Source organism: Plecotus auritus (assembly GCF_963455305.1).
Source record: "Plecotus auritus genome assembly, chromosome: 7".
Classification (NCBI taxonomy): domain Eukaryota; kingdom Metazoa; phylum Chordata; class Mammalia; order Chiroptera; family Vespertilionidae; genus Plecotus; species Plecotus auritus.
In genome coordinates, this window is record NC_137774.1 from 19405549 (window position 1) to 19530530 (window position 124982).

General features: G+C 40.5%; 1 protein-coding gene across 1 annotated transcript; it reads left to right on the top strand.

Annotated features, from left to right (window-relative positions):
- Window positions 1-21940: 21940 nt before the first annotated feature.
- On the top strand, window positions 21941-118844 carry SMURF2 (SMAD specific E3 ubiquitin protein ligase 2). Its single transcript, XM_080679034.1, has 19 exons — window positions 21941-22429; window positions 71939-71977; window positions 81789-81897; window positions 84624-84757; window positions 85797-85862; window positions 87426-87510; window positions 90191-90274; window positions 92619-92821; window positions 95459-95543; window positions 100627-100785; window positions 101231-101426; window positions 102502-102605; window positions 106088-106202; window positions 108227-108405; window positions 109143-109280; window positions 111639-111759; window positions 113732-113933; window positions 115180-115255; window positions 115552-118844. The coding sequence occupies exons 1-19, from the start codon at window positions 22378-22380 to the stop codon at window positions 115649-115651; spliced, it is 2247 nt and encodes a 748-aa protein (XP_080535160.1). The 5' UTR covers window positions 21941-22377; the 3' UTR covers window positions 115652-118844.
- Window positions 118845-124982: the final 6138 nt, after the last annotated feature.

Here is a 124982-nt window from a genome sequence, read left to right on the forward strand (position 1 = left end):
AAAAGCAGGTTGCAGAATGGTTTGTACCATCTGAACACTTTTCTGTAAATGAAAAAGCAGCCTGCAGGATGACACCTCCCGCTATCTTTAATCTCTTATCATAAACAAGCTTAAAGATGCTTGCTTTGGTTTTCAGAGAGGAAGAACAAAAATGCTGCAGCTTTTATGACAATAATTGTGATGCTCCGCAGTCACCTTCCCAGCTTTGAGCTGCTCACTGCATTTCACCATAAACAGAAGGCCCAGAGCTCATCTGGAGATTTCTGTGGTCACGCGGCGTGTCGGGAGTTTTTTTTTTTTTTTCTTTTTCTTTTTCTGTTCTTCTGGGAACTTAAATTGATGCATCTGCCATTTCCATGCTGAGCCCTGGGTTTGTGGTTTTTTTCTTAAACAGCCATGTTGTTTTTCATCGAGTTTCCTGGTATGGGTTTTATGACATTAATGCCTATTGGCCAAAATGCAGTCCACATCTTAGAGCCCACCAAGGCAGAGCTGCCGTGGAGAGTCTGTAGGCGCTGTTTCTCTCGCTTCTGCTGCGAAAGAAGACGTCAGGCCCTGGCCTCCGTGGTGTTGAGCCTGGAGAACCTCCATAAAGCTGGGAGAGCCCACTGCTGGGGTGCCTGAGCGTGAGGTCCCAGGGATGGGCAGGCCAAGCTCGCTTCCTTGCCCACTCCTGGGGAAGGTACCGAAAGCTAGAGAACCCCAGGCAAGAGCTTTCTAAACCAGCCCTAACCGGTTTGGCTCAGTGGATAGAGCGTCGGCCTGCGAACTGAAAGGTCCCAGGTTCGATTCCCATCAAGGGCATGTACCTTAGTTGCGGGCACATCCCCAGTAGGCGGTGTGCAGAAGGCAGCTGATCGATGTTTCTCTCTCATTGATGTTTCTGACTCTCTATCCCTCTCCCTTCCTCTCTGTAAAAAATCAATAAAATATATTTAAAAAAAAAAGAGAGAGAGAGAGAGCTTTCTAAACGATCTAACCTCTGACCTCAAGTCAAGGAAGACAAGACTGGTCAGAGGACCTGCCAGAAAGCCACTGCCTCTGACAGCTCCTGTGGAGCCTTAAACACAGGCCCTGAGTATTCCCCTCTGCAGCCACAGGCACGGCATTAAGACCTGCTGCCTTGCCCAGACAGTGTGGCTCAGTGGTTGAGCATCCACCTATGAACCAGGGGGTCGCAGTTTGATTCCCAGTCAGGGTACATGCCTGGGTTGCAAGCTCGATCCCCACTGTGGGGCGTGCACGAGGCAGCCCGTCAATGATTCTCTCTCATCATTGTCTCTATCTCTCTCCCGCTCTCCCTTCCTCTCTGAAATCAATAAAAAGAAAAAGACCTGCTGTATTGTCAAGTGCTCATTTCCTCATGCGCATCGCCCCAGGAAGATGCTGGCACAGAAGCAGGTTATTCTCTCAGCCCACCTGAGCTTGCTGTGGGCTTGGCACGGGCATCCTCTCCCTGTCAGCATCCAGTCACCCAAGCTGGGAACCCCAAAGGAGGAAACACCTGTCCACTCTGTCTTAGGGATGGGCTGTGAATTCCCCGAGATACAGACTGAGTCACCCCGGGACCATGCAGCGGAATTTACTCATCCCCCAGGAATGGACCCTTGGAAGGCTCCAGAATGACTAGCCTCAAGTGTTCTGTCTCAGGCACAGCGTGTCCCCCACCCCGAGCCGTGTCTGCAGTCACTTCCTCTCTGGACACAGCCTGTTTCTGCGAGCGGGCGGCTTGCCAGGCAGATCGCAGTCTCTGGTGCTGGGAGCAGACGGGCGGAGACATCCTTCCTCTCATTTCTAGTACCTAATCCCATCTTCCTCCCCAGCCAGAGATACCGATCAGCATCTCCGCTTTTCCCAAGTCCCTGCACGCCAGGAAAGGAGAGTATAGAAGGAGCATGTTTCTATTGGCAACACGAACTCACTGGAGGTGCTGAGAAACCACCGCTTCTCAGGCACAGGTAATGAGTAAAGGACCTAGGGCAAGGATCCGTCCATCCGTTCATTCATTCATACAATAAATATTTATTGTACCTACTACGTGCCAAGCCCTATTCTAAATGCTGGGCTACGGAGGTAAACATCAAAACATAAAAATCAATGTCCTCATCGCCATTACGTTCACTGGGAAGGACAGCTGATAAATAAGATAAAAAAATATAAAACATTATGGCATGTAAGATAGTGATAAATGCTAAGCTGAGAAAACAAAGCCGGGGAAACAAATACAAAATGTTGAGGATGGGCGGAAGCATGGAACGCTAAACAAGGTGGCTGGAGACATCCTTGCTGGGAAAGGATATATTTGCTTTAAATATATTTTTATTGATTTCAGAGAGGAAGGGAGAGGGAGGGAGAGAGAGAAAGAGAGAGAGAGAGAGAGAGAGAGAGAGAGAGAGAGATCAATGATGAGAGAGAATCATTGATCAGCTGCCTCCTGCATGCCCCCACCAGGGATTAAGCCCACAATCGGGGCATATGCCCTGACCAGGAATCAAACTGTGACTTCCTGGTTAATAGGGCGATACTCAACCACTGAGCCAGGCCGGCTGGGCAGGAAAGGATATTTTGAGTAAAGATCTGAAGGAAGCAAGGGAGCAAGCAGTGGGAGCAAGGGCATTCTAGGCAGAGGGAACTGCAAGTGCAAAGACCCTGAGGTGGGACTGTGGTGAACAGGAGACAGGCCAGTGTGGCTAAAGAAGAGAGGCAGGCAGAGGAGTTACAGTCAGAGAGGTTAAGGAGCCACATCATGCTCTGAGTGTAGCATGGACTTTGGTGTTCACCCCGTGGTATGGAAAGCCACAGGAGAGTTTAAACAGAGAAGGGTCGGGATCTAATTTATGCTGCAACAGGATCTCTTGAGAAGCTGCACAGATAGTAGCCTGAAGAGGTGAGGGCAGGATGTGAAAGCCAGATAATGGTGGCCTAGAAAGGCAGTGGCAGGGGGTGTGATGAGCAGTGGTTCCAGAATATTCTGAAGATAGAGCTCACAGGGTCTGCTGATAGACAGGGTATGAGGTGTGAAAAAATACAAGGAAATAAAGATAACACCAACAGCACCAACGTTTTCATCCCAAGCAAATAGAACAGTGCTGCCATCAATTAAGATGGGAAACCTGTCGGAGGACGTGGCTTTGGCTTCAGAAATTTTGAGGTGCCTATTAGACAGCCACATGGAGTTGTCAGGTGGGCTTTGGAGCCATGAATCTGTGGCTGAGTGTGGTCCTGGCTACAGATATCGATCTGGAGTCATGCTTTTCATGCTGGCACCGATGAGCTTGGGTTTCATTTCATATGAACATTTTGAAAATGTGATCTTAAAAAAGGTCTAACTTGCCCCAGCTGGTTTGGTTCAGTGGATAGAGCATCGGCCTGCAAACCGAAGGGTCCCAGGTTCGATTCTGGTCAAGGGCACATGCCCGGGTTGTGGGCACATCCCCAGTGGGAGACTTGCAGAAGGGAGCCGATCCATGATTCTCTCTCATTGTGGATGTTTCTATCTCTCTCTCTCCCTCTTCCTTCCTCTCTGAAATCAATCAATAAATAAAAAAAGGTCTAACATGTGTGATCCTCCTTTAAAGAGGTAGGCTAGATTATGTGATTTCTCTACTTTAAACCTTCAAATGATTTCCCTTTCTACTCAGATTAAAATCAAAGAGGGTCGGCCTATGGACTGAAGGGTCTTGAGTTTGATTCCCATCAAGGGCACGTACCTCGGTTGCAGGCTCCTCCCCGGCCCGAGCCCTGGTCAGGGCACGTGCAGGAGGCAATCAATTGATGTGTTTCTCTCATATCAAATAACAGCCCCTACCACTCTTGTCCCTTTCCCTCTCTCTTCCACTCTCTCTAAAAATCAATGGAAAAATATCCTCAGGTGAAGATATAAATAATAAATAAATAAACAAATAAATAAACAAATAAAATGCAAAATCCTACGGTAGTTTAGTAGCATCTTCTGAAGCCCAATGATACCACCCTGGATATCTACTCAACTGAGATGCACACTCATGTGCTCCAAAGACACAGATGAGAATATTCATAGCAATTTTATTTGAAATAGCCCCCCAGCCCTAGCCAGTTTGGCTCAATGGATAGAGTGTCAACCTGCAGACTGAAGGGTCCTAGGTTCGATTTCAGTCAAGAGCACATGCCTGGGTTGCGTTCCCCAGTGGGGGGCATGCAGGAGGCAGCCAATCAATGATTCTCTTTCATCATTGGTGTCTCTATCTCTCTCTCCCTCTTCCTTCCTCTCTGAAATCAATAAAAACATAAAAACAAACCAAAAAGAAAAGAAATAGCCCCTGAATTGAAAGCAATCCAAATGTTCATCAGTGGTAGAATGGAGAGATAAATTGTGGTTTATTTATACAGTGCAATACTACACAATAATGAAAAAAAAAAAAAAAGCAATGACTATACCCGAAGACATAAAGTAATCTCACAAACAAAACATTAAGCAAATAAAGCCAGACACCAAAGGGTAATACTGTATGATTCCATTTGCATGAAGTTCAGAAACAGGTAAGATTAATTTGTGGTAATAGGCATTGAAACAGTAGTTATCCTTAGGGGATAATGACAGAGGAGGCAGGAGAGGCTTCAGGGCTGCTGGCAATGCTCTATAGCTCAGTTGGGATGGATAGTTAAGTAGATGGTCCAGTGGGTGAAAATTCATTGAGTTGTACATTTATGATGTGTGTGCTTTTCTCTACATGTGTTATATTTCCTTTAGAAGCTTACACAAAGTCCTTGTCCTGCATGATAATGCCACTCCCTCTCCCCAACCCCCATTTCCAGCTGAACCCCAACTTTGCTCACTCCAGTTTCTTTTAATCCTCACCCAAGAACATGTTGAGCGAGAGAGAGAGAGAAAGAAAGAGAGAGAGAGATAGAGAGAGAGAGATAGAGAAGAGATTGGTTTTCTTCCCTATATGCCCCAGCTCGGGATCAAACCCACAACCTAGGTATGTGCCCTGACCAGGGTGAACTGGCAACCTTTAGGTTCACAGGAGAACACTCAACCCACTGAGCAATTCCCGCCGGGCTCATTCCACTCTTATGACAATTTTCTCATTACTGTTCTCCAACATACCAATGTTGGTTGTTCGTTGAAGATTTTGCATTGACAGCTCTATCTATTCCCAGATATCCCTGCAGCCCACTCTCTCGCCTAATTCAAGTCTCTGCCTGAACTTCTGTTTATCAGAGCAATTTCCCCTGATGAACCTATGTGAAATAACATCCCCTACCACTCTTGTCCCTTACCCTCTTTATTTTTCTTAAGCATTTTTCACTGCTTCCCATATTATGGGTTTATTTGTTCATTTATTTATTGTCTGTTTCTCTTACTGGAGTCTGAGCTCCATGAAAATAGATACTTTGTTCATTGTTGAATCTCCAGTGCTTGAATTAGGATCTGGCACACAGTGGTGCTCAGTAAATATTTACTTGATGAATGAACGTAATATGCAGCAGCAAATAAGACAGACGTGGTTCCTGCTTTTCTCGAGAAAAGAATGCTTATCTTTAAAAGATCTCTGAATAGTCTAGCTGACTCTGAGATAGGAGTTGCATGTCTTTCTTTTTTCTTTTCTTCTTTTTTTTCATAGGGTCTGGGACAGGGACTGACCCATAGAGTGGAATTTCAATAAATGATTATTGTGGTCTTTAAAGCTATGTTTCTGGGCTAAGAAATTCATTCTCTCAAAGAAAGAATAAAGACAACTGATGGAACGAATGGATGAATAATTTTAGCTGTATTTGGTTTTCTTTCTTTTTTTTAAATATATATTTTATTGATTTTTTACAGAGAGGAAGGGAGAGAGAGAGAGTTAGAAACATCGATGAGAGAGAAACATCGATCAGCTGCCTCCTGCACACCTCCTACTGGGGATGTGCCCGCAACCAAGGTACATGCCCTTGACCGGAATCGAACCTGGGACCCTTGAGTCCGCAGGCTGATGCTCTATCCACTGAGCCAAACAAGTTAGGGCTGTATTTGGTTTTCAAGCCATAGAACAGAGATTGGATCTAAACCCACCAGCAAGTTCTTGAAATCAGGGTTGTGTGTGTGTGTGTGTGTGTGTGTGTATGCACGTTGCACTCCTGAGTAGATGTAACTGCCAACACCATCAATTTATTGGAGATAATGAAATTGTACCACATTTCTGTATCTTGACAAGACCATTCTGAGCAGCAACCCTAGGGCATTGGAGCTCCCAATACATGGAGACTGGACTTGTCTTTTCTGTTGTTGTTGTTGTTAGTCTTCAACTGAGGATATTTTTCCATTGATTTTTAGGGAGAGTGGATGAGGGGAAGACAGAGAGAAACATCGATGTGAGAGAAACACATTGATTGGTTGCCTCCTGCATGCGCCCCAACCAGGGCCTGGGCTGGGGAAGAGCTTGCAACTAAAGTATGTGCTCTTGACGGGAATTGAACCTGCTTTGGTCCACAGGCCGACGCTCTATCCACTGAGCCAAACCAGCTAGGTCTGAACTTGTCTTGATAAGTAGGAGCAAGGCAGGGCAGTGAGGGGCTCTAGATGAGAGTTTAAGATAGGGCCCCAGATCTGGGGATGAATGAGTACTGAGTGGGAGACCAAGGAAGACATGTGACTGGCTCTATAGGGAGTAGCTGCCCCAGGATGTGCCTGGGCTGGTGTCCCAGCTGGGAGTCTTACACCCATTCATATCTGCATAGTTGGCCACGCCTGCCCTGTTCTTACAGCGATGCGAGCATTTGGCCAAGTCTGCATTCAGCTGCACCTGCAGCTGCCAAGGTAGAAAGAAACCCAAGTGCTGACCTTCTGGGTGGATGAGAGGATCACAGGATTTAAAGGGTTACTTGACTGGTAATAAACCTCCTCCTGCCTATTGGATCTTTTATTCCACCAGCTCACATACATTCTCAAACAGTAATTAACCTCCCTGCAGCCCCAAGTGGAAGCTAGAGATGTTAAATACAAGTGTTCCTTGTTCAGTTGGGAGAAGAGGCAAGAGCACTTCTAAGTGTCTTGGCTCGAGGGCACACACAGTGAGTCAGAGATGTCTCCCAGGAGGGGAGTCTGGAGTCCTGTCCCGAAGTGACATGTTTTATTTTCATCACCACCCCACCCAGCGTCTTCTGGTTCCTTCACAGCTCTGTGGTGTCTGTTACCACTCCTCCATGAGCTTGCCCTCTCCCAAAACGTATTGGAATTTTTCAACCATGAGATCTTTCTCTTCCCCTTTTCTTTCTCTCTCTCTCTCTCTGTAGGTTTATAATATTTTTATTTCTTTACTATCATATTAGTGAGTTCTTCAGAGGGGGAAAAAAACCATGTGGACAGTCTGCCATTATTCAAAAATATATTTAAAAATTATGCTGAAACCACCACTTTACAGGAAATTCAGAAGAAAAATGTGGGGGGAATCTCCTGTCTCTCATCCCAACAAAACCATTATTATCCTGCTCATGTGACTCTTTGCTGCACATGCTTTCTCAATGTGGTCATTCTCAGTTTGCATAAAGTTTTTCTCGTTCCCTTTCTACTTGTCATTTGCATCAGAAGCATTTCCCCTGCGTTTTGACATAATCTTTAAGGTGTTCCTGATATCGATTTAACAATTTATCAGAGGGGAAGGGGGATGAAATGAAGTGCCTACACCCACTATTTTTTAACATTCAAATAAAGAAACTATCATTTTAATGTTGCCAGTGAAATTTAATATAGGACAACGGCGTATAAATTAATGGGAAAATATACATACTTTTTAAAAAATAGTGTTGGGGACAACTAAATAGCCATCTGGAGGAAAATACTTAAATCCATATCTTTTACTGGGATAAATTCAAATGCACTAAATATTTAGATGTCCAAAACCAAAACAAAACAAAACACCACAAAATAAAACAAAACAAAAACACACACACAAAAAGGAACTATAAAAGTACTTGAAAATTCCATTGAAGAATATTGTTTTATTTTATAAATGAAAATGTTGTCCAAGTATGATACTAAGTCCAGAATCCATAAAATAATAAATGGATAAATATGATTACATAGCCCTGCTGGGGTGGCTCAGTGGTTGAGTGTCAACCTATGAACCAGGAGGTCACAGTTCAATTCCAGGTCAGGGCACATGCCCGGGTTGCAGGCTCATTCCCCAGTGTGGGGTGAGCAAAAGGCAGCCGATCAATGATTCTCTCTTATCATTGATGTTTCTGTCTCTCTCTCCCTCTCTAAAATCAATAAAAAATATTTTTTAAAAATCAATCATGTCTGTGTAATAATATGCATTTGGGTTGCCTGGCCATTTTTTTAAACTGCACATTTTAATTTAGGTCTAGACTGGTCCTGAGATCCAGCACTTTTCTAATGGGTTTCCCAATTATTCCATGCTGTGGTTCCATGGACCACACTTTGTGGAACAGGTTCAAGGCCAGTATATCTTCTGCTCATTCAAACTAATAAAAAAGCCTTCCTCTTATCTCAAGGTCTGTCTCAATAGAATTCCAATCCTAGTTTCAGCACACTGGTCATAGTTCCTCCTGTAAAACCGTATGAACAAGTTTAATTCACCTGAATGTATTATTTTAAGGCAGCTGATGTGTTCCTCTGGGTTTCTTTCTCAGCTTTTCCAGGTATTCTGCATGGGACATGACTTGAAGCCCCTCAGCATTTTAATTTTTTTATCCTCACCTGATTTCTGCATTGATTTTTTTTTTTTGAGAGAGTGGAGGAAAAGGAGGAAGGAGCGACAGAGAGAAACATTGGTGTGAGAGAGACACATTGACTGGTTGCCCCCTGCATGCCCGCAACTGAGGCATGTGCCCTTGACTGGGAATTGAACCCTCGACCCTTTGGTCCGAGGGCTGATGCTCTAACCACTGAAAAAAAACAGCCAGGCCCCCCTCAGCATTTTTTATTCCATTACCCCTTGTCCTTTGTACAGTACAGCATCCAAAGTATTGCTATAGTGTAGGCTGATGGGCTACAAGTAGAGCGGGACCACAATGACTCTCATTCCCAATAGAATACTGCTCTGAATTCAGCTAAAGTCCATGTCACTAGAATGACTCATGCTGAGCCCATTGTCAATTAAGATCCTGAAGTTATTTCCACAGGAGCTGCTGTTGATTCACATCTGCTTCAAGCTGTACTTGAGCAATTGATTCTTTGAACCCAAGTTACCCAAGGAACCCCTCTTAAGCTCGAGTTACTCTCTTGAATTTGACATAGGGCTGTTCTTGTCTCAGAGAAAGATGCTATGACTACAGGAAGGGGGCAGTGTTGAGTCAGGGAATCCCACCACCATTTGGACCAATATAAAGGTGTCACTGGTATTTGCAAATTATACCTTTATTAGCTTATTTAGGAATCCTGCTACAGACATTTCTGAAGAAAGAATCTATAGCAATTGATGATAATGCAGAAGTTTTTATTTCTAGTTTATTGAAAGGACCTTTCTCCTAACTATGTAACCATTTCTTTTCTCCTGCCCATTCATTCAATATGTGGTGAGATTATATACAGCAGTAATATATAGTATGATTTTAACATATGCCCTTTGTGAAAAATTAAGAAAACATCAAAGTTAAAGAAGAAAATGAAAATCCCATATGATGCCGTCATCTTGACATTTGGTGCATTTTTTCCATTTTTTTTATTTGTATAATTTTAGCTTGCTAAAACCCAATATTTTTACTGTATTATTACATGTAATAGAGGCTCATTGTAGAAAGTGGAAAACACAAATATATGAAAGAAGAAGAAATAGAAATCCCCATTATCTAGAAATAACCTCTAGTTACATTTTGATGTGTTTCTTTTAAGATGTTTAAATATGCATGTATATTTTATTTTTCTGTTAAGAAATGAATTTATACAGTAATATTATAAAACTTTTTTTCATTTGACAGCATGCTTAAAGTATTTTCCCATGTCAAGAAGTAGACATATAGCCCTGACCAGTTTGGCTCAGTGAATAGAGTGTCAGCCTGTGGACTGAAGGGTCCCAGGTTCAATTCCGGTCAAGGGCATGTACCTTGGTTGCGGACACATCCCCAGTAGGAAGTGTGCAGGAGGCAACTGAATCGATGTTTCTCTCTCATCGATGTTTCTAACTCTCTATCCCTCTCCTTCTCCCTTCCTCTCTGTAAAAAAATCAATAAAATACATTTTAAAAAAAGTAGACATATAATTACTTCTCGGTCTTTTGGCTACAATCCAGTGAAGAAATAGACATATGACTAAAATATTTATATATTATATATGCTATGTATCTTATATTTAAAAATACATTTCTATAATATTTTAATGGCTGTAGGTATTCTATAATATGAAGGTGCCATCATTTATTTAACTGATCCTATATGATTAGATATTCAGATAGTTTAAACTTTCTTGCTGGAATACAACCTTTTTATTCTAAACAGAATCACTCCACTAGGTCATATGTTTTTAACTTCTTTGCTAATACTATTAACAAAGAAGTTAAAAACACCCTCATAAGTCAGTGTATAAAACCTAACTCAATGATGCCTAACTCAGTGTTCTTAAATATTTTTATAACTTTATTACAAATATACATTTCAGTGTATTAATGTAGTTTAATGGCCCATATGGCCATCTTTTAATGGCCCATATGGCCATCTATTAATTGAATATATCATAAATTGCTTAGCTGTAACATAATCATGAATGGCACATTAGAAATTGCTGTTTTCAACAAGAAAGTTCACAATGAACATCAAATAATACAGTAAATACCTTTTGTTTTTATTTTCTGTATTCCTATATTCTCTATATTTTCTATATTCATATTCATGAACATTTTCTATATCTGTGCCTCTTCCCACGCTGCAGAAGTGGAGATAATTCAAGCCAATAGACCCTCTTCTTTCAGGCTCCTCTACCCGAGGGCTAGGTGATTCCACCTCGGTTTGCTTGAGTTCTTTCTTGTATCTCCCGCATAATGAAGCAGGAGAGGAATTCCCTCTATAGTAGTGACTCAATCGCTTTTCATGGCTTCGGTTCTATGGAAAACTATTTTAGAGAACGTTTAGTGAACTTTGTATATTTTCACATTGTGAGGATTTACTCTGTAAGAATATTATTTCACCTGTATATAGAGGAAGTTGCTTGTTTTGGCAATTCCTCTTTTGTTATGAGAATTCGCATGAGCCAAATTCCACTTTCAGAAATGCTGTGGGCCAAGCTTCATGCTGTGTAAGTTCATACCTAGACTGTAAATTTCTGAATGGGTTCATAAGATGAAATACAACTTGCTTGTGCTCACTACCTTTCCTTAGAAATTAAGGAACTGTTTTAAATGCCTACATACAGCCATAGATTTAAACTGCTAATGATAGCAGTGAATAAATTCAGAAAAAAGATATCAATATTTTCAGATAGATTAGATCACATGTTTTAATAATTTTGCACATAAAGCAATTCTGATATTAGGGAAAACTTTCTTGGTTGCTATAAAGATAACAGAAGTCTGCCGAAACTGGTTTGGCTCAGTGGATAGAGCGTCGGCCTGCGGATTGAGGGGTCCCAGGTTCGATTCCAGTCAAGGGCATGTGCCTTGGTTGCGGGCACATCCCCAGTGGGGGGTGTGCAGGAGGTGGCTGATCGATGTTTCTCTCTCATCGATGTTTCTAACTCTGTCCCTCTCCCTTCCTCTCTGTAAAAAATCAATAAAATATATTAAAAAAAAAAAGATAACAGAAGTCCTTCTGAAGGATATTTTAAGAGACAGCAACTTGATAAGTAAGAATTTAATTCATTTCACATTTGACAGAGTTTGGTACAAAAAATATTTGATGAATGAATGTATAGCTTATATTTACCAGGATAGTAGAAAATAAGACTCTGGTCTCTTTATTATCATATGGAATGTTTTTTTGGGGCGGGTGACACAAATTGATGGTGTAATTTTGTCTTTGGGTTTAAATATTTGGTTTTCAGATGCTCTCCTCATGTTTTCTTATCCCAGCCTCAATCCATTGACCACAGTGCTGCTTTTCTTTTTTCTTTTTTTTTTTTAATATATTTTATTGATTTTTTTTTACAGAGAGGAAGGGAGAGGGATAGAGAGTTAGAAACATCAATGAGAGAGAAACATCGATCAGCTGCCTCCTGCACACCTCCCACTGGGGAAGTGCCCGCAACCAAGGTACATGCCCTTGACCGGAATCGAACCTGGGACCCTTCAGTCCGCAGGCCGACGCCCTATCCACTGAGCCAAACCAGCTAGGGCCACAGTGCTGCTTTTCTAACACCCTATACTAAATCCATGTCCCACCTTTAGATGTTATCTGCCATGGCTAGGTAAGAGTTTTTGTCATCTGGGAGCCTAGATAATATGTTGGCCATAAAATAGGCCAACCTATTTGAACTACAAACATGGGAATGGGGCATAATGTTGTCGCACAAGTGTTCTAGCATCAATCTTTCTGTGGAATGAGGAAGGGAAATCCTTTTTCACCTCAGTCCCTAGTCAAAAAGGAACTCTTCCCAGATTTGAGCTAGTTCTCAGGAGTCCTTGCATGTTTTCACTCTCCTTGGCACTCTGCTGGAGGATGAGAGACCACGTGGAGTGAAGGGAAGCCACCTACCTGAGGCCTTCTTAGACCAGCCAGTCCCCAGTTGATCTGCTAGCTAACTGGCAGCTAACCAAAGATGTATGGGTGAGTCCATCTGAGCCCAGAGCATGCTTCAAGTATTTTCCCATGTCAACAATCAAGTGATTGTGAACTGAATAAATTACTGTGGTTTTACACACTGACTTATGAGGTTGTTTGTTGTACAGCAAAGGCTCAGACCTGTTAGGGAGGTCTGGTCACATCACAGGTTTAATACCTGGCTCAATTTTACTTGATTGTGAGGCAACCTTTGGAGCTATCCTGCTCTTCCCTAACATCTTCAGCCCTACAATATCCCTTTCGTGTATTGGTGGAGGAATTGCACACTGTAGTCTCAGACCTGGAACTGAATCCAGCCTTTTTTACTTATTAGGTGTATGACCTTGGGCAAGTCACTTTCCTTTCTCTGAACTTTATTTTCTCGTCTATAATAATGAAAGAGAATATCACTAACATCAGTTGTGGGTGCTTATGCAATATCCATTCCTGGTTTTTAACAGAACCCTGATTTCGCTCAGGTATTCATACATTGTCCACATCCTCCTCTGCACTCTCTACATAAATAACCTACATCAGGAAGGGATTCCTCATTCGTCTCAGCTGATCTTGGAAAGTCCATTGCTCTTGCCAGTGATTAGTTTAAGAGTCAGCATATGATCAAATTCTGACCAATGAGAGATGAGAGGGAAAGATGCTGATGTGGAGGGGCGTCTGAAAAAGATGTCTTAACTCCTAAGAAGCAGAGAGAGGAAGAGATGATCTGTTTCTTCTGAATATTGTTTGGTTGGGATGAGACGTCTGGGACTGCAGTAGCCATCTGTGGTCACGGAGGGAGTTACCTGAAGGCAAAGCCAAGCCCAGACGAAGGCAAAGGCATGAGATGGAAAGAACCTGGGTCCTGAACATATCACTAAACCACTGAAACTCCAATTATGGAATCTATCTCAGAACTACTTGTTATATCAGTGGTTCTCAACCTTTTTAATGCTGCGACCCTTTAATACAGTTCCTCATGTTGTGGTGACCCCCAACCATAAAATTATTTTCGTTGCTACTTCATAACTGTAATTTTGCTACTGTTATGAATCGTAATGTAAATATCTGTGTTTTCCGATGGTCTTAGGCGACCCTGCTAGCGGTTCTCAACCTGTGGGTTGCGACTCACAGGTTGAGAACCGCTGCTGTAGAGCCTAAGACCATCGGAAAACACAGATATTTACATTACGATTCATAACAGTAGGAAAATTACAGTTATGAAGTAGCAACGAAAATAATTTTATGGTTGGGGGTCACCACAACATGAGGAACTGTATTAAAGGGTCGCGGCATTAGAAAGGTTGAGAACCACTGTGTTATATGAAATAACAAATCTTCTCTATTATTTAAGTTTATCTGAGTCAGCTTTTCTGTCCCTTGCTAACCAAAGCATCTTAAATGATATGTTCAGCACAGCATCTAGCACATAGTGAACCCTCAATAAATATTAGTTCTTTTTATAATTGTATTGGCTTCTTTTCCTAAATTATTAAATAGTTTCAGATTTCACAGATCTTGGAAAAACACTGAATTCTACTGGCCCTTCCTTCCAGGAATGGTACCGTTCTTTTTATTTATGGCTCTAGATCTAGAGCTGGGGTTGGCACTATGGCCAGTTGTCCAAAACTAGCCCACTGTTGGCTTTTACAAATAAAATTTATAAAACTATGCACATTCATCTATGGATGCTTTTGCATTACAACAGTTGAGTAGTTGAGTGGCTGGCAAAGCCTAAAATATTTACTCTCTGGCCCCTACAGGAAAAGTTTGCCAGCCTGTGTTCTCCAGCCAAGTCTTCACCTCCTCAATGATTATTCACACGGGGACCTAGTTAACAATGCAGATTGCAGCTTCCACCCGAGATTCTGCTTCATTGGATGTGTTAGTTAGAACTCTTGGTGGGCAAGTGACTGAAAACTTGACCCAACTACACGGTAGCTTTAGGAATGGCTGGATACAGGGACTCAGATGGGATAATCAGGACCAAATTGCATTCTCCATCTCTTGGCCCCTCTTCTTCTGTGTTGACTTCAATCTTAGACATTGTCTGCCATGGAGGGCCACAATAAGGCATAGCAATTTCTGTCCTTTGTAGCTTCATGTCTAATGGGAAGAGGTAAAATCTTTCTCTAAAAAAATTTTTTTTTTATTGATTTCAGACAGGAAGGGAGAGGGAGGGAGAGATAGAAACATCAATGATGAGAGAGAATCATTGATTGGCTGCCTCCTGCACGCCCCCTACTGGGGATCGAGCCTGTAACCCAGAATCGAACCCAGGACTCTTCAGTCCACAGGCGGACACTCTATCCACTGAGCCAAACCCGCTAGGGCGAGGTAAAATCTTCCGTAACATTTCAGTTAAACTTTGGAGAATCACTGGGATTGATTTGACTTAAACATTGAAAATGCACTCTAGAAAGCAACAGATAATAAATACTGTCTTACCTTTTGTATTTTATATATTGTTTTCTTGTTGGTTGTCTTCCTCCACTAGTTAGATGTACTCAACAGCTAACATATGCTTAGTAAACATCATTTTGAATGAATGCATAAGTATATTTATTTAAAAATTGGGATCATTCTTCACATACATTTTTGTTTTCTGCTTTTTGAAAGTTTATATTTTTAAATCATGAACATTCCTTTATGTCATTAAAGCTGTTTGGATTGGCTGCTAAAGGCAACGAGCAGCCATTGAAAGTTTTTAAGCAATGGTTGACATTGACCCATTGGCTTATGAGCCATGTTGATCTCATTTTGGCCCATATTCTCTGCATTACCCATGAAGACTGCATCATACAAGTATTTCCACATCTCCTCCCATCCTGCCCTTAGAGAATCGTGTTGTAGCTACTACAGTTTTCATTTTGAAGATGATTGGATATGACTATTTTTTTGTGCCTGCTCATGTTGCTCAGTTGTCCAAAGTAGTTGCAGTTGAGTGATGCGCCCGCTCCCTTTCCCCCGGGGGCTGGGGCTGCTACCTCATCCTGAAAAGATGTGTTGTTTCATGATATCAGCTTACAGCAAACCATGCACAGATAACTTTTCAAACATTTAATTGTAATACTTCCATGCTTAAATCACCAAATTGGCTTTGGAAAATATGCAAGCTCTTCAAATTATATTCTCTTTTAACTCAGAATTCACAATGTAACAGGGCAGTCTGCATACTTAAGACATTTGAAAATGGGTGCATAAAAATGGCCTAGATTTACAGGGTTTTCTATTTTTTAAGAAGGACAGTATTGTAAATGCAGCAAATAATGAAAATCAGCTATGCTGTGTGCTTTTTCACTTGTATTGTGTATAATATAATACAGTGTGGAAGGGACTTAGAGGTTGTATTAGTTGCCGAGGGCTCCTGTGACAAAGTATAACAAACAGGATGGCTGAAAACAACAGAAGTTTTTTCTCATAGTTCTGAAGGTCTAAATTTAAAAATTAAGGTGTTGGCAAGACTATGCTTTCTCTGACACTGGGTAGATTCCTTCCTTGCGTCTTCCCAGCTTCTGGTGGTTGCCAGCAATTCTTGGCCTTCCTTGGCTTGCAGCCTCACACTCCAATCTCTGTGTCTGTTGTCACATGACATTATTCCTGTGTGTCTCTGTCTTCACATGGTGTTTTCCTCTTATTATAGGGATACCAGTCACCTTGAATTAGGACCCACCCTACTGGCCTCATCTTAACTTGGTTACATTTTCAAAGACCCTATTTTCAAGTAAGGCCACACTTACTGGTACAGGGGATGCAGTTTAGAACTTAAACTTACCTTTGAAGAATATCTTCCCATTCTCACTGGGCTGAGATAGTTGCTGTTGAACTGACTTAGCTATAGAAATGGGTTGGAGGGCTGGGTAGGTAAGACAAGGTCTAAAGAGTGATGCAGAGAAAGTCTGGTGCTGGGCAGAGCACAGAGCCCACTGATGGGGGAATCCAGCTGGTGGCAAACATTAAGGAGGTAGATGGGTGGGATGGTCATCATCTTCTAGATCACCACTGTATGATTGGGTATAAGAGTCACAGTTGTAGTTTCAAAATTTCCAGTAGTCATATTAGAAAAAGTAAAAAGAAATGGGGAAATGAACTTTATTTTTTATTTATTTAAAAAAATTTTTTTAAAAAAATATGTTTTATTGATTTTTTACAGAGAGGAAGGGAGAGGGATAGAGAGTTAGAAACATCGATGGGAGAGAAACATCCATCAGCTGCCTCCTGCACACTCCCTACTGGGTATGTGCCAGCAACCAAGGTACACGCCCTTGACCGGAATCGAACCTGGGACCCTTGAGTCCACAGGCCGACACTTTATCCACTGAGCTAAACTGGTTAGGGCTGAACTTTAATATTATATTTTATCTAACCCAATATATCCCATATATTATCATTTCAATGTCATCAGTATAAAAAAATTAAAATATTTTGCTTTCTTTTTCCCCATACTAAGTCTTCAAAATCCAATATGCATTTTATACTTGCAGCACATCACTAGCCATATTTCAAGAGCACCAGAGCCATATGTATTGAACCGCTCTAGGTTCTAGAAGTGCGGCCTCTCGGTGGGAGGATCCAAGCCACCAGCTGGGTTGCAGGTAAGGCTCAGCTCTGGGGAAGAACACAAGCAGAGCAAGGGAGGTGACTGAGGGTTTTTGGGGAAGAGCTTAGAACAGGCCTGAAGATGAAACAGACCCAGTGTTCCAACTAGAGACAAAGTGAATGCAAGGGACAGGGATCCACGTAAGCTTGTCTAAGTCAGGGGAAGGGGGAGTAAGGTGGTCATTCTGCACAGTGAGATCCCTTGGAAATAAATTGGAGCCCTAACTGATTTGGCTCAGTGGATAGAGCGTCGGCCTGCGGACTGAAGGGTCCCGGGTTCGATTCCGGTCAAGGGCATGTACCTTGGTTGCGGGCACATCCCCAGTGGGGAGTGTGCAGGAGGCAGCTGATAGATGTTTCTCTCTCATCGATGTTTCTAACTCTCTATCCCTCTCCCTTCCTCTCTGTAAAAATCAATAGAATATATTAAAAAAAAAAAAAGGAAATAAATTGTAAGAAGGCACACCTGGGCCAGGACTATGGGCAGGAAATCTGTCAGACAATCACTCTCTTTGTCTCCCTCTTTGAGGTTACGAAGTCTCTTATCTCCACTTTTCTCTGTCTACTTTTTAGTATTTTCTACACACTCATTTCCTCTTTGGTTTATCTACTTGAACTTAAAATGGCTTTCTCAGCTGCTAACTCTGTGACCTCTCAACCCAGCTGCCCACCACTAACTCCGTGTCCCAGTGTCCCCATTTCAAGTTCCAAAGAGAGAAAATGTGATTGGCCTCTTGGTGAGCCATCCACCTTTGGCTCAGTTAGTTGAGGCCAAGCTCAACTATTACAAACAAAGCTGTCCAAGTTCATCCCCGGTGTAAGGCAGTGGTTCTCAAAGTAGGTTCTCCCCACCAGCAGCATTAGAAATGCAAATTCATGGGCCCCACCACAACCTGTTGAATCAGTATCTGTAGGGATGGATCCTAGGACAGACACTATGTTAGAGCAGTGGTTGGCAAACCATGGCTTGCGAGCCACATGCGGCTCTTTGGCCCCTTGAGTGTGGCTCTTCTACAAAATACCACGGCCTGGGCGAGTCTATTTTGAAGAAGTGGCGTTAGAAGAAGTTTAAGTTTAAAAAATTTGGCTCTCAAAAGAAATTTCAATCGTTGTCCTGTTGATATTTGGCTCTGTTGACTAATGAGTTTGCCGACCACTGTGTTAGAGCAATAGGTGAGGTCAGATTCCTTTAGAAGGGGATGTGGGTAAGGACTACCATCTTGGTATACCAAGGTAGAGGCTGAGAAGCAAGAGCCAAGGAGAGTGGCATGGGGGAGCCCAGATGTGGAGAGACACGGGTCTCGGATGTGACCTCAGTTTTCATCACTGGGGACCAGATCTGCAGGGAAGGGGACAGGAAATGGCCTGGAATGTGACCTAATCCTAAACCATGTTGGGACAGGGAACTGCACATGAGGGCTTTTGGTGATCCTAACTTTGAGGACCTGGGAAGGCAAAGGAAATCAGTGGAAATGGGGAAGGAAGGGCCCGATTGACAACTGCAGGTACTTGGGGGCTGTGCTTGGCTGCTTCATCAATTATAAGCTGATTTGGAGGAAGCTAGAACTAAATATTAAATTCAATTCATGACATTTTAAACATTAAAGAAAGTTGAATTTTCAGCAGGAGTAGAAATCACTGCGTGCCTGATGTTTGCTTTTTCCATGGCACATAAACGGCATTAAATTTGAAATTTATACTATAAAAATAGCTTCACAGGAGTACCATTATTAACATAACCTTACCTCAGACAGATTTTTTATTACTGGAGACAACTCTTTTATGTAAAAAATATATTAATGGCTGGAGCAGAAGAAAAATACCAACTACAGATGGTAAGCATTTGCTTGCAAAGTTATATCAAATTTAACATTAGCCTTGGAAAACAGAAACATGTTTTAAACAAAAGGTTTTAAATATTCTTATAACCTGATGTCGATTTTTCCCTCCGGTTTAGGATACAGCATAAAGAGTGCAACATTAAGTGATCAATAATAAAAAAGTTGAAATCTTTTGCTCAAAAATGCCATTTAATGAGTTGTTACAGCATTTTTACTGGAAGGTTCTATTTAATGACATTCATGGAAAGAGACATTTTATCGGTATGAAATAGGTGGAGTTTGTGTACTTGAGACAGATGCCTAAACCAATGGTTTGATAAAGGTGCACAATTCAACCGAGAGCGCTGAGGATGAGAAGAAATAAGGGAATAAAAAGGCTTTGAAATATTTTCTGTAATTCCCATACCCATTAGTGACATGTATAGGTAGTGGGTTTCTATTTTAGGAAGAAAGACAAAGGTGAATTTCCTAAGAATTGTTATTCTTCCTTTTTTCCTTCAAAAAATATGACTAAAATTATGATGCCAATGCTACACATCTAATGCTAAAATTTAACTCAGTGAAAGGTTAGCTCTCCTTAACGTATGAATGGTTTTAAAGTATTATTCTTACTGGAATCTTTTGTTTTAAGCAGTAAGATTTACACTTACACATAGGCAAGCCTAAACAGAGTCTTGCCTGCATATTAAGCATGTGTGCATTTTTCTGCATTGTCTCTTATAGTTGAACTAGAGGCCCGGTGCATGAATTTGTGTATGGGGGATGGGGCAGGGGAGGGACTGCGGGAGGTTGGCCGCCAGCCCCAAGGAGGGAGCCGGCCCTCAGCTCCCCTGGGAAATGGGCCGCATCTGCTGCTACCCATCCCGGTTCCCTGTCCCAGCCCGGGCCCGAGGGCTCTGGCGGAGTTGGGAGAGGAGGGACACCAGATGCCAAAGCTACCGTCAAGCCCCGCCATCACTCAGTTTCTTGCCCCCCTTCTTCTCTTGCCACCATGCCGCCACCACGAGGATGGGAGCGAGACAAACCCTTGTGTCGAGGGCTTTCAGTAGATTGCAGTGAGGGAGCTGCTCTGCTATGTAGAAGCAGGTCTCTACAAAAGGGTTAAGCAACAGGAGCCAAACCGGCAGGGGGAGGGGCTGCAGGAGATTGGCTGTGGGAGTGCACTGACCACCAGGGGGCAGCTCCTGCATTGAGTGTCTGCCGCCTGGTGGTCAGTGCATGTCATAGAGACTGGTCGGCCAGTCGTTCTGGTCGTTCAATCATAAAGGTCACTTAGGCTTTTATATATAGATGCATTGCTTTGAACTTCACAACAGGCAGTCACCCCAGCTCTCCCATCACGTTTTGAAATCCTAACTTCTACCTAATACAAATCTGCAAATTACTTTAGTGGGTGGTTGGGAACCAAGTGTTTGCCGTAAGAATAAGGCAAAAGTGTATGCATATATCAGTTTGCTAACTTTTACTTCCATTATTCATCTAGTCTCTTAAATTGTGATAGCGGCTATTGTTCGAATTGATTAATGTATCTTCAGAGCTTCTGTAGCAAAAGAAGCACTTAAAAAAGGTCTTGTTCACTCTTTGGCACATAGTAGGCATTTAGTATTTGCCTAGTATTTCTAGAGCTTTATATAATTTTTGGATCATTTTAATTGCAGATTGTATTCAGACTGATGAGATGCTCTTGGAGGTAACTTCATCTGGATCATGAAGTGACATCACTGATGAGTTCGAAGTAACAACTGACACTGATTTAGGATTAAAGATCTTCCACTTTATTAAACATTTAAAATTGCATTAATGTTATACCAAGCATACAAAAAAATCCCCCATGCTGTAATCCTTAGTTTTCACTGTGCTGGACACTTTTGCATGCATACACACAACTTTTTATTGTGCTTTTAAGCTTTATTTGTAAACTCTTCCATAATATATGATCTTCACAACTGCCATGTAAATGGCTGCACAAAACCCCAATGCGGTTGATGCAATATAATCACCAGGCTATTTGCTCAATCTCCCTTTTGTTATGAACCAAACTTTGCAAAGAACATCTGTATTATTATACGTCAAGAATAAGTTTCTAAGAGTGCAATGACAGAGGCAAAGGATAAGGTACCCTTATTTTTGTTTTGCCCTCCTGAGATAACATACAGTACTGTATGTCAGGCTTTTCACACATTTCTCTCTAAGGTTTGTCTTGTTAATAATCCTTTAAGGCAGTGTCATTATCCTCCTATCCCTGCGCTACAGCTGGAAAGAGCCTGAGCAGGCAGGTAACCTGATCTCTCTCACCAGGTGAGTCCTGGATGGAGGTGGCAGCTACGGTACCAGGAGCAAAACACCCTGGGGGCAATTGCTGGAATCCTCGGTATGGAAATAGTGTCTCTTCCCTCAGCGACGCTACATTCCCAGAGGGCAGCGGTTCTAACTTTGTTCGCCCCACCTCTCGGGGAGCACTGCACGCAGTGGGCGACTGATAAGTGCAATCTGCGTCGCACGGACAAAAGCGCTCCCTTACGTGGCCCGGACACGGAGCCCCTCCTGGTGCCAGAGAGCTCTGCGCCGCCACTTTCTCTGTGGTCTCCCCCTCAAGTTCGGCGTGGGACCCCCGGCGGACCTCGGGCGCCCAGGCAGAGCCCAGCCTCGCGCCCCGCGCCCGGGCACCCCGCGCGCGCCCGCCCAGGCCCCGCCCACTCCCCGCCCATCACTTCTGATCCCGCCCCCAGGCCCTCCCCCCCCCCCCCGCCCGACTGCTCCCTGCCCCCCGCAGCCGACGAGTGGCCGCGGCGGCCGCAAGACCCGGTTCGCTCAGACAAGAGGGCGGGTGGAGGAGGAAGCGGCCGATCCCCGAGTCTGCTCCGGCGCCGCCGAGCACCGCCCGCCGCAGCCAACCAGCCCCGTCGGCTCCGGGCCCCGCCACGCCGAGAGGAGGGAAAGGCGGAGGCGGCTGCGTGGAGGCGGCGGGGGCGCGGGCGCGGGCCGAGGCGGCGCGGCCGGCCGCGGCTGCCGCTTTGTTGTGCGGCCCGGGCAGAGGAAGGAGAAGTGGGAGGAGGGGGGAGCTCGGCGTCCCGCTCCCTCCGCGGCTCATGGCGACGACGCTCGGCACATCCGGGACCCTCCGGCCGTGGCGGCCGCGGCGCCGGCTGCTCGGGCCCCAGCCCCGGCCGCTGTGGTGACTCCGCCGCGCCTCGCCGTCGCCCCCGCCCGCCGCCCGCTGGCCCGGGCCCCGCGCCGCGGCCGCAGCCCTGCCGCCCCCGCCGCCGGGGACATGTCTAACCCCGGGGGCCGGAGGAACGGGCCCGTCAAGCTGCGCCTGACAGGTGAGGGGGCAGGGCGGGCGGGCGGCTGGCCCGGCTGGGCAGTCGCGGGTGGGCGAGACGGCGGGGGGTGCCTGTGGCCTTGGGAAGGGCCAGGGTCGCGATCAATGGTGAGCTGGGGGGTCGGGGACGTGGGAAGGCCTAGTTCAGAGAGAGTGAGGGCCAGACCACTCGCCCTTGTTTGGAAATTCTTGAAAAAGCTAAAGGTGACTCGGGGTCTTTTGTGGAGGGGAGGGGGACCCGGTTGGAATTCCAGGCGGATCTGAGGCCGAAAAGCCATGGCCGAGGAACACGACTCTCTCCCGGGCCTCGGGGAGCAGCCCTGGGAGGCAGCCCAGGTGGGGTCGGTGCGGGGCTGAGCAGCTCCCGTGCGGGGATTATTGAATCCGGTGGCTGGCTGCGCGCAGTAAACACTCCTTAAAGATGGAGCGCTTAACGGGAGGGTGTGTGTGTGTGTTCCCTGGTTGTTAACTTGTTCGTTCACTTGTGCCTCCGTGCAAAACCCCGCACTGTGCTGCCAGCCACAGGAGCCCGTGCCACACACCTGAAACGCACGTCCTGGCGAGGGAAGGAGACCGAGGTGGACTTTTCCGGTGTGTCTGCCGATCCGACGACTCCGGCTCATTGTACACTGTGTTTTGGAAGTGTTTGATTGCAGGGTGGCATGTTTTGGGTTGTTCCTTGTAGGCCGCAGAACTGTGTCTCACTTCTAACTCTAGACCGGCTTTACAAACACACTTTTTTTTTTTTTTTTTTTGTACATGTCTAAGTGCTCATACAAACTTTCAAGCGAAGTTTCCTTTCTCTCATCAACCTCCCCCTCTTCCCTTTTCTAAATGGAAAAGAATGTCTGGAGGGGTTGCTAGATAGAAGGCTTCCCTTACAAAGTGTCGAGGAGTCCAAGGGCATTGAATCTTTAACATCACAGGTCCATTTTGCTTACCCTGCCATTTTTGGTATTCTTACACAGTCGTGTTACACATTTCAAGGAAAAATTAATTTTTGGTTTGAAAAGTGTAACTGAAATGCGATTTGCCATTCACTATTAATAAATTACCCACCATGATTTTCGGATGTGTGGTGAGAAAGATGGTTTTCCTTAATGTGTGTGTGTGTGTGTGTGTGTGTGTGCGCGCATGTGTAAGAGTAAACTGTAATTATGTTTGCCTACACTAGACTTTGAGACTTATATGGACTAATTTTTGTAATTGTATGCTTGTGTGTCACATCCCAGCCCACTGGCTGAACTTTCGAGATACAAACTTGCAGTGAATTTGGTATTTGAGAAGGTAGCCTACGTTGGCTGCAGTTTAAAAAATATATTATTTTCATGACAGTTTTACTTTCCCTAGGGAAAATTGCAAAGAATCATTAACTGAGTGGTTCTTAATGGAAAACCTGGATTGGGGGAATGCCTGTCTGTCTCCTGTTTCCCCCATTCAGTTTCCTTATTTTCTTATGAATCAATGGGAACCTTTATAAGGGATCTTTGTTGCTTTAGAGTTTATCTACTGCTGTTTCTCTCCGAGTCAGTCCTGAGTCAGTGATTGTGAGAAAAGAACCTGTGATTCCAGGTGTGCAGAAAGCATCAGAAATAGGCTGTTGGCCATTGACTTCCTTCTAGTCTATATACATGATGAAAAAAAGAGGGAGAAAACAGGGATTTTGATTTACTGCAGATAAAATAAGTTTGAGGTTTTTGTGTGTGACTCATTAGATCTTAAAGTGTTTATCTGTGGTTTTCTGACTGCATATGATATATTAGAAAAATTCACACACAAAGGAGAAAATATTACTTATTATTATTCTTTTTTGGGATGGGAGGAGAGGAACACTGGACTAAATTTATAGAGTGATTTTGTATTTTTAGATTTTTCTGAGGAATTTTAAATATACTGTGTCCCCTTACTAGTAATTGTAAAAACAGTTAAGGTACTCTCAATTTCATAAAACCATTGGGAATTTGTCTCTGTCGTATTTTAAGAGAAAAATATTCAAATATTAAAAACACTGCTCTTTCCCTTTTGGTTACATGTGATGGATTTTCTTCTGTTTTGCCAGGAAAGTTAACATATTTTTTTCTTTTTTGTTCATTTACAAATTAGATGGTATATATTTTAACAAATAGATCTCAGGAGCTGGATTCAATTAGCAGCTTTTTAGGACATAAACATTAAAGGGTTAGATGGAAAAGATTGTTTTGACTGACTGGATAAATGACAGGGCTGTGTTTGATGTGCGTCCAGGAATTGGTCTGGAGCTGGTGCCCAACTTTTCAGTCCATCTTGAGAAGCCAAATAAAATATTTAACCTAGGCCTCATTTTGTTTTCTGGAAAAAAAAAGTTGATTCTTTGTTAAGACCTTAAGAAATGTTTGGCATACCTTTAGACTAAGTGTTTAACAGTTCATTTAGATCCGGATTCCATAATAGAGGAAAATCACTAAAAAAAAAAAAAGGCAGATCACACAGTGAGTTTTTATATGTTTTACAATACACTGGAGCTGTAAGATGCTTTAGATTATTGTTCTTTGCTTTATGTTAATACAATACCAGTATTTAAAATTTTTAGTGTCTTTGATTTCAGGGTGCTTTATGAACTGTAGTTACTCAATTATATCCTTAATGGAGAGGTGCCTCTTTACTGAAATACAACAATTCTTACGTGATGACACACACACTCACTCACTTACTGGTACACATACATACAAACTGAAGGAGAAGAAATATTTGAGCTATGAGATCTCTGCCCACAACAGATATTAGATTTTTCCACCTATTCTCAAGACCACAATCAACTAGTGAACAGTTTGGTACTTGTTGATGCTAAGAAGGTAGGGCTAATTTAAACCCAAATTTGAGATTCCTCAGGCCATTAGTGGTTAAAATCAGATTGAGTCCATTAAGCTACTTCTGTTGATCTTTATGATGTATTAATACTTGTTCATTACAATGAATTCTGTGGTAAAGATATCAATTTTAACAAGTACTTCTAGAGCAAATTGATTATAAAATTTATATACATTACACGTATGAATATCTGATAATAGGCTTTTCTTACATATTCTTTGTATTTGGTTATAGTAAAAAGTTGGGGGTAATTTTTTAATATCATTGTGGTTTTTTCATTCATTATTGTTTTTGAGAAACAATGAACTGTTTGAACCTAGCTAATTGGAAAAAGCAGTTTAATATAATTCCTAATATTTAAAATTCTTAGATATGGAGAAGTAACAGAGGACCTTTCCAGACCTTTTTGTAATTTAAATGTTTTTGTATGCTGCTCCTCATATTATTAATTTATAAAACCCTTGGCAGTAATGAGGTTAACCTTGTCTTGCTAATAAAAAATTAACTTTAGCCCTAGCTGGTTTGGCTCAGTGGATAGAGCGTCAGCCTGTGGACTGAAGGGTCCCGGATTTGATTCCAGTCAGGGGCACATGCCTGGGTTGCGAGCTGGATCTCCAGTGGGGGGCATGCAGGAGGCAGCCGATCAATGATTCTCTCTCATCATTGATGTTTCTATCTCTCCCTCTCCCTTCCTCTCTGAAATCGATAAAAATATTAAAAAAAAGAAAAAAAAGAAAAATCAACTTTAAAAACCTAACCTTAGATATGCTGGTATTTTAGTATTGTTTTCCTGCATATTTTATTGATTCAAGGCTTTAAAAATTACAACTTGATTATATCTCACAGGTTTCTGAGTAGGAAAGTGCCTGTATACTATAATGACTTATTCTAGGGGTATTAGTGATTTGAATATCCCCAATTCATTTTACAGTAAGTCCTCGGGTTATGTCGGAGATCTGTTCCTACATCGCGACGAAACGCTGATTTTCGCCATAAGCTGGAACCCACCTACATAAGCACCTATGTCACTCACATGGAGCACATACACAGCAGTAATGAAGTGACACAGTAAAAAAAATTTAAAAGAAAGATAACAATTCCTGACCTTTACTTGTGGTAAATAAATAATAAAAAACATAAAGCACATATGTACATATGTCAAAATGATGGAACCTTTTTTTTTTTTTTTTATAAATAAATGGGAGATGGCGACGTAACCATGAAACAACGTATGTCGAGTCCAACGTAATCTGAGGACTGCCTGTAAGGCAATCTAGTTTACCTCCTTCCTTTTCTCTTTAGGTTATTTTGTCTACTCTAACCTTTAGACAGGCAGTTGGACCTGCCTAGGTGCTACATGTAGTTTGGTTTTATTGGCAAGTAAAGTGTGTGTGTGTGTGTGTGTGTGTGTGTGTTTTAATCATGGATTCTACTTTTTTCCTCTTGGTTGAATTGTAACTATCACAGCATATTAACGTGTCATTTATTTAACATATAATTTAGTGTATTTTGCATATAACTAAATTTTCAAGGTAAATGAAGGACTATACTTTAGGCAACAAGATTCTTATTTAGCTATTTTTGATGTCTTAAAGATTTTGAAGACTCTTAAAGATGTAATATGTCCTACTCCTTTAAAATAGACCATACTTAACAGAACTTAGTGTTTTATTTATGATTCAGTATCATCCTAATATATAAAGAGCCAGGGTCTGTAACGTCCAAAACGACAGAACGGCCGGCCGAACACCAGGCTGTGTGCACAGCAGGCTCGGGTGGGTGGGGACTGGCTAGTGGGCTGAACTGCTGACCTCTTGGTCCCTCCTGGGTCGCGGGCGCTGTGGCGACCCAGCACTGACTGCCGTCGCCAAGTCGGGTGTGATGTGATTGGTTGGGGGGCCCCACCATTGCCCCACCATTGCCCTGCAGAGGGAGGCCCAGGCCACCGGCCAGAGGGCTCTGTGATTGCCCCAAAGAGGGAGGCCCAGGCTACCCAGCTGGCAGTGGTGGGTGGGGCCTCCCTCTGCGGGACGATCAATCGTGGGGCTCCCGGACTGCGAGAGGGCGCATGCTGGGCTGAAGGACCCCCACCCCCGAGTGCACGAATTTCGTGTACCAGGCCTCTAATTATGAGTATAAATTATTGTGCTGTTGTAATATGTAGTATGAGGATATTGTCCTGGTGTGTAGAGATAACTGTTTGACCCTGGCTATTTGGTGATATGTTGTTTAATTAATCCTGTTCTTACTGCTTTTCTCTTTTTTCCCTGGTCTTGTTTACTGTTACTTTCTTTGTTCTAAGAATGCTGGACCCTTGAAATATACTTTTGTAACCAGCATTGTTATGTTTCTATATAACTGACATCTTTGAATGCTTATTAAGTGCCAGATTCTATTATCAGCTTTAATTCTCACAATAGCTCTAACAGATAGAAAGTTGGAGAGGTTAACTTGGAGTTGTCTGTATAGAAAGTCTGTTACAGACTTACAAGATTTTGTGTGGAAACACAAATACTTTCCATTTATTTGGAATTACCCTTGCCATCCTTGCCTGTCTTTTAAGATTCAAGTCCAGGATTACCCTTATCCTTAGAACTTTTCTTGACCTGAGTTGACCTTTCCTCTGTAACTCACAGAAGGGCATTTGTTGTTTCTATCTGTAAGATCCATGAAGGCAGAATCCTTGTTTCAGCATAGATTAAAAGCATTTTGGCATTTTATTGAACCAACTAGTGGCCCGGTGCACAAAAATCGTGCACTGGGGTGGGGGGATTCCCTCAGCCCGGCCTGCACCCTCTCATAGTCTGGGACTCCTCGGGATGTCTGCCGGTCGGCAGTCAGACATCCCTCTCTCACTCTGGGGCTCTTGAAGTCTGGGACCCCTCGCTCCTTACTGCCCGCCTGCAGTGAAGGCGGGAGAGGCTCCCGCCACTGCCGCTGTGCTGGCCAGCCATAAGCCCAGCTTCTTGCTAAGAGGTGCTCCCCCTGTGGGAGTGCACTGACCACCAAGGAGCAGCTCCTGCATGGGGCCGGGGAGGGACGCAGGAGGTTGGCCAGCCAGGAAGGGACCGTGGGAGGGCTCCAGGGTGTGTCCGGCCCGTCTCGCTCAGTCCCAATTGGCCGGACCCCAGCAGCAAGCTCACCTACTGGTCGGAGCGTCTGCCCCCTGGTGGTCAGTGCATGTCATAGCGACTGGTCGACCAGTCGACTGTATGTCCCCTGGTGGTCAGTGCATGTCATAGCGACTGGTCGACTGTCTTCCCCCCCTGGTGGTCAGTGCACATCATAGTGAGCGGTTGAGCAGCCTTAGCATATCATTAACATATTACGCTTTGATTGGTTGAACGAACACTTAGCATATTAGGGTTTTATTATATAGGATGATGGAGACACAGAAGTAATTATATATAATTCTGTATGTGTTCTTTACGGCTAATGCATTGCGTGTGAGTGGCAAGAATTGAGGCAACAGATAGGGACAAACCCATTTAAGACCCTGTTATATTTTGCCAATAAGTTTGATTTGTTTTTTAAGGTGGTGAGGGTTATAAGCTTTGATATATTTGATGTTTAGTAACATTTATCTTGGGGCAATAGGGAGGATGGACTGGGATGGGAATTGTGAAGATGATTTTTTAGGCTAACCAGTTAAGAGGATGCCACAGAAACCATTGTTCATGTGGTTTTCTTCTTTTCACTTTTGTTTATTTCCAAATGTCGTTTTTACAGATAATTGCTATAAATATCTTGATGTAGATAACTTTGATTTTGTTTTAAGGATTATTTTCTTAGGATATTTTATAGAAAGAGTGCTATTGTGTTAAAGGGTATGGATGATTTTAAGGTTCTTGATTAATTTTTCTCAGTCTGCTTCCTGAAAGAATTGTGCCTATTTCAGAGCAGCAATGGATAAGTAAATATCTCTTTTTATTCTATTACAAGCATTGACTCTTACTTAAAATTAAAAAAAAATCCTCACCCTTTCTGTCACTTGAGGACAATTTTTTATTGATTTTTAGAGAGAGGGAGGGAGGAAGGAAAGGAAAGGAAATAGAGAGAGAGAGAGAGAGACAGAGAAAGAGAGAGAGAGAGAGAGAGAGAGAGAGAGAGAAAGAAACATCAATCAATTGCCTCCCATATGTGCCGGACTAGGGATGGAACCCACAACCTAGGTATATGCCTTTATTGGGAATCAAATCACAGCCTTTTGTTGTTGGTATGGATGATGCTTCAACCAACTGTGCCACCGGTCAGGAGTTGCCATATAGTTTTAAACATTTCTTTGTGAAGTTGAATATTTTCCTCTCTGTTTCCTAATTATATTTCTCTTTGTTGACTTATTTGGCGTTGTCCTTGTTATCTGTTAGGGTTTTAGTTTTTTTTCTTATTGATTTGCTTGAGAATTAAAAAGATATTAGTCTGTTGTCATATTTGCTACAAAGGTTTTCCCCAGTCTGTTATTTGTCTTTTCATTTTGACCATTTTTGGACACACAGAAATTTGTTATTTTTAGGAGTCAAATCTGTCCAACTTTTCTTTTGTTTTTCCTATTATTTCTATACTTAGGAAGGCCTTTTTCTTCAAGAGGCTTAGTAAATGTTTAAGTACATTTTATGTTAGTGTTTTAAAAAAATGGTTTAGGAGGTTCTTTTCTCCCAAATTGCTATTTAGTCACCTCATCATTATTTATTAACCAATTCTTCCTTTCCACGGTGATATATCTTTTTAGTTACCTTAAATTAGTTAGGGTAGAATCAGATTATCTCTTGTTCTGTGCCATATTTTTTTCATTATAATAGTTTTATAATTTAGTTTAATATTTTTTGCTATTTTATATGTTTGCTTTTCTATATGAATATTAAACTTGTTAAATTTATAAAGAAATTTAATTGGGATTGTAATTAGAATTGCATTACTTTGGGAGAAGGAGGCATTTAAGTGCAGTTTTTAGTTTTCTCACTTAGGAGCATTTTATGTTTTTATACTTAAGCATTTGTCTGTATTGTTCAGGATAGTTTAATAGTTTTCTTCCTATGTTTTTTTAATACATATTTTTATTGATTTCAGAGAGGAAGGGAGAGGGAGAGAGAGATAGAAACATCAATGATGAGAGAGACTCATTGACTGGCTGCCTCCTGCACGCCCCCCACTGGGGATTGAGACCACAACCCAGGCATGTGCCCTTGACTGGAATTGAACCTGGGACCATTCAGTCCACAGGCCAACACTCTATCCACTGAGCTCGTCCTATGTTTTAAAGTAATTCCAGCTAATTTACATTTGTGGCATTTTTATTGTATTTTCTAATCTTCGTTATTGCTTATATTTAGGAATGCCATCATACATATTTTTTCTTGATTAGAGTTTTGCAGAACACTAAGCCTGTTAATTTTCCACTTTATGCCACTTTTCTGGGTATCAGTATCTGGCAGTTTTTGCAGTTGAATGTTAACGTTTTTCTTTTCGGTTTTCCCACTAATGTATAATTAGTATAAAAAGAGGAATTTTATGTTGATTTGTTTTAGACTAACTTCTGAAAGCATTGAATGCTTTTAAAGAAAACTACATTTAACAATGCTTTAAGTATCAACATGTATCTCAAGTTTGGCAGTTTAGTTTCTTACTAAAAATTGACAGCATACATAAAACTTCAGTTTTAAAGTAAATTTTGAATTCATTCTAGAAGGAATTACTACATAGATGATTGCACAAAGGGTACTTCTTTCTTCCCACAGAGTTTCCTTGTGCCCTTGCTTAGCCAGTCTCCTTCTTCCATCTCTAGTCCTTGGCAACCACTAGTTTACTTTCTGTCACTATAGTTTTGCTTTCTCTCAAATTTTATGTAAGTGGAATTGGGCTTCTTTCACTTAACGCAGTGCTTTTGAGGTCCATTCATGTTGTGTATCAGTTGTTCCTATTTATTCCTGAGAAATATTGCATTGTATACATATATCCCATTTTGTTTATTCATTCACATATATTCACAGACATTTGTTGTTTCGGGATTTTAGACATTATGAAAAAAGTCACTATGACCTTTTGAGTACACCTCTCTTTATGAATGTTTTTATTTCCAGTGATTTGGATTGTTGGGTTGTATGGTAAATATGTATTTAACTTTAAAAAAATTTGCTAAACTATTTTTCAAAGACATACAGTTTTGCATTTTTATCAGAAGTGTATGAGAGCATGGGAAAACATATTTGCCAGTGTTATATCCGGTAAGGGCCTAATCTCCAAAATTTATAGGGAACTCATACATCTTAACAAAAGGAAGATAAACAATCCAATCAATAAATGGGCAAAGGACTTAAATAGACACTTTTCAAAAGTGGACATACAGAAGGCCAAGAGACATATGAAAACATGCTCAAAGTTGCTAATCATCTGAGAGATGCAAATCAAAATGACAGTGAGGTACCATCTCACAACTGTCAGAATGGCTATCATCAACAAATCAACAAATGACAAGTGATGGCGAGGATGTGGGAATGCTGGTAGGAATGCAGACTGGTGCAATCATTGTGGAAAACAGTATGGAGTTTCCTCAAAAAATTAAAAGTGGAACTCCCATTTGACTCAGTAATCCCACTTCTAGGAATATATCCCAAGAAATCAGAAACACCAGTCAGAAAGGACATATGCACCCCTACGTTCATAGCTGCACAATTTACAATAGCTAAGATTTGGAAACAGCCTAAGTGCCCATCAGCAGATGAGTGGATTAAAAAACCGTGGTACATCTATACAATGGAATACTATGTTGCTGTAAAAAAGAAAGAACTCTTGCCACCATTCACAACAACATGGATGGACATGGAGAGCATTATGCTAAGTAAAATAAGCCAGTTGGAGAAAAATAAATATCACATGATGTCACTCATTTGTGGAATATAATGAACAACATAAACTGATGAACAAAAATAGATCCAGAGACAGAAGCATCAAACAGACAGTCAAACTTCAGAGGGAAGGCAGGGGAGGGTAGGGTTCCGGGCCGGGGGCAGTAAGAGATCAACCAAAGGACTTACATGCATGCATATAAGCATAACCAATGGACACAGACAGTAGAGGAGTGAGGGCATGTGCTGGGGGGTGGGAGTGGTCGGGGAGAGGTCAATGGGGGGGAAAATGAGACATATGTAATACTATATGTAATACTTTAAACACTAAAGAATTAAAAAAGTGTATGAGAGTTCCAGTTGCTCCCAATCTTAGTCAACACTTGCTGTTATCAATCTTTGATTATAGTTATTCTAATTGGTATGTAGAGATATTTTAGTGTAGCTTTAATTGTAATTTTCTTCTTTTTTTTAATATATATATATATATATTGATTTTTTACAGAGAGGAAGGAAGAGGGATAGATAGTCAGAAACATCGATGAGAGAGAAACATCGATCAGCTGCCTCTTGCACACCTCCTACTGGGGATGTGCCCGCAACCAAGGTACATGTCCTTGACCGGAATCGAACCTGGGACCTTTCAGTCCGCAGGCTGACGCTCTATCCACTGAGCCAAACCGGTTTTGGCATGTAATTTTCTTATTGACCTACAGTGTAGCAGGGGTCCTCAAACTTTTTAAACAGGGGGCCAGTTCACTGTCCCTCAGACCGTTGGAGGGCCGGACTATAGTTTAAAAAAAAACTATGAACAAATTCCTATGCGCACTGCGGCCCGGGATGAGTTGGCTGCTAAGCAGGACAGGCAGCGGCACCTGGCGGGCCGGATAAATGTCCTTAGCAGGCCGCATGTGGCCCGCGGGCCGCAATTTGAGGACCCCTGGGTTAAGCATCTTTTGGACTTGTTATCCTTGTATCTTTGGTTAATAGCTGTTCAAATCTTTTGCTCATAGTTTTATGTGCTTTTTAAAAATTGATTTCAGAGAGACGCAGGGAGAGGGATAGAGAAATAGAAACGTCAATGATAGAATCATTGATCAGCTGCCTCTTGCACGCCCCCTACTGGTGAACAAGCTTGCAACCCAGGCATGTGCCCTGACTGGGAATTGACCCATGACCTCTTGTTTATGCGTTGACACTCAACCACTGAGCCATATCCGCTGGGCTTTTGCTCATAGTTTTAAAATTGGGCTGTGTTCTTATTATTGAGATTTGTGAATTCTTTTTGTATCCCAGATACAAGTCCTTTATCAGATATGTGCTTTATAAGTATTTTCTCCTATATTGTGACGTTTTCCTCCCTCAGTAGTATCTTGAAGAGCAGAAGTTTTGGATTTTGACTAAGACCTGTTTGTCATTTTTTTCTTTATGGTTTATGCTTTTTATGTCATAGCTAAGATATTTTTTCCTAATTGTCAGTGCTAAAGATTTCTTCTATATTTTCTTCTGCATTATTTAGAATATTAGCTCTTATATTTAGATCTATGACCCTTCTAAAGTTAATTTTTTAATATGGTATGAGAGGTAGGAGTCAAGTTCTTCTCCACGCCCCCCCCCCCATATATACCTGACTTTCCTAGTACTATTTATTAAAATATTTTTGTTTCCTTTATTGAATTATCTTGGCACTTTAGCATACTTCATTGTATCGTTTATCATATTGACTGAAAATTCATTGCTTGTATTAATGTTTTCCCCATAGCACCATGAACTTCTTTAGAGCTATGAACTATCTCTTATTTATATTTGTATAACCACAGTACTCATTAGATATTTGTTAATTAAATGAATAAAAGTATAAAAAGATGGATGAGATACATAATTTAAAAGCTCTGTCTTGTTTAGTGGTAAAGTGTGGTCATTCTTTGTGTGTGGAGAGTCTTTGTTCAAAACAGTAAATCTAATAATATTTGCTCTGTTTGGCAGTTTTGATGCTTCTGCAATAACTGGCTCATTCATTTTGGTTGAAGAGAGGCCAGGGATTAATTTAGGCCATAATAGATTACTACATTTAGAAGAATTATAATGCAGGACTCTGAGTTGATTGCTCAGTGGCCTGGTTAGTATATTTATGCACTTTCTTTTGCTATAGAAAAATCATGATGCAGGAAAAGAATCTGTAGGGGCTATAAGATAAAAATGTTGACTTCAGGAAGAATGTGCCTTAGATAGCTTTTTCAAATCTCTTAAATATGTGAAAGCTGGTCTCTATCTGGAAAATTCACCCTATTGAAAACCACTCTTATTGATGGAAGTTCTTTCCTCCCCCCAAGTAGTTGAATTAATTATCATATATTTGCTATAAAGGCTTATTTTTATTGCATGAAAAATTACTCCAAAATATAGAGGCCTAAGACAATACTTTTTATATCTCTCATAGTTTCTGTGGGTTATAAGTTGCGAAGGGCTCTGCTAGATGTTTTTGGCTCAGGGTCCCTTCTGTGTTTTATTCAGATGGTGGCTGGAGCTGGAATAGCTGAGGGTTGGCTGAGCATTTATCTCTCTTCAGGTGGTCTGTCTTCATGGGCTAGTTTATGGCAGTTACACTGCTAATTATGACTGGCCCAGGGCACCAACAGGAATTGCCCAGTGAGCAAGGTGAAAGCTGCATTTCCTTTTTTTAAAAAAATTATATATTTTTATTGATTTCAAAGAGGAAGGAAGAGGGAGAGAGAGATAGAAACATCCATGATGAGAGAGAATCATTGATTGGCTGCCTCCTGCAAGTCCCCCACTGGGGATCGAGCCCACAACCCAGGCATGTGCCCGTGATCAGAATCGAACCTGGGACCTTTCAGTTTGCAGGCCGACGCTCTATCCACTGAGCCAAACCAGGTAGGGCTGCTTCTCCTTTTTTAACTTTGCCTAGGAAGTCCTTGCCACATTTTATTGGTTACAGGCGAGTAAATTACAAGTTCTAGATTCAAGTGGCAAGAACATAGACCCCAGCTCTTTCTTTAAAAAATATATTTTTATTGATTTCAGAGAGGGAGAGAGAGATATCTCAATGGAAGAGAATCATTGATTGGCTTTGGCATGCCCCCCAATGGGGATCCAGCCTGCAACCCGGGCATGTACCTTGATCGGGGATTGAACCGTGACCTCCTGATTCATAGGTTGATGCTTAACCACTGAGCCATGCTGGCAGGGTCTTTTTTTTTTTTTTTGACCCCATCTCTTAATGGAAAAAGTATCAAGAATTTGCAGTCATTTAAAAATTTTATAGCCCTAGCCGGTTTGGCTCAGTGGATAGAGTGTGGCCTGCAGACTGAAGGGTCCTGGGTTCGATTCCAGTCAAGGGCACATGCCTGGGTTGCGGGCTTGATCCCCAGTAGGGGGCATGCAGGAGGCAGCCAGTCAATTATTCTCTCTCATTGATGTTTCTATCTCTCTCACTCTCCCTTCCTCTTTGAAATCAATAAAAAAATAAAAAAATAAAAATTTTATAGATGACAGTAGCAGTGGGTTGAACTACATACTCTTTGGTATCCTAATCTAATAGATACCATTTCCCAGATTTTATAATTTAGTTGTTATGTTATGTTCTGCCTTTGAAGTTTCTAGGAGTTTTATTACAGAGCACTTAAATGGCATAGAAAGTTTTAACAGCTTTTAGAAAAGTTATGATAGTTTGTTATTAAAGTATAAAAATTCATAAATTATTTTGGTAAAGAATAAAGATACTCAATGGAAACAGAAGCAGACTGGTAAAAAGAAAGAAGGCATACATTTTTATTCAAATGAAATAACTTTATTCAAATAAGGTAATTCTCTGTAATTATTCTTATAATTAAGATATTATAATTCAGGCTTAAGAATAAAATAATTTTAGTGCTTCCCTATTGGTTCTGCATTGTTTTTCTTTAGCCCTCTATAATCCATTTTCCACAGAGCAGCTTCATTAAAAAAATAAATAAATTGGCTTAATTGGGTGCAGGTGGTATATGAAGCTGAAAACTTCTGTACATACCTCATACCAGGCAGCCTGGTGACTGTTCTTCCTCAACCCTCACAAAAAATTAGACTTACTTTGTGGAGAAAGTTAACTGAACTGGTTTTAGACCCAGGGTATCTGGCACTGTAGAAGGTAGGAGGGTAAGGGCTCACCTGAAAATGAGGGGACTGGCAACGTCTTTTTAAAAAAATATACTTTATTGACTTTTTACAGAGAGGAGGGAGAGGGATAGAGTTAGAAACATCGATGAGAGAGAAACATCAATCAGCTGCCTCTTGCACACCCCCACTGGGGATGTGCCTGCAACCAAGGTACATGCCCTTGACTGGAGTCGAACCTGGGATCTTTCAGTCCGCAGGCCGATGCTCTATCCACTGAGCAAAACTGGTCAGGGCCTGGCAACATCTTAAATAGTGAAACTTTCAGCCCCCTTGCACTGCTCAGCTTCAAGAACACTAGCAGCCAACTGTGTCTTTTATCCTTTATGGAAAAAAATGGGCCATTAACAGAAAACACTTATAAATACTGATATTTAAAGTCTCCTTAGCTAGATCACCCTGCCAAACACCCTACAGTGAAATTTATCAGTTGACTGGTGGGGGATCGAGAGTCTGACCACTCATTCTTTATACTTCATATGAACAAGTAGAAATGGCCCCGAATTCTCAACAAGAGTTTCAGAACGGAGAAGACATTGGAGCAAATGCCTTCAGAATTCTGAGGGAAGATGACTTCTGGCCTAGAACCTAACCATTTGATCAGTCAAGTGTGAAGGCAGAATAAAGGCATTTGGGGGCATGCCAGATCTCCACTTGTCCCTTTTTAGGAAGCTACTGAAGGATGTATCTATCAAAGAGAGGGAGCACACTGTCAAAGAGGAACACACAGGTGATTGTACACAAAGGAAAAGGCAGAGAGAGGCGAAGGGAAGTCCCCAGACAGTGAACCTAAAGTTTAGGGCAAGAGACTGAAATACTATGCAACGTTTTGTATATATTTTCTTGGGAGACGGTCTGCATTGGGGCTCTTGTTAAGGATGACCAAAAGCCAAACTCATGCATTGCCAGCCATGAACATTATCAACTTTTTAGTTTTTGACAATTTTGTGGGTGAGTGAAATGGTATGTTTTAAAATTTTTGAGTTTGAAAGTCTTTTATGAAAAGTTGATTACTTTTACTATTAGAGCTTTTTTTTCCCTTTTTATCTGCTTTGTCAATTACCATATGGATGTATTGCTAAAATACTTACTCATAGAAACGCTCAAGTTTTAGAGCTGGCTGAGAACCAAGTGGTTACCTTAACCTGGGAGATGGAGATTTTTCAAAAATCTGTGGATTGGCTCCTGGGATTGTGTAGAATTTGTGAATCCCCTGGGTTGTATGTAAATTTGTATATGTGGACAGGTTTTGTTTTTTTCCCCTGGCATAGGGTCCAATTTCAGCTCGCACAAAGAAGCTCAGAAAGGTTCAGTGGCTTACTCAACAGTGATCTCCTGACTCCTATTTTGATGTACATTCCCTGATATATCATGCTGTCTTCAGGGTTCTGAATTAGTATAGTTTTTGTTGCGTGATCACTTTTAAATTTCTTGAACAGTGTATAATAAATAAGATGACTCTAAGAACCAATGAGTTTCTTTTGAGTATTATAGTACTATGTTAAAACACCTTATTTAAAAAAGTGACAGCCTAAAATAGACATTTCAAATAGTCCTTAGCATTATGGAGAACAAAATTTTTACACGTTGCTGTTTGTGAAGGAAAAGAACTGTGAAGAAAAATTCTAGAAAAATTCCTAAAGGGCTAAAGTACACATCTTTCTCACACACACGTTTTATAAATATATATATATTTAGAATTGTTGAAGAATGAGTATTTAGGGACAACTTGGGTTGTTTTATCTGCTGTGTTGAATTTTTTTCTAAAATGTAAATCTCCTTTTCTGCCCTAGTTAGTAATGTCTTCATGGCTGTTCCATGATCTCCCACTCTTGCAGTTTGAATGTCAGTTTGAATGCATGTTAGCATTGAGGCCTAAAGTAATGTAGGAAATTGAATTGAATACATGGTGCAGATACATCTTAGAAATTTTGAAAATTACTGTTAAGTACTAGAAAAGTAAAGTAAATCATTACCCCAAGATTACCTTACGTTTTGGATTATATTTAAACATTTTCTTTGTTTAATAGTTTTTGGCCCAGAAATGTCCTTTAATGAGGAAATTATGGTGCTTTTCCCCTCTAAGTTTAAAAATAGATTTATATTGATATACAGTCAAGAATTTTTTTCCCCCCTCTCTATTTAAAAGTTTTTTTTTTTTTTTTAACTTTGCTACACGGTGAGGGAGGGAAGGATCAGAATTATCTTGGGGTAATGTTTTTTGGCTTGAACTATGTTCTTGATATTGTGATTGATTTGAGGTGACTTAAAAAAGTTGTTACCCAGTTTCTATGTCTTGTGTGCACAATTTAAAAAAGTTAAAAAATAGAATAAGCTAAAATGTGTATATACATGGCAAATTTAGCCTGTACAGAGACTGTACAGTGAAAAGATTAATTTCCATGTGTGCCTAGTTTCTGAACGTGCTCCCCCAGATGTAATGTTACCAGTTTCACCTACTTTGTAAATTGCTAACTGCTAAAGTAGAGGATGCTTGTGGTTTTGCCCCTTCTGTCGGTAACTTAGCCTACTTTTTCTTTTGGGAACCTCTCTGTCTCACTCACAGTCCAAGTAATTCCACTGGTCTAAGCCCACCTCATTGTCTCAAGCTGTTCTAATCTCCAGGTGTAGAGAGATGCATGAGCAAAAAAAGCACAGGCTATAAAATACCAAGTTATGAATATGGAGTGGAGGGGGGGAGGGAAGAGGGGAGAAAAAGAACACCTGGTCAGATTGTACAGTGACTTGAGTGATAGGCTAAGGAGCATGGATTTTATCCAGTAGGTAGTCAGGAATTAATAAACATTTCCAAACAAGGGGAAAATTTATAATTAATTTCCCATTCCTCTCAGCCCTAATGGTCAAATCCTACTTTTTCTCCTTTGAAAACTCTCTTAACGCATCCCTTCCTTTTCCATTCTTACTCATTCCAATACCATAATTCAGTCCTTCTTACATCAGACTGAGATTGCTGCTGTCGTAGTTAATAAATGATTTCTCGGCTTTAAGCCCTTTGTCTTGCAGCCCATTCTGGACACCAGTATTAGATTAATCTTACCTAGAGCTTCATTTTGACCATATATTTCTTCTCTGAAACCTTTAGTACCTCCCTGTTGTTGACAGGATAAGATCCAGACTTCTTAGCCATTCAAGGCATTCTAAAAATTAATGCAGTCTACCTTTTAAGCCTTAACTTTTTCCCTCTATTTAACCTGGATTCTAGTGAACTTGGAATTTTTCTTTTACCCTCTCATGTTTCTAGCCCCATTCCATTTGTTAATTTTGTCTCTTTCTTTCTTTCTCCTGGGTCATCCTTTCTCTAGTCTCATCTCTACTGGTTAAAAATTATGTCCATCCTAAGAGTTCAGTTAACATTGTGCCTTCTTGTAGAGCTTCTTCAGATAATTTGGAAGCTAGTTTGATTTCTTTACTCTGAAATCTCAGAACTCTTTGCTTGTACTTAAAGCACTTGTCACTTACTGCTTTCTACAGTTGCTTGTCTTAACAGCCTTGCTAGATTATATAACATTAGTGGCCCGGTGCCCGAATTTATGCATATTGACAGGAAATTAATTAGAAATATTACAATATTGCTATTCTCCCTTTCTCTATAATAGAAATTTCAACTAAATTCACAATCGACAATGACAGACGGAAAACACTCATGTATGATTGGCGCCTGTGAGAGCTTTATATGTATTGTGCATGTGCAAGTTAACTTAGTCTTTTATACATACACACACACACACACACACACACACACACTCTAGAGGCCCGGTGCATGAAATTCGTGCACGGGAGGGTGTGTTCCTCAGCCCAGCCTGCACCCTCTCCAAACTGGGACCCCTGGTAGGATCGGGCCTAAACGGGCAGTCGGACATCCCTCTCACAATCCAGAACTGCTGTCTCCCAACTGCTCGCCTGCCTGCCTTCCTGATTGCCCCTAACCGCTTCTGATCACCCCCTAACCACTCCCCTGCCAGCCTGATTGATGCCTAACTGCTCCCCTGCAGGCCAGTCGCCCCCAACTTCCCTCCTCTGCCGGCCTGGTCACCCCTAACTGCCCTCCCCTGCAGGCTTGATCGCCCCCAGCTGCCCTCCCTTGCAGGCCTGGTCCCTCCCAACTGCCCTCCCTTGCAGGCCTGGTCCCCCACAACTGCCCTCCCTTGCAGGCCTGGTCCCTCCCAACTGCCCTCCCCTGCTGGCCATCTTGTGGTGGCCATCTTGTGTCCACATGGGGGCAGCTATCTTTGACCACATGGGGGCAGCCATCTTGTGTGTTGGAATGATGGTCAATTTGCATATTACTCTTTTATTAGATAGGACTAGAGGCCCGTTGCACGAAGAGATTCGTGCAATAGGCCTTCCTTCCCTTGGCTTCCAGCACCAGTTTTCCTCCGGCACCCGGGACCCAGGCCTTTGCTCCGGCCAGAGTCTGCCTTCTTTGTCTTTGCTGCAGACTCAGGCCAGAGTCTGCCATCTTCTTCTTCACTGCAGACTCTGGCCGGCTCATCTTCGCTGCTTCGCTGCAGACTCCGGCCAGAGTTTGCAGTCCTTCGTCTTTGCTGCAGACTCCTGCTGGAGTCTGCCATCTTTGCCGCAGACTGCCATCTTCGTCTTTGCTGCAGACCCCGGCTGGAGTCTGCCATCTTCGTCTTCACTGCAGACTCCAGCCAGGGTCTGCCGTCTGCGTCTTCGCTGCAGACTCCGGAGTCTGCAGTCTTGTCTTCGCTGTGGCACTCCGCTCCTGTAGATCCCTTTGCCCCCTGCCCTCCCTCTCATAGCAGGCGTCCTGCCCTGCCTGGCCACTCTGTGCCTGGAGCAGCTGGGCGGCCGCCATCTTTGGCCTTCTAATTTGCATACTCACTCAGATTGGCTGTGGGCGTAGCGGAGGTACGGTCAATTTACATGTTTGTCTATTATTAAGTAAGATCTACACGAATAAAAGAGAAAGATGCAAATTGACTGTACCATCATGATGCCCACCAGCCAATCAGGAGTGAGTATGCAAATTAACCCAACAAAGATGGCGGGTTAATTTGCAAACACATGCCGGGGGCAGGATGCTTGAGTCGTCGCCGTGGCGACAACGCAGGTGTTCCGCACCACCCCAGCCGCCCTGGGCCTCTGGGAAGCATGGGAAGGCAGAAAGGTGGCTCCGGGCCGGAGCAAAGGCGGTGCCGGCAGCCAGGGGAAGGAAGGCCCATTCTTGCATGAGTCTTTGTGCATTGGGCCTCTAGTTTAGAATAAACTTGCTTAATTAGACCTGCTTTCTGATTTAGCTAAGCTTTTTCCAGCCCAGTGAAGCACCCCAACTTCTCTTTCAGGTAATGGTCAGCAGCACAGCAATAAACATCAACATAAAGCAGATTATTATTGTAGATCATGCAGGGAGAACAAAGGGTAAAACATTGAACTGCAGCAGTGTTTGACTATATTATGCACAATGAGAAAACCTGAAGTCATTTTTAAGGTCCACCATTTCTTCTTTTCAGTCAGGTCAAGTTTCTGTGCTTTCTAAATCTCCGTTTTCCAGCTAATGAAAAGAAAATAGGACCCCACTGAGTCTCCTATTTACCTACTCCAGGATTTCTGTGAGGGTCAAATGAGATGAGGCATGGGAAAATGCTTCACAGACATTTGGTTAAAGTGTGAAATGTTTGCACCTGGCTATAAAGCAAGTCGTGTTCCTGGGCTGAAGAAACTGCAAGGAGGCTAGTCGTTGTTAGGGAGAGGAAGCCGGCCATTGCTATGTGACGTCATTACCCGGATGGACACTTAGCATATTAACCTTTCATATATGTAGATAGTTATGGTTTTTATTTCCCACGCATAGTGCTTTTATTTACTTGTGGTTGATAAATATTTATTCTGTTAATTGAACTTTCCTATTTTGGACTACCTTTTGTGCACTAAATTGATGGTAGTTTTATGTTTTTTATTCTTTTTATTTCAAATATATTTTCATTGATTTCAGAGAGGAAGGGAGAGGGAGAGAGAGAGATAAAAACGCCAATGATGAAGAGAGAATCATTGATTGGCTGCTTTCTGCATGCCCCTTACTGGGGAATCGAGCCTGCAACCTGAGCATGTGCCCTTGACTGGACTCGAACCCAGGACCCTTCAGTCCGCTGGCCAATGCTCTGTCCACTGAGCCAAAACAGGTATGGCAGTTTTAGGATTTTTAGTCATGGCTTCTCTCCTAGACTATAAAATTCTTAAGGGCAGGAAATATGTCTGATGTATATGTTCAGAATTCTTCCATAATGTATACATAATATACTTTTAAAAAGCTTATTTTTAACAGATTTTTAAAAATTTTTGCCAATTTGGTTGGTTAAAAATGTTATCATGAGCCCTGGACAGGTGATTCAGCTGGTTGGAGTGTCATCCTGTGCACTGAGGGGTTTAGGGTTCAATTCTTGGTCAGGGCATAATACCCAAGTTGTATGAGAGAGGCAACCAATTGATGTTTGTCTTTCTCTCTTTCCCATACCCCCCCTCCTTCCCTTCCTCTCTCTCTAAAATAAATAAACATATCCTCTGGTGAGGATTTTTTTAAAAAAAGATATTTAATTTCTTTGATTCTTAGTGTGGAAATCATATTTTTATATTTTTATTTGCCATTTCTACTTCTGTGAAGTCCATGCTTTTATACACACACACACACACACACACACACACACACACTAGAGGCCCGATGCACAAAGATTTGTGCAAGAATGGGCCTTCCTTTTCCTGGCTGCCGGCACTCCCTTTGCTCTGGCCCGGAGCCACCTTTCTGCCTTCCCACGCTGCCCAGAAGCCCAGGGCGGCTGGGGTGGTGCGGAATGCCTGCATTGTCGCCATGGCAACAACTCAAGCGTCCTGCCCCCGGCGCCTGTGTATGCAACTTAACCCACTATCTTTGTTGGGTTAATTTGCATACTTACTCCTGATTGGCTGGTGGGCGTCACGAAGGTACGGTCAATTTGCATCTTTCTCTTTTATTAGTGTAGATTTTTGTTGTTGTTGTTGCTGTTATTGATCCTCACTGGAGGATTGTAAATAAGTACTAAGGGATTTATGTAAATGACCATTTTACTATCTTTATTATTAACATATTAACAACAATAAATTTATTATAATTTATATGTTAATAATAATAAAGTTATTATTTTTACCCAGCTAATACAAATATTTCACCTGGGATGGAATGATACTTGGGTGGGTGTGGAGGAGTGAATGGGAAGGGAGTTTCTTGCCTCTATTTCTGTTTTATATTCTTTGAAGTTCTTGTTTCCCTTGCTCCGATTTAAGGGATTCTGATCAACTCCCAATACCCTGGATACAGAGGAATCTGTCATTAGGTATTCTTCCTTTTATTATAATAGTAAATATCAAGTACCTCTATTTGCCGACTATTAAGAAATTCTTTACCTAAATCATTTCATTTAATTCTCAAAGTAATCCTATGAAATAGGTAATACAAATATTACCAGCAAACACTGATCTTAGAGAGGTTAAGTAATTTCTCCAAGGGCTCAAAGCTAGTAGGTGTGGGGGAGCTAGAATTTGAAAACAGATGTATTTTTCTCTCATTTCTAAGCTCTGTGTTATTCTGTCTCCTAAGTTGTTTAAGATCTCTTGACAGAGAGGACTGGAGGCTTTTGAACAGTTTTTCCCCCTAAGCAGTTCCTTTTTGTCTCAGTTTTCCCTCCAGCTAAAAAAAAAAGAAAAAAAGAAAAAGAAAAAGAAAAGGGAGACAGAAGCATTTGTAACTTCCTTAGAACCAGGTTTAGGTCAGATAGGCTGAGTGAGTGTTTTGGATTAAGAGAAGTTTGTGTTTTCTCTGCCCATGTCTCTTTTGACAGCTGACTGAATGTTAAGTCATTTGGAGATTCATTTTGTTTAACTGGCAAATATTCTCTGGGAAGACTGATTTTAGGAGTATGTTGGGGTGTGGTGAGTTATTAACCATGTGGTGTGGATTACACAGGATACTTTGACCATTGTACCTTTAGACTTCTAAGCTAATGGAGAAATTTGTGATTAATGTGCCAAAACTTAAGTCAAAGCTTGTGGAGATTGAAAGTGTTGCCTTTCCCCCCCTTTTTAAAAAAGAGAGGCTTAGAGGAAAACTAGAGTGATGGGTGGTTAACAGATGATGAGAGGCTATCTATGTGATAGTAAAGCGAAACTGGGTGGCTGTTCTCCAAGCCTTATTTTTCTTTTGTAGAATGGGAAAAATATTACTAACCCAGATAATTTAATGAGCTAATCATTAATGAGCTAATCATTTACTACTTGGGAAGTAGTAAATGCTCAATGAATATTAGTTACTAGAGGCCCGCCCGGTGCATGAAATTTGTGCATGGGGTGGGTGTGTGTCCCTCAGCCCAGCCTGCACCCTCTCCAATCTGGGACCCCTCGAGGGTTGTCCGACTGCCCATTTAGGCCCGATCCCAGTAGGATCGGGCCTAAATGGGCAGTCGGACAACCCTCTCACAATCCAGGACTGCTGGCTCCCAACTGCTCACCTGCCTGCCTTCCTGATTGCCCCTAACTGCTTCTGCCTGCCAGCCTGATCACCCCCTAACCACTCCCTGCCAGCCTGATTGATGCCTAACTGCTCCCCTGCCAGCCTGTTTGCCCCTAACAACCCTCCCCTGCAGGCCTAGTCAACTCTAACTTCCCTCCCCTGCAGGCCTGGTCCCCCCCATCTGCTCCCCCCTGTAGGCCTGGGTCCCCCACAACTGCCCTTCCTTGCAGGCCCGGTCGCCCCCAACTTCCCTCCTCTGCCGGCCTGGTCACCCCTAACTGCCCTCCCCTGCAGGCTTGATCGCCCCCAACTGCCCTCCCTTTCAGGCCTGGTCCCTCCCAACTGCCCTCCCCTGCTGGCCATCTTGTGGCGGCCATCTTGTGTCCACATGGGGGCAGCTATCTTTGACCATATGGGGGCAGCCCTCTTGTGTGTTGGAGTGATGGTCAATTTGCATATTATTCTTTTATTAGATAGGATAGAGGCCTGGTGCACGGATGGAGGCCGGCTGGTTTGCCCTGAAGGGTGTCCTGGATCAGGGTGGGGGTTCCCTTGGGGCGTGGGGCGGCCTGGGCGAGGGGCCTGTGGTGATTTGCAGGCTGGCCATGCCCCCTGGCGACCCAAGCGGAGGCCCTGGTATCTGGGATTTATTTATCTTCTATAATTGAAACTTTGTAGCCTTGAGCGGAGGCCAAGGCAGGCCAGGGCAGGTGGAAAGCTTGGCTTTCTCCATTACCGGGGAAACCCAAGCCTCCTGCTCTCTCTGTGGCTGTGGCCATCTTGATTGGGTTAATTTGCATGCTCTCTCCTGATTGGCTGGTGGGTGTGGCTTGCGGGTGTAGGGGAGGCATGGTCAATTTGCATATTGCCCTTTTATTAGATAGGATTATTGTGTAAATACTTTTTACATTCAATAAAGGGTGTGAAATGAATTCAGAAGTAGAATTTAGGATCTTGTTACCTCTCTCTTTGAGGGCATTGGTTAATTGCATTTGGTGTCATGAAAGAGTAGGTCATAGGAGTTTGGGTGGGTTTTCAAAGAACACCTGTCACAGTGTGTTCACATCAAGGCAATTAATTTTTCTTTTGGGATCTGGAACTTTGCCCTATCAAGTACATTTGTCTATTTCTTTCAGAATTAAAGTATTCTCATGTGCTTTCCATATTAAAAAGTCCTTCTTCAGGCCATTTTCTTTACTCACGCATTCTTTTTTAAAAATACGTTTTTATTGATTTTTTAGAGAGACAGAGATCAGTGAGAGAGGAACATTGATTGGCTCTTCCTACTGCAGCCCCCCTCTCGGAACTGAGCTCGATACCTGGGCATGTGCTCTGATCTGGAATTGAACCAGTGACCTCTCAGCGCAGGGGATGACACTCAACCAATTGAGCCACATTGGCCAGGGCTTTTGTATTTATTCTTTTCAAGTTTGACTTTCAGAAAAAAGTAGTCTACTCTCATTTCTGTCCACATTTCCCACCTTTCATTTAAGTGCTAATTCAGTGTTTGTTCAATACTCTTATAAAGCTGCTTTTGGTGAGGATACTAGTTCCCTAATAGGTAAAATATATGGAGACGTTTCTGTCTTACCTTTCTTGACCTCACCATGTACTTCATTTGACTAGTAGTTGCTTTTTAAGGTCATCCTAGAGCTAGTTAAGGGCTGTTGAAAGTAGGGCCTCAGGGGGGTGTTTAAAATTTTTCCCAATCATCCAAGGAAAATTCTTACCTGGATCTTTCAAGGAGCTTGTAAAGCAACTTGTTCTTACCTTTATCATTTCAGCTAATGAGAAGCAAACTCTGGGTGCTTTTGTAGTTTTCTAAGGACAGTTTAAAAAACCCAATTTGACTCAGTTTGTTTCAACTGAGGATGGACCATCATTTGTTTTCTCTCCCCTGATGATTGTCTTAGGGCCTGTAGAAATTTTTAGGTCAAACAGTATTAACAGATAGTTTTGTCTTACTGCTTATACCAACCTGTTGCACCAGTTTGGGTGTGGTGGCAGGAACTCATTTATTGTGTTTGGGCAGATTAGCTCTCTGCTCACTTGCAGAGTAACATCTTTTGTGACCTTTAATTTGATTGGGATTGTATATTTTAGAAATTCCCAGTTGACTGATAATCTCTCAAGTGAAGTGGTTTTCTACTTGATGCAGGTATGAAGACTTTGGAAGTTTATAAAATAAACAGACAAACAAGCAAAAGCTTCTAAGATTTTTTGCTGTTCAGTTCATCTGCATTAAGTTTATATTTCACTACCTAAGGGCAAAAGCAGATGATTATTCTCTCCAGTCACCTCAAGTGGCTGGTCTTTCGTTGTCATTCATTGTCCCTTTTTGTAAAACCACCCTTTTCACCTAAGTCAGGTTTACAGCTAATCTTCATATTATGAGAGCATTTCTTGGTTCAAACTACATATTGTTTCATGTCTCTCAGGTTGAACCTTGTTTCAAATATTAAGTAACTAGAGGCCTGGTGCACGAAATTCGTGCACGGAGGAGGGGGGTGTCCCTCAGCCCAGCCTGCACCCTCTCCAATCTGGGACCCCTCGAGGGATGTCCGACTGCCCGTTTAGGCCCGATCCCAGTGGGATCGGGCCTAAACGGGCAGTCGGATATCCCTCTCACAATCCAGGACTGCTGGCTCCCCTGCTCGCCTGCCTGCCTTCCTGATTGCCCCTAACTGCTTCTGCCTGCCAGCCTGATCACCCCCTAACCACTCCCCTGCCAGCCTGATTAATGCCTAACTGCTCCCCTGCCAGCCTGTTTTCCCCTAACTGCCCTCCCCTGCAGGCCTGGTCACCCCTAACTGCCCTCCCCTGCAGGCCTGGTCCCCCCAACTGCTCTCCCCTGCAGGCCTGGATCCCCCCCAACTGCCCTCCCCTGCAGGCCTGGTCCCCCCCAACTGCTCTCCCCTGCAGGCCTGGGTCCCTCCCAACTGCCTTTCCCTGCAGGCCTGGTCACCCCCAACTTCCCTCCTCTGCTGGTTTGGTCACCCCTAACTGCCCTCCCCTGCAGGCTTGATCGCCCCCAACTGCCCTCCCTTGATGCCTGGTCCCTCCCAACTGCCCTCCCCTGCTGGCCTGATCACTCACAACTGCCCTCCCTTGCAGGCCTGGTCCCTTCCAACTGCCCTCCCTTGCTGGCCATCTTGTGGTGGCCATCTTGTGTCTACATGGGGGCAGGATCTTTGACCACATGGGGGTAGCCATCTTGTGTGTTGGAGTGATGGTCAATCTGCATATTATTCTTTTATTAGATAGGATAGAGGCCTGGTGCACGGGTGGGGGCCAGTTGGTTTGCCCTGAAGGGTGTCTTGGATCACGGTGGGGGTTCCCGTGGGGTGGCCTGGGCGAGGGGCCTGTGGTGGTTTGCAGGCCGGCCACGCCCCCTGGCAACCCAAGCGGAGGCCCTGGGTTCTGGGGTTTATTTATCTTCTACAATTGAAACTTTGTAGCCTGGAGTGGAGCCAAGCCTTCTGCTTGCTCCGTGGCAGCAGCCATTTCTGTTGGGATTTATGTATCTTCTATAATTGAAACTTTGTTGCCTTAAGTGGAGGCCTGGGCCAGCCAGGGTGTGTGGAAAGCTTAGCTTCCTCCATCGCCGGGGGCAACCCTAGCCTCCTGCTCTTTCCAGCTCTGGCTGCCGCCATTTCTGTTTGGATTTATGTATCTTCTATCATTGAAACTTTGTAATCTTGAGTGGAGGCCTAGGCCTGCAAGGGCAGGCGGAAAGCTTGGCTTCCTCCATTGATGGGGAAACCCAAGCCTCCCTCCTGCTCTCTGTGGCCGTAGCCATCTTGGTTGGGTTTATTTGCATATTCGCTCCTGATTGGCTGGTGGGCGTGGCTTGTGGGTGTAGCAGAGTGATGGTTAATTTGCATATTACTCTTTTATTAGATAGGATTCTTTCCAGGTACCTTTTGTGATTTCTCAGGTCATTCTCCTAAACCTAACACTTAAGTTTTTTTTTTAAATATATTTTTATTGATTTTTTACAGAGTGGAAGGGAGAGGGATAGAGAGTCAGAAACATTGATGAGAGAGAAACATCAATCAGCTGCCTCCTGCACACCCACTACTGGGGATGTGCCCGCAACCAAAGTACATGCCCTTGACTGGTATCGAACCCGGGACCCTTCAGTCCGCAGGCTGACGCTCTATCCACTGAGCCACACTGGCCAGGGCACACTTAAGTTTTATTGTCTTTATAAGTTGTCTCTACATCTCCTGGGCCTAACCCTTTATTTTCTCTACCAGTAGCCTAGGTTTCTGAATAAGTATTTTTCTTGCAGTCAATTCATCAAATTAATTTCCTATATACTTTAGGCCAAAATTCTTGTGTCAAGGCAGCCTTTTTTGGTGAGTGTTCTAGGCTCTTCCTGTAGGAGGTTTCTGAATAGACTTACTTTGGTTTTTGGATTGTTAGTTTACCTGTTTGTTATCAGATTGCTTTTCCTGGCCTCTGTTCTGTTTTTCTGTTTGCTTTCTGTTTCCTTTTGCTATGTTGTTTTTAAAATGCTATTAATATGCTGTTCATCTTAACTGCTTTTCCTTTTTTAAAAAAATACGTTTTGCCGAAACCAGTTTGGCTCAGTGGATAGAGCGTCGGCCTGCGGACTGAAGGGTCCCGGGTTCGATTCCGGTCAAGGGCATGTACCTTGGTTGCGGGCACATCCCAAATGGGGGTGTGCAGGAGGCAGCTGATTGATGTTTCTCTCTCATCAATGTTTCTAGCTCTCTATCCCTCTCCCTTCCTCTCTGTAAAATATCAATAAAATATATTAAAAAAAATACAAAAATACGTTTTTGTTGATTTTTTTTTTTTTTTTTAGAGAGAGAGAGAGAGAGAGAAACATCATTGATCAGCTGCCTCTTGCATGCCACCCACAGGGGATCGAATCAGCGGCCTCTTGGTTCCTGGGTCGATGCTCAATCCCTGAGCTACACCTGCCAGGCTTAGCCTCTTTTCTTAAATTTCACTTACCTGTCATTTGCTCTAGCCTTTTTACTGCAGTGTTACTAAAAAGTTGTCTTCAAGATTCTGTCCTGGGACATCAGTCCCAACCTCTAAGATTCTTTCCCAGGATATCAGTTGATTCCTTTAGAAATCCCATCTCTTTAGAAACTTGTGGTTTACCTTGGTCTGGTTTTCCTTTTAATTCCAGTGCAGTGATAATTGCTCTAATTTGCCTTATGTGTTCTTAAATACCCTTTACAATTTATGATGATGTTTTGGGTGGGGATAAAATTGCCACAGTACATGAGGGGAGCTATTTTCTCTCTAGATTCTACCTATAAATAAACAGCAAAACGTAATGGGAAGAGTATGGATCTTGAACTGAGAAAAATTTGAATTTTTTATCTTCCTATTCTGCTTGGTAGTTTTGAGACTCTTGAGTCTCAGTTTCCTCATCAGTAAAATTATATATACCTCATATAATTTTTGTGGGACTAAAAGGACAGTTTATATAAAAGATGATGTGTAGAAGATAGTGAGCATCTACATTCCAAAGGTTTTATTCCCACTTAAGAATTGGACCTCAGTTAACTAACTTTTCTGTGGTAATTATTTTGCAATATATATGTATATTAAATCATCATGTTGTACACCTTAAACTTACACAATGTTATATGTCAATAATCTATATATATAAAAAGCCAGTGTCGTGACGACCAGGACGACCAAATGACTGGTCACCATGAGGTGCATGAGCACCTCTCAGTCCCTCCCCCGCGGCCCTCAGATTCTGATCGCAGCAAGGTGGGCAGCGGGTGGGCAGGGCAGCGAATGTGGCGAGCAGCAGCGGGTGGGTGGGGCTGTGAGTGTGGCAGGGCAGTGGGCGGGTGGGTGGGGCAGCATGTAGTGGCGGGCTACCATGTGTGATTTCACGCGCTGGGCCTCTAGTGTCTTAATAAAACTGGGGGGGTGGGTAAGAAAAACAGAGATAGTCTAACATATTGAGAGCATCATTCATTCAGTAAACATTTATTGAGTACTTGTTAAGGGTCAGGCACTATGGCTGCAGAAGAGGTTTAAGAAGATATTACCTTTGTTTTTAAGGTAGCTTACAGTGTGGTCTTTTAATGTGGTAGAGATAAACAGTACTGTGAGGAGACTAAGAAAGGAAAAGTGAACTTGGCCAGGTCGGTAGAGGTCTGAGTAGGTGTTAAGGATCACTTTTTACTGGGAAGTGATGGTTTTGCTCAATTTTTAAGTATTAGTAAGATTTAATCAGGTATGTAAGTTGGAGGTTAGTGAAGAAGGGAAGAAGGCGTTCAGTATTGAAAGAGTATAGTGGGTGAAGGGTGCTTGTACAAATGATAAAGTACTGTGTGCGCTAAGGTGTTTTGGCAAGCCATTGAAAGATTTTAAGCAAGTAAGTGATGTAGTCTGAGTTCTGGTTTGGAAAATTTACTATGGAAAGTGTATGGATAATGGGTAAATTTCTAGGCTTCCTTGATGACTATGTGGATTGGTGATGCTGTTAAACGAAGGAGAGAGGGAAAGATGAATAAGAATTTAATAGTGGGGAACCCTAGAAACGGTTACTAAAGAGAAAAACAAAGACTATTAGAGAACAACAATTGAGCATTGCCAAGCAAGGAACCTGATCTAGCAGAGTCTAGGTAGGCTGTAGACAACTTTTTGGGAAGGAGAAATGGTGTAGCTAGAAGACCTTGAGATATTTCTGGTTTATATTAGGAAAGCAAAGTCCCTGAGTGTTTTTGATAGGCTGGTGACATATGGATTTGTTGGTCAGACGAGTGGATCGGCCAGAAGTGGTCTGTGTATATGTTTTGAGTATATACATATGTACCTGTCTTGAGATTATGGTGTGTAGATAGATAGCTGCCAAGGCACAGGCTAACCTGAAAACATATGTTTGAAGTGTATCAGGAATTAAACATAGTTAAGCTCAGTTCCACTATACTAAGAGAAAACAATATCACTTTATATTTAAATTAAATCACAAGAAAAATACTATAGCAGTCCTTTTTAACCAGTTAACTGCCACGATATTTTGAATTTAATTAAAAAAGGTCTGCTGCTTGCGTCTGTAGATGCTTATAGTGTACAAATGGTTAAAAACAAGAACGTATAATTCTGTTGTGTTCCAAAATCTTGTGCAGCATCTGTCAGTATATGTAGTCATGGGCTTGAGCTGCAGTTTCGGGGCAAGTTGTGTGTTTCTTGGAGTCATCTGCTTCTGAGTCCTTTTAATTAGACTCAGTTTAAGATCACTCAGGGGCATGGAAATCTGGTGGTCTGGATTGGTAGCTTGTTTTTACTGTGACACATAAACCTATGTGTCAACACTTTGAAGCTTGACTGTTGTAGCTGTTGACAGGAGGACCTGAAAATGATCCCTTTAGGTGAGATCCTTTCTAGAGAAGAAAGGTGTAACTTACACTTGTTCAGTATAAGACTGAGTAAATCATGTTAGTCTCTGACATTACTTAGTTAGATTTTCATATAAGAGTACAGAGTAAGTTTTTAGTGGAATTGATCCCATTTGCATTGGGCACATTATAATGATTTCATAGGTAGAAAGTCTGTGTGAGCTCTGAGGGAACAACTACATGGCCATTAGTGCAAGTGGCAAAACTTTAGGCTGGGAAACATGAAAGGTTTCTGTAATTTTGGGGATGATATGAACAGTGGAATTTCTGTGTTAAGAGAAGGATATTACCCAGTTTGTGGTTAACTCCTCCAGTGAAACAAACTTCTTGGTCATTTGACAGTAAGGTAGGGACTCCCGATGTTTCATTAAGCAGTGAACCTGCTTCAGTGGCTGCATGTTTAATGGTAACAGTGTATCCTGCACAGGAAATGCCCTTATTTATTTATTTTTGGTCATTTTAAAGATAACTCATTCCACAAACTGTATTAAATCAGAGGTGACAATAGGAGGTAGTTTTAGGATTAGAGTTGGCATATTAATTTTTGAGTTATAGCTAAATAATCATGTAGTTCCCCTTGATCTAAAGAGGGAGTACTGGCCCTAGCTGATTTGCTCAGTGGATAGAGTATCGGCCTGCGGACTGAAGGGTCCCGGGTTCGATTCTGGTCAAGGGCATGTACCTTGGTTGCGGGCACATCCCCAGTAGGAGGTGTGCAGGAGGCAGCTGATCGATGTTTCTCTCTCATCGATGTTTCTAACTCTCTATCCCTCTCCCTTCCTCTCTGTAAAAAATCAATAAAATATATTTTAAAAAAATAAAGAGGGAGTACTGTTGCAAAATTAAGTTTTGAATAAAGAGTTGAAGAGTGATATGCAAAGTGAACAGAAAAGGATTTAATAAAAAAGGATTTCAGTTGACAAATTATTGAATGTTGTTTATAAATAATAAGAATTACATAGTACGTGGGATCCATAGAGTGAGTGGAAAAGTGCCATCAAATGCAAGCAGGGAGGGTATGACTTAGCAAGATAAGCAGTAGGCTTCTGGTGTGAACACTGCAATTTGATTTCTTATGGAAGGAATGGAGGATCAGGAGGGATTTGATTAAGAGCTACAGGGATTCTAAGCATCACAGTTCTTTTGATTGCCCTGAGAACTTTAACAAGTCTGTAGTCTTTTCCATTAATTTTCTAAAGGAGCAATAGGGGAGTATTATAAAAGACTTATTACAATAAGCCTTTCTTCTAATAAAGACTCAATGTGAGATTTATTCCTGATAATCATTTAAGGTTTAAATGGATATTGGAGCAACCAAGGCAGGGTTTTGTAAGGATCAGTTTGAAGTCTTAGTAGGGTCAGCACCATATATTCTGTCAGTAAGATCTTTAGTCCAGAGCACAGGAATTTGATGCAGCATTGGGCTGGAAAAGGCCAATATGCACAAGAAAACAAGGGCTTCTAGGGCTGCTATAATTTTGTTTTGTGCTCATTTTTCCTTTGGAATCTCTAAATATATGCCTCTGTAGAGCATTTAACTTGACAATGCTATCTACAGAACAAGCCTTAACCTAGTAAGTTAGCCAGAGTAAAGGTCACGCTATACAGATGTGTCTTCCTTTTGGTCAGTAGTGAGTAACTTTCTTTTTCCTTACAGAAACTTTCTCTAAAAAATAAGCTGTCACAAATTATTTAATGAATATTTTAATTAAATTGTAGATACAAAGTTTAGTAGAACCATCTCATTATAATCTTGGCTTATTTTTGCATGTAATTGGATAGACTGTGAAAACATGCCTTCAAATTGTAATCAAACACTATACACATAAGACAGTGTATGTTTAGCTTATGCTTTTTTTCTTTCTACATGTTTACAGATTTATAAAAAGATATTGGTAGGTTTCAGGTGCTTTATTTTACATGCATACTAACTGGGTGTTTGAGGGGGCATTATGTATAAACAGGTATCAGTGAATTTCTGGCACTTCCATTGTCAGTGATTTTTCTTCTGCCAATGTTGATAAGAATTTGGCATTATGCCTTTCATTTAAACTACACATAGCAAGTTAAAATGATCATTTGAATAGAGCTTGGGCAGAATGATGTAAATGGCAATATGCCATTATAGAAAAAAATCTAGGAAATGTGATGCATTAGTTCTTTGCACTGGAAATTTTCCTGGGAAATACTTAACACACGTTTGGCTTGCAGTGGAATAAGAGGGAGGAGCAGTGGAAAAAGGAAGCCTTTTGTTTACTGTAAAACAATGCAGTGAATTAGACATAGCGATGTTAGAATAGGAGTCTAAATATGATAAATCTAGGCAGATTCCATTGGAATGGTGAGTTATGTTGTGACTCAATCCTGAGCCCTGCTATAGAGCTTCAGAATTTCTGAGACTTTAGTATCTATAGTAGTTACTGAATTGTGTACTCTGTGCATGGTATTTTAGGCTCTGAGGATGCAATAGAGATCAAAAGTAAGCTCTTGACCTCATGGAGTTTAATGTTGTAGTTGAGGAAGACCTTAGGAACTGAAGGGTTAATTGGCTTAACTGTTTGTTTGAAAAATGTGGGTCTTTATGAATGTTTAAGTTTGGTAATTCTTAGGCCTTCTTGGAGAAATGACTGATTCCTGGGCTGGGCCAGGGAACATACAAGATAAGCCTATAGCTTTTTCTAGTGTCAGAAAGTATGGAAGTGTGCTTCTTTCTCCCCAGTGATGTGGGTATGTCAAAGGAACACAGGAACCAACTGTAACAGCTCCCAATACCAAAGTTAAAATAATTTGAAGAATAAAATAAAGTAGTATTGGATTATAGCCCAAAGTATAAAATAAATATTTATGAATCTATACTGATAAATAAGTGATTAAAAAAATAGATAAATGGAAGAGGGTAAACAAATCTCTCATGCAGAATTCCAAATAATTTATGTAGCCATTCCATTGTTAAGGAAGGGAAGAATAACTCACTGTTTCTTAATATGGGCTGCACATAGTGACTTCCATCCAAAGAGTACAGTATAGAAAGGAGGATAAAAGAATAACTTTACAATGGAGAGATCTTAAAAACACAACTTGAGTTAGGTCAAAGTTAATATCAACAGTGGTAAGTGATGCTGATAGTATATACCCTTGATAGGATATTGTGAAAACGGTACTGTTACCTTTTGTGGTTTTTCCTCTTAACAACCCATGAACACAGAATAATCATGAAAAATCAGAGAAATTTAATTGAGGGGCATTCTACAAAATGACCATTGTTCTTAAAAACTGTCAAGGTCATTAATAACAAGTCTGAGAAACAATAAAAAAATCTGAGAAACTCTCATAGCCAAGGGGAGTCTAAGGAAACATGATGACTAAATGTAATATGGTGTCCTCATTGGGATCTTTAAACAGATAAAAGATGTGACAACTCAGGACATTTGAATAAATGTCCTTCAGTTAAATGAACTTCAGTTAATAGGTATCAATATTAGTTCATTCAAGTGTGACAAATGTAAGATATTAATAATAGGATAAATGGGTGTGCATATATGAAAACACTATACTATCTTTGTAACTTTTCTGTAAATCTAAAATTATTCTAAAATAAAAAATTTATTAAATTTAGTAATTCCCTATTAACCCAGGAAATACTTCAAAATTATGAAGTAATAGCCTGACCGGTGTGGCTCAGTGGTTGAATATTGACCCATGAACCAAGAGGTTGCTGGTTCGATTCCCAGTCAGGGCACATACTCAGGTTGTAGGCTCAATCCTCAGAAAGGGGGGAGGGGTGCAGGAGGCAGCTGATCAATGATTCTCATCATTGATGTTTTTATGTCTCTCTCCCCCTCCCTTCCTCTTTCTGAAATCAATAAAAATATATTTTTTTAAAAGTATGAAGTTGTTTTTTAAAAAAATATAATGGGGACCAAGCCAGTGAACCAGGGACCCTTAAGTCTGCAGGCTGATGCTCTATCCACTGAGCCAAACTGGCTAGGGCAGAAATATTTTTTATTATAAATTACAGCTTTTTATAGTTTTAAGTTTTTTTTCCTCCCTGTTTGTACTAGTGACTGGCCTGTGTTTACAAATGGAGCCTATTTGGGAAACTAAATATCTTGGCAGCCACTTTGCTCTATTAGAGTAGGTCATCAGGTATTTGAGTGACTACAGATTTTTAGAGGTTGGAAGGATGCAGAAGACCAAGGAGCTTATCCTTGTCATAGAAATACAGTTTATATAGTTGGAGAACATTATGTGACAATATACCTTTTTATTGTGTTAGAGAGAAGGCTCACTGACATGTTTGATATTAGGGGAAGGGTAGTTGGGCCCTAGGGTAAGCTTACAAATAGTTGAGGAAGCAATCCTGATTTGAAGAAAAAGACTTACTAGGTTAAGGAAAGCCAGGAGTGAGTTTTACTTTATTATTTACCTTTTAGTTTGCTCATCCTTATGAGCAAAAAACCACCTTGGCAGTGGTTTTTAGAGGATTGTCTTGATTCAGCAAGTATCTTACCTAATAAAAGAGAAGCATGCAAATTAACCATCACTCTGCTATGCCCACAGCCAATCAGAGTGAGTATGCAAATTAACCCTACAAAGATGGAGGTTAGTTTGCATATGCAGGCACGCGGAGCGCGGAGCGGTGTGAAGCCTGCTATGAGGGGAAGGGGACGGCGGAGCGGTGTGAAGCCTGCTATGAGGGGAAGGGGGACGGCGGAGGGAGCTACTGGAGTGGTGTTTCGGGAAGAAGCGAGGACTTGCTGGCTCTGGGCTGCCCGGGAGCAGGGACATGCCGGCTCCCGGGCGGCTGGGAGTGAAGCCAAGGGAAGGAAAGCCTGTTCTTGCACAAATATCGTGCAACGGGCCTCTAGTTTGAGTCATATTATATTTAAGATATTATATAATAAACTTAATATTATAGTTTATAATATTAACTATATTATAATAGGAGAGCTAAAAAGTCACAACTTTATCTCTAAGAAATTTAGAGCTTAATGGGACATAAGGGGAAGGATAGGACATCATTGAATAACTTTAATACTAGCAAGTGGGAAGAGACATATAAAATGAGTCAAAATGTTGTTGGAAGTTCACAGGAAGGGAGAGAACAAAATCAGATTGTGAAAAAGGAGAATCACAGAAGGTTTCACATGGAATTAAAATATGATAAATGGTGCCCTAGCCAGGTTGGCTCAGTGGATAGAGTGTCGGCCGGCGGACTGAAGGGTCCTCGGTTTGATTCCAGTCAAGAGCACATATGTACGTACCTCAGTTGCAGGCTTGATCCCCTGCCCCAGTCAGGGAGCGTGCGGGAAGCAATCAATTGATGTGTCTCTCTCACATTCTTGTTTCTCTCTGTGTCTCCCCCTTCCTTCCACTCTCTCTAAAAATCGATGGAAAAATATCCTCAGGTGAAGATTAATAAACAAAACAACAAAAAATTTAATAAATGGATAAGATTTTGAGGGTCAGTGGTTAGAATCATAGCACTTGAGATGAGGGGAATATTTTGAATAAAGGCAAAGGCAGAAAAGTCCTGGGCTTATTAGTGGGAACATAGAGGTTCAGATTTTCAGTCTAGAGGTTAAGGAGAGATAAGGCTGGGATCATTGATAGCCTTTTGTGTGAGGAATATATAGAAAAAAGAGGATGGAGCCTGGATTCAGAATGCTCATTTTACTAGGTGACAGGTTGGGGCAAGCCACAGCTCTCAGCTGTAATTTCCTTTTCTGTGGATATTAAAACATAACTCACAAACTTTTAAGGATCAAGCAAGAAACTGTGTGCGGAGGTCTTTTTTTTTTCTTTTGGCACATTATAAAATAGATATATTATTTAAATGTGAATACTGGAAATGGAAATAGGCAGAGAGATATGTGATACTTGATGTAATCTGGCAACTGCTTTAGATGTGGGGTGGCCAGGGAGAGGGAGAGATAAGGAAGACATTTGCTTTCTGGATAATGGGAAGCATGTGGTGCAGTTCACAGAACCAGGGAGGTCAAAAGAAAGAAGAGCTGGTTCACTAGGGAAGCTGATTAATTCAACTTTGAATAAATATAACTTGAAATGCTGGTGAGATTTCAAAGTGGGTATGTGGTAGTTGATTGAAATGTGGGCTTTGTAGCTTGAGAGAGGAGTGAGGAGTTTTGTGTTTTTTTGAGACATACAGATTTAGACATACTTATTCATGTTTACTGAAGGCTTACTAGATGCATAAACTTTGTTATTGATTGAATGTGTCCCCCAAATTTCATATGTTGAAGCCCCAATCCTCAATGTGATGATATTTGAGGGTGGAGCTTTGGGGAGGTAATTAGGTCCAGAGGGTGTAGCTCTTATATTTGGATTTGTGCCATTATAAGAAGAGACTTAGGAGAGGTCACCATTTTCTTGGCCACGTGAGGATACAGCAAGAAGGCGCTGCCTGCAGAACAGGAAGAGGGCCTTCACCAGGCATTGAATCTGCTGGCACCTTGATCTTGGTCTTCGCAGCCTCCAGAACTGTGGGAGATAAATGTTAAGCCACCTCTGTGTTATGGCAGCCCAAACAAAAACAGGCTTCTCACCATGTTGTGAGAAGTTCCCTTTCTTGCTCTTTAAGATTTGCAACCTGGTGGATTAATTTTATTTTAAATTTTAGAGTAGAAGGAATAATAACAGCTGATATTTATTGAGCACTTGTTGTATATCAGGTAATATTCCAAGTGTTTTATATTTCAATTTATTTAATCTTTAAATCAGCACTATTAGGTATCTGTCTCATAGTATCTTCATTTTTACAGATAAGATATCTGAGGTAAAGAGATACTAAGTAGTTGTTCAGGGTCACAAGTTAATAAGTGACAGTAAACCTAGGCATCTGACTCTAAGTGTTAAACTTTATATAGTCTTACTAGAGGCCCGGTGCACGAAATTTGTGAATGGGGGCGCGTGTGCCCTCAGCCCAGCCTGCACCCTCTCCAATCCGGGACCCCTTGGGGGATGTCCAACTGCCAGTTTAGGCCCGATCCTGGGGATCAGGCCTAAACTGGCAGTTGGACATCCCTCTCACAATCCAGGACCACTGGCTCCTAACTGCTCACCTGCTTGCCAGCCTGATCACTCCTAACCGCCTCTGCCTGCCAGCCTGGTTGCCCCCAACTGCCCCCCACCCCACTGGCCTGGTCACCCCTAACTGCCCCCCCGCCAGCATGGTCGCCTCTTACTGCCCCCCCTCTGCTGGCCTGGTCGCCCCTCACTGCCCCCCCGCTGGCCTGGTCACCCCCAACTGCCCCCCCTGCAGGACTCGTTCCCCCACACAGCCTGCTGTTTGGTTGTTTGGTTGCCCCTCACTAACCCCCTGCCAGCCTGGTCGCCCCACGCAGCCTGCTGCTCAATCATTTGGTTGTCCCTCCCTAACCCCCCCTGCCGGCCTACTCGCCCCATGCAGCCTGTTCGGTTGTCTGTTTGGTTGCGATGGTCACTTAGGCTTTTATTATTATAGATAGCCTAACACTAAACTATGCTGTCTTTTATGAGTGTCTATAGAAAAGGAAGGCAAAGGAGAGAAATTTAGGAATGGCCAGAAAGTGATGCAATTTCCCCCCTACATATAGAATAGTGTTGTGGCTTCATTACAACTATATACTTGAATCATATAATAAGGTTTCTTTCTCTTGGTGTTCCCACAAAGAAATTATTGTGTGGCTAAATTTAGATATACTGTATCAAATCTCTTGAACAGTCATCCTGTATAATAAAAACCTAATATGCAAATTGTCCCCTCGGGTGGTCGTTTGACCAGGAGACTGAGAGTTCAACCACTTGCTATGACGTGTACTGACCACCAGGGGGCGGCGTGGACCATGGTGGGCGTCGGTGACGCAGAGCTGGCAGCGGGTGGCAGTGGAGGTGCTGCCAGCCCCTATGGGCCCCGATGAGAGCGGGACCACGGCGGGATGGCGGAGTAGGTGAGCGGGCAGCGCCAGGCCAAGGCGGGTGTGACGGGGGGTGGGGGGGGGGGCGGCCCCGGCCCCGATTGATTGCCCCACAGGCAGAATGATAGAGCAGGTGAGGGGGCGGCGCCAGGCCAAGGCCGGGTGCCAAGCTGGGTTGCAGGGCTGCAAGCCTGAGGGTGCGAGCTGGGGCCCGATCTCTGTAGGCCAACCTGAGGGACCCCACCCATGCACGAATTTGTGCATTGGGCCTCTAGTCCTCAATAAGGAAGTGGGTCTGTTTGAATGAAGGTGACCAGTAGAGAGAAGGTGGTGGGTGGCTTAGTCTCCAATAGCACTAGCCAGGATAGTGTTCAGTCTACAATTAGCATAGGAGATTCTTAAGTCATAGTGAATGAAAGTACTTTTATGTGTTTTCATCCTCAAGTTGGAGAAATTAAGTTACGGAAATACTGATTTAAGATATATAGCTGAAATGCTTTCAGGTAGTTTCTTGCAGTAATAGCTTCCACAGTGTGCCTCTATGTGCCAGGCACCTAGACTACTTGCTTTGCATTTATTTCATGCTGAATGAATTGCTTGGCTTTAGCTGAACCTTATTTATTTTTTAACGTGAATTTACACCAGAACCTGATTATTATGAAGCTTTATTTTAAAGCTACCTCTGATCTCTATAAGGTAACAATTTACAGTTGTGGCTGGCTAGAACAAATAATATCTGCATTTGTTATATCAAAGTAGAACATTGTTTTTGTGTTGAGAAAGTTAATAAAATTGCACTTAACTTTAAAAAAAGCTTATTTGTATACCCTAACTTGTTTCAGTTTTATTCAGTTAAAAACTACACGTGTTGAGAAACTTTTTGACTAAAATCTTCATACGTTTGATATAAGTGAGTCATTTTTGTTGTTGTTGTTAATCCTCACCCGAGGATATTTTTCCATTCATTTTTAGAGAGAGTGAAATGGAGGGGAAGAGACAGAGAGAGAAAAACATGATGTGAGAGAGACACATCGATTGGTTGCCTCCCACAATGAGGCCCTGCAAGGGCTGGGAATGGAGCCTGCAGCCCAGGTATGTGCCCTTGACCGGAATCAAACCCTGAGACCCTTCAGTCCACAGGCCCACCCTCTATCCCCTGAGCCAAACTGGCTAGGGCTAGAAAGGTCATTTTTAATTGGTTAACTTGAGAACCAGTTTTTCCTTTGGTGAAATATTTAAATGCTGATATTGCTTGTTGTTTTTGTAAGAATATTTACCTCATTGTGGTAGAACCTGTGTCTTTTAATACATCATCTTATACACTAATTAAATTACCTGCCAGGTACTAAGTACAGTAAGTTAAACTTAGAGGTCCAGTTTGTTTTACAGCATGAATTGCCTAAAATTCCTTGATTAGATGGCATTGTAGCAAGATATTCAGCTAAAAGTAGGTCTAAGATGGTTGTAGAGGTAAACTATTATATCTATTGAAAGAGGAAAATTCTTATGTGTATTTTTTAAAAGAATTTATTAGAGTTTATTTGAGCCAAACAGAGGGTATATCTGGAAGCAAGATTTCAACAAACTGAGAACAATGCTTCCCAGAATAACAGTTTGCAGTTTATTTTCTGCATTTGGAATTAAGGAGGGAAGATTACATGAAGGTGGGAGAAAGCTCTTCTTATGTTTTGGAGAAGGCTTTTCTGAAATCTAAGTTTTTATTAACCATCTTGTGAAACTGTATCACCAAATATTGCTTTAAGTTGCTTTGAAAAGGAAGAGCTGACCTGAGGGACTGTTTCATTTTATATATGGTGCTTAAGAGTTTGGGTTCTGGCCAAAACTGGTTTGGCTCAGTGGATAGAGCGTTGGCCTGTGGACTGAAGGGTCCCGGGTTCGATTCCGGTCAAGGGCATGTACCTTGGTTGCAGGCACATCCCCAGTGGGAGGTGTGCAGGAGGCAGCTGATCGATGTTTCTCTCATCCATGTTTCTAGCTCTCTATCCCTCTCCCTTCCTCTCTGTAAAATATAAATAAAATATATTAAAAAAAAAAAGTTTGGGTTCTGTAATTAGATTAATTTGACTTGGAATCTAGAACTTAGTGTAATCTTTGGCAAGGCTTTTATGCCTGAACTTTAGTTTCTTTATTTCTAAAATGAAGGTAATACAAAAATAAATAAATAAAACGTAGGTAATACTATTGACTTCACAGAGTGGTTGATACATACTTACTTGCACATAGTAAATATTCAGTAAACGTTATACAATCTTTTTATATTCCTTACTAAAATTACATTGTATTAAATATACTATTTGTAAATAGAGTTTTAACCTTTTTAAAAATGCTTTTATTGATTTCAGAGAGAGTAAGGGAGAGGGAGAGAGGGATAGAAACATCAATGATGAGAGAGAATCATTGATCGGCTGCCTCCTGCATGCCCCCTACTGGGGATCCAGCCCCAACCTGGGCATGTCCCCTGACCAGGAATCAAACCTCCTGGTTCATGAGTCTATGCTCAACCACCAAACTACACCGGCCATGGTTGGACTTTTATTCTTAATAGCGTGTTAAGAAAATATTTTGTCAGTAAACATACTTACATAATTTTAATGGCTCTGTAATATTTCAAGATGCTGTTTGTCATCCTTATCCATTTGATTATTATTGGGCAAATAGGGTTGTATCTGATATTTTTGCTCATTGCAACATCTATAATAATAAAAGGGTAATATGCTAATTAGACCGACATCTTCCGGATGTCATTCCTGACGAAGCTGGCCGGAGGGAAGCCAGCCCAGGTCCCAGGAGCCTGCGGGTGACCCGAGGGAAGCCAGCCTGGGTCCTGGGTGCCTGCGGGTGGCCGGAGGAGGGAAGCAGCCCAGGTCCTGGGTGCCGGAGGGAAGCCGGTGCGGCAGCTGGGGGAAGGCCTACTCTTGTACAAATTTTCATGCACCAGGCCTCTTGTTTTATAATAATGCTCTTGAATGTGGCTCTTTGTGCAGTGCTCTTGTTTCAAGCAACAACTACTACAACAAAACCTATAAAAATTATGTTGTGTACAAGTTTTCTCTAGAACTTATTTCATTTTCACTTCACATTTAAGAGTTGAGGTAGAGGTTGATTCTTGGAGCAGGAAAATCTCAATTGCTGTTAATGTGCCAGCAATCAGGAAGGGTGCATATTAGTAGACATTTTTAAAACACTAGCCCATCTTGTTGGAATTTGCATAGGAATGTTGTCCTGAGCTTCAGTTTTATTTTACAATGATAATATAAGTTCAAAGAAAACCCAGAGAAATCTACTCTGTTCAAAAATAGTCTGTACAACTTTTGAGTTGCAGGAACAGTATTATAAAATCTGTTTTTGTACAGCGAAGGAAGACGGGATGTCTGAGTGTTTCTTTTTCCTTTCTCTCAAGCAGTCTCATTCCTAATCAGCAGTGTAATTGGAATGCAACTCCAATCTGGAGGAGGAAAGGGAATTTTTGGCAAGAAGACACTGAGCAGTTGGGAGTTTTATTCAGATGAAGCATAGACAGCCATTCATTATGAGTACAACTCAGTAAGAACAGCAATCGCATTCTATTTCTACAGCTGGGATTTATACTCTGATATTATTACATAGTGTTTTGCATGTAGTAACTCCTTTCCATCCAGAAAAGAATTATTGACTTAAGTAAAATGGTAATATTTATTACATCTGCACTTCTGCAAATGATTTCCTCCAGTTACTGCCTCAAATAAAAGTTACTAAAAGGGGATTTTTTGCAAAATTTGAGAACATTTCTTGAGAAAACAACAACAACAAAGGCATTTATAGCATATTTGAATTATACTTGACTTGCAGGCTCTTAGGGCAAAGGACTACATCTTATTTATCTTTGTATCTGCAGAATCTATCATAGCACTTGGCTCAAAGTGGGTACTCAGGAAATGTTGAATGAAAGAATGAGTGATGTAGGCAGTGCTCTCTTCTCATTAAGCATCTCAAGATGGTCACATCTGCATCTGTGTGAAATAGGAGTTACCCGTATACCAGTGAGGCCAACTTTAGCTTATTTTGATAATCTCCTCCACCTATTTCAAACCATCTATCTGTAGAAGGGATGATTAGAATAGCTAGAACCGGCTAGGTTTTAGGAGTGTAAACTTAAGAATGAGAAATGCTTTGAAGGAATTTGAGAAAGGTACATGATCAAAGTAGCCGAGTAAGATTAATCTAGTGCAAATCTATAGGCCATGTGAGACATGGTCCCTAATGGATTCTGGAGTAATGGGGTTGTGCTGGTATAATGCCACATTTGTGGTTAGCATTAATCAAATTGACACATGGCTGCTACATAAATATCGAGAGTCCAGTTTAATGTTTTGTTTTAGTACGAAAATTAGTGAAAATTTATTATATACTTAAGATTTTTGCACCTTTCTGTATATGTTACTTCAGTAGAAAGCTTACATTAAAATTATTGAAATATTGGTAACTATTTAGGAAAAAGTATATACTCTCCAAGCCTTTGCTCTGGTCCCATCCACCTTACAAGTTTTCTCTCCTGCTAGTCCCTTCTAGTAGCTTAGTCTGGTGTTTCTAAAAATTATTTTTTACCTTTCTCCTGTAATAATCATTTAGAAAACTAAAATGAAAGTTCTTCCACACTGCTACCCCTTCCTAGCTCCACTATTTCCAATCTTGTTTCAAATTTCGATTGTATCACAAAAAATGTTAAATTTACAAATACAAATTTATACAAATATAAATTTGTTACACATATAAAGTTACATTATAATATGGTGCATACATTCCCCAGGAAATTCTGATATATACAGTACCTCCTTAGTTGAGAATTTATTATGGTGACAAATAGGATTTGTCCTATTAATACATTAATTCACTGAGTATTTCCTGAGCTCTTATAATTGATACTAAGGATGGAAAGAGCAATGGGCGCTGGTTCAAGTACCCAGAGTATATTTCCAAGAAAAAGAACAGTGCAATAAAGACTCCAAGGCATGAAAATAATTTATTTATGCAAATAAATCACCAAATCTCAAGTTATGTTTAAGAACCAGTCTTTTAAAATATACAACTGAGAGTTTTTTTTTCTTTTAGGGTATAAAATCATTTAAGGAAAAACTGGCTGGCCGTGGCTGGTATGGCTCATTTGCTTGGGCGTCATTCCATGCAGCAAAAGGTTGATGGTTCGATTTCTGGTCAGGGCACATGCCTGGGTTGTAGCTTGATCCCTGGTTGGGAGTGTGCAGAGGCAGTCTATCAGTGTCTCAATGTTTCTCTCTCCCTCTCCCTTCCTCTCTCTCTAAAAATCAATAAAAATTCTTAAAATTGGTTGGAGCCGTCTATCTAGTGTTAAGGTTAGCAATCTGACCCATCCTGGTATTTCTTTATGTTTTAAATTAACCTTTAAATGAACCTCTTGTAGGACCCTGTTTTATCTTCCCTAGTCTCTGGGTTACTGAATTTCAGTTTCTCTTCATAAACTTTAAACTTGATTTTAAAATTCTTTGTTATTTTGATTTTTCAGTTGCCCTTTGAAACTTTTTCATATATTAGCAACATCTTATTTGTGATTTTAATTTAATTTTTATTTTTAAAAAATATTTTTATTGATTTCAGAGAGGAAAAGGAGAGGGAGAAATAGAAACATCAATGATGAGAGGGAATCATTGACTGGCTGCCTCTTGTACGCACTCTACTGGGGATCGAGCCTGCAACCCAGGCATGTGCCCTTTACCGGGAATCAAACCTGGGACCCTTCAGTTCCCAGGCTGATGCTCTATCCACTGAGAAAAACCGGCCAGGGCTTGTGATTTTTAAAAGAAAATTTGTCTGATGAGTATGTTTTAAATAAAGGGATACACTAAAAATAAGATTTCATAAGTCAAAATCATGATTACTTGAGAATTGGCAATTTATTTATCATACAGAATAAAAGTTCCTCTTTCAATGAAATTATTTTAGATTTTTTGAAGTCTGCTTCATTCATTCAACAAGTATTTATTGAGGGCCCATCAAATGCCTGGCAATGTGTAATTGAGGCTGGAACTACAAAGAAATGAGGCAGACATAGTTTGTGCTGTATGGAGTTTACCACCTCTATAGTTATAAGCAACACTCGAGGCCCAGTGCATGAAATTTGTGCATCGGGGTGAGGGTCCCCTCAGCCCAGCCTGCACCCTCTCCAATCCGGGACCCCTTGGGGGATGTCCGACTGCTGGTAGTGGGACATCACTCTCAATCCGGGACCACTGGCTCCTAACTGCTCATCTGCCTGCTTGCCTGATTGCCCCTAACCACCTCTGCCTGCCAGCCTGGTTGACCCTAACTGTTCCCCCTGCCGGCCTGGTCATCCCCTAATGCTCCCCCCTCCCCCCGCCGGCTTGGTTGCCCCTAACGGCCCTGCCCCCCACTGGCCTGGTTGCCCCTTACTGTCCCCCCCCCCCCCCGCTGGCCTGGTTGCCCCCAACTGCCTCCCCTGTGGGCTTGGTCACCCCACGCAGACTGCTGTTCAGTCATTTGGTCGTCCCTCACTAATCCCCCTGCTGGCCTTGTCACCCCAGGCAGCCTGCTGGTCATTACTGTTACTGTGATGGCATCCTGGACAATTTGCATATTCTTCTATTATAGTATAGACTAGTGGCCCGGTGCACGAAATTCATGCACAGGGGGGAGGGGGGCCCCTCAGCCTGGCCTGCACCCTCTCCAATCTGGGATCCCTCTCATAATCTAGAACCACTGGCTCCTAAGCACTCACCTGTCTGCCTGATGTCCCTAACTGCTCTCCTGCCTGCCTGTTGCCCCAACTACTCTCCCCTCCTCGTCTGATCCCCCTAACTGCCTATCTGCTCTCCCCTCCTGGCCTAAACCCCCTAACTGCCTATGTGCTCTCCCTTCCTCTCTACGCCTTCAGACCCCGGCGCAGGAGTACTGAGAGCTCTCCACTGAGGTTCAGCCCCTGTCCTGACGCCCCCCTCCGGGCTGGGCAGTGCCGTGGGCCTGTGTGTGCTTCTGCCGGGGGCGCTGCTGCGGCCCGTCCTGATGCCCCCCTCCAGGCCAGGTGGCGCTGTGGGCCTGTGCGCGCTTCCACTGGGGGGGGGCACCCCCTGTGGCAGCCTCATGTCCTGGTGGTGCAAGTTCCTGCCCCTGTCCCCGCCCACCAGCTCCTGTGCGCACGCAGCCTGGTCATGACTGTGACACCATTAGGACCAATTAGCATATTACCTCTTTATTATGTAGATTCTGCACTTAAACAATTATAATGAAGTGTGATGAATGCTTGTGATAACAATGGGCTTCTGTGAAAATACAAGTGGACAGAGGGTTGAAAGAAACATGTTCTAAAAGGCTTCCTTCCCTTTTGAGACCTAAATGATGAGAAGGTGAAGCCTGAGAAAAATGTGTCAGGCCTGGGAAGGTTGTGGGTGAGATATGGTGTACATTTAAGAAAGTGAAAGTTTAGAGTGTCTGGATCTTGGACTTGGGGGCTTGGAGGAGAGAGATGGTGATGAAAGATGAAGTCAGAGAGGTAAGCAGGAGCCAGGGCCAGAAGGGTATTGTAAACCAAAATAAAGTTTGGGTCCGAAGACGTTGGGAATGTTTTAAGGATGAAGGTCAGAGGAGACAGAGACAAGGTCCCTAAGGAAGTGGTAGGTTGGGTATGAGATACAGAGCACAGGTAAAAGGATAGTTTTGAGGAATGCTTTAAGGATGCTTTGGAATATTATTAGGAGGAGGGGAAATGGATGGAAGGACTTAATCATATTTTTAGGAAGATCACTTTGGGTCTGATGTGGAGAACTGATTGGAGGGGGTTGAGGCAGAGGACTGATTGGGAGGCTGCTGTAATGACATAGATAGTGGTTGATGTGGCCTGGACTAGGGTGGTGGCACTGATAAAAGAAGTGGCCAGATGAAGGATATTAGTTAGAACTGGTAATTGCCGGGAGGTGAGGAGAGGGAGGAGTAATGAAGGCTGCTATGAAGGTTTCTATCTGAGGCAATGGAGTGGAAAGCACTTATTGAAAAAAAGTAAATGGGAAGTTTGGGGGGAGAGAGACGATGGGGATTTTATTTTGGGGATATATTTAGTTTGCCTGTGTGGACCTAGAGTTCAGGAGAGAGTAAAGGTTTGGGTTTATATATTTAGGTGCCATTAAAATGGTACAGACCAGGGAGGAATGTATGGGAAAATGGCTTTTCAGATGTATATTTTGAGAGGGAAGAGACTTGTCAGTCTATTAAACTATGAACTTTCTCCCAGAAAAAAAAAAAAAAAGTGAGTTTTTTCATGTACATATAACAGTTTACAAATAATTCTAAGGCTTACAAATATGAGCATCTGTGTTCCTCAGGTTATAGATGTAAAGAAACTTAGGGCAAAACCATGAAGAACCTTAACTTTCATGGAAGGTACACAGGAAGAAAAATCTGGCAAGAAAGCCTTAGAATGAGTTTTATGCCTGGTGTAAAACCAGGTGGATGTGGTGTTAAACAGAACCAAAAGAAGAGAGAGGTTCCAGAGGAGGGAATAGTCAGTAGAGGCAAATGCCCTTCAGGGGTCAAATGTAATAATGAAAAGTGTCCATTGGATGAATTTAGTTATTAGGTTCCCAGGGCTTTGGAGAAGCAGTGTAGGGAAATGGTGGGAGAGAAAGCCCTATATAGTGGGAGGTAAAGAAGTGGAGCCACAAAGTGTAGACAGTTCTTTAAAGTAGTTTTATTATAAAGGAGAAGAGGTTGGATGGTGGCTGGAGGTAGGAGACATGGGTGAGCCTTGAGTATGTTTAAGCGCTGATGAGACTGTTCAGTAGAGGAGAAGAGAGATAGTATCCCTGAGAAAGTGGTGAGTTGGCTATAAGATCCAGAGCAAAGGCAGAAGAGTAGAGTTAGGTGGGAGAGTAGAGTAGACATTATAAGTGAAAAGAAGAAAAAAAGAATGAGTATCAAAACATTAAGTTTGTAGTTTTAGTAACAAGAAGTTGAGAGAATTTGCGTATTTTTCTTTCTCTGAAGTAGGATGTGAAATCATTTCACTTCTTGAATTATGATCACCTCTCTAATACTGAAGACTATAATTTGTATTTATATTGTATATGTGTTGATCCTGAGTATTCTATTTAGTTTATATGATGATAGTAAAAATTTGGAGAAGACTTCAAATCAAGTTTGTGATTTGGTACTCTTAGTTATGGCCATAGTTTTCATGATTGAGTTATTATGATTTGAAAAATAAAACTGTTTCTAAGAGACTTCAATTAGTAAATCTGTATCTTGTAATTACTTAATAATTTTATTCATTTACTAATGGCCTCTGCCTTCAAAATGACTTTTATTTGAACTTGAAAAGTGATTAGTTATATTTAGATTTGTTCCCAAGATTTATAATATTAAATGAATTTTTACACACTAAACTTGTAACTAATTGAATAGACTATTTAAACGGTGAGTAGAAGTGGGTAAAAATTAGTCATTACTTTCATAGATATTTTATAAATTAAACTATAAACACATGGAAATTGATGTTTCCCCTTCACTTGTATTGGGCTTGAATTAAAGAAGTGAAGTTTATGACTCTATAAGCAGTAATATTTTAATTTAAATAAAATTCCCATGCTATAAAATTCACCCCTTTATAGTATGTAATTCAATGGTGTTATTTTTTTTAAAATTGATTTTTAGAGAGAGATGGAGGGAGGAGAGAGAGAGAGAGAAAGAGAGAAAGAAACATTGATGTGTGAGAGAAACAATAGTTGGTTGCCTCCCATATGCACCCTGACTGGGGTTCAGACCCACAACCTAGCTGTGTACTCTGGCTATAAATCAAGCCCCAGACCTTTTGGTGTATAGGATGGCACTTCAACCAACTGAGCCACCTGGCCAGGGCTGCAATTCAGTGGTTTTAATATATTCACAAGATTGTGCATCTATCACCCTATAAATAATAATTTAATGCAAGGTAATCAAGAGAATGTAGATTTGGGATATCTAGCTCAATATACTAACTCTTAATTTTTGTTAAGATATAGTAAATCTATCTTGTCACTTATATATATCTAAAAGGCTAAGTGACCGACCATCCATCCGAACGTCCGACTGACCAACTGACCAACCGGCTAGTACATCTGACGTGCACTGACAATTTAAAAATAAATGTTGACTCGCACATGCGCAATACATATAAAGCTCTCAGAATGGATATTATTGAAATCCCCCATGAAATGATTTGTAATGGATCTATTATTTAAGCTACCTTTGGAAATAGTATATCTATAGATAATATTAAAAATACATTTAAACATGTGATTCTTTGACCTAAAAATGAGCACATTCATAAATTAAATGAAGAAATTTTGGATATACTTGATGGAAATTTTCACACCTATTTGAGTGATGATTCCATCAATTTGATAGATGATGCCGAAAAGGAAAATTTTCCCATCAAATTTCTTACTAGTATTATCCCTTCGGGAATGCCGTGTCATAAATCTGTAGGTGCAATCATCATGCTACTGAGAAATCTTAATAGTAAATGGGGTCTTTGTAATGGTACTAGATTTGTTATCAAAAGATTGTGACCTAACATAATCGAAGCTGAAGTATTAACAGGATCTGCGGAAGGAGAGGTTGTTCTGATTCCAAGAATGGATTTGTCCCCATCTGATATTGGCCTCCTATTTAAATTAATTCGAAGACAGTTTCCTGTGATGCCAGCATTTGTGATGACTATTAATAAATCACAAGGACAAACTCTAGACAGAGTAGGAATATTCCTACCTGAACCCGTTTTCAGACATGGTCAGTTATATGTTGCTTTCTCTTGAGTTTGAAGAGCATCTGACATTAAAGTTGTAAATACTTCATCACAAGGGAAATTAGTCAAGCACTCTGAAAGTGTTTTTACTCTTATGTGGTATACAGGGAGATATTAGAATAAGTTTAATCAATTTATCAGTCATTGTTTTTATCAATGTTTTTATATAATGTTTTTGTTGTTTTTATATCATGTTTTAGTTGTTCTTATATCATGTCTTTATTATATCATGTTATTGTTTATTAATCAATTTACATATTATCATATACATTTTATCAATTTTCTTTCATCTCTGACACTTCTATTATAGAGAAAGGGCGAATAGCAATATTAAAATGTTTTTTCTAATTAATTTCCTTTCAATATGCACAAATCTGTGCACCAGGCCACTAGTTGAGCTGATAATTTAGAAGATAATTTATCTTTCCTGTAAAGTTTCTGTGGCATTTAGATGCAGAGTAAATAACAGAGTGTTATTTAAAAAAAACTCGTCTATATCAGGGAAGCTTTATTTTATTTATGATCCTCTTCAGTATAAAATTACTTTATCTCCTAAAACAGTGGTTGCCGACCTTTTGGACCTCATGGACCACCAGTGGTCTGCGGACCACCGGTTGGTGACCACTGTCCTAAAATATATGTCAACCCGAATTTACATATTTCTGCCTTAGAACTGTTTTCCCCTTGCCACCAAGCTACCCTGAGAACAGATCTTGATGGAAGATAGGAATTGGGTCCTTATTAGAATACCAGATTTACAAACTTTCTGTCCTCAGCTGTTACATTGCTAAAGTTGCAACCACTAACTAATTCAACTGTCTTCTGCTGGTCTTTTAATGAAAGTTTGTGATCATATTTCATACCTTGCTGTAGTTAGTGTTTATTACTCAGTGGTGTTTTCAGTGTTTAAAAATGACACTTTTGACAATGCAGTCTTACCATTTTATTTTAATTTTCCTATGTATTTTTTGTTTCCTTTACAGTACTCTGTGCAAAAAACTTGGTGAAAAAGGATTTTTTCCGTAAGTAAAATTAACTTTAAATCTTGTATGTTGTGTGTGAATTTTTTGGATAGCATTTTCAGAATTGTCTGATTTAGGGATTTTTCTATTTAGAAATATACTCAGTGTTTTTTGTTTTTTTTTGGTTCAGAGCCTTTTGGCATAACTTTTTCTGTTGTTTTTTTTTAAATATATTTTTTATTGATTTTAAGAGAGGAAGGGAGAGGGAGAGAGAGATAGAAACATCAATGATGACAGTCATTGATTAGCTGCCCTCCTGCACGCCCCCCACTGGGGATCTGGCCCGCCCCCCAGGCATGTGCCCTGGATTGGAATCGAACCCGGGGCCTTTCATTTTGCAGGCTGACACTCTATCCACTGAGCCAAACCGGCTAGAGCACTTTTTCTGCTCTTAGAGGATTTTGATCTTTTTAGTTTTAACCTCTTTCCCTTTAGTCACCCCTCCCATATATTCGTGTGAAGTGTGTGTGTGTGTGTGTGTGTGTGTATGTGTGTGTGCGTGTGCGTGTGCACTGCTGTGTATATGCAGATGTGTGTAATGTATATTAAAGGTATTCATGCTATTAGATTTCTAGAAAAAGTTTGAGATTATTTTGTAAACACTTTCCCCCCTAACATTTTATAGCAAATTGTACCCATGCATTCAGGATTCCTTGCAAAGTAGCAAAGTCATTCAGCTTGCTTGGAGTTTCCAGGCTGTAGGAAAGAAATCTCTGCCACATTTGATTATAGATGCTCTTGTCTCAGACTCCAAAGTGGACATTTGGTTCCCGCATTTGCAGTCTCTTTGCCGATCTATTGTGAAATTTTCTTGTGGCTTTATTTAGGATTAAGTTTTGTGAAGAAGGATTGTGGGTAGCTTTAATTTATTGAGTAAAACATGATAAAATTTTTATTAAAAACTCTAAGCCAACAAAATTTTATATGTAAAGTATTTGAAGTTAGAAATAAAGAATTATTAGATTTTTAAATTCATGTCCTAGCCCTAGCTGGTTTAGCTCAGTGGGTAGAGCATTGGCCTGTGGACTGAAGGATCCCAGGTTCGATTCTGATCAGGGCTGCATGCCTGGGTTGCAGGCTTGATCCCCAGTAGGGGGCGTGCAGGAGGCAGCCAATCAATGATTCCCTTTCATCATTGATGTTTCTCTCTCTCTCCCTCTCCCTTCCTCTCTGAAATTAATAAAAATATATTAAAAAAAATTCATGTCCTCCTAGCCAGCAAAAACTAGCTGTAAGTGCTAATTTAATATGACATTAAATAATTCTTGAGGGCTTGGTTAAAAGAAATAACAAGCTCTTGATATATTTTTAAATCGTACTTAATTCATTCCACTTGAAATTTTACTACTTCCAGTCTTCCTAGTGTAGAATCTGAATTAAAGCTTATAAAATAACTTCTTATAAAACTCTATAATTAAAAATTGGTATGGTATCTGTGCTATAGGACATAGTTAAGAAGAAAGATATAAGCAGTTGATGTACCATGTACCCTATGCCCCAATTTTGTACCCAATGGTCATTCTCTGGGCTACCACTAATTACTGTTGTCTTCACAAGCTGGTGCTGGACTACTCACCTCAATCAACCCTGTCTCTGATAACCTAGTAACCAGTGTGTGTTCTTTTTTAAAAAAATATATTTTTATTGATTTCAGAGAGGAAGGGAGAGGGAGAGAAATCATAGAAACATCAATGATGAGAGAGAATCATTGATTGGTTGCCTCCTGCATGCCTCCTATTGGGGATTAAACCCATAACCCGGGCATGTGCCCTGACTGGGAACTGAACCGTGACCTCCTGCTTCATAGGTGGAGGCTCAACCACCGAGCCATGCCAGCTGGGCCAGTGTGTACTCTTTTTACCCTTCTTAAGGTTGGTCTGAGATAGGATTTATCCTAGTAGGACTGCAATATGGCAAGAAGGATCAGATAGGTTGGTGACAAGGAGAAAAGGAGGGGAAGTGAGGACTGCACACGTTCAGCTGCATACTTCCCAAGACATCTGCTCTGGTTTTAAAGATAAGATCTTCAGTTTTGTCTTCCAGCCTTCCTCCCCAAATTGTTTTCCTTCCTTCAGAGCCCCCAGATACAGTTTCTCCAGTGAAATATCCAGATAGCCATGTCTCAGCTTTCCTAGGAAATCTAGAGGGATCTTACTTTATTTTTTTTATTTTATTTATTTATTTATTTATTTATTTTTTTTTTAATAAATCTTTATTCAGATTATTACAATTATTTCTCCTTTTTTCCCCCATAGTTCCCCTCCAGCCATTTCCCACCCCACCTTCTGCCCTTACCTACCCCCCACTGTCCTCATCCATAGGTGTATGATTTTTGTCCAGTCTCTTTATGAACCCCCCCATACCCCTTTCCCCCTGAGAATTATCAGTCCACTCCCTTTCTATGCCCCTGATTCTATTGTATTCACCAGATTATTCTGTTCCTCAGGTTTTTAATTCACTTGATTTTTAGGTTCACTTGTTGATAGATATGTATTTGTTGTTCATAATTTTTATCTTTCCTTTTTTCTTCTTCCTCTTCTTTAAGAATGCCTTTCAGCATTTCATATAATACTGGTTTGGTGGTGATGAACTCCTTTAGCTTTTTCTTGTCTGTGAAACTCTTTATCTGCCCTTCAATTCTGAATGATAGCTTTGCTGGGTAGAGTAATCTTGGTTGTAGGTTCTTGCTATTCATCACATTGAAAATTTCTTGCCACTCCCGTCTGGCCTGCATAGTTTCTGTTGAAAAGTCAGCTGACAGTCGTATGGGTGCTCCCTTGTAGGTAACTAACTGTTTTTCTCTTGCTGCTTTTAATATTCTCTCTTTGTCTTTTGCTCTTGGCATTTTAATTATGATGTGTCTTGGTGTAGTCCTCTTTGGATTCCTTTTGTTTGGGGTTCTGTGGGCTTCCTGGACTTGTAAGTCTATTTCTTTCACCAGGTGGGGGAAGTTTTCGGTCATTATTTCTTCAAATAGGTTTTCAGTATTTTGCTCTCTCTCTTCTTCTGGCACCCCCATAATTCTGATGTTGGTACGCTTGAAGTTGTCCCAGAGTCTTCTTACATTATCTTCAACTTTTTGGATTTTTTTTTTTGCTTTTTGCTTTTTCGGTTGAGTGTTTTTTGCTTCTTTGTATTTCAATTCTTTGACTTGATTTTTGTGTTCCCCTTGTCTGTTTTTGGGTCTCTGTATAATATTTTTTATTTCAGTCAGTGTATGTTTAATTTCTAGTTGGTCCTTTTTCATCTCTTCGAGGGTCTCGTTATATTTATCGGCCTTTTCTAGGATATTCTTAAAAAGCCTTATAACCGTGGTTTTGAATTCTATATCCAGTCGTTTGTTTTCCTCCATTTCTTTCGTTTGTGATCTGATTCTTAGACGCCGCATTTTCACTGCTTCCCTGAGTTGTTAGATTTGTGTGCTAGGTTTCCAATTTGGCCCAGTGGGTCTGCCTCCCCAGTTAACCTGAGGTGGACACTCTTGGTGCACACCTTTGTGGACTGTGTGTACAGCCTTGTTGTAATTAAGTCTTTATTGTTGTTGGTATCACTGGGAAGAATTGACCTCCAGGCCAGTTGGCTGTAAGGATCAGCTGTGTCTATGCTGGGAGAAGTCCGGTGCTGGAGACAGCCTTATAGGATTAGACTTGCCAAATTGCAATAGCCTCTGTGCTCAGCTTGGATGGGGTGGAGTCTCAGTCTTGGCTTCCCATCAGCCTTGCCCTTGCTAGCACGTGTGTGCCTTCAGTCCTCTGCCTTCCCGGCTCCCGATTCTCCGCCCGAGAGTCCAGACTCCCCCCACAAGAGCGTGGGTCTCCGGGGGCTCGCCTGGAACTGGGGTTCACTGCAGTCAGAACTGGGGCTCACTTCAGTCAGAACTGGTGTTCAGTGCCGTCAGGAGCCTCTCACTCCCTTCCGCTAGGGAAAGCCTGTGGCAGCCTCCCGCAGCCTTTGTGCGCACTGGCGCGAGCGGACTTTCAGTCTTCCGCCTTCCCCGGCTCCCGAGTCTCCGCCCGAGAGTCCAGACTCCCCCCACAAGAGCGTGGGTCCCCGGGGGCTCGCCTGGAACTGGGGTTCACTGCAGTCAGAACTGGGGCTCACTTCAGTCAGAACTGGGGTTTTTTGCCGTCAGGAGCCTCTCACTCCCTTCCGCTAGGGAAAGCCTGTGGCAGCCTCCCGCAGCCTTTGTGCGCACTGGCGCGAGCGGACTTTCAGTCTTCCGCCTTCCCCGGCTCCCGAGTCTCCGCCCGAGAGTCCAGACTCCCCCCACAAGAGCGTGGGTCCCCAGGGGCTCGCCCGGAATAGGTGTTCAGTGCAGTCAGAACTGGGGTTCAATGCGGTCGGGGGCTCCCTTCCCCCTTCCGCCAGAGAAAGCCAGCCAGGCACTCCGCCGCCCTTCCTCTCTGCGCGCACCAAGACCCTTTGCCGTACCTCCAATTCTCTGTGAGCTTTTCTCCTTCCTTCTAGTTGTAGAATTTTCACTCAGTCAGCTTTCCTGCGGTTCTGGATGGTGTCCGTTCTGTCTTTTAGTTGTAGTTTTGAAATTGTTGTGCGAGGCAGCAGTTTAGTTGTTTACCTATGCCGCCATCTTGGTTTCTCCGAGGGATCTTACTTTAATTCTTTGTAAACCTCTAAGAGGTGATTATCACTCATATGATCTTTATCTGTCCTTAATTTGCATGTAAAAAGAACAACACAAAAAAAGGAAACTTCCTCCTTTTATTGGTGTAAGCAGTAAAAAATTGATAAAGATTCTTAAGAGTTGTGAGCTTGTTTTTAGGGATGAGAAAATTAGGGGAAACTGTGTGACTATCTTTAAAACCCAGAGTAGAAGAAACACTTGATGGCCCTGGAAAGGTAAACAGGAAAGCCAGTCATAAGGCTTCAGAAGGGACTCAGCCAGGATGGACCATCCCCAGGTTCACACTATGATGATGGGCCTCCCGCTGTGGTAGATTTACATTTATTTCCCTCTGTTTATAAGTTGAAGGTTGCTCACATTAATTTTAGAGAAAGAATTAAATAATAATTCCTAAATCTCTTAATTAAGTTTGAGTGAAACCAGAATGTAATTATCATTGATACTGAAATATAGCTGAGTTTTTTGTTGTAATTCAGTTTAAATGGTGTTGTATGAGAGAAGTAAATTTTAATATGAGGCAGGACTATAAGCTGATGAAATATATATATATATATATGTATATATATATGTATATGTATATGTATATATATTTAACTATAGGAAAAAATGCACTGCCATGTGTGGTCTTTTGTAGAGTAATTTGAGATAATACTATTTAATTCAGGGTATCTATCCTTGCTGAGAAAAGTTTTGCTCAGTCATTTTTTTAGAGCTGTTTACCAGCTTATTGGCTTTTAAAAATAGGTACTGCCGAAACCAGTTTGGCTCAGTGGATAGAGCGTCGGCCTGCGGACTGAAAGGTCCCGGGTTCGATTCCCGTCAAGGGCATGTAACTTGGTTGCGGGCACATCTTCAGTGGGAGGTGTGCAGGAGGCAGCTGATCGATGTTTCTCTCTCATCGATGTTTCTAGCTCTCTATCCCTCTCCCTTCCTCTCTGTGAAATATCAATAAAATATATTTTTAAAAAAATAAATACTTCTCCTTCTTCCAAAATTTTAGCAGCAAAATGTTCAAACATATAGGACCATATAAAGAATTTTACAGTGAAAACTCACCATTTGATTTTACCATTAACTTTATCCATATATCCATTATGTTTATTTTTAAAAGAATGCTATTAGCATTAAATTATTTTTTCTTTTATGCAACATTTAAATATCTGTGTGTAACATACTCTGTTGAGATGTTGTATAGGGGCCATACTGAAGTTACTCAGAACCAAGATTGGTTAGCTGAATTTTTTTTTTTCTTCCCCTAATCAAAAACAAAGCTTTATTTTCCCCAGTAAGTAACTCAGTTTTAAGTTGAAATTTTTATTTTATTATTATTTTCAGCTCATTAAGTAATTTTGTGTAGTGAAAAAGTTCTTGAGCTTTAGCTATTTTATATGACTCAGGAGTGATGGGGAGAATTGAGAAATTTAAAAAAATACAGAAAATACTTTAGCCACTTTATATTTACCACTCTTAGAGGTCTCACTAATTTAAGCAAACTTGATAGCTCTTGACCACATTAGATTAACTTGGCTCTCAGGTGAAAATTTCGTAGAATAATATAATTAGGTAAGTTGAAAGAGGTATTTTTTGGTTAGGATATAGAACTTGTATTTTGTGTTCTTTAACAGAAGAGAGACATAGGGAGGTGAGATTCAGGCATTCATACTTTTAAAATAACTTTATTTTTGTTACACCATTACAGATGTCCTGATTTTTGTCTGACCTTGAATCTTGGCATGTTAGTATCTGACTTTAAAAAGAAACTAGCATAGATGTCTAGGTGCAAAATTTCTCTAATTATTAACACTTAACCAAATTTTGTTATAGTATTTTCAGCTGTCCATAGGAAATTTATACCATATACCAATATGTCTCACATCTAAATGGTCATTTTTGTCTTTTTAATATTTTATTTAGTTCTACTTTCTCCTAACTTTTTTTTTGGCCAAAAGGGCCACTATTTGAAGTGTTGTTTGGGCTGAAAAATGTGTCATTTTTGACGTTAGTTTCTTATTAATTATACTAGAGGCCCGGTGCACGAAATTCGTGCACGGGGGGGGGGGGCAGGGATGTCCATCAGCCCAGCCTGCACCCTCTCCAATCTGGGACCCCTCGAAGGATGTCCGACTGCCCCGGGCAGTCAAACGGGCAGTCGGACATCCCTCTTACAATCCAGGACTGCTGGCTCCCAACTGCTTGCCTGCCTGCCTTCCTGATTGCCCCTAACAGCTTCTGCCTGCCAGCCTGATCACCCCCTAACCACTCCCTGCCAGCCTGATTGATGCCTAACTGCTCCCCTGCCAGCCTGTTCTCCCCTAACTGCCCTCCCCTGCAGGCCTGGTCACCCCTAACTGCCCTCCCCTGCAGGCCTAGTCCCCCCCAACTGCTCTCCCCTGAAGGCCTGGGTCCCTCCCAACTGCCTTTCCCTGCAGGCCTGGTCGCCCCCAACTTCCCTCCTCTGCTGGCTTGGTCACCCCTAACTGCCCTCCTCTGCAGGCCTGGATCCCCCCCAACTGCCCTCCTCTGCTGGCCTGATCACCCACAACTGCCCTCCCTTGCAGGCCTGGTCCCTCCCAACTGCCCTCCCTTGCTGGCCATCTTGTGGTGGCCATCTTGTGTCCACATGGGGGTGGCCATCTTTGACCACATGGGGGCAGCCATCTTGTGTGTTGGAGTGATGGTCAACCTGCATATTACTCATTTATTTTATTTTTTTTTTATTTTATTTATTTTTTTTTTTTGTAATATATTTTATTGATTTTTTTACAGAGAGGAAGGAAGAAGGATAGATAGTCAGAAACATCGATGAGAGAGAAACATCGATCAGCTGCCTCCTGCACACCTCCTACTGGGGATGTGCCCGCAACCAAGTTACATGCCCTTGACCGGAATCGAACCTGGGGCCTTTCAGTCCGCAGGCCGACGCCCTATCCACTGAGCCAAACCGGTTTTGGCAATATTACTCATTTATTAGATAGGATAGAGGCCTGGTGCACAGGTGGGGGCCAGCTGGTTTGCCCTGAAGGGTGTCCCAGATCAGGGTGGGAGTTCCCTTGGGGCATGGGGTGGCCTGGGCAAGGGGCCTGGGGTGGTATGCAGGCCGGCCACGCCCCCTGGTGACCCAAGCAGAGGCCCTGGTATCTGGGGTTTATTTATCTTCTACAATTGAAGCTTTGTAGCCTGGAGCAGGGCCAAGCCTTCTGCTTGCTCTGTGGCGGCAGCCAGTTTTGTTGGGATTTATGTATCTTCTATAATTGAAACTTTGTAGCCTTAAGCGGAGGCCTGGGCCGGCCAGGGTGTGCGGAAAGCTTGGCTTCCTCCATCACTGCGGGCAACCCTAGCCTCCTGCTCTTTCCAGCTCTGTGGCTGCCGCCATTTCTGTTTGGATTTATGTATCTTCTATCATTGAAACTTTGAGTGGAGGCCTAGGCTGGCAAGGGCAGGTGGAAAGCTTGGCTTCCTCCATTGATGGGGAAACCCAAGCCTCCCTCCTGCTTTCTGTGGCCGTAGCCATCTTGGTTGGGTTTATTTGCATATTTGCTCCTGATTGGCTGGTGGGCGTGGCTGGTGTGTATTGCAGAGTGATGATTAATTTGCATATTACTCTTTTATTAGATAGGATTAGATCTTTGAGAGTAGCTTTCTTCACTGTCATTTCCTTTTCCTTTCCATGTGACTTAGCTAGTTCATGGTCTACTCGTCTTAGTGTTCTTTATGCTGCTTAGCTCATCTGAATACTACTAATAGAAATTATGAAAATATATTCACAGCCAGCTCAGGATCCTAAAATGGCGCCCTGCTATCTACCTCAGTCACTCTCAGACTGGATTTTCTGACTTTTCAGCCTCTCTTGGATCAGTCTTATTTCTCCAACCATATTTACTTTCACACCTTAGCACAAACCCTTTGGTTAGACTACTCTGAGCCCTTCAGATATTATTATACTCTCCTTGGTGCTCTTCCTACTTATTCTTTAAAGCCCAAATGAGTCCCATCCCCTCAAAAGAAAAAAAGAAAAAGCTTTTCTTTACTGTTCAAACTCAAACTGTTCTCTTTTTCGGAGCTTTTGTACAGACTGGTGAATCACATAGTAAGAGAGAGGTTTAGTACAGCATAGTAGTTAAAAGCATGAAATCAAGAACCAGATTGTGTGTGTTTGGGTTTAGAATCTAAACTTTAGACCCTGGCTTTACCACTTACTACTGTAACCTTGGACTAGTTAATTACCCTTTGTGCCTCAGGTTCCTTATAGATAAAATAGAGATAATAGTATTATTTACTCCATAGGGTTATTGTGAGGATTAAGAGATTTAATACATATGTAAAACATTCATAGTATTACAGATCAGTACAATCAAACATTTATTCTCAGGGCTGTGTGTGTGTGTGAGAGAGAGAGAGTGTGTGTGAGTGAGTGTGTGAGTGTGTGGCATTCTTATTTCCCCAATTAGATATTAATCTCTTTTAAGGCAGGGTATTAGATTTTTTGTTTCAATTTCTCAACACTCATGGAAGTTACTCAGTAAAACTTTTTGGCTAATTTAGTTTCTCTGTGGCCCATGTTCCTGTGTGAAAACCTTTAGTAAGCTCTTTCTTTAAATAAGCTACCCAGGGAGACCCTGGAAAAGCTCTGAGAACCAGGAGTGTTTTAAGCATTCTCCTTTCTGTGGTCAGAGGTAAAGATCTATAAAAACTTCCACATTTGAGGTAACCTCTAGACCTAGGTAGTTTAGAGCTGAGAATGTTTTGAGATAGGAATAAGAAAAAATGTAGTTTTTGGTATTTAACGTAGAATTAACTTTAATCTTAGTTTTTAAATGGATCACTTTTTTAGGTAAACATTAAATTTTTATAAAGAATGAAGTAACAGCCAAAACCGGTTTGGCTCAGTGGATAGAGCGTCGGCCTGCGGACTGAAAGGTCCCAGGTTCGATTCCGGTCAAGGGCACGTAACTTGGTTGCGGGCACATCCCCAGTAGGAGGTGTGCAGGAGGCAGCTGATCGATGTTTCTCTCTCATCGATGTTTCTAACTCTCTATCCCTCTTCCTTCCTCTCTGTAAAAAATCAATAAAATATATTTAAAAAAAAAAAGAATGAAGTAATCTTTGTAGCAAATAATAATCTTTATGTCAAATATTTTTAAATAAAAAAAATCATCTCCTTTTTTACAGGACTTCCAGACCCATTTGCTAAGGTGGTGGTTGATGGATCTGGGCAATGCCATTCTACAGATACTGTGAAGAATACACTCGATCCAAAGTGGAATCAGCATTATGACCTGTAGGTTTAAATGATTAATCTGAAATGAAACACAGAAATCAGTATTATTTGTTAGTCTTGGAAAAGAATCACTAAAAAAGATCTGGGTTTGATCTATGGTATAATTTGTTCTTCACAGAGGGATAGAAAACCTACTGAGAAGGTACTTTGGTTAATTTATAGCTGGTTTTGGAAAATGAAGTAACCTTCATGATGACTCTATGAAGAACAAAATGTATACACAGTTCCCTCCCTCCACTTCTATCAATTAAATGAAGGTATTAATTCACTTTAGGCCAATTATAAGTATAAAACCAGAAATCATAATTGGGGTTCACTCATAGGCATTCTTTTTGCTTCTATATGGATGGTTTCTTTCCTTTAAATTTTATTTTAAGCATAATAATACTAGAGGCCTGGTGCACAAATTCATGCACCAGTGTGGTCCCTCGGCCTGGCCTGTGGGGTTGGGCTGAAACCAGCCCCCCGACATCCCCTGAGGGGTCCTGGGTTGTGAGATGGTGCAGGCTAAGCCCAGGAACCGCACTGGTGCATGATTGGGGCTGGGGAGGGACGTGGGAGGTTGGCTGCCAGGGAGGGACCGCGGGAGGGCTCCAGGGTGTGTCCGGTCCGTCTTGCTCAGTCCCAATCAGCTGGACCCAAGCAGCAAGCTTGCCTACCTGTCAGAGCATCTTCCCCCTGGTGGTCAGTGCACGTCATAGCAACTGGTCTGCCAGTCAACTGTCTACTCCCTGGTGGTCAGTGCTCGTCATGGTGAGCGGTTGAGCGGCCTTAGCATATCATTAGCATATTATGCTTTGATTGGTTGAACGGAAGACTGGACACTTAGCATATTAGGCTTTTATTATACAGGATAGGATATGTACTTTTTCAAAAAGGCAAATGATACTACTGTGAGACTTTTAATGGGAAAATGCAATTCTCTGCTCCCTTCTTATTTTTGCTCTCACATTTTTAACTTCCGGGTAGGAGCCAGAGTTCATACCATGGCTGACAAGGTCCTTTATGACTTGTCTTCTCTATTGATTAGAGCAGACAGCATCAAATTTTCATTGGCTTAATACAGTAGAAGTGTACTAGTATTTTATGTATAAAGTCCATTTGGCAGAGAGGTGAGACACTGCCAAACAATCATTCAGGAATATAGGCTGACAGACGCTTCCCTGTTTGCAGTGTGTGGTCTCAGGGTCTCTATGGGCCTTGACATCTAGCCTCCCAACAGGCTACTTCAGCCGTGGTGGGCTGTTCTCAGACCTGAGGGAATCAGTATTTTAGCATACCTATAAATCAGCTTCCCAGTTGGAAAACTGATTTAATGTGATTTTAAAAAATGTTTGGTTTGGGGTATTTAGCTAATTAATACACGATCTGGTTCTAGAATTTCAACATGTCATGTGGTAGATACTTGCCATGTTGGTCTGTTAGGTCTATTTGAAAGTCGGTACATTCATACTGAGTGATACTTCAGTTCAGATATTTTATTTCAAGCAACAGACATGAAATTCAAATTGGCCTAATTAAAAAAAAAGAGAACGTAGAAGCTTGCTTAATTAAAAGTTAGGGGATGGGGTGGGCATGCTTTAAACACAGCGGGATCCAGGAACACACATGTGGCTTCCATGTTCCTCATGTAAAAGTTTTAGTCCTCACTTACTGGTTTAGGCTTTTTAATGTATTAGGTGAATTTTTCTGAATTTGCTGCTTTATTAAATGACATTAAGATCAAGGTTGCTGGACCAAAAATTTGACCTCTTAGAGACATTGAAATATAGTTAGGGTCCTGCTGATAGCATTATGTTATCTTATTATATTTTTGCATGGGATGACACCATGTAAACAATTGGCTGTGGTAGAGCTTTTACATGCTTGCAGGTATATGCACAGACAAGTGTAGTAACGCTTTTCCCTGCTCTGCTTGTCTGCAGGCAGTGAAGTGAAATCTGCAAGAGTCCTGCTCGCTCAAGGCCTGCATACAGGAAAGAAGCAGGGAAAAAGCGTTACAGTCAGCTTTTGTTCTACAGCATTTAAAAACATAACAGGTATGTCAGATTTTTGGTCTGTCAGCCTTGACACTGCCCTTGAAAATGAACGGAGTACTGATGAGGTAGCAGGTCATATCATTGAGATATATTTAAAATGTAACTATAAAGATGTTTTTACAAGATTTTGTTCTTGGAATAACCATACACTCTCATGGTGTTATTTTAACACCAGCTACTAAAATAGTTTTTTTCACTAACAAAAATTGTAACTCAGCCTGAGAGTGGCAGATGTGATAAAGGATATATTAAAAATTCTTTTTAGCCCTGGCCGGTGTGGCTTAGTTGATTGGAGCATCATTCCATGCACCAAAAGTTTGCGGGTTCGATCCCCAGTTGGGGCACTTATGGAAAGCAACACATCAATGTTTTTCTCTCTCTCTCTCTCTCTCTCTCTCTCTCTCTCTCTCTCTCTCCACCCCCTCTCCCCTCTCTCTCTCTTTCTTTCTTTCCCTTCCTCTCTCTAAAAAGCAATTAAAAAAACAATTCTTTTTAGATTTTACTCTTAAGATTACAAAAAAAAAATTTAAATTCAATACTATGGATTGATTGAACTCAAAACATGTTATACATTACCTAGGCATACTCTGAAACATTTGTGACTCTAGGCTACAAAAGCAAAATGAAAATTTTATACTGCTTACTTATAATTGCCAAGTTACTCATGTAGTCATTTTGTGTTTTTAGGTATATTGGAAAGTCTGATTCAGTTACGATCAGTGTATGGAATCACAAGAAGATCCATAAAAAACAAGGTGCTGGATTTCTTGGTTGTGTTCGTCTTCTTTCCAATGCCATCAACCGCCTCAAAGACACTGGTTGTGAGTAGATACTAGTACCTTTTAAAATGTACATATATACATACACATATATACATGTTTTGGGGAGGAGTTTAAAAACTTCTGTGTATGTTTGAAACACTGGTAATAATTCCTCGTCTAAATTTATTTCATATTATTTAAAAGAAGCAACGAAACATTTTAGATATGTGAATCCTAGAACTGAATCAGAGCTGGTGCTAGGTTTCCAGTGAATATGTAAGGGTTCAGAAATGATTGCTATCCAGAGAGTAATAAGAAAGATGTCAGAATATATGTGCCTTTTTTATTTCTTAGCACCCTTCTCTGGTTTTGGTGGATTTGTGAAATAAAGTGAGTTTTATTTAGGCAATTGGAGTGTTTAAGGTGGCAGTTAAAGGGGAATTACTAGTGAATAAAAATGATATATAAAACTGAAAAAATTAAAGTTATAGAAAGGTAAACATAGATGAGGCATGAGAGAATGAGTTGCCCCTACATGAGTTAGTAGAAGAACTGACTCAAACCCTTATCTTACAGTTTATACTTGGCTGCTTGTTAATACTTACTTTGTATGTGGTGGTAGTGGTGGTGGGGGGGGGGATGTTTGCAGTGGTTAGAGAGAAAAACAATGACACTAACATTTATTGAACGTTACTCAGGGATAAATTGCTTAAGAACAACAACTATTTAAGTGTCGAGCCAAAACACAGACTGAAGTGGTCTGAAATCTTTGGAGAGAAAGTAATTGCATATTGGCAGTATCACACCATTGTCTCATGGTTTTTGAAATCTAAATTTATCAAAACTTTTGTTGAGACATTTACATTAATTATATATACAGTCAGAAAATTTAAAACATGTCTTATCATTAAAACATGATTGATTCTTTAAATCAAGCATGTCAAATTCAGCCTGCCGGCCGTGAGTTTGACATGCTTGCTTTAAATGATAGGCCTGATTTCCAGTGGATTGTGGAAATTTACTATCACTTAATAGATGTTAGAATCTCTGCAACCAGCCTCTTTTTTAATTGCTTTTTGTTGTTGTTGATTTGAAATAGATCAGAGGTTGGATCTCTGCAAACTTGGGCCAAATGACAATGATACAGTTAGAGGACAGATAGTAGGTAAGTGTGGAACTCAAAGTTACATGAATTTTTGCCTTCATTTAAGCTGACCTAAACTCTAAATACCTTTTAAATAAAAGTGCAGCCCTGGCCGATGTGGTTCAGTTGGTTGGAGCATCATCCCATGCACAGGAAGGTCATGGGTTTGATGCCCAGTCAGGGAACCTGGATACATTTCTATAGCATTTAAACATTTTGTTTGCTAGTCTGTGGTAAGACAAATAACTAATTTAACCAGTCTTTATTGTTGGACATTTAGGTTGTTTCTGATGTTTTAATACTATGAGCAGTGCTGTGATAAACATAGTGTTTCTATGACTCATTTTATATATTGCTAGAATTAGGCTACTTAAAATCAGAATATCATCTAAAACTTTCTTAGGTCTTTTGTAAGACAGCATTCTGGAGATGTGCATTGAAGCTCATGAAATCCTATAGCTTTGATATTTAATATTATTCTAAACAAAGCTAATGAGAAAATACCTTGTGTCTGCCAGGATTGTATTGTGGTAAGCATTTCACTTAGCCTTTCTGATATAGTTTTCTAGTATAATTCTAACACTAATGTCTTATTTGCATTCACTAAGAAGGTGTGTTAGGGTATTGTCTCCTGTAAATGGAACAATGCATTGAACTGTCTGATTTTCAAAATTTTTACAGACCTGTAAAATTTCAGAATTTTGAGACCCTTCCTAGAATGAAGGGTCTTAAGATGTCATACTTTATGTAGTGTTCTTTTAAGAAGTTGGGCTATAGTCAAGTTTTCCTGTATCCCTTCTAGATTTGAGAGAGTTGCCAAAAATGCAATCTATAATAATAAAAGCGTAATATAATTAGACCGGACGTTCTTCCTGATGAAGCTGGGCTGCGAGGGAAGCCTGGGTCCCCGGTGCTGGAGGGAAGCCAGTGCCAGCAGCCAGAGGAAGGAAGGCCTACTCTTGCATGAATTTTGTGCATTGGGCCTCTAGTTAAAGAATAATAGAGCAGCAAGGATTTCAGGCATATTATTTAGCCAAACTTCCTCATTACTCAGATTGGGATTATCTTACCCTCAAAAACTTCTGTGTTTTGTTCAAGGTCACAGAGCTAAACTAGTCGGTATAGTCTGGTTTAGAGTTCACATCTCTTCTGCCAAGTTTATATTGATAGTTTTATACTACACTGGATGATGACTGTTTTAACTTATGGAATATTGCCCAATGCCAGAATCTAGTGTATTTAAAAAAAAAAAGATGAGTCAAGAATTAAACTGAAATTAATGTGAGCTTTTCAAATTCTTCTATACATGAATATACCGTTTATGTATTCCACTTCTTCTTAAATGAAGTAGTATCTTTGCATTGCCCATTATAGTGGAAAAAAGTAATTAGACTCTTCTTCATGAACATGATAAAGTGTAGGAAACCTTAAAATTCTAATATCACTCGTAAAGGAAAAAATCTCATGGAAAAATAAATTACTAAAGAGTTCATTCTAAAATATTAAAATAAGCCAGATGTCTTATGAAATTGTAACAATTCTTTCTTATCTATGGCTCTTAGTAATGCTTCTGTTGTTTAATAGTAAGTCTTCAGTCGAGAGACCGAATAGGCACAGGAGGACAAGTTGTGGACTGCAGTCGTTTGTTTGATAACGATTTACCAGATGGGTAAGCTAAAATCATTAGAGAAATATGTGGATAACATCCTTAAAATAATGAGAAAGAAGTTGGTGTTTATTGTATACATAACTTTAAAAATTTGCTGATCAATTCCAAAATCTAGGTTTTCCTTGTACTTGGAAAATTAGTAAGGGATCTTGTCATAAATTCATAAAATAAACCACGAATTAGATGCTAAATTTGGTTTTTAAGAGTTTTGATTAGGAAACAAATTTTTGACAAATAGAACTCTTTTGTAAATATTATGTATTCAAAAGAAAACATTTTTTTGTTTTATTAAATTACTCGAGCCTGGCCGGTGTGGGTCAGTGGTTGAGCATCGACCTATGAACCAGGAGGTCACGGTTTGATTTCCAGTCAGGGCACATGCCTGGGTTGCAGGCTCGATCCCAGTGTGGGGCGTGCAGGAGGCAGCTGATCAATGATTCTCTCTCATCACTGATGTTTCTATCTTTCCCTTTCCCTTCCTCTCTGAAATCAATAAAAATATATGTTAAAAAATTACTCAAAACTGGGTATATACTAGTAAGTACTGAATCTGAAACATTGCTCTGTTTGGAGGTATAGGATTGAGAATCTATATAATAGTAATTATAATAACATAGTGACATTTATTGAGCATACATGTGTCAGATACTGTTATAAGCACTTTATATAACGCATTTATATAATTTAATTCTCATAGTATATGGTTCTGGAATTAGACGATCTGGTATCTAATCCTTACTCTTATGCTTACTAGCTATATGAATATAATAAATTTATTAATTTTGTAAGTTTTGGTTTATACTTATTTATAAAAGAGGATGATGATGATAGTATCTGTGCCATAAATTGTTGTGAGGACTAAATGAAATCATTTGTGTAAATCACTTAGCACAATGTCTTACATATAGTAAGTGCTTAATAAATAATTAGCTACTGCCCTAGACTGTTTTTCTCAGTGGATAGAGCATCAGCCTGCGGACTGAAGGGTCCCAGGTTCGATTCCAGCCAGGGCATATGCCCAGGTTGCAGGCTCGATCCCCAGTAGGGAGCATGCAGGAGGCAGCTGATCAATGATTCCCTGTCATCATTGATGTTTCTATCTCTCTCTCCCTCTCCCTTCCTCTCTGAAATCAATAAAGAAATATATATATAAAAAATTTAAAAAATAATTTACTATTATTACTGCTGCTACTATCCTTGTTACCCTCATTTATTTCACAGATTAAAAGACTGAAACTCAAGAAATTATGTAACTTGACGAAGGCCACATGGTAGATGGCAAGAACTGGAATATAAATCTAAACTTTATTCCAAAGCTCATGCTTATTTATCATTCTTCTCTATCTTTGATACTCATTTTGATACTTTTCTTATTTTATTTTTAACTTTCAAAGTATTTTTAATTAACTTCAAGGATGTGTAACTTATATTCTATAGATTATATCCATATAAAGTGTATAAGTGGCTGAGTTGTGACTTATATTATTTTTGACATGACATTTTACATCCAAGCTGTGGCATTTGCTCATTTTATTTAAACTGGTAAAAATCGCTATAACTTAAATTTGTCCAATTTGTAGATCTCTTTAGCTTCTTGATATATCTGTTAACTTTTATGGATGTGAAGTAGATTGTGGTAGTTTTTATGGGGAAGTTGAAGGTGAAATAACTAATCAATATTGAGAGATTACAACAATGTAAGGTTTAATTATTCTAAACTTGCTTTATATTATATATATTATAAAAGGCCTGTGGCCCTAACGCTGTAACGACCAAAGACTGGCGCAGGTGGGTGGGGCTGTGAGCATGGCAGGTGGGCGGGGCCATGCGATTTCGTGCGCTGGGCTTCTAGTACTATATAATTATAATCATAGGGTAGAGATCATGTTAACATCTCCTTATTTTCTCTTTTTTTAAAATATATTTTTACTGATTTCAGAGAGGAAGGGAGAGGGAGAGAGAGATAGAAACATCCATGATGAGAGGGAATCATCGATTGGCTGCCTCCTGCACACTCCACACTGGGGATTCAGCCTGCAACTGGGGCATGTGTGCCCTGACCAGGAATTGAACCATGACCTCCTGGTTCATGGGTTGACGCTCAGCCACTGAGCCATGTTGGCCAGGCCTTATTTTCTATTTTTTAAGGCCTTCCAATGTTTTAGTGGAAATATTAACATTACCACATCTCTATAGTCATTAGACTATTTTTTGTTATGTAAATTAATAAGATATTGAGGAAAGGTGACATTCTTGCTTTTTAAAAAATTAGTTTGAGTAGGCTAAATGCTTTAAAAAGCTTTTATGTATTTTCTTAAATTAAATATTTAAAAAAGTATGTGGATTTTAGTATGGTCTGCACTCCCCTCCCCACTAAATTATGGATAAATTAGTGTAATTTAATTGAACCTTATTGACATTATTGAAAAATTCTCAGTTTGGCTGATGGGAAATATTAATTACACCTAAATGTAAATATTTTAGAAGTTTCAGAATTCCAGAAAATATATTGTACATTTAAAAAATAAGTAGAAAAAATTCCTATAGTCTGTGGCTTGATCTTTCAATTTGTCATTCTTGATTCATACTCACAAATCTTTTCCTGGCTTGGTTACTGCACTAAAAACATTTTGTATCCAACTTCCTACTAATACCTTATTTTTCAATATTTGTATGTAAGCTGGGAAGAAAGGAGAACTGCCTCTGGAAGAATCCAGTATCTAAACCACATAACAAGAACTACGCAATGGGAACGCCCAACACGGTAAGAACATACAGATACCTTCCCATGGTCTATGTTGTTCACCCTCCTGAAGGCGTTCCTTTCTGTTTAGCTATCAGCTTTACCAGATTTCCTATCTTGGTTTATACTGCTCTAGATCAGTAGATCTTATAGCAAGTGCCATTATTATTTTTTAAAGTAATTTTCAATAAGGATTGTTTAGCAGGTTATCCTGTTATTGTAGCTGCAGGGCCTGCGATGATACTCAATAAATATTTATTAAATAAGGTAAATGAATAAATCGAGAAGTCATCTTATTTCTGGGACTTAAAATTTTTTGAGCCCATTATTGAATGGCTGTAACAAAATACGTATACAGGATCTACATTTGTTCAGTCATGTAGGGGGATGAATATATTATATTGCATCCAGTAAGGTCTGTAATCAGGATAAGAACCAGGTGCTCTGAGGTTATATGGAGGGGCACCTGGCTTAGAATGGGGGGCAAGGGGATGGTGGAACTTGCAGAGGAAAACTCTGAATCTCTGAACTAAATCCTGAAAAATGTTAGGATTTAGCCAGGTAAGGGGAAGGTGGTAGTGCTCACAGCTATCGTGCAGTGCACCAATGGTTATATGCCAGGCACTGTGCTCAGCATTTGGGCTGTAACATTGAACACGTTGGAAAGACCTTCATGGAGCTTAATGTGTAAAGACATAGGGAAGCAAGATATTTTTTGGAAACTCCAAGGGAGTGCTTTATACGTAACTGAAAATGAATAGGGTAAGTGGCTGAATATTTTTTCATTTTCTTAAAAGTAAGAACAAAGTTCAATAACCAAAAAAAAAAGTAAGAACAAAGTTTATTTGCCACCTGTACTCAGTGTTTGTTTTGCCCCCCCCCCCCCCCCGAAGCAGGCTTGGCTGGCACCAGACATAGAACATCAAATGCTTCTCATTAGCTATACGTACTTTTATTTGCTAGGGATTAATTGTTTAACTCATTGAATCACAGTTTTCCCTATTGTGATTCTTGGTTAAAAACTTAGCTCATGTTACTATTTTTAAAAATGCTTGATAGCACAATGAGCGAATTAGTCTTTTGGTTTTTGTGTCAGGTTTATTGTCCTGGACTTTCAGAATCTAGCAGAAAATTTTTTTCTGCTGATAGAATTTACTCCCATGCCCAGCCTTCACTCTCTTTATCAGACTTTCCTTTCTGAAATAAAAGCCTACCTCAGTCTCTTAAAAAATGCTTGAGAGTTGCATTAAATGACCAAGGTTTTTATTGAAGTCAGATAGCTTTTTTTTATTATATCTGAGTGTAAACGAATGTGTACTTATGTCAGTGTTTTAGCGAAATCCATTTCCTTCTACTTCATTCAAACTGATAAAATTGACTTTAATTTCCACATGTATAAAGTTGATTGTGTTGTAAATGTTAGTTTAAAAATTAACTCTTGATTATCCTCTTATTTGGATGACCTTCAATAGACTGGAAGCTCTTTGAAGAGACAGACTATTTTCTTTCTTTTATTCATTCAGTATCTATTGAGCTGCTCTTACATGTATGCCATGCACTATTCTGGGTGTGGGGGTATGTGTAGTGGGGAACAAACTAGGCACTCTAGTCTCTCAGTAAGTATTCTAGTGTTGGAAGACAGACAAAACAAGGATGCAAATAAGAAAAATATCAGAAATAATTGCTATGCTGATGAATTAGGGTGATGTACTATCAAATGCCTGCTGATTACTTCAGATTCTAATGTCAGGAAGGATCTCTTCAAGGCCACATTAAAGCTAAAGCTATGATTTGAATGATAGACACACACACACACACACACACACACACACACACACACACACGCACACACACACACAAAAAAAAAAGAAAGAAAGAAAACAAAGGAGCCTGGCCTAGGTGGAATAGGAAAAAACACACATTTTAGATGGAAGAAGGAGCTTACCGTCCAGAACTAAAGGTAGCCGACCTGTGCAAGTTCAGGGCGCAGGGAGAATGCCAGTGTGGCAGAAGCAGAATGGGAGAATGGTGGGAAGTCAGGTCTGAGAGGTGGGCTGTAGCTAAGTCAAGTCGTGCTTGGTGAGCTAGTACTTACATCTACAGATACATGTGGATTTCATATAAATGTAAGTAAAATAAATATTAAATGATTTTAAAGACATAATTGACATTCTGCTGATCACTTGAATTTCATTGGTGCTTAGAGGTTTCAGGCTTTTATTCAGAGTTTGTGAAATCATTATATTTGTATTAGTCATTCCATTTTCCTATAAGTGATTGTTACTGCAAGTACATATATTGTTTAGAGAGTTCTACTTTTGATACTTGAATTGAGTAACTTTTTTTCCCTGTTACTTTTCAATAGACCGGCATCTGAATATTCTAGTCCTGGCAGACCTCTTAGCTGCTTTGTTGATGAGAACACTCCAATTAGTGGAACGAATGGTGCAACATGTGGACAATCTTCAGATCCCAGACTGGCAGAGAGGAGAGTCAGGTCACAGCGACATAGAAATTACATGAGCAGGACACATTTACATACTCCTCCAGACCTACCAGAAGGCTATGGTATGACAACTAGAAGAGGAACAATAAAGTGTGGTTTACTAATTTCAAAAATGAAGTGTGGTTTACTAAGAAATCTGGAAAATCAACTTTTTAAATAAGTTATTAATCTGGGTTTAGGAATTCTGCATGAAAATAAAAGTAAATGTAAAACCTCCCAACTTTGTAAAGTCTTTGAAGTGGTAGAAGACTGCCTAACCAACAGTTTGACCTTGGGCTATTCATTTAACCTCAGCCTTTTTGCTCTTTTATTTTTTTTAAAAGGTATTTTTATTGGTTTCAGAGAGGAAGGGAAAGGGAGAGAGAGAAACATCAATGGAGAATCATTGACCGGCTGCCTCCTGCACGCCCCCCACTGGGGATCGAGCCCACAACCCGGCATGTGCCCTTGACAGGAATCAAACCTGGGACCCTTCAGTCTGCAGGCTGATGCTCTATCCACTGAGCCAAACCAGCCAGGGCCTTTTTGCTCTTTTATAATGAAATAAGATAAATGATACCTCTCTGTATCACAAAAGTATTGTGAAGAGCATATGAAATAATTTACTTCCTTATAAATAGACACTGTATAAAGGTAAGATGGTATTGTTATTGAGAATGGAAATCTGCAGTCAGACCTGAAATGTAATTTTCTAGACATATATTTTAAAAATCATTTCAAAAGCATATTTCTAGTGGTATTTATATATTTGTATTGCCTATAACCGTGGTCGGCAAATTGCGGCTCGCGAGCCACATGCGGCTCTTTGGCCCCTTGAGTGTGGCTCTTCTACAAAATGCCACGGACTGGGCGAGTCTATTTTGAATAAGTGGCGTTAGAAGAAGTTTAAGTTTAAATATTTGGCTCTCAAAAGAAATTTCAATCGTTGTACTGTTGATATTTGGCTCTGTTGACTAATGAGTTTGCAGACCACTGGCCTATAATTTTGAATTATCTGAGTAATTGGGTTATTATAAATGATTTAGTCATTTCTGTTTGTATAAAATTATAATCTTATATAATTTCCTGAATTGTAGAATTTCATGTGAAGGATTACATGAATCTTCTAGTTGAATACGAAACTTTCTAAATCACAACTTGTGAACACTCTTGCAGATAGTATGAACTCAACTGTCCTCTCCTTTCTTGCTAAATGCTAATCAGTTACTTACATCCTTGTGCTCTCAACAGCCTGCCCATAAACTGTCCTGGACTGCTGGTGACACCTAGTGGCCAATATTGGGAATCGCCTGATCTAACTTTTATTTTTAATGTAGGATATTTTTTAAACTTTTCTGCAGACACACGATTTTAACTTTATTTTTTAACGTATTTTAACTCTTTACTTAAATTTTAAATGCCCTGTTTTTCCATTGTGCTATGCTACACAGGTGAATTTACAGCACGGCTTGGGCTTGGGGGACAGGCAGGCATGGTTTATATCCTGGCTTGGCCACATGTTAGTTGTGTAATAGTGGGCACATTATTTAACCTCTCTGAATCCCAATTTTGTCTTCTAGAAAAAGGGGAAAATAATAGTACCAAGCATGTAGGCTTGTTACAAGAAATAAATGGTAATTTCATTTGAAGTGCCTGGCACAATGTCTGGCATAGAAAGCACTTAGTAAATTGTAGCTGCTATTATTAATGCTCAGACCTTAGAATAAAGTGTTTTCTGCCATTTCTCTTTAATTGAGATTATAAGGCAAGCTGTTTGGAGTGGGGGTGGTTATACTTTTATAATATTTGTATGGTATGGATTAAATTTTTAAAAAATCCAACCAAAACATAGGAGTAAAGTGGGTACCAAGGCTGAAGTCTTTGCAGTTGTCATCTGTAATCAATTTTAAATATTTTTATGTTTATAATTTTAAAAAGTTTAAACTTGAAATTCATTGACTTAATTATAAGTTTATAAACAAATTTATACTAATAAATATTAGCAATAGTGTTGTCATTTTATATGTTGGAATTTTTCATTCGATTTTGTTTAAAAAAATGGATAAAGACCGAAACCGCGAGTGAAGGAACCTTTTACAGACCTCCTCTCTACCCTGGCTTCCTCACTCCCCAATATGCACACTGCACTTTAGTCCTCATCTTTGCCTATTTTTGACTATAGAGTGTCTCCCTTTTAAGTCCAAATGTAGTCTTGAGAATACACCTCTCTAAGGAAAAGAATTAGGCATAAGAAAAAACAAACATTACTGTCCTGCAAACCCTTTGAAAGTTTCTGAAAGTTCCTCAAAACCTCCCTAAAGTCGGCTAGCCTCTTTCTCTGAACCTTCTCTTGTTCCCTCACGCTCCACATTCAAGACAAATACAGGATCATTTCTTCACGTTTGTCTTGTTGAATTATTGGTACTGTCACAATCCTGTTTTTTATTTTGCATTACACCATGGTTAGTATTTGAGCCATATTATAAGTATAGTTGGCTTTAAATAGCTGGCCTGTGACCCCTCATCACTACTTATAAGATTGTTTTTAGGAGAAAATGTATTCTGAGTTCAGAACAAATGATTTGTGAAACAAAATTGTTGTAATGATACAGGTTGGTCATTTGGATAACTTACTTAATAAAATATTCTCATGTCTATAGCTGTCTTTGATTTGGACATTCTGAATATATCTTTATTATTAGTGTTTCTTAATTTTACAGAACAGAGGACAACACAACAAGGTCAGGTGTATTTCTTACATACTCAAACTGGCGTGAGCACGTGGCATGATCCAAGAGTGCCTAGGTAAGAACACATTCTAAATGTTCCTCATACCATTGAATCATCTCCATTTTACTTAGGATTTCTTTGATTATTTAATCTTTAATGTCTGAAAATAGCTCATGTAAAAGTTGGATCTTTCTAATACTCATTTCAGTTTCATGTCTGTAGAAATTCTTACCTATCTCTCTGCAATCCTACCCCAGTGTCCTAACCCCTAACCAGTCCCTCACCACTCTTCCCTTTTAAAAAGTCTGGGCAAAATGCCTGGCCAGTGTGGCTTAGTAGTTGAGCTTCTGCCTGTGAACCAGGAGATCAGGGTTTGATTCCCGGTCAGGGCACATGCCCCTGTTGCAGGCTAGATCCCCAGTAGGGGGTGTGCAGGAGGCAGCCGATCAATGATTCTCTCTCATCATTGATGTTTCTATCTCTCCCTCTTCCTTCCTTTCTGAAATCAATAAAAATACATTAAAATCTTCAAAAAAATAATAAAAAGTCTGGGCAAAAACATGAGTCTTTTGGGAGTTTGAAAACTGACCTGGGGAAAAAACATACAAAATCTTACAAAAAACATACCCATTTTTTAAAGGGTAGTAAATTGATATTTTTATTTCTGGTTAGGCTTTTTTTTTTTTTTTACAAAGGATTTATTTATTTTAACCTTATATGAGTGTATCCAGTGTTCCTTTATGTGTTCCTTAATAAAGCTTCATTTTAATATAGAAAAGAAATAACCTAATTAAATTAAATTTTTATTAAATGCCAAAGCTTATACTCAGAGCTCTTTTTGTCAAGATTCATGTCAAAACCAGATGTGACTAGCTGATTTTGGATTGCTTTGATACCTTCTCTTTATTTATAAATAAAGCAAAGTAATAAAAATATTTTACTTTGTCATAGAGCTTAGTCTTTTGAGGTTGGCAACCAAAGAAATGTGCTATCACTAACTTTCGTATCAAGATTGCCTTTTCTCTGTCTTGGTAATATAAGTTGTTAGTTTAAAAAAAGTCGTGGAGAGGAAATTTTTGTTTTATTAATAAGCTCATTGAAAAAAATCCATGGGCCTGACTTTTAGCAACAAGACTTTTATTATGTAAATTATAAAAAGTGGTATGGGTCCAATTGAAGGTCAGTGATGAGCTTTTCAATAAAAAAATTTAAGCCCTGACTGGTTTGGCTCAGTGGATGGAGTGTCGGCCTGCGGACTGAGGGGTCCCAGGTTCGATTCCGGTCAAGGGCATGTACCTTCGTTGCAGGCATATCTCCAGTGGAAGGTGTGCAGGGAGCAGCTGATTGGTGTTTCTCTCCCATCGATGTTTCTAACTCTCTGTCCCTCTCTGTAAAAAATCATTAAAATATATTAAAAAAAGAATTTAAAATCATTAGAAGGAAATGTATAGAAGAAAGTGATTTTTAAAAACTAAATGTTTTACAGTAGTGAGAAAGTAGATCTTGAGTTATCTGTTGAAAGAATAGTATGTAAGTTGGCATCAGAAGATGAAATAGAGAGGGGTCTTGGCAGCACTGTTGGTAATATGTTCTTACTCCTAAGGAAATGTGTCAGTTTTTCATTAATGTATATGTGGTTTCAATAAAGGTTTAAGAATATTTCATGTTGAGTACTGAATAATGGCTTTAATAAATTATGCTCTGGATTATTTTTCTTTTCCTTAATCTCTGTGCTCCAGATTGTTATCTTAACAATCAATCTTCATATCATCATATCTATATATATAAAAGGCTAATATGCTAACTGTCCGTCCAGGTAATGATGTCACATAGCAACACCTGGCTTCCTTTCCCTAGTGATGACTAGCCTCCTTGGAGTTTCTTCAGCTCAGGAACACGACTTGCTTTATAGCCAGGTGGAAACATTTTACACTGTAACCAAATGTCTGTGAAGCATTTCCCATGCCTCATCTCATTTGATCCTCACAGAAGTCCTGGAGTAGGTAGATAGGAGACTCAGTGGAATCCTATTTTCTTTTCATTAGCCAGGTGAGGGTTAAAAAATAAAGTGGATTGAAATGGAGCTGGTACCCGAGTGGAGATTTAGAAAGCTTAGAAACTTGACCCGACTGAAAAGAATTAAGAAATGGTGGACCTTGAAAATGACTTCAGGTTTTCTCACTGCGCAGAATATAGTCAAACACTGCTGCAGTTAAATATTTTACCCTTTGTTTTCCCTGCGTGATCTACAATAATAAATCTGCTTTGTGTTGATATTTATTGCTGTGTTGCTGACAATTACCTGAAAAAGAAGTTGGGGTGTTTCACTGGGCTGGAAAAAGTTTAGCTAAATCAGAAAGCAGGTCTAATTAAGCAAGTTTTCTCTCTCTCTCTCTCTCTCTCTCTCTCTCTCTCTCTCTCTATATATATATATATATATATATATATATATAAACACGCTAAGTTGACTCGCGCATGCGCAATACCTATAAAGCTCTCACTGGCGCCAGTCACATGCGTGTGTTTCCATCTGTCATTGTCGATCGTGAATTTGGTTGACACTTTTATTATAGAGAAAGGGCGAATAGTGATATTAAAATATTCTAATTAATTTCCTTTCAATGTGCACGAATGCCACTAATATCATCATATCTCTTGTTTTTGGAGGATCCTTTAGTAAACATGCTGTTTGTATGGAGGATCTTTTATCAAAGCAGACTATAAATATATAGATTCTGTTAAAATATTACTGTTCAGCCCTAGCTGGTTTGGCTCAGTGGATAGAGTGTCGGCCTGTGGACTGAAAGGCCTGGGGCTTGATTCCAGTCAAGGGCACATGCCCGGGTTGCGGGCTCATTCCCCAGTAGGGGATGTGCAGGAGGCAGCCTATCAATGATTCTCTCATCATTGATGTTTCTATCTCTCTCTCCCCTCTCCCTTCCTCTCTGAAATCAATAAAAGTACATTTTTAAAAAATCACTATTCAAAGACATTTATAAAATAGTGTAACTCAGATACTTCATTTTAAGATATTCAGTAAACTTAGGTTTATCTGAGAAGTCCCATTTCATCAAGTTTTGCATATCTCTTTAAAACAGTGATTAATGCCATTGCATCCTGACTGTGTAGTCTTGAAATACAGCTCTGTATTACTTTTTATGGCTATGAAACATTTTTCTTCCATCATTTTCCAAGTGGAAATAAATATTGTTCCCAGTTTTCTGCTCTTTTAATCAATTCTTTAGAGCTCTCCATGTATAACTGTAGATTTATAAAGTTCGAAGTAAAAGTATATGAAATAAAATTCTGCATTATGTCAAAATTGTCCTTTGATTTCAGTATTTGCTTTTCATTTCTAAAAGCTCCACTTAAAAATCCAGCTGTTCATTTTTAATAATCTCTGCATGGATAGTTTGCCTTTGTAATTGTTTCCTTATTTTATTATTATTTTTCCCCTTATTTTTTTAATGTCCCATGTCATAGCTGTTCTCTGATCTCTGACAGTACTTAGGGATCTGATTCTGTGGTTTATTGTTTCCACTGACTCTCAGTCAGCATGACTTTCCTTTCTGAAGTGTTTGGTGATCTGTGTGAATTTGTTTGATCTTAATTGGTTTGAGTTCTGTGGACCTAAGTTGGAATTTAGGAAGTTTTCCTGGGATCCCTTCATTTTTCTTTTTTAGTTTCTAGCTTAGGGAGGAAGTGTCAGATTTCATTTCCCAACCTTGGTGCTGACCTGAGGCTGTTTTCCAATTAACAGCTACCCACTGGCAGTCCTACCCCTGTGCCTTCCTGCCACTCGGGTACCAGCTCCATTTCAATCCACTTTATTTTTTAACCCTCACCTGAGAATATTTTTTTCATTGATTTTTAGAGAGAGTGGAAGAGATGTGGGGAGGGAGGGATGGAGGGGGGGAAGAAAGAGAGAGAGAGAGAAACATCCATGTGAGAGAGACACAGATTGGTTGCCTCCTGCATGTGCCCTGACTATGGCTGGGGATTGAGCCTGCAACCCAGGTACGTGCTCTTGACTGGGAATCGGACTCGGACTCTCGACCCTCTGGTGCTTGGGCTGACGCTCTAACCACTGAGCCGTGTCAGCTAGGGCAAGCTCAATCCACTTTTTCTTTTAAATTTGAGAAGGATTTTTAGAACTTTCCCCCTTGTCTCTTTTGAGACTAGCAGTGTCTCAAATAGTGTGTTCTTGTCAAGCTATAGTTCTGTAGCAGGAGTCTCTTGGAGCACCCATAAGCAGAAGCCAGAATTATGGTTTCAACAAATCTATGGGTTGCTTACATGTGCCTATAGCTGTGTTTCATTATGACCAGGCAAAATTTTTTCCTAGTTTGACTTTTGAAACATGATTTTGAAGATATTTGTCATTATAATTATCTGTTATAGTTTAAGTTTACATTAGACATGCTGCTCTTATTTCATTCTTAAGACCTTGTAAATCTTTGTATATAATAATATTTAAGAATGTGTGATACATAACAATGGGATTGGTCCATTAAAAGTCTTTCTGCTTTTTTTTTTTTTTGTAGCAGCAAGCCTTAGACTATTCTTCCTTACATATCTTAAACAGATTCCTCACTCACTAGCTTAAAAATTCAAAATGCAGACGTTATTCTTTAAAATATATGCTGTGCTTATTTTAAGGATCTGAATTTTAATATAACTTACAGTTTTGCTTTGTTGGAGAGCTTAAAATTAATAATGGAATGAACATTTATTTACCCACATTTTACAGTGTAGTAATGAAAGAAAAATTGAAGGGAAAGTTTAGAAAACATTTCATTCCTTATACCACTGACATTTGTAAAACAATATTTTGTCAGATAAGGATTGAAGTACAGTTTATGTTGGCAAGTGTTGTGATTGCTTTTATATTAATTTAAAATCTGTGTCACATTAAAGCCCAGGAACAAACTTTTAAAAAATGTAGGCTATGTGATAAGTTTCTGGGCCATTTATGGATTGAGTTTTGAATATGCAACTTTGTTAAACCATTGGGAATTAAAGATTCCAGCTGAACATCTCAAGTTTCTGAAACAATACATTTTCTCAGACTTCATGGAATTGTTCTGTGTCATTTACACTTGCTTGGCTCAGCAGGCCCAGCAATGAGGTATTTTTTATTTTTTATTTGTTTTTGCAGGGATCTTAGCAACATCAATTGTGAAGAGCTTGGTCCATTGCCTCCTGGATGGGAGATCCGTAATACGGCAACAGGCAGAGTTTATTTTGTTGACCATAACAACAGAACAACACAGTTCACAGATCCTCGGCTCTCTGCTAACTTGCATTTAGTTTTAAAGTAAGTTTCTGAAACAATATGTGTGAAAATGCGAGTCTGAACAAGAGAAGACTGATGGTGCTTTCTGTAATAAATGTGATAGACTGCTGTCTTCAATTATTACTTTTGTTGAACAGAATGTTATATAAGAATATGACAAGTTTTACTTGGACATATGAGTATTTTAATCCTGCTGTGCTTAAGCAGCAACCTGCACCGTGGCACACCTGAAGAGACAGGCTGCTTTATGGGGTAGATGGATAAAACTCCGTTTTCCAACTCCATACAGTCACATGGATTCTCAGAAATAAACTTTGGAGCTAGTTTATCGTTGTCAAAAATGACAAGCCAAGAACACAGTAAGGTGTGGAAATGATACAGCTAGATTTTTTTTTTATGGTTGATGGCTATTTTAAATGTGTAATTGTAATCTTTTTCGTTCAATAGTATTTTTGTTTACTTCTAGTCGGCAGAACCAGTTGAAAGATCAACAGCAACAGCAGGTGGTATCGTTATGCCCTGATGACACTGAGTGTCTGACAGTCCCACGGTACAAGCGAGACCTGGTCCAGAAACTAAAAATTTTGCGGCAAGAACTTTCCCAACAACAGCCTCAGGCTGGCCATTGCCGCATTGAGGTTTCCAGGGAAGAGATTTTTGAGGTAAACTTTCAAGTCTTACTGAAAAATGACATTTTAGTGTTTTGCTCTATTTTCCAATAAACTTTTTGAGACTCTTTAGAATGAAAGAGTTTTCATTAATTTCTTTTTCAATTGTGGGGATTAATGGCAATAACATGGGAGAGATGTAATGCAGAAGGTAAACATTTAAATAGGATGAAGCGTGTTTGGTGTTTCAGTGGTTCAGCTTGGCCTCTGCATTGCCAGTGTTTGTTAATCATGAGTTTTGAAAGACCTTTAGTATCATCCACTTCTTACTTTCTAATGCTTCCAAAGGTAAGGGGCTTTTAACTCATAAAATCATTTTGTTTCATTACTATTGGACTACTTCCTTCGTTTATTGAAAACCCTCCTTCCTAGTATATTATTTTATCTTTGGACTTTACCCCTAACATCACCTTCAGAGTTCTTACAGAATTAGTGGCAGAGCTCCAAGGCAGGGACTTCCACTCTTTAGAGAATTCCTGGGCAGGAGGTTTGGGGACTTGAGAACCCTTTTCCCAAAAGATGAATTTTTTTTTTCTCAGAACAGTTCTGGCCTTGTCTATAGTCCATCATTTGTATTTTAAAATAATAACATTGTCCATTTAATGAAGAGAACACTAATGATTACTTATATACTTTTGGAATTTTCTTTTTCTTGCCTTTACTTTCTATTGTTGCCTGTGACCTAGATTTAGGTCAACCAACTTGAAAATTTTGGTACTTCTATCAAATTCTGTTTTTAATATGAGTGATATCATTGCTATGGTTCATAGAACTTAACTATGGAGTTTTGCACTTAGTAGGTTTTAATATAATATTTATCACGTGAATTGGTTTCAGTAGCATTAAGCAATATTCATTTTGTTTTTAGAAGTTCCAAAGAGGTTTCAAACACTTGGAGTTTATCCATTGATTTGACTGTTGAATTTCACCTTATTTATAAACATGCTTTGTAGGTGGAATGGGAGGAAGAGTTTAAATAATAGGTTAAAAGCACCTAGTAATTATAGTATATTAAAATTTTATTTATTTATTTATTTATTTATTTATTTATTTATTTATTTATTTATAGGAATCTTATCGACAGGTCATGAAAATGAGACCAAAAGATCTTTGGAAGCGATTGATGATAAAATTTCGTGGAGAAGAAGGTCTTGACTATGGAGGGGTTGCCAGGTAAAGACTCGCTCATTAGGAAATGGCACATGAATCCTTATATATACAAATTTAAGAGACTCCCTGTGGTGTAACCTTCTCATTGGTATTTATTTTCTAGTATAATATTCCCTAGTGTTTGCAAGAGGAGGATATCCTAATCAATACATTCATGATGAGGTTAGGATAGTACTTTCACCAAAAGAGGACACTAATGATTACTTACATTCTTTTGGAATTTCCATTTGGGACTCCTTATTGGATCATAAAACCCAATGGAATGCCCTCTGAAAACTAGCTGCCACCATACAGGGGCTGTTGGTAGACCGGCAGGCCCTGTATCTCCTTCATCTCCCCGTTAGTGCGTGTTATTCCCTCTGCTTTATATCGTCAGGGGCAATCTTCAGGCTTTAATGACATAATCTAAACGGAATACTGCTCCCTTTGCTTTCATTGCCATGCTTTTTAACCTTGTTAAAGGAGTGTGTGTGGGTGTCCTCAATGGTCCTATTGTTATATTCATACATAAAGTACTTTTTTAGGTGTGAAAATTCACTTTATGTAAATGTAGCAGAAACATTATAGCTCTGTATTAAAACATTCTAAAGGACCATCATGATAATTCCACTTACCCTAATCTAAATCCAGGCTTAATTAAATTGTATTTTCACCAAGTCCCATAATTATTACTTAGCATTACTTGTTTTTACCTGTAGACTTATTTTCATTTTGCAACCTTTTTACCTGCAAATGGAAGTACCTTTAATTTGGATTTTTAGAATTGATTGCTCGCACATCATACTTAGGACTTGATCATTTCTGTGGCATTCTTATAATCCTATCTAATAAAAGAGTAATATGCAAATTGACCATCATTCCAACACACAAGATGTCTGCCCCCATGTGGTCAAAGATGGCTGCCCCCATGTGGACATAAGATGACCGCCACAAGATGGCCAGCAGGGGAGGGCATTTGGGAGGGACCAGGCCTGAAAGGGAGGGCAGTTGGGGGTGATCAAGCCTGCAGGGGAGGGCAGTTAGGGGTGACCAGGCCAGCAGAGGAGGGAAGTTGGGGGCAACCGGGCCTGCAGGGAAGGGCAGTTGCGGGGGACCCAGGCCTGCAGGGGAGAGCAGTTGCGGGGGACCAGGCCTGCAGGGGAGGGCAGTTAGGGGTGACCAGGCCTGCAGGGGAGAGCAGTTAGGGGTGACCAGGCCTGCAGGGGAGGGCAGTTAGGGGTGACCAGGCCTGCAGGAGAGGGCAGTTAGGGGCAAATAGGCTGGCAGGCAGAAGCAGTTAGGGGCAATCAGGAAGGCAGGCAGGTGAGCATTTGGGAGCCAGCAGTCCTGGATTGTGAGAGTTCCCAGATTGGAGAGGGTGCAGGCTGGGCTGAGGGAGACACCCGCCCCGCCCCCGTGCACGAATTTCGTGCACTGGGCCTCTAGTTTATTTATAACAGTGGTTCTCAACCTTTCTAATGCCGCGACCCTTTAATACAGTTCCTCATGTTGTGGTGACCCCCAACCATAAAATTATTTTCGTTGCTACTTCATAACTGTAATTTTGCTACTGTTATGAATAATAATGTAAATATCTGTGTTTTCCGATGGTCTTAGGCAACCCTGCTAGCGGTTCTTAAACCTGTGGGTCTGTGTTTTCCGATGGTCTCAGGTGACCCTGCTAGCGGTTCTCAACCCTTGGGTCGTGACCCACAGGTTGAGAACTGCTGCTGTAGAGCCTAAGACCTTCGGAAAACACAAATATTTATATTACGATTCATAACAGTAGCAAAATTACAGTTATGAAGTAGCAACAAAAATAACTTCATGGTTGGGGGTCACCACAACATGAGGAACTGTATTAAAGGGTCACAGCTTTAGAAATGTTGAGAACCACTGATTTATAACTTGGTTTTGAATGCTTATTGTGAAAACTTATTACCTGCTGATGGGATCTAAATGCTATAATTATATGTATAAGCCAAATAAATCGTTTTTGTTATTTATTTCTTAACCCCACTATTCTCAGGGTTTGGGCAGACTAAAAGGGATGTGGCAGAGAACTGCTTTTCCTGATCTTAATTCCATGCTAGAAGCCAAAAGTAGTTGGGTTCTGCTTTCACGTGTGTTCTAAATACATGGTGAAACAAAACAAAAATTAGGATTTTCTTTAAAAACACACATATAATTGCCGAAACCGGTTTGTCTCAGTGGATAGAGCGTCAGCCTGCGGACTGAAAGGTCCCAGGTTCGATTCCGGTCAAGGGCATGTACCTTGGTTGCAGGCAAGTCCCCAGAGGGGGTTGTGCAGGAGGCAGCTGATCGATGTTTCTCTCTCATCAATGTTTCTAACTCTCTGTCCCTCTCCCTTCCTCTCTGTAAAATATCAATAAAATATATAAAAACACACATATAAGAAACGTATAAGACATGTCTGTGAGTGTTATGTGTGTTGCGAAAGTTGCTTAAATGGAGACCTCACTTTTGTTTTTAATCTCTAGAGTTTTTCAAATATTACATAAATGGTGGTGATTTGAGCTAGACTTCATCACATTATAGAACTGAAAAACATTTTTCTTTAACTTTTTGTTAAAAGTATTTCACTGTATTTCCTTAAAGTGTGTTATTCAATGTGTTTAATCCATAATAACAGAACATATAATTTAAATACCTTTCCTAGCTGAGGAGTGACAGGAATCGGGATGAGAACTGCATCTGTGATAGCCTAGTGATTGTATTTCAGTTTTCTCAAGATGAGTGTTATCTTTCATCCTTTGAAAAATATGAAGGATTTAATAAATTTAAGGTGATAGTACTATTTATTATGAGGTTTTAAAAATACTGATGTGCACTTGGTGGTAAGGAACACACCAAAAAATACAGGTGAGGACAAGCATGTATTTTTTGGTATGTTCTATACCACTTCTTGGTTTTAAGTGACCACTTACACTTTTATCATGCCACATTTCAAGGTTTACGCAAAAAAGATGATGGAATGGATAATGAAATTGCCTTATAAAACAATACCAACAGCAAGCACACCCTATCCGAAAACGAGAGTAAATTACTGCTGTGTCATTATCTGTGTCTATGCTACCAAGTACAAGTCTGCTGTGACAGCAGCGGACAGGAAGTGTAGGTCACATGGATATTTTGAACTATTCCCTTCCCTTTATATTTATGATGGATTACAAATTTATTTAGCAGTTAAAAGGAGCAGACTGCTGGGATGCATTACGTAATTAATAGTTGGTACTTTTGGGTAATACCGTTGTATTCTCTGCTGCTATGTCATAAAGTTGCCTGCGTGAGTGAGAAGTGACTACGTAATAATAAAACAAGCATTTCCATTTGCTTTTTGGGCATGGTAGATTTTTCCAGTGTGATCTATAACTAGTTAGTGTTTTATTTTATTTAAAAAATTATTTGCTAAAATGATCAATAGCATATTTTAATAAAAATACATTCTTTAACAAAAAATTCCTTTGTCATGTCTTGTTTTCTAGGGAGTGGTTATATCTCTTGTCGCATGAAATGTTGAATCCATACTATGGCCTCTTCCAGTATTCAAGAGATGATATTTATACATTGCAGATCAATCCTGATTCTGCAGTTAACCCGGTATGGTTGCTGTTCTGGTGATGTGAATTAACAAGTGACCTACAATACTTGTCATCTTTAAATGTTAATGTAGTTTGGATTATTTTCCTTGTCCTAGTCACAACCTTGGACTTAGCAGTTCCTCTTTAGAAAATTTCTCAAGTAAATGCTTATGGATGTGTTCAGCAATTTGGGCCTAGGGATATTGACTGCATCTTTGTTTGTAATTCGAAAGAGCATCGTTGTCCATAAGCAGAGGGTTGATTACATTGTGACATGAAGCAGAATGACATTAGCAGTTACAAAACATAAATTCTGGAGTTAGACATGAGATCATAACCAGGTCCTATTACTTAATAGCTTTGTGACCTGAGGGAAATTCATTGACTTGAGCTTCAATTTTATTACCTAATAATAGACAAACATGTAAATTGACCATACCTCCGCTACACCCACAGCCAGTCAGGAGTGAGTATGCAAATTAACCTGATAAAGATGGCAGGTTAACTTGCATATGATGGCTCAGAGTGGCCAGGAGGGGTGGGACACCTGCTATGAGGAGGAGGGGGGGCGGCAGAGGGAGCTACAGGAGCGGTGGTCCGGCAGGGAGTGAGGATTTGTAGGCTCTTGGGCTCCCGCGCGGCCTGGAGCGAGGACTTGCAGGCTCCCGGGTGGCCGGGAGCAAAGCCAGGGGAAGGAAGGCCTTTTCTTGCATGAATTTTGTGCAACGGGCCTCTAGTTGCTAATAATAATAAATATAGTTTGTACCTCAGAGAAGGGCTGTGAGAATTCATTGAGATTCTGCACATTAATTATTTAGCATAGCGCTTTACATTATTAACCATATAAAAATTATTCAGCACTCAACAAAAGTTAGCAGCTGTTACTAATTTGTTACTACATTATTTCCATTAGCTTTCCATACAAGGGCATACTATATAGCCACTAAAATGACATTGTGGGATAAAAGTTAATGACATGTCAAGATGGTATTTGTGATGTATTAAGTGAAAAGAAGGTTGGAAAATAGTATGATACAATTTTGGTAAATTTGTATATGTGTCATCATCGAAAGGCTCTACTCTGTAATATTGACATTAGTTACTTCTGGGTATTAGACTATGGGTAGTGAACATATATTACTTTTTACAAAGAAACAAATGCTGAGATTACTAAAAGAGGTTTAAAATACTAATTAACAAAACAATTTATCAGGAAAGACCAGATATACCCAAACATGGTAGGAATGTTAGATTCATTGCAGGCAATCCTTCATAAAGGGAAGATTTTTACGTGAAGGTTCTGCTTGGGGTCCCATTACTGCCATTGTACTTGTAGTAATAACAGTTCATGTTTGTTGTTGAGCTTTTATCCTCTGCCAGCTACAGTGCCATGGGCTCCATTATCTCATTTTACTCCTCACAGAGATCCTTTTTAGATGCTATTATTACCCTTATTTTTCCAGATGTGGAAAATTAATCCTATAGGGGTTAAGTAATTTGCCTAAGTATGCATAGCTAGTAACTGGCAGAATCAGGACTCAAGTTCAAGTTAGACATGAAATCTGTGCCCTAAATCTGTGAGGTTTTGAATTTCAGTTTCTGGTTAGGTCAGGGAAATAGGGAGGTTTAGGATTGAAAGCTTTTTTTTTTCTTTTCTCTGTGACAGCCAAGATTGTAAAGGGCTTAGCAGGATGTGAGAGGAAGAGAACAGGATCTATGGGTAGTTTAATGAAGCTGCAGTGGGACTCTTGTCTGGACTTAATTTCTAAAGATGAATTTTACAAAGTGACTATATCCTTTGAGAGAGGCTTGACTCTGTAACATTTTATAACAATGTAGGGGATCTTGAGTATGCCCAATAGAAACCCTCCCTAATGATTACTGAGTTTTGGTATGATAGCCTATTCCATTGAAATAGTTGTAAATTAGAGTATAAGTTGATATTATAAAAAGATTCGTGTTGCTTAAATATTTAATTTTTTATTAAAAATTCCCTGAATGGTGTCTAACTTCAGTATTTATATAAACTCTTTTTCATTTCAGGAACACTTATCATATTTCCATTTCGTTGGACGAATAATGGGAATGGCTGTGTTTCATGGACATTACATTGATGGTGGCTTCACATTGCCGTTTTATAAACAGCTGCTTGGGAAGTCAATTACTTTGGATGACATGGAGTTAGTTGATCCAGATCTTCATAACAGTTTAGTGTGGATACTGTATGTATTGAGTCTTGTTCATTATAGTTAGAATCTGAGCTTTTAAAAAAGATCCTGTCTCAATGGATGTACTTCTTTAAAATTTAAAAAACACAGAAAATACGAAGAGTGACTATTTGAATGATAGGACCACATTAGATTTTTCCTTTTTCTACTGCTTTCCTGTATATTTCAAATTCCTAAAAGTTAGTGAACTTTATTACTTTAAAAAGGAAAATAATATCTAATATATTCTGTTGTAAAAAGTACTACTATATGTAAGTGATTTTCTCAAAGTGATGAAAGTTTGTTTCCAGTCCTGCGAGTGTTAGAATAGCAGATTCCTGCAGAAGTGATGATTGTTGAAGCCAGGCTTTAAAAGGGCGTCTGTAATAACCAGTTCTGTTTTGTGGGAGGGCATTATCTTATGAAGATGTATTGGCCATACTTATTTGCCAAACCAGTGAGACTCAAGTAGGGCCTCTTACCTGCAGGCCAGACACAACTAAAGTTTCCCCGTGTAAAGCCCGGCCGTGGCCAGCGCCCTTTCTCGTTGCTCAGGAAGTGAAATGCTTCCTGTGTTGATGAGGGTTAAAGCTCTGACTTTTCTGCCCAAGAACTAGGAGGTTTGGAGTATAGGAATATTCAAAGGAATCTGATCTTGTATTTGTCATGCCATAAACTGTTCTAGTTTTATTTGTCTCACAGTTAATACATCTGTATTTTAGATTTTCCAATTAAGTATCTTTCCTTTCTAGTGAGAATGATATTACAGGTGTTTTGGACCATACCTTCTGTGTCGAACATAATGCATATGGGGAAATTATTCAGCATGAACTTAAGCCAAATGGCAAGAGTATCCCTGTTACTGAAGAAAATAAAAAGGAATATGTCAGGTAAACACTTCTGTGTTCCCCAAACTGAGAATTGTTTGAATGTTCTAGAGTAGCAGAACAGAAAAACATTTAAGTATTTAGGTCATGTTACTTATTGCTACAAAATAGGTTCCTGCAGAAATTAGTGGCTTAAAAACAACTCACATTTTATTCTTGCTCAGTCCTGAGGGTCAGGAGTTTGGATGAATAACAGGATAGCACACCGCTCCTCCGCCTGGTGTTGGTGGGGACGGAAACGGCAAGATAGCCTCCTCGCTCACATGTCTGATGACTCAGTGGGGGTGGCTCCAAGGGCTGGGGCTGGCTGGACCAGCCACTGGGGCCTCGTTCTCACTGTTGGCTGGGTTCCATGGTTATCCCCACGTGGAATCAGAGGTCTCTCACACTCCCCAGCAAGGTAGAGGGGTGGATGGCTGGTTTCCCACAGCACAAGAGAAGTTGTCGGAGCTTTTTAAGGCCTAAGCCTAGAACTGGCCAGCGCCACCTCTGTGCTGTATATTTTGGTTAGAGCCAGTCACATGCCAACCCAGGTTCAATGTGGAGGAGACTGTACATTCACAGATACCTGGAAACATGGTGCATGGGCGTGTGCCGTGAGCTGCCAGGGCTGGCTGTGCAGAAGCACTTCTGTTGCTGTATTCTAGCACCTGCCCTGTTGTAAATAAGCATGTTGTGAGGTTAAGGGTGGATACAAGAAAATGTTCTCCAAGTTTTACAAAATCACCTATTGATGGAGGAATTTAAAAGTAGTGGGTTAGATCATTTGGCTATGGCAACTAAAGTTCTCCTAAACATAAAACTGGTAACCAAATTAAGAGTATAAATAAAAACATGCATCTATACTACTTTATATAGATTATGTCCCCAAGTCTTAACTGGCTAAAATGTTCCCACTTTATACACAAGGCCCATCAGTCCTGAGGGTCAGCATTGATGGGCGTGAGCATTGAGTTAGCTTTTTTTGGAAAGCAGTTTGATAATAGCTTCCAAAATAAAAATGTGTATGCTTTTTAACTAGCAGCTCCAGCTTTAGGAATCTATGCTGTGGAAACACATGTAATTAAGTAATTACGAGAAAGGATGTTCAACTAAATATTACTTGTAAAAAATTAAAAACTGCTAAATGTTTTTAGAGGAGAATGATTAAATACATATATTTGGCAGAATAGTATGTGGATTTTTAAAAGGAAGAGAAACTCTGTATAAGCTGTTGGATTTAAAAAGCAAGTCTTAGAAAAATTATGCAGGGACAAAGTCTGTGTTTTATACTTATATGGAAGATGTTCAGAAAGGCTGTTCACCAAACAAAGTGTTTGGGATGAGGGAGTGGAGGTGCCGGGCCTAGGAGTAGAGAGGGAAAAGAGGATAAAATAATGGACTTTCAGCTTTTACTCTGTCTCCACAGTTAGGGTTTTGTTTTTTTTCTTTATCTAACAAGCATCTATTAGATTTCTAATTAAAAAATGAAAGAACGGATGGGCATTTCCTGAATTTGTCGTGCATCACTTCCAGGACCTGGTGTGGACTGCTCAGTCCCTGGCTCCCGCTCTCCAGGAGTCGGTTGTGTTTATAGCGCTTAGTAATATCCTTCACCCAGTAGAGTTTAGAGACAAAGAAAACCTTTTTACAGATGAGCAGTTTTGGTGTTCCCTTAACCAAACACACAAAAATGAGGGTCCTCCAAAGCATATAATTAATGTTAAGTAACTTATTTCCTAAAGTAGAGAACTATTTCTCCAAATTTGGAAAAGGATATGTTGACAGACTTGGAAGATGAATAGTTCTGAGATGTGTGAGGTAGGATTTCCTGGGTAGATTTGTTTAAAAAGCAATTCACTTATAAAATTACAAGTCAAAAGCATCAAAAAGGCTACACATTGGATGTAGTGTACTTTTTGTTGGTAAATTACATCTTCTGGGGGTTTTAAAGCCTCCAAGGGAACAATGAATATTTAACTAAAAAGTGCTTACTGTTGGCTTTTACTATTTCTCCTCCTTCTCCTTACTTCCTCTTCCCTCATCTACTGCTCCCAAAATATAAACAAAACACCTAACATATTCAGACCATATTTTCAAGTGAAACCAGAAAAATAGTGATTTTTTTGAATGGGCTCTTGTTTGTGGCTTTTGGCTAGAAGTTTAGAAGGAAGTCTCATCCAGATTGTGACTTCAGACCCATCCAAGCTCCAGCCAACTTCCAGTTTACTCAGAATTTCTCTGATGTGAAGAGTTGCTTTATTGATGCAGCTTTTGTTAATGGAAGGTTACCACTTTTTAATATAGCTAAAATAGAGATTCATCATAATGACCAAATCTGAACATATTGGATCATATGAAACCCCCGCCCCATGTTTCTAGGCTCTATGTGAACTGGAGGTTTTTACGAGGCATTGAGGCACAGTTCCTGGCTCTGCAGAAAGGATTTAATGAAGTCATTCCACAGCATCTGCTGAAGACATTTGATGAGAAGGAGTTAGAGGTCAGTATATTAATGTCATGACATCATCTAATGTAACAAGGAAAGGTTAGGAATTTTCTCTTATTTTAGAGGAAAGTTGTATTTCTGGCACTTTTGAAGTTTCATTGTGCAGTACTGTGAGCATTCTTATTCATAGGAAGTCCATCTTGCTGTGGAATTTCTATAAGTGAGCAATCTCCCTTATATTGTGAACATTTTATTTTTTCATATTATTCTTTCTTGTTTCCAACAGATTTCATGTCTTATGTATAACTTCTTCCAATGTTGTTTTCTATTGAAATTTATTTGGAATGAAATCCTAAGCTCAGTTGATTTACACGAAGCTTTGCAAGAAAGCATTTGGTAAACAAGATCATAGAGGAAATAATTAAAACACTTAGGATAAACTGTATCTAAACATCCTCAGTCTTTTTTGAAACATTCATTAACAGTAGCAGTAATAAACAGTTAACTTTTTGGGGGTTTTGTTTTCATTTAAAGCTGGTCCTTAAAGCACCTTAGATCTGGTTTTTTAATTAAGACCTTTAACAAATACATCTGAATTTTCATTGAACTACTTTGTAAAAAAAAATCAATGAGGTTTTATTCTACCAGAGGTTCCAAATTTAACTATGGAGAGCATAAATATTCGAAGTCTACATGATTTATTAATTAACCTTACTTTTGTTAGTGGAAGGTTACCACCTTTTAAACTAAATCTGTCTTTTTAAACTAAATCTGTTAGCAGACCTGTTAGCAAACAAGTGTAAAAATTGATTTGACTCAGTACCATCCCCTTTCCTCTTTGTAATTGAATACTCAACAGTGAATGGTCAGAAGGAAGTAGTCAGGAGGAAGAAAACAGGATTGACAATAAAGTTGAAGTACAATGCATTTTCATTAGTTCATACAATGAATGAGGAATTTGGCCTTATAATTACCACTCGTCTGAAGAAAAGAATTTAGGAGTTACCTTTTTGGTATAAATACTTCTGTGATCCTATTTGGATAGCCACTTCCTTCTTCAGTGTGGCTGTGGCTCTGTAATCCTCAGAACCCTCTAGAAGCTTTGTTGGAGATTTTATTCAATAGAGACAGGGTTTATTATATAGCTTCTGCTGATAATGAAATTAAAATTTTTGTATGTTTTACAAAAATACATAATTTATTTTAGTGTTATACTGGGTTAATATAATGATGGGATTTGCAAGGTATATTTTACACTATGCTCTACCCTAATTCACTGTTAGAAACACATTACTGAGATGAGCTAGCATTGGACCCGAAGGACCCTAAGTATTAATAGTGTCGAGGTGATGTTGATAGAGTTGACCTACACTGACCCTGCATCAGGACACCATACTGAGCGCTAGATCAGTGCATTTATGTATTTTGTACTTAGATACAATTGTAAGATTATCAAACATATTGCATCACTTTTCAACACATTTCTTGAGTTCCTGTACACCACAGGTTGCTGTCAAGGATGCAGTGAAATAGATGTGACTGCCATAGGGAACTAATTGCTGGCCAAGGGATGTACTGAATTGCTCAGAATCCCCACGTTAATAAGTGTTGAAACTAGAATATGATGCAGGTCTTAAGGAAGGCACATATAAATTGTATTTACTTGTGGAGTCTAGTTTCTGTCCATAAAAAAAGAAAAGTAGAATTATGTGAAATTATAGAACTTCCATCTTGCTGAGTCGTTCTCAGACTCTGGGTGGGGAATTTGAAAGTGAATATAGGTGCCTGTAGAGCTTTTTAAAACACAGCTTCTGAACATCACCCTATCCACAGAATTAAAATCTCCGCACATAGGACCTGGTGTGTGCATTTTGAAAAACTTTCAAGATGATTCTGGTGTGTACCCTCGATGAATTTAAGAATCACCCTATGAGAGCCAACACTACAAATCTGAAGTTCTATTTTGAGGAATTTTTGGCTTAAGTTGGGTTTCCATTGGCTCATGCTTTGTGCAATATTTTAACAGCTCATTATTTGTGGACTTGGAAAGATAGATGTTAACGACTGGAAGGTCAACACCCGGTTGAAACACTGCACACCAGACAGCAATGTGGTCAAGTGGTTCTGGAAAGCCGTGGAGTTTTTTGATGAAGAGCAGCGAGCACGGTTGCTTCAGTTTGTGACGGGATCGTCTCGAGTGCCTCTGCAGGGCTTCAAAGCTTTACAAGGTAGCCAGCCAGAGGGCCCGGCGCCTGGCACCACACGATGGGGGAGGGGTCTATATTTGGGTTATCTAGCTGGTTTACAACCAGGTGCTTATCAATCGATTCTCTTTTCACCCTGTTTCTGATCTGTAACTCTCACATCTTGATCCCTTCTTCTCCTTCTTTTTCTTTGTTACTCTCCCAAGAGCCTTTTCTGCTGGGGTTCTCTGTGCTTGTAGTGAGTGCCGCACACTGGACTGTGTGTGGTGATGCTCTGCCTCTCCGCGCCCCTTGCTTTGGATTCTGCTGCACATTCCTGTGGGGGAAGTCTGCCCCTGCCATCTCCACATCTCAGCCTGGCAAAACGTTCACCCCCTGGGGTGCCTCTCCCCTCTCCTTTTTCATCCTTTAACAGAAAGAGGCAGCATGAGTTGTGGAAGCCATTTGTTGGGTCAGTGCATGTGCATTACTGCATGGCATCAGCCTGTTTATTTACAACCACATTCAGTTTTAAAGCATAGTTTTCTGTAGAATAGCTGCTTACCTTTTGGATGAGTTGGTAATATTGCTAATGACTGGATGATGGCGCTTCACTGGATGGCAATGCTTTATCTTTGAAGCTCTTCATTTTCCAAGTTGCTGCTGCTGGTGATGACTGAGGATATACAAAGCCTGACAGTACATGCTCCTACAGTGTTGCACAGTGTCAGAAGTCCCTGAGGAAAGCATACTCAGAGTTGTGCTAACAGACCCTACTTAGAGAACTCATCCTTATCAGCCTGCCCATAAAGTGAAGTTGTATTTCTACATATATGTGTATGGCTTTCTTATGTTAACAAATTTATTCTGTAGACCGCTGATCTTTTGCTCTCAGCCAAGTTTGAGTCATTGAAACCTAAATTTGCATTTAGGCCGTCATCTTTCTGAATGTGTGTATATTTAATCTTGGATTTGCCCATTTACTTTTCTTCTCATGCTTTTGGGACATTGCTATCCTATATAAGAAAGAAGTTGGCAGAGGATTTCAATCCTGAACCTTTTCTCAAATTTGAAATGCTAGGGTATTAAGAAATCCAGCCTTATCCAAGGTCAATTCAGCTTTCAAACCCAGATTCTTTTCCTGGCAAAAATTATTTTTGGCAGCTTGTGTGGAGTCACCAGTTTTCCTCTATCCCTAGACCCTGTGGTTTATGTACCAGTTTCATCCCGATATCTTAGAGACGAATACAGGCACCTGCAGGGACCTGACCCATGCTTGCTTCTTTGGCAGGTGCTGCAGGCCCACGACTCTTTACCATCCACCAAATTGATGCCTGCACTAACAACCTGCCCAAAGCCCACACGTGGTGAGTTATTTTTGTAGCTTCCCCCCCATTTCATGTGTATATTAGTTTTAAACAGGTGGCTTTTCATTTATTGTTCTTACTATTAAATGGACCTTTAAAAAGAATGATAAGCAACTCAGTGATTTAAGGTTATTCTGACATTGGTAGGAACCCCCCAAAGTGGTCATCTCTGCTGGAGGGAAATAGAACCTTATTCCTTTACTTCTCTGTGTGACACAAAGAGCCATGTGTGGCTAGATGAGGCTGGTTTGCTTATTTTGAAGGAACTGTGTTAAACCTGATGTGCTTATTTATAGCTTCAATCGAATTGACATTCCGCCCTATGAAAGCTATGAAAAGTTATATGAGAAGCTGCTAACAGCCATCGAAGAAACGTGTGGATTTGCTGTGGAATGACAGACTTCACGGAGTTACCCCGGACTCTGTTTATGCTCAACAGCCTCCTCTCAGCAGTTTCAAGGGATGCTGAAGTGCAGGAACATGCCCCCTCCCTTTTTTAAATTTTAGGACACTGTGAGGGGAAAGGACGATTTTGAAATTCCTTTTCAAGGAAAAAAACAGGTCTTTATGCATTGCCATGAGGCCGCATTCAGCTGCTATTTAAAATTAATATCTTGAACCTAAAGAATGCTGACTTTTCCTACATTTCCAGAGTTAGGCAGTATTCTACACTTAAAGACTACTACTATTTTTATAAAAGGTAACCTATTCACATCGCTTCACAGATTTCAAGTCTCAGACATCAAGACAACTTCAGCAGGCGGTACAAGTCACATTTCATTTTGATTGAATACATGATTTTGAACAGCTCCTGTACTTGCTCTTTGTAAAAAAAATGAAATAAAATTATTTTGAATTATTCTACCTTTGTAAACAATTGGCTAAAAGAATCATTGTCTTTAAAAAAGTAAGCCATTTACACATTTAATTACATTTTTCTATAGCAAAGCATTATATTTTAAAAGCATTATATGTTTCAACCTAGCCTAGGTGTCTTTTTTATATTTTTTCAAGCACAAATTACCTGGAATACAGCTATATAATTTTGGTTGTCAAATTCCTAATGCAACCATTTAGTCTAAACTTAGTAGCTTATTTGCTACGTAAGATGCTTTCAGGGGCTCCCTATTTTTAAGAGACTTTAAAAACAAATCCTAATTTTTTATCTTGAATCAGTATGACCAGGTGTTTTGGATTTTACTTTTCACCTTAAATGGAAATCCTGCATTTTTATAGCTTCTCAGATCATGTGGATGGGATAGGATTTTAACTCTTTTGCTGGGTCAACTTAACTTTAATAGATATACTATTTCTTGTAAACCAAAGTCTCCTCTGACCAGTACACCTAGTTTATATTATATATTAATTATGGTGTAAGTTTCTATCAAGCAAATCATTGTAAATCTTTATTCAGCTGCTCATGATATTTTAATCAGCTAAAGTTATGAAATAGGAAAAAATTTGCTCTAAAGTTTATTTAGCAAACTTTAAAAACCTGCTTTACTTAACAAAATGAAGTGGGGCTGGTGTGGCTGGTGGGGCAGGGGATGTGATTACTAAAGAAACAGTGATTCTAACTCTATGGTATAAATGACTTTAAACCGAAGAGTGAATTTTGGAAGTAAGGGAATCCCAGTTCCCTTGATGTTGAAGATTAGCTTCTGATTTTGAAATATCCGGATTTAGCTTTCAGGGTGTGGCATGTTGCATGATCCAGAAGGCAACCAAAATTCTGCAGTGAGGAATTGGAAAAATCTGAAATCATGGGCAGATTTTTTTTTTTAACTCAGCCATTAGAAATCTGAAATATTCTTTTTTAAATATATTGATGTGAAACCAACAATAGCAAATTTTGATGATATAGCTTTGTTTAAATTTTGTGGCTTATCAAGTGAATAATAGGCCCGTGTGTTCTTTCATGGAATGAACTGGTTTTCAGTCTGTTCATGGAGCCAAGGGGTTCCTCAGAGGTGCCTCAGAATAGTGGTTTGCGAGAGGAGGGACAGAGTGAGGGAGAGGAAAGGACTAGTTGGTATTCAGCGGGGGCTTCTAACTCCCCACCCCGACCCCCTTCACCCAGAGCAGCTCCAGATTTTCTCTTTTATAGGAATTCCAAGTACGCTTTCACAGGGTAGGGGAGGATAAAAGAAGTAGAAACCTGCTTTTTAAAAAAAGTTGAAAACTACTTGTAGTTTCTAAGAATTTAAATTCATTGTATTCAGCCAAATTGGACTGCTACATGCAAACCTAGTTATAATCTTAACTGTGCTTTTACTGACCTTTTTCTTCCCAATTTGTGCTTTCCCTCTGCGTTCTTAGTAGTATGGAAGAACATCTTGAAAGGTACCGAAAAGGTTTGTATATTATTTGATAATCAGTCGCAGATCCATCTCTCTCGTATTACAGCACTAGTGCAGTGTCATTGTGCCTACTCTTAGAATCTTTCGGTAAAAATTAAGTACATGAACACTTTAGAGAAATCATAGCTGGTGGAGGCAGTGCTAATGAAATGCTACTGTCATAATGGACAATATCAAGCAGGCAAATACCATCGCTTTCTGAGTGCCTTTTTAAATTTTATAAAATGACTTAATAGAGCTTTAAAGAAGTAAATTACCCTAATAGTCTGTGGTATCACCAACATAATTTATAAAAACATGATTTAGATTTCATTTTCAAAAGTATGTTACCTAATTATTTCCAAATAGGTGCTAAGCAAACAACCCCCCCAATGTGTCCTTGAACCTTAGACTTGCACCTCATGTTTAATGTGAATATTTATTTCCACATGTCCCTCTTAACTGGGTTTTTTCCTAGTCCTCTAGTGTTATTTCAGATATGTGCTGTCGTGTATCTGTGCATTGCCTTTCCATCATGAATTCTTAATTATGAACAGTGGTTACTTTGTAGAGCTCATACGCAGTACAGAGGTGAGATTTATTTCAGAGGGTCTTATTTCTCGGTGTAAAGAGTTTTTAAATAGTGCTGTGTATAATGTACACCTTGTTTTGCACATAGTTTGTTGCCTTGAATGAGTTTTATTTTTATTGTCATTTTTTTCTTGTATTTACAGTCCAGAGCACAAGTTTCCTTTCTTTTAAATACAATGTAATTTGCTTTATTTTACAACACTAAGTCCGCTTTGAACTTCTGGTGCATTGAGCTGATTGCATTGATGGGAGTTAGAGGTTGTCCAGCCATCTTTTCGTTGACAGAGCAGCCTCCGCTTCTGTTTGTAAGCTGCAGCACCACACGTGGGTGCCATTTGTGGTATTTAACCTTCTGTTAGGGTGATGATTGTACCAAATGCTGAGTTGTTTTGTTTCTCGATGTAATTAGTTCACTTAATGTAAGATTCTTCCCTCTCTCAAACTGACTTTAAAAACAAAGTTTTATCATTTTCATTGTATTTGTATTTATTACAGAGTGTTTTAGCTTTGATATTCTTTGTATTTTCACTCAGTTGTTACATGAGCTTTATCAATAACATCTGTATAAATGGTTTTAAAAAATTAACTATGTATGTGCCCATGCCGAAGTTGAGCAATAAAATGAATGCTGTTTGCACTGTCACAGCATCAAAGTTTTTAAAGAAGATTGAGTTTATGATGAATTGTTTTGAAAAAACTTGATTGGCTCTATGAAAAGTGACAGCATGTGACCATACAGTGAGAAGTTTAGGACGTTTCACACACCTTCCTTAGTTGATGCCTCTGTCACGTTGGAGAGCTGGAGCTTCAGAGCGCTCAGGACCGACCTCGTTTCTGTCTCCAGGTAAAGCAGGGAAGGTGCCAAACGGCATTTCTGCTGCCATGGCAAATTGATTGGTCAATAGTGGTTGTGTGTGTGTGTGGGGTCATGTAGAGATGGATTTCTGAGGCCAATACAGGCTTATTGGGGACATTCCAGTCCAGCAAACAATGTGCCAGGGCTCTGGAGGGCAGAGCTACAGTAGGGGCTTCACTTCTTACCCTGGTGTTGAACAGTAGAATCCTCAGAATGAAATGAAGCCATGACTTTCATTAAAGGTAATTATTCACAACTCTATACATGATAGTGGATGAAAGTCCAGCCTAAATACATGGGTGGGAAAAAGAATGGAGATGATGCTTTTTCATCCACAATGTAGTCTGTGTTACCTCTCCATAGTAAAGGTCTGGGAAATACAGTGATGTAGCAGCAGTATATTAAAGTTCCAGGAGTGGGCATGCTGTCCATCTTTATCCTTTTGAAATTTATTTTTTGCTTTGTCTCATATTGCCACGTTTACTGATTATCTAAAATCTGTAAAATTTGCCCTAACTGGATTGGCTCAGTGGATAGAGCATTGGCCTGAGGACTGAAGGGTCCCAGGTTGGATTCTGGTCAAAGGCACATGCCCGGGTTGCGGGCTTGATCCCCAGCAGGGGGCGTGCAGGAGACAGCCAATCAATGATTCTCTCATCATTGATATTTCTATCTCTTCTTCGCCTTTCCTCTCTGAAAGCAATAAAAAAAAAATACATATATAAAAAAATTTGTAAAGTTTTAGTACATTAAGGAATTTAGTATTACCTATACTAGAGGCCTGGTGCATGAATTTGTGCATGGGTGAGGTCCCTTGGCCTGGCTGGCAATCGGGGCCATCTCACCCAGGCCCAATGGGGGCCGGCTGGCCGGGGGGAGGGACCGTGAGAGGTTGGCTGGCTGTGGGAGCACACTGACCACCAAGGGGCAGCTCCTGTGTTGAGTGTCTGCCCCCTGGTGGTCGGTGCACGTCATAGCGACCCTTTGACCGTTAGCTATGACGTGCACTGACCACCAGGGGGCAGACGCTCAACGCAAGAGCTGCCCTCTGGTGGTCAATGCGCTCCCACAACGGGAGTGCCACTCAGCTGACCGATGGGCACCTGACGCAGGGCTCACGGCTGGCCACCGCAGCCTGGAGACTGCAGCGGAGTGGCAGCGAGCCTACCGAGCGGCAGCGGTGGTAGGTGCAGTGGGGCCAGGATGAGCAGGAGCAGCAGGCAGCGTTGGACTGCTGGTTTCGGCCCTATCCCCGCAGGCCACCCCGAGGGACCCCACTGGTGCACGAATTCGTGCACTAGGCTTCTAGTAATCTATAAATTACCCAAAAGTTTGATTTGACTAATATGTGATGTTTTTCTGTGTGGTGACCTGAAAGGTTTGTCCCTTCATTATAATGAAGGTTAACCTTGGCACTCACTGCATTTCTTTGTCCTAAATTCTTATAGTAGGAAATACACAACAGATCAAGAGCCTAGTGACAGGATAGAGGTAATTATACAGAAAAAGGGTTACATTTCTACATTAATATTCTTAGCTAAATAGACAAAGCAGATTTTAAAGTTACTTTGTATTAAAAGGTATTTGCCCTAAATGTGACTTGTTCTTTGTTCATTCAACAGATAACTACTATGCTGCTACCAAGTGTCAGGCTCTGTACTAGCTTAGGATGGTTGTTAGAAACTGAAATTCAAACCTAGGTACTCACAACTCAGTTTGTGTATAGTAAAGAAGTCCGTCATGATGGGAGCACGGGATTAAATAACCTTTCTTCAGCAAGGCCTTGAGTCCCACATTTGGTTTTTAAAACAATCGGTTTTGTTCTCCTACCTCCTGCCCTCATGATACTTTCAGATCCTAGAGACACTGGTCTCCAGGACAGGTAGCTCTTTCCTTGTGTTCATCATACAGTTGGCTGCATTTCCAAGGTAATGTGCTCAACTCTTACATACCTCTTGTGAGTATTTGGGCTGGGGTTTATCTAGGTTATCAATTAGTCTCTAATATGAGCTGTAAACCCCACTTCTGTCTCCCTTATGGTGAGTGTTTTATAAGTAAAAGAAGTGGGGAGAGGCAAATACAGCAGCCTGTGGGGTAGGCAAGGACCCTTCCAAGATGTTTTTCCTGCCTACTTTAGTGTTCATGAAGTCGTCTCACTTTCAGCCCCGGATTTGGGAGTGAAGATGGAGAGCACATCAGATTCAACCTTTCAGACCACTCACTTCCCCCAAAGACAATGCTGGCATGGCCAGGTAGTGGTGAACCATCGAGACCAAAAAGGTATTTCTTTTAGTTGAAGTGTAATTGACATATAACATTATATTAGTGTCAAGTGTACAACATAATGATTTGTATATATTCTGAAATGATTACCACAGTAAGTCTAGTTAACACCCATCACCGTACATAGGTTGTTTTGGGTGTGAAGGGAACTTTTATGCTATACAGTATTGTTAACAACGGTCTCCATTCTGTACATCACATCTCATAACTGGAAGTTTATATCTTTTGACCCCTTTGACTAATCTCCCCAACCCCTTCTGGCAACCACCTATCAGTTATTTTTATCTATGAGCTCAGTTTTTTTGTTTTCCACATACAGTATATGTGAGATCATATGGTATTTGTCTTTCTCTGACTTATTTCACTTAGCATAATGCCCTCAAGGTCCACCTTGTATTTGCACATGGCAAAATTTCCTTTTTTCAAGGCTGAATAATATTCCACTGTATACATATTCACCACATTTCTTCACTCACCTGCTGATGGACACTTGTTCCCATCTTGACTATTGTAAATAATGCTACAGTGAACATGGGCGGGGTGTGCAGATACCTTTTCCAGTTAATGTTTCTGTTTTCTTTGGATAAATGCCCTGAGTACAATTGCTAGGTAGTTCTATTTTTAATATTTTGAAGAACTTCAGGTTTTCCACAGTAGCTATATCCATTTACATTCCCACTAGTAGTGCACAGGGCTCCTTTTTCTTGATGCCCTCAACATTTATTTCTTGTCTTTTAGGTAGCAGCTATTCTAATAGTTGAGAGGTAATATCTCCTTGTGGTTTTGATTTGCATTTCCCGGATGAGTAGTGATGCTGAGCATCTTTTCATGTACCTTTGGACATCTTTATGTCTTCTCTGGAAAAATGTTCAGTTCCTCTGCCCATGTTTTAATAGGATTAATTTTTTGCTATTGAGTTGTATGAGTTCTCTATTATTTTGGATAGTAACCCCTTATCAAGATAGCTGATTTGCAAAAACAATTTTGTTTCATAGGTTGCCTTTTCATTTTGTTGGTTTTCTTTGTTATGCAGAAGCTGTTTAGTTTGATATAGTTCCACTTTTCCATTGTGCTTTAGCGTCAAATCAAAAAAATTGTTGCCAATATCAATGTCAAGGATTTCACCACCTATATTTATTGTAATTTTATGTTCAAGTCTTTAATCCACTTTGAGTTAATTTTTGTGTATAGTGTAAGATCTGCTGGTCCAGTGTCATTCTTTCGCATGTTGCTATCCAGTTTGCACAACATTTAAAGACTCTGGAGGAGGATCCAAGATGGCGGCGTAGGTAAACACCTAAACTGCTGCCTCGCAAAACAATTTTAAAACTACAACTAAAAGACAAAACGTCTTATCACCCAAAACCACGGGAAAGCTGGCTGAGTGGAAGTTCTACAACTAGAAGGAAAGAGAAAAGAGCATTGAGACGTGAACAAGTGCTGAAAAGCTGAGGTACAGAGGCGTGTGAATCGGGCTGATGGCGGGCAACTGGGAGAGCTGCTTTTTTCAACCCGAAGGGAGACAAGCTCCCGATTACTCTGAACTCCAGTTTCTGGGGAGACACTGGGGACCCAAACTCCTACGGGGAGAAGCTGGACTGTCTGCCATCGGGTCAGAAAGTGAGGGTGGCTTGCTTGCAGGGCTGTGCACAGGAATAATTGTTTACAGTGCTGGGGCACGGGACACAGGGACGCGGTCGGAGACGCAGAGCCCGCTAACTGGCAGCCATCGCTGTTTGCCACGCCCTAGCCTAGTGACGCCCTGAGACCCCGCCCTGCACAACCTACAAACCCACCCTAGCTCCAAGCAGCGACTTTAGCATATGAATGGCCTGCCCTATTGCAGCTTAAACTAGCAAACTTGCAGCTGGGTCAAACAGCTCCAAAACCTCCAAACCCCAAGCAAAGAGGAGAAAACTGTAGTTCTCGCTGTAGCTCCTGCTGGGTGGCCTCAGACAGTAGCTGACCTGCACCCCACTGGAGATCCAGAAGCCAGTGTACCTAGTGGTCAGTGTGAGACACCAGATTTCAACTCCTCACATCCATAAGTGACACATTCAAGAGGCAGACTCAGTGAGCACCAAAGCCCCACAGAAACAAGACCTGCACCATAAGCGTGTCTCCAGCGCAGCAGTTCTTCCATTATAGACACAGCGGGTCCTCACAGCCAATTGGCCTGGAGGTCAATTCCTCCCAGTGTACCAACAGCAATCAAGGCTTAACTACACCAAGACTTTGCACTCAGCCCACAAAGGGGTGTACCAAGAGCGTCCACCTCAGGTGATTGGGGAGGCTGAGCTACTGGCCCCTATAGGTCACCTACCACACAAAGCCACTCCATCAACACAGGGAAGCAGCAAAATGCGGAGACAAAATAAGTCACGAATGAAAGAAATGGAGGAAAGCAAACTACTGGATGACATAGAGTTCAGAACCACATTTATAAGGTTACTCAAGAATCTTCTAAAAACCGCGGAGAAACTTGATGAGACCTCCGAGGAGCTTAGTGAGACCTTCAAGGACCTTAATGAGAATGCCAAAAAAATGGAAAAGGACCAGTCAGAAATTAAGCATACACTGTCTAAAATAAAGAATATACAGAAACTCAACTGTAGATCAACGTACCCCAAGAATCAAACCAAAGATCTGAAATATGAGAAAACAAAAAACACCCAACCAGAAAAACAAAAAGAAAAAAGAATCCAAAAATATGAAGATATTGTAAGGAGCCTCTGGGACAACTTTAAGCATACCAACATCCGAATTTTTGGGGTGCCAGAAGAAGAGAGAGAGCAAAATATTGAAAACCTATTAGAAGAAATAATGACAGAAAACTTTCCCTACCTGGTGAAAGAAATAGACTTACAAGTTCAGGAAGCGCACAGAACCCCGTACAAGAGGAATCCAAAGAGGACCACACCAAGACACATCATAATTAAAATGCCAAGGGTAAAAGACAGAGAATCTTGAAAGCAGCAAGAGAAAAACGGTTAGTTACCTACAAGGGAGTACCCATACGACTGTCAGCTGATTTCTCGGCAGAAACTATGCAGGCCAGAAGGGAGTGGCAAGAAATATTCAAAGTGATGAACAGCAAGAACCTACAACCAAGATTACTCTACCCAGCAAAGCTATCATTCAGAGTTGAAGGTCAGATAAAGAGCTTCACAGACAAGTAAAAGCTAAAGGAGTTCACCTCCACCAAACCAGGATTACATGAAATGCTGAAGGGTATTCTTTAAGAAAAGGAAGAAGAAGAAAAAGGTAAAGATAAAAATTATGAACAACAAAATGCCATCAAATACATACCTACCAACAAGTGAATCTAAAAAGCAAGTGAATAAAAACTCTGAAGAACAGAATGGACTGGTGAATATAATAGAATCAGGTACATAGAAAGGGAGTGGACTGACAATTCTCAGGGGGAAGGGGGTGTGAGGGGTGCGTGAAGAGATTGGACAAAAATCTTACACCTATGGATGAAGACAGTGGCGGGGGATAAAGGCATGGGGTGGGGTGGGGAATCAGGTGGAGGGGAGCTATGGGGGAAAAAAAAGAGGAACACTTGTAATAATCTGAACAATAAAGGTTTATTTAAAAAAAAAAAACTCTGGCCTTTCCCCATATTTTTGGCTCACTTGTCATAAATTAATTGACC

What these genes read in the sequence shown, in the direction of transcription:
- SMURF2 (XM_080679034.1), top strand. Translation starts at nt 22,378, where the DNA reads ATGTCTAACCCCGGGGGCCGGAGGAACGGGCCCGTCAAGCTGCGCCTG. An exon ending in AACTTGCATTTAGTTTTAAA is followed by an intron (nt 100,786 to 101,230) that starts GTAAGTTTCTGA and finishes GTTTACTTCTAG; the next exon opens with TCGGCAGAACCAGTTGAAAG. An exon ending in TTGATGAGAAGGAGTTAGAG is followed by an intron (nt 111,760 to 113,731) that starts GTCAGTATATTA and finishes ATATTTTAACAG; the next exon opens with CTCATTATTTGTGGACTTGG.